The sequence below is a fragment of the Tenrec ecaudatus genome, chromosome 15 (genome assembly GCF_050624435.1).
Source record: "Tenrec ecaudatus isolate mTenEca1 chromosome 15, mTenEca1.hap1, whole genome shotgun sequence".
Lineage (NCBI taxonomy): Eukaryota > Metazoa > Chordata > Mammalia > Afrosoricida > Tenrecidae > Tenrec > Tenrec ecaudatus.
The window spans coordinates 82,806,859-82,951,037 of record NC_134544.1 but is presented as its reverse complement, the minus strand read 5'-3'; positions in this window follow the sequence as shown (position 1 = coordinate 82,951,037).

Genomic DNA, 144,179 nt, shown 5'->3' with positions numbered 1-144,179 from the left:
TTCCAAAAAAAAAAAAAAGGGACTTGGGGGTCTTCCCCAGGTGTAGAGGCTGCTTGCCTTAAGGGGAGAATGGCTATTGCCGAGTCATCCTTTTCGGGGGTTGATAAGACATGCCAGCCCTAGTGTGTGTTGTGGGGTGGGGGGACTCAAAAATGGATTGTGAGTCTTTCTCTCTCTCTGGCACCCGGGAACCTGATAGGTGGCAGCGGTACCAAAGGGTCAGAAGTCAGCTCTCCCACTCCCAGAGTCCTCATGCAAAATGGGATATAGCTGATGGGGAGGGGGGTGTGAAGGGCAGGGGGAGGGATGGCCTCCATCTTGGTGGTTTTAGGAACTTGGAGCGGTTGTTTTTCCGGGCCTGCCATGTTTCCTGAAATCTTGGAAACAGGAAACCTTTCAGTTGGGGGAGGGAGTAAGTCTTCTATATATGCTAGCTGATAAGTGGCAATGTCAATCGACACGCGAATTTAAGGGGGCGGATCGGGATGTCCTGGTTCCCCCTAAACATAACTATGAACTCTGAGTAATAGGGGAAGGGAAAAGGAGTCTTGCGTGGGTCAATCAGGGACTCCTTCTGCCCAATCACCTTTAAATAAATTGTGGAGTCTCCAAGCTTTGGGGTTGAAACCACATCCTCTTCCTGAGTGCCTAGAGCAGGCAGGGGTCCTCACACTACAGCCTGTGAGCCACATGCAGACAGCCAAGGACATTGATCCTGTCTGCCGGGTGTTTGTGCCCCATTTATATTTTTTTTTTAACTTCAAAATAAGATGTGCACTGTGCATAGGAATGTGTTCATAGGTTTTAAAAAACTATAGTCTGGCCTTCCAACGGTCTGAGGGACAGTGAACTGCCCCCTGTGTAAACAGTTTAAGGACCCCTGCCCTAAGGGATCCTTGACTTAGGGGTTACTAGGCTCCCTGCCCTGAAACACCCCTGAACATTCCACCCATAGTAGGTGGCACCAGGGGAATTTGGTGCCCGGTTAATTTACAAGCCTTTTACTCCAATTGAGCCCAAGAAAATTAAAAATGACTTAGGCAGTTACTCTACTTTTGATCCCTGTTGACTCCACCTGTAGTACCCCATCATTACCATTTAACTCTATAACGCCGAGCATGACGTTTTCATAACATTAAAAGAAATGTATATGTTAATATAGATATATTGATACTATGAAATAAAGAACCCAAACAAAAAAATTTCCCCTAAATTAAAATTGAAGCGTTATAGGGTTAGAGGAAGGATGGGTCTTATGAGCGGGTCCAAGGCCTTAGGATCGTAAATGCAGCAGTGATCCCACTGCACCTAGTAGTGCCAAAGCCCTCCTAGGGGAAATTGTGAATGCTTTTATCCCTGTTCCTGTACTTACAGTGAACAAACACACATGCATGATAATCCTAAGATTTTTTTTTATTTCCTGTGACACTCGCCTAATTTCAAGGGCAGTGCCACCTCACAAACTTAGCCTTGTGCTTGTCAAACTGTTCAACTTTTTGACCCTTTGTTTTTCCAGAAGTTCTCAGGGTACCAAGGCCTCTAAACCAAGTATGCCAACTCCACGACTACCATCTCCTGGATCACCTCAAACTTATGCACCCAGCAATGTAGGAAGGGTATGGACCCGAAGCCCCAGTTCACTCCTTTTGCCAGCAGGAAGTAGCTAGAGATGTCGTCGCCCAGTACCCCAAAGATTTGCGTCCATATCTCTTCACGGGGTAAATGTTAGGTAGCTAGCCTAGGGACTGGGGCATCCATTATGCATGCCCAGAGGGCCAGGCTAAGACCCCAGGTAGGAGTGGTGCCCTGTGCACGCTCAGAGGGTCAGTTTTCCGGACAGGAAGGGGTGGTACACCTGGGTGGGCGCTGTACATGGATTTACCCACCTAGGCCAAGTAAATCCAATTCAGCCACTGGGGTCAACCAGGGTTGCCCACCATGCCTCTCTAACTCTCCTAAAGCTCACTTGGATCACAGACCAGGCTTCCACGTGAATTCTTTCTCACGCAGAGCCAAAGACCAAGGTCTATCTGTCCCCAGAGAGATCTGTCAAACTCAGGAAGGCTCTTTGGAGGCAGCAGGACTGGACGTGAGTGGCTGGTGGATACTGTTCAGATGCATGGCTTTCAGCTTGGAAGGGTTTTTGTCTCAGAGGACTGGAACGGAGGAGGTAGTACGTCTGTAACACATAGTATCCATGTCCACAAATGAGCTGCTCATTCCACAGTCCTGGCAGTGCCTTTTGAAATTCCTCTGCTTTGAAATGTCACACCTTGAAGATTACAGTGGGAGGGGCTGGGCCCAAGGTATGCTGCCTCTTACTCCCAGTTGCTGGTTTCTGGATGCTGATTGTATTTCTTACAGGATCAGTTAGTGGGCTTGTTTTCCGCCTCAGGCTTTGTTCACCGAGGTCCTCTAGCTAGTTGGTGGTGTGTGTGCTTGAGCAGAGCTTTCCTGCCAACCCCTCATGCATAGTAGCGCTCCCATGGTGTGGACTCCATGAAAGTCATGTCCCACACAGCTGGATTACAAGGAGGGTGGGCCCTGCAGCACAGGATGGCCATTCCCCCTGTGGAATGGCCTCAGAACCCCGCCTCCCTCACTGTCCAGCGCTTGGGACTGTGGGCCCTAAGATTGATGCCTGACTCTGGAAAGACACAGAGTGAGGCGACTCCAGTAGCCATTTTTACTGGTCCGATCCAGCCTGAGATCATCCTTGCATGAGCCCTCTACCCAGATCTTTTTTTGTTGTTGTTAGTTTGTTTTATGATCTTTTTATCAGGGGCTCATACAACACTAACCACATTCCATGCATACATCAGTTGTATAAAGCACATTTGTATATTCATTGCCCTCATTGTTCTCAAAATTTCCACTCTCCACCCAATTCCCTGGCCTCAGCTCCTCATTTTTTCCCCTCAATGCTTGCTACGCCTTCCTCATCAATCCTTGGTAATTTACTAATTCTTTTGTCATATCTTTCACTGTCTGATGTCCCCCTTCACCCACTTTTCTATTGAGGTCAATGTAGATCCTTGTCATCGGTTCTCCCTTTCCATCCCACCCTCCCTCCACCCTCCCAGTATCTCCACTCATAGTACTGGTCTTAAATGACTCATCCACCCTGGATTCCCCGTGTTTACAGTTCCTATCGGTACCAGTGTACAATCTCTGGTCTAGCCAGATTTGTCAGGTAGAATTTGGATCATGATAGTTGGGGAAGAGGAAGCTTAAGAACTAGAGGAAAGTTGTGTTTCATCGTTCCTATCTCATACCCTGTCTTGGCTCATCTCCTCTCTGAAACCCTTCTGTAAGGGGATGTCCATTGGATTGCAAATGGGTTTGGGTCTCTACCAGGCAGTCCCCGCTCATTCGCCATGATAAGATAGTTTGTTCTCATGATGCCTGATGCCTTAACCTTTTGAATCCTTGTGATTGTACAGGCTGGTATGATTCCTCCATATGGGCTTTGTTGCTTTGAGCTAGATGGCCGCTTGTTTACCTTCAAGCCTTTAAGACCCCAGACGCCATGTTTTTGATAGCTGGGCACTATCAGATTTCTTCACCACATTTGCTTACACAGCCACTTTGTCTTCAGTGATCGTGTAGGGAAGGTGAGCATCATAGAATGCCAATTTAGTACAACAGTATTTTTGCAATGAGGGAGTACTTGAGTGGAGGCCCCATGTCCATCTGCTACCTTAATACTAAATCTATACATATATGGACATAGATCGATTTGCCCATGCTCATTTATAAATATATGTACCTGCCTTTATTTAGACGTCTTTTACTGGCCCTTGCTTCCCAGCTCACTCTTCTGTGATTTGCCTATTGTGCCCACTGCCATACTCAGTCTTCATTTGGGTTTCAGTAATTCCTCTTGGTTCCATTACCCTTGATCATGCCCTACCAGGCCTCCTACATCCCTCTCACCACCGATTTGCATCACTTGTTGTTCCCTTGTCTCTGGGTTTCTTTACACCACTTCCTTTCCCCCCACCTTCCTCTCTCCCTTGCCCCCCTCGAAGTGTTGGTCCCGTGTTTACTCCTCCAGATTGTTCATCCAGCCTATCTTATTTAGACAGACCCGTAGAGGTAATAACACGCACAAAATCAGACTGAGCTAAGCCAAGCAGGAAAAGAAACAAAACAACAAAAATCCAATGACAATAAAAGAAAACAAAACACAACAAGAAAGAAAGGCTCATAGTTAGTTCAAGGACTGTGTGTTGGCATTTAGGAGTGTTTTCCAGTCCAGTCTGTTGGGGCACCAAGTCCTGGCCCCAAAGTCCACCTTTGGCATTACCTGGGGACCTTGCTGCTCTGATTCCTTGCTCTTCTGCTGCACCCACTTAGTGTTATGCTCGGTGTGGTGGGATCAGTTTGGCCACAATACCCACACTGTGTCTCCATTGTTGTCCCCTCTAGGGCCATGGGTCTTTGAGCGATGTCGTGTCTCATCAAGGGGCTGGCCATGTGGTCTTCTATGTGGACTGGCTTCTCTGAGTGGGAACATCATCCTCAAGGTCTAGTGGGCCAGGATGTGCTCCAGTCTCCTCTTCTCCCTCTTCTTCTGCTCCGTGTGCTAACCAGAGACTGTTTCAAATAGTGTGTACCTGCCAGCTGCATTCTAGACCTGGGGTAGCGATTCTGAGTCCAGGATAGAGATAGTGTCCAGCAGGTGACATAAGTGGATCCATATTGAAACAGGAAGCCCACTGTGGAGATTTTGTCCTTCTGTTGATGGCCACCGGCCACCTACCCTCTCCTGCTATAACTGCTTCACTGGCTCAGCAGCTGAGCCAGGAGCCAGTGCCATCAAAACCATGTTGCTAACTGGCACAGAGGGCAGATAGATATTTTTTATCTTGATATCTTGGGAAGCCCACCCAAACTCCATGCAAACATTGTGGTGTGAGTAATTTTTGGAAGCAATCATATGCTGACAGTAATTCAAATCTTCCCTTTTGTCAATGTGCCCGTACTGTTTTCTGAACCTGAGGAGGTGGCCACTGTGTCCACCAAGAAATTTACTGGCTGGCCTTCTACTTGGAGAGTTAGCCTGGGGTCCTGGGGACCAAGTGGCACAGAGCCCTGACACCTTCATTCAGATTCTTCAAGCATTAGTGTTGCTTACTTGGGTTTTTCTAGGTGAGGATGAGGCCTGTCCTCTCTAGTGGAGGGTCGTCCACCTCTCCTCGGGTTTTCAAGCCACTGATTTTTCCAATGTCCTTCTTTTCTGCAGTAGGCACATTGATCCTTCCCTAGGCCTTGGCGGTGCCCACAGGTCAGTCTCTCCGTGAGTGGGCCCTGATCTCCTTTTCCCGAGCCTCTGGGGTCTCTCATGGCAATTACTAGTATTTTCGCTAGTTTCTATGTCTCTCGTGTTTGGGTCATCTCTGTTGTTATACAGCCACTGAGACACTTCTACCAATCACTAAGATTTTCCCCTTCAAACCCTTCCCACTTCTTTTCCGTGTCTGAGGCAGACTGGGTAATAAAGGGAATGCTTATTGCCCACCTGTTCTCGGGGGCCTCCAGGCCAATAGGGGTATAACGCCTGAAGCCTTCCATAAACCACTCTAAAAAGGCAGGTGGACATTCTCTTGTAAGAGCCTGAAAATTCTCACTGACCTTAGATAAATTCATAGGTTTCCTAGCTCTCCTGTGGAGGCCTTGTAAGAGCAACTGGTAATACCTGGTCAAGCCTTCCGTTCCTTGCTAGGAGTTTGTATTCCACATTGTTCGTGCAGTGGCAAAAAGAGTTTCTCTCAAGTGGGGAATTGGTGCTGGCTGATCATCAGGTCCATTGACTGTCTTCTGGGCCTCTCTCTGGAAGGGCTCCTGTTCCTGTGTTGTGAACAGTACCTAGAGAAGTTGCTGGCAATCCGTCCCAGGTGGGCTGATGAGTATGGAAACCTGTTTCTAGCAAAGAAACCCGACCTTGTGGTTTGTCAGAAAAGGGGAGTTTGTTGTTTCCAATTATACAAATCCCTGGAATAAAAGGGGATGAACTAAACCCAAAAAGGGACTTGGGGGTCTTCCCCAGGTGTTGGGGTTGCTTTCCTTAGGGGGAGAATCGAACACTGTTGAGTCATCCATTTTGGGCGGTTGATAAGACGTGCAAGCCCTAGTGTGTGTTGTGGGGTGGGGGGACTCAAAAATGGCTTGTGAGTCTTTTTTTCTCTCCGACTCCCGGGAAACTGATAGGTGGTAGTCGTACCAAAGGGTCGGAAGTCAGCTCTCCCACTCCCAGAGTCCTCCTGCAAAATGGGATAAAGCCGATGGGGAGGGGTATGGAGAGGGCAGGGGGAGGGTTGGCCTCCATCTTGGTGGTTTTAGGAACTTGGAGCGGTTGTTTTTCCGGGTCTGCCATGTTTCCTGAAATCTTGGAAACAAGAAACCTTTCTGTTGCGGGAGGGAGTAAGGCTTTTATACGTGCTGGCTTATTAGTGGCAATGTCAATCCACACATGAATTTAAGGGATCAGATCGTGATGTCCTGGTTCCCAGGAGTCATGCATGGGTGAATCAGGGACTCCATCTGCCCAATCACCTTTAAACAAATTGCGGAGTTTCCAAGCTTTTGGGTTGAAACCACATCCTCTTCATGAGCACCGAGAGCAGGCAGGGGTCCTCAAACCACAGCCTGTGTGCCACATGCAGACAGCCGAGGACATTAGTCCTGTCTGCCTGGTGTTTGTGCTCCATTTATTTATTTTGTTTAACTTCAAAATAAGATGTGCACTGTGCATATGTATTTGTTCATAGGTTTTTAAAAAACTATAGTCTGGCCCTCCAACGGTCTGAGGGACAGTGAACTGACTCCCTATGTAAACAGTTTGAGGACGCCTGCCATAAGGAATCCTGGACTTAGGGGTTACTAATCTCGCAGCCCTAAAACACCAGGGGAATTTGGTGCCCGGGTAATTTACAAGCCTTTTACTCCAATTGAACCCAAGAAAATTAAAAATGACTTAGGCAGTTACTCTACTTTTGATCTGTGTTAACTCCCCCGTAGTACCCCATTATTGCCATTTAACTCTATAACGCCAAGCATGACGTTATCATAACATTAAAAGAAATGTGTATATTAATATAGATATATTGATAACTATGAAATTAAAGAACCAAAACGAAAAATAATTTTTCCCAAATTAAAATTGAATTGTTATAGGTTTAAAAAGAAGGATGGGTCTTATCAGCGGATCCAAGACCTTAGGATCATAAATGAAGCAGTGATCCCACTGCACCTAGTAGTGCCAAAACCCTGTGCCCTCCTAGGGGAAATTGTGAATGCTTTTACCCCTGTTCCTGTACTTACAGTGAACAAACACACATGCCTGATAATCCTAAGATTTTTTTAAATTTCTTGTGACAATCACCTAATTTCAAGGGCAGTGCCACCTCACAAGCTTAGCCTTGTGTCAGTCAAACTGTTCAACTCTTTGACCCTTTGTTTTTCCAGAAGTTCTCAGGTTCCCAAGGCCTCTGAACCAAGTGTGCCAACTCCACGACTACCATGTCCTGGACCACCTAAATCTTATCCATCTTTGATAACGTTGCCCTGAATGGACAACCACTTCCAGCAGTGTAGGAAGGGTATGGACCCAAAGCCCCACTCGCCCCTTTTGCCAGCAGGAAGTAGCTAGAGATGTCTTCGCCCAGTACCCCAAAGATTTGGGTCCATATCTCTTCACGGGGTAAATGTTAGGTAGCTAACCTAGGGACTGGGGCATCCATTATGCATGCCCAGAGGGCCAGGCTAAGACCCCAGGTAGGAGTGGTGCCCTGTGCACGCTCAGAGGGTCAGTTTTCCGGACAGGAAGGGGTGGTACACCTGGGTGGGCGCTGTATGTGGATTGACCCACCTAGGTCAAGTAAATTCAATTCAGCCACTGGGGTCGACCAGGGTTGCCCACCATGCCTCTCTAACTCTCCTAAAGCTCACTTGGATCACAGACCAGGCTTCCACGTGAATTCTTTCTCACGCAGAGCCAAAGACCAAGGTCTATCTGTCCCCAGAGAGATCTGTCAAACTCAGGAAGGCTCTTTGGAGGCAGCAGGACTGGACGTGAGTGGCTGGTGGATACTGTTCAGATGCATGGCTTTCAGCTTGGAAGGGTTTTTGTCTCAGAGGACTGGAACGGAGGAGGTAGTACGTCTGTAACACATAGTATCCATGTCCACAAATGAGCTGCTCATTCCACAGTCCTGGCAGTGCCTTTTGAAATTCCTCTGCTTTGAAATGTCACACCTTGAAGATTACAGTGGGAGGGGCTGGGCCCAAGGTATGCTGCCTCTTACTCCCAGTTGCTGGTTTCTGGATGCTGATTGTATTTCTTACAGGATCAGTTAGTGGGCTTGTTTTCCGCCTCAGGCTTTGTTCACCGAGGTCCTCTAGCTAGTTGGTGGTGTGTGTGCTTGAGCAGAGCTTTCCTGCCAACCCCTCATGCATAGTAGCGCTCCCATGGTGTGGACTCCATGAAAGTCATGTCCCACACAGCTGGATTACAAGGAGGGTGGGCCCTGCAGCACAGGATGGCCATTCCCCCTGTGGAATGGCCTCAGAACCCCGCCTCCCTCACTGTCCAGCGCTTGGGACTGTGGGCCCTAAGATTGATGCCTGACTCTGGAAAGACACAGGGTGAGGCGACTCCAGTAGCCATTTTTACTGGTCCGATCCAGCCTGAGATCATCCTTGCATGAGCCCTCTACCCAGATCTTTTTTTGTTGTTGTTAGTTTGTTTTATGATCTTTTTATCAGGGGCTCATACAACACTAACCACATTCCATGCATACATCAGTTGTATAAAGCACATTTGTATATTCATTGCCCTCATTGTTCTCAAAATTTCCACTCTCCACCCAATTCCCTGGCCTCAGCTCCTCATTTTTTCCCCTCAATGCTTGCTACCCCTTCCTCATCAATCCTTGGTAATTTACTAATTCTTTTGTCATATCTTTCACTGTCTGATGTCCCCCTTCACCCACTTTTCTATTGAGGTCAATGTAGATCCTTGTCATCGGTTCTCCCTTTCCATCCCACCCTCCCTCCACCCTCCCAGTATCTCCACTCATAGTACTGGTCTTAAATGACTCATCCACCCTGGATTCCCCGTGTTTACAGTTCCTATCGGTACCAGTGTACAATCTCTGGTCTAGCCAGATTTGTCAGGTAGAATTTGGATCATGATAGTTGGGGAAGAGGAAGCTTAAGAACTAGAGGAAAGTTGTGTTTCATCGTTCCTATCTCATACCCTGTCTTGGCTCATCTCCTCTCTGAAACCCTTCTGTAAGGGGATGTCCATTGGATTGCAAATGGGTTTGGGTCTCTACCAGGCAGTCCCCTCTCATTCGCCATGATAAGATAGTTTGTTCTCATGATGCCTGATGCCTTAACCTTTTGAATCCTTGTGATTGTACAGGCTGGTATGATTCCTCCATATGGGCTTTGTTGCTTTGAGCTAGATGGCCGCTTGTTTACCTTCAAGCCTTTAAGACCCCAGACGCCATGTTTTTGATAGCTGGGCACTATCAGATTTCTTCACCACATTTGCTTACACAGCCACTTTGTCTTCAGTGATCGTGTAGGGAAGGTGAGCATCATAGAATGCCAATTTAGTACAACAGTATTTTTGCAATGAGGGAGTACTTGAGTGGAGGCCCCATGTCCATCTGCTACCTTAATACTAAATCTATACATATATGGACATAGATCGATTTGCCCATGCTCATTTATAAATATATGTACCTGCCTTTATTTAGACGTCTTTTACTGGCCCTTGCTTCCCAGCTCACTCTTCTGTGATTTTCCTATTGTGCCCACTGCCATACTCAGTCTTCATTTGGGTTTCAGTAATTCCTCTTGGTTCCATTACCCTTGATCATGCCCTACCAGGCCTCCTACATCCCTCTCACCACCGATTTGCATCACTTGTTGTTCCCTTGTCTCTGGGTTTCTTTACACCACTTCCTTTCCCCCCACCTTCCTCTCTCCCTTGCCCCCCTCGAAGTGTTGGTCCCGTGTTTACTCCTCCAGATTGTTCATCCAGCCTATCTTATTTAGACAGACCCGTAGAGGTAATAACACGCACAAAATCAGACTGAGCTAAGCCAAGCAGGAAAAGAAACAAAACAACAAAAATCCAATGACAATAAAAGAAAACAAAACACAACAAGAAAGAAAGGCTCATAGTTAGTTCAAGGACTGTGTGTTGGCATTTAGGAGTGTTTTCCAGTCCAGTCTGTTGGGGCACCAAGTCCTGGCCCCAAAGTCCACCTTTGGCATTACCTGGGGACCTTGCTGCTCTGATTCCTTGCTCTTCTGCTGCACCCACTTAGTGTTATGCTCGGTGTGGTGGGATCAGTTTGGCCACAATACCCACACTGTGTCTCCATTGTTGTCCCCTCTAGGGCCATGGGTCTTTGAGCGATGTCGTGTCTCATCAAGGGGCTGGCCATGTGGTCTTCTATGTGGACTGGCTTCTCTGAGTGGGAACATCATCCTCAAGGTCTAGTGGGCCAGGATGTGCTCCAGTCTCCTCTTCTCCCTCTTCTTCTGCTCCGTGTGCTAACCAGAGACTGTTTCAAATAGTGTGTACCTGCCAGCTGCATTCTAGACCTGGGGTAGCGATTCTGAGTCCAGGATAGAGATAGTGTCCAGCAGGTGACATAAGTGGATCCATATTGAAACAGGAAGCCCACTGTGGAGATTTTGTCCTTCTGTTGATGGCCACCGGCCACCTACCCTCTCCTGCTATAACTGCTTCACTGGCTCAGCAGCTGAGCCAGGAGCCAGTGCCATCAAAACCATGTTGCTAACTGGCACAGAGGGCAGATAGATATTTTTTATCTTGATATCTTGGGAAGCCCACCCAAACTCCATGCAAACATTGTGGTGTGAGTAATTTTTGGAAGCAATCATATGCTGACAGTAATTCAAATCTTCCCTTTTGTCAATGTGCCCGTACTGTTTTCTGAACCTGAGGAGGTGGCCACTGTGTCCACCAAGAAATTTACTGGCTGGCCTTCTACTTGGAGAGTTAGCCTGGGGTCCTGGGGACCAAGTGGCACAGAGCCCTGACACCTTCATTCAGATTCTTCAAGCATTAGTGTTGCTTACTTGGGTTTTTCTAGGTGAGGATGAGGCCTGTCCTCTCTAGTGGAGGGTCGTCCACCTCTCCTCGGGTTTTCAAGCCACTGATTTTTCCAATGTCCTTCTTTTCTGCAGTAGGCACATTGATCCTTCCCTAGGCCTTGGCGGTGCCCACAGGTCAGTCTCTCCGTGAGTGGGCCCTGATCTCCTTTTCCCGAGCCTCTGGGGTCTCTCATGGCAATTACTAGTATTTTCGCTAGTTTCTATGTCTCTCGTGTTTGGGTCATCTCTGTTGTTATACAGCCACTGAGACACTTCTACCAATCACTAAGATTTTCCCCTTCAAACCCTTCCCACTTCTTTTCCGTGTCTGAGGCAGACTGGGTAATAAAGGGAATGCTTATTGCCCACCTGTTCTCGGGGGCCTCCAGGCCAATAGGGGTATAACGCCTGAAGCCTTCCATAAGCCACTCTAAAAAGGCAGGTGGACATTCTCTTGTAAGAGCCTGAAAATTCTCACTGACCTTAGATAAATTCATAGGTTTCCTAGCTCTCCTGTGGAGGCCTTGTAAAAGCAACTGGTAATACCTGGTCAAGCCTTCCGTTCCTTGCTAGGAGTTTGTATTCCACATTGTTCGTGCAGTGGCAAAAAGAGTTTCTCTCAAGTGGGGAATTGGTGCTGGCTGATCATCAGGTCCATTGACTGTCTTCTGGGCCTCTCTCTGGAAGGGCTCCTGTTCCTGTGTTGTGAACAGTACCTAGAGAAGTTGCTGGCAATCCGTCCCAGGTGGGCTGATGAGTATGGAAACCTGTTTCTAGCAAAGAAACCCGACCTTGTGGTTTGTCAGAAAAGGGGAGTTTGTTGTTTCCAATTATACAAATCCCTGGAATAAAAGGGGATGAACTAAACCCAAAAAGGGACTTGGGGGTCTTCCCCAGGTGTTGGGGTTGCTTTCCTTAGGGGGAGAATCGAACACTGTTGAGTCATCCATTTTGGGCGGTTGATAAGACGTGCAAGCCCTAGTGTGTGTTGTGGGGTGGGGGGACTCAAAAATGGCTTGTGAGTCTTTTTTTCTCTCCGACTCCCGGGAAACTGATAGGTGGTAGTCGTACCAAAGGGTCGGAAGTCAGCTCTCCCACTCCCAGAGTCCTCCTGCAAAATGGGATAAAGCCGATGGGGAGGGGTATGGAGAGGGCAGGGGGAGGGTTGGCCTCCATCTTGGTGGTTTTAGGAACTTGGAGCGGTTGTTTTTCCGGGTCTGCCATGTTTCCTGAAATCTTGGAAACAAGAAACCTTTCTGTTGCGGGAGGGAGTAAGGCTTTTATACGTGCTGGCTTATTAGTGGCAATGTCAATCCACACATGCATTTAAGGGATCAGATCGTGATGTCCTGGTTCCCAGGAGTCATGCATGGGTGAATCAGGGACTCCATCTGCCCAATCACCTTTAAACAAATTGCGGAGTTTCCAAGCTTTTGGGTTGAAACCACATCCTCTTCATGAGCACCGAGAGCAGGCAGGGGTCCTCAAACCACAGCCTGTGTGCCACATGCAGACAGCCGAGGACATTAGTCCTGTCTGCCTGGTGTTTGTGCTCCATTTATTTATTTTGTTTAACTTCAAAATAAGATGTGCACTGTGCATATGTATTTGTTCATAGGTTTTTAAAAAACTATAGTCTGGCCCTCCAACGGTCTGAGGGACAGTGAACTGACTCCCTATATAAACAGTTTGAGGACGCCTGCCATAAGGAATCCTGGACTTAGGGGTTACTAATCTCGCAGCCCTAAAACACCAGGGGAATTTGGTGCCCGGGTAATTTACAAGCCTTTTACTCCAATTGAACCCAAGAAAATTAAAAATGACTTAGGCAGTTACTCTACTTTTGATCTGTGTTAACTCCCCCGTAGTACCCCATTATTGCCATTTAACTCTATAACGCCAAGCATGACGTTATCATAACATTAAAAGAAATGTGTATATTAATATAGATATATTGATAACTATGAAATTAAAGAACCAAAACGAAAAATAATTTTTCCCAAATTAAAATTGAATTGTTATAGGTTTAAAAAGAAGGATGGGTCTTATCAGCGGATCCAAGACCTTAGGATCATAAATGAAGCAGTGATCCCACTGCACCTAGTAGTGCCAAAACCCTGTGCCCTCCTAGGGGAAATTGTGAATGCTTTTACCCCTGTTCCTGTACTTACAGTGAACAAACACACATGCCTGATAATCCTAAGATTTTTTTAAATTTCTTGTGACAATCACCTAATTTCAAGGGCAGTGCCACCTCACAAGCTTAGCCTTGTGTCAGTCAAACTGTTCAACTCTTTGACCCTTTGTTTTTCCAGAAGTTCTCAGGTTCCCAAGGCCTCTGAACCAAGTGTGCCAACTCCACGACTACCATGTCCTGGACCACCTAAATCTTATCCATCTTTGATAACGTTGCCCTGAATGGACAACCACTTCCAGCAGTGTAGGAAGGGTATGGACCCAAAGCCCCACTCGCCCCTTTTGCCAGCAGGAAGTAGCTAGAGATGTCTTCGCCCAGTACCCCAAAGATTTGGGTCCATATCTCTTCACGGGGTAAATGTTAGGTAGCTAACCTAGGGACTGGGGCATCCATTATGCATGCCCAGAGGGCCAGGCTAAGACCCCAGGTAGGAGTGGTGCCCTGTGCACGCTCAGAGGGTCAGTTTTCCGGACAGGAAGGGGTGGTACACCTGGGTGGGCGCTGTATGTGGATTGACCCACCTAGGTCAAGTAAATTCAATTCAGCCACTGGGGTCGACCAGGGTTGCCCACCATGCCTCTCTAACTCTCCTAAAGCTCACTTGGATCACAGACCAGGCTTCCACGTGAATTCTTTCTCACGCAGAGCCAAAGACCAAGGTCTATCTGTCCCCAGAGAGATCTGTCAAACTCAGGAAGGCTCTTTGGAGGCAGCAGGACTGGACATGAGTGGCTGGTGGATACTGTTCAGATGCATGGCTTCCTGCTTGGAAGGTTTTTTTCCTCAGCTGACTGGAACAGAGGAGGTAGTACGTCTGGATCACATAATATCCATGTCCACAAATGGGCTGCTCATTCCACAGTCCTGGCAGTGCCTTTTGAAATTCCTCTGCTTTGGAATGTCACGCCTTGAAGATCACAGTGGGAGGGGCTGGGCCCAAGGTATGCTGTCTCTTACTCCCAGTTGCTGGTTTCTGGATGCTGATTGTATCTCTTACAGGATCAGTTAGTGGGCTTGTTGTCTACCTCAGGCTTTGTTCACCGTGGTCCTCCAGCTAGGTGGTGGTGTGTGTGCATGAGCCGAGGCTTCCTGCCAATCCCCCATGAATAGTAGCACTCCCATGGTGTGGACTCCATGAAAGCCATTCCCCACACAGGAGGATTACAGAGCAGCGTGGGCCCTGCAGGACAGCAGGGCCATTCCCCCTGTTGAATGGCCTCAAATCCCCCCCTCTCTCAGTGTCCAGCTCTGCGGCTGTGGCGCGAAACTTCATGCCTGACTCAGGAATAGATACAGGGTGAGGCGACTCCATTACCCGTTTTTACTGGTCTAATCCAGCCTGAGATCATCTTTACATGAGCCCTTTGCCCAGATAGATTTTTTTTTTGGTGTTATGATCTTTTTATCAGGGGCTCATACAACACTAACCACATTCCATGCATACATCAGTTGTGTAAAGCACGTTTGTACATTCATTGCCCTCATTATTCTCAAAATATACACTCTCCACCCAACCCCCTGACCTCAGCTCCTCATTCCCCCGCACCCCATGTGCGCTGCCCCTCACTCATAAATCCTTTGTAACTAACTAATTCTTTTGTCATATCTTTCAATGTCTGATGTCCCCCTTCACACACTTTTCCGTTGAAGTAAAATGAAGATCCTTGTAATCTGTTCACCGTTTCCAACCTACCCTGCCTCCCTCCTCCCAATGTCTCCACTCATAATACTGGTCCTAATGGACTCATCCACCCTGGATTCCCTGTGTTTCCAGTTCCTATCTGTACAAGTGTACATTCTCTGGTCCAATCTGATTTTTAAGGTAAAATTGGGATCATGATAGTGGGGGAGACGACACATTTAGGAACTAGAGGAAAGTTGTGTTTCATATTTACTATCTTGTACCGTGTCTTGGCTCATCTCCTCTCTGAGAACCTTCTGTAAGTTGTTGTGCAGTGGACTGCAAATGTTCCAGCTGGAAATTCCAATTTCCTTGAAGCTTCCCTGAGCTTCCATATGTCCCTTCACTTTAGAGATTTGAGAGTCTACTCCCACCAGCAGGCATCTTGGAGACCCGTGGGGCCATCCCAAGCAGTGGTCCTCCTAGCTTGCTGTCTAGAAAAATAGGTCGACCAAAAGTTGCCCTAAGCGACTGGTCTTTGACCCCTTACCTCGGGCTAGGATATCTGCGTGAGGCATCAGTTTCAGGGCAACACAAGGATGTACTTTCAAGTGGGGGTTTTTTACCTTGAGGCAGCAAGCTCTGAATGGCCTCATTGTTTTGTGCTTTCTAGATGGGACTTAGCAGCTTGATACTCAGGAATTGCCCCCTTGCATGAATCCTGTCCAATTGAGTAGATTTGATATAGAGAGGCTGGACAAACAATAGCTGATACACTTTGCTACTATATTTGGCCACAGTAGCTTTTTGAGATAGGAGAATGGTGGCCAGAGAAAGGTACACTTTCCCTTCCAACCCTGATTCAGCTGGAATAGTTCTGTAGAGTGATGGGAAAGTCGGTGGAGATGTCATAAGTTAGAGCATTTCTCCTTTTGATGAGCAGTAGAGACCTTCATCCCCCTGTGTACCCAGGACCCCTAAGGCAGGCGTCCTCAAACTGGCCCTTGGGGCACATGTGGCCTGACGCCAATTATCCCGCCCTCAGGGTGTTCTTGCTGCCACTGCCTGTCCTGCTTAGCAGCCAACTCATGCATTGTGCATAGGAATTTGTTTATAGTTTAAAAAAAAAAACTATAGTCTGGTTTTCCAGTGGTCTGACGGACAGTGAACTGACCCCTGTGTGAACAGTTTGAAGACCCCTACCGTAAGTGATCCTGGACTTAGAAGTTACTATTCTCCCATCTCTGAAACCTCCCTGAACATTCTACCCATAATAGAGGCACAGGGGAATTTGGTCCCCGGGTAATTTACAAGCCTTTTACTCAAATTGAACGCAAGAAAATTAAAAATGACTTAGGGAATTACTCTTCATTTGATCCCTGTTGACTCCCCCTGTAGTACCCCAATATTACCATTTAACCCATAACGCCGAGCATGATGTTTTCATAACATTTAATGGAATGTATATAGATAGATAGAGAGATAGATAGATAGCTATGAAAGTGAAAAATAAAAACAAAATTTTCCCCCCAAATTAAAAATTGAGGCGTTATAGGGTTAAAAAGGATGGTTCTTATCAGCAGGCCCAAAACCTTAGGATCATAAATGAAGCAGTGATCCCACTGCACCCAGTAGTGCCCAAATCCTGTACTCTTCTAGGGGAAATTGTGAATGTTTTAACCCCCATTCCTGTACTTAGAGTAAACAAACACACATGCCTGATAATCCTATGTTTTTTTTTTTTACTTATTTCATGTGACACTAGCCTAATTTCAATGGCACTGCCACGTCACAATCTTAGCCTTGTCTCAGTTAAACTGTTCAACCTTTTGTCCATTTGTTTGGTTTTTCAGAAGTTCTCAGTTTACCAAGGCCTCTGAACCAACTGTGCCAGCTCCAGGACCACAATCTCCTGGAACACCTGAACCTTTTACATCCTAGCCCTGAATGGAGAACCCCTTCCAATAGAGTAGGAAGGGCATGGACCCAAAACCCCACTTTGCCCCTTTGCCAGCAGGAAGTAGCTAGAGATGTCATTGCCCAGTACCACAAAGATTTGGGTCCATATCTCTTCAGGGTGTAAATGTTAGTTAGCTAGCATAGGGAATGGAGTGTCCATTACACACACTCAGAGGGCCAAGCTAGTGGCCCAGGATGGAGAGGCACACTGAGCGTGCTCAAATGACCAGATTTCCGGCCAGGAAGGGTAGGTACACCTGGGTGGGTGCTGCATCTGCATTGACCCATATAGGCCAATTACATTCAATTCGGCCTCTGGGATCGACCAGATTTGCCCACCACGCCTCCCTAACTGTCCTAAAATTCATTTGGATCACAAACCAGGCTATGGCGTGAATTCTTTCTCATGCAGAGCCAAAGACCGAGGTCTATCTGTCCCCAGAGAGATCCGACAAACCCAGGAAGGATCTTTGAAGGCAGCAGGACTAGACATGAGTGGCTGGTGGATACTGTTCAGATGCATGGCTTTCTGCTTGGAAGGATTTTTGTCTCAGCTGACTGGAACGGAGGAGGTAGTACGTCTGGATCACATAATATCCATGTCCACAAATGAGCTGCTCATTTCACAGTCCTGGCAGTGCCTTTTGAAAATCCCCTGCTTTGGAGTGTCTCTCCTTGAAGATTACAGTGGGAGGGGCTGGGACCAAAGTATGCTGCCTCTTACTCCCAGGTGCCGGTTTATGGATGCTGATTGTATCTCTTACAGTATCATTTAGTGGGCTTGTTGTCTGCCTCAGGCTTTGTTCAGCAAGTTCCTCCAGCTAGGTGGTAGTGTGTGTGCATGAACAGAGGCTCCCTGACAATCCCCCAGGAATTGTACACCTGCCATGGTGTGGAATCCATGAAAGTCATGCCCCACACAGCAGGATTACAGAGGAGGGTGTGCCTGCAGGACAGGAGGTCCATTCCCCCTGTGGAATGGCCTCAGAGCCCCGCCTCCCTCACTGTCTAGTTCCTGGGGCTGTGGACTGTAAGCTTCATGCGTGACTCAGGAATAAACCCAGGGTGAGGCGACTCCAGTAGCTGTTTTAATAGGTCTAATCCAGCCTGAGAACATCCTTGCATGAGTCCTCTGCCTAGATCTTTTTTTAAAAATCGTTTTATTAGGGGTTCATACAGCACTATCCACACTCCATGCATACATCAATTGTGTAGAGAACATTTGTACATTCTTTTCCCTCTTTATTCTCAAAATATCTGCTCTCCACCCAAGCCCCTGGCCCCAGGTCCTCATTTTCCCCTCCCTTCCCACTACTCTTCCCTCAGAAGTCCTTGTTAATTTACTACTTATTATTTTGTCATACCTTGCACTATCCGATGTTCCCCTTCACCCACTTTTCTGTTGAGGTTAAATGTAGATCCTTGTAATCGGTTGCCCCTTTCCAACCTACCTTCCCTCCACCCTCCCAGTGTCTCCATCGATAAAACTGGTCCTAAAGGGCTCATCCACCTTCGATTTCCTGTGTTTCCAGTTCCTATCTGTCCAAGTGTACATTCTCTGGTCTAGCCAGATTTGTAAGGTATAATTGGGATCATGATAGTGGAGGGGAGAGGAAGCATTTATGAACTAGAGGAAAGTTATGTTTCATCGTTGCTGTCTCATATCATGTCTTGGCTCATCTCCTCCCCGAAACCTTTCTTAAGGGGATGTCCAGTGGCTTTGGGTCTCTACCCAGCACTCCCTGCTCATTCGCAATTATACGATATTTTGTGCTGATTATGCCTGATACCTGATCCCTTTCAAACCTCGTTATCACACAGGATAGTTTTCTTATTCCATGTGAGCTTTGTTGCTTCTGAACTAGATGGCCGCTTGTTTGCCTTCAGCTGTTAAGACCTTAGATGCTATATCTTTTGATAGCTGGACACCATCAGCTTTCTTGAACACATTTGCTTATGGAACCACTTTGTCTTTAGTGGTCGTGTAGGGAAGTCTGCATCCTAGAATGCAAATGTAGTAGAACCAATCAATGGAGACTACTGTAGGGAGAAATCAGATGTGATTTGTTTGGTACAATGTGATCATCAAGGGTTACGCAGTACCACTCTTTGTGCGCATATATTTCTGTAAAACTTGCCCTTTACAATTTCTGTCTCATTTCTGCCTCCCTGTGTCTATGCTCCACTGAGAGAACTACACTGTAAAGGGGAGTAGTTAACCTCCCTGGCTGTCCAACCATGTCCATAAGTTTGTACCCAAATTTTTCTTTATTTTTGAATTGAAAAAAATTCATAATCAATGAATATCAGTACTCTAACATGAAGGTTCCCAAAATGAGGTTGGAAGTAATTTATTCGTGGTCCAATGCCATTTCTGCATGCGTTGTGCCACCAGTCCCTGGAGTAGGAACAGGCCCAGAAATTTCCAAATATCATAATTCTTCACAGGATAGTTCTTTCTGCCTTTTGCAAACTTGTGAAGCAGAGTAGTGGATTGTTGCTCTTCAACCGGTTTGTCTCCGTAATAATTTTTTGAATGACCTCATCAATCAGAAAAAAATGTAGTTACACCAAAAGCTTTAGTGACCACCTCTACTTGCATACCAGGTGCTCCAGTAAATGGGAATTTTGGTGAAGCTGGCTCATCTATACCCGAAGACAATAGAGCACCATGTTGCACATTGCAGAGCTCAGGTGCGGAATCAACCTCACTGTCTTCATGAATCTTAGCAGTGTCAGTGTCAGATTATGAATTTCCCAACGAATCACTATCGCACAATTCTGTGCATAATTCTGAGTCACTGTCGCTGTTATTTTTCTGGTCTAAAACCACTTTTGGGTTGAAATGACTCTGCTTTTGGAAACTTGTGAAGGAGAGTAGCGGATTGTTGCTCTTCAACAGGTTTGTCTCAATAATAATTTTTTCAATGACCTCATCAATCAGAAATAATTGTAGTTATGCCAAAAGTTTGTAGTGGTCATCCTCTACTTGCATACCAGGTGCTCCAGTGCATGGGTATCTTGGTGGAGCTGGCTCATCCATACCCGAAGACAATAGAGCACCACGTTTGCACATCGTAGAGGTCAGGTGAGGAATCTTCATCACTGTCATTCTTTCTCTGAGCAGTGTAAATTTTGGATTATGAATTTCCCGACTAACCACTATCACGCAATTCTGTGCATAATTCTGAGTGATAGTCGCTCTTATTTTTCTGGTCTAAAACCCCTTTTGGGTTAAAATGACACTTTTTTATGCCATGGACTAAAATTTCTAGTCAGAAAATTTCTCCAAAAACCTTAAAATGGCAAGCAGGCACAGGGGACAGCTCTACGGATAAATATGAGGTGCATTGCTTGAATACAATATAATCCTCAAAGATTACCCGTACCACTCTATGTGTGTATGTCTCTTTTAAGACTTGCACGGTTGAATTTCCTGCCTAGTCTTGCACCCCTGTGGCTGTCCTCCAGTGGGAGAACAACACTGGAAAGGGGAGCAGTTAACCTTCCTAGCAGTCTAAAACATCAGTAATTTTGTACCCAAATTCTTCATTATTTGTGAAATGAAAACATTTCATAATCAACGAATATCAGTATTCTGACATGATGGCTGCTGAAAAGAGAGTTGCAAGGAATTTATTCCTGGTCCAATACCATTTCTGCAGGCATTGTGCCCTCACTCCCTGAAGAAATTATGTGGCCCAGAAATGTCCAAAGGTCACTTTGTTCCCTGTATCCCTCTTTCTGTTTCTAGAAATCTTATGAAACAGGGTAGCAGATTTTCGCTATTCAATCGGTTCCTCCCAGTAATCATTTTTGAGGACCTCATCGGTCAGAAATAATTGTAGTTACGCCAAAGCGTTCTTATGTTCCACATCAATGTACATAACAGGTGCTCCCTTAATGGGAATCTTGGTGGAGCTGGCTCCTCCATACGGGAAGACAATAGAGCACCACGTTTGGTCATCAAAGAGCTCAGGTGTAGAACCTTCTTCACTGTCATCCTTTCTTTGAGCAGTGTCAGTGTAGGATTATGAATATCCTGAGGCACCAATATCACGCAATTCTTTGAATAATGCTGAGTCACTCTCGCTGTTATTTCTCTGGTCTAAAATTACATTTGGATTAAATTGACACTTTTTTGATGCCATGAACCAAAATTTCTAGCGAGTAAAAATTTCCCAATGACATTACATGGGCACGCAGGCACTGGAAACTGCTGTAGGGATAAATCTGAGGTGCTTTCTTGGATACAATATAATCCTCAAAGATGACACAGTACCACTCTATGTGTATATGTCTCTTTAAAACTTACCCTTTTGAATTTCCAACCCTGTCTCGCCCCCTGTGGCTATCCTCCACTGGGAGAACAACACTTGAAAGGGGAGAAGTTAGCCACCATGGCTGTATAATAATATCAATAATTTTGTACCCAAATTCTTCATTATTTGTGAAGTGAAAAAATTTCCTAATCAACGAATATCATTATTCTAACATGACGGCTCTGGAAAACCGAGTGGCAAGTAATTTATTCCTGGTCCCATACCATTTCTGCAGGCATTGCGCCCCCACTCCCTGAATTAATGGTCAGGCCCAGAAATGTTCAAAGGTCAAATTGTTAACTAGATCCCTCTTTCTGCTTGTAGAAATCTTATCAAACAGAGTTGCGGATTGTTGCTCTTCAATAGGTTCCTCCCAGTAATCATTTTTTTGACGTCCTCATCAGTCAGAAATAATTGGATGTACACAAAGCGTTCTTGTTGTCAATGTCTACATACTTATCAGGTGCTCCAATAAATGGGAATTTTGGTGGAGCTGGCTCATCCATACCCAAAGACAACAAAGCACCACGTTTGGCCATCACAGAGCTCAGGTAATGAATCTTCTTCACTGTCATCCTTTCTCTGAGTAGTGTCTGGGTCGGATTATGAATGTCCCGAGGAACCAATATAGCTCAGTTCTGTGCATAATGCTGGGTCACTCTCGCTGTTATTTCTCTGGTCTAAAACACCATTTAGGTTAAAATGATACTTTTTTGACGCCATGGACTAAAATTTCCAGTCAGAAGGTTTTCCCAATGACATTAAAAGAGCAAGTATGCACTGAAGACTGCTTATGCATAAATCTGAGCTGCTTTGCTTGGATACAATATAATCCTCAAAGATGACACAGTACCACTCCATGTGTGTATGTCTCTTTAAAACTTGCCCTACTGAATTTCCCTCCCAGTCTGGTCCCCCTGTGGCTATCCTCCACTGGGAGAACACCACTGGAAAGGGGCTCAGTTAACTTCCTTGGCTGTCTAATAATATCAGTAATTTTCCCCAAAATTTTTCAATAATGGGGAAGTGAAAAAATTTCATCATCAATGAATATCAGTATTCTAACATGACAGCTCCTGAAAACTGAGTTGCAAGTAATATGTTCCTGGTCTAATACCATTTGCAGGCATTGCGCCCCGACTTCCTGAAGGAATGATCAGGCCCAGAAATTTCCAAAGGTCATTTTGTTCACTGGATCCCTCTTTCTGCTTCTAAAAATCTTATGAAACAGAGTAGAGGTTTGTTGCTCTTCAATAGGTTCCTCCTTGTAATCATTTTTTTTCGATAACATCATCGGTCAGTAATAATTGTAGGTATGCCAACGCGTTCTTGTGTTCAACGTGTACATACATACCAGGTGCTCCAGTAAATGGGAATCTTGGTGGAGCTGGCTCATCCATACCCGAAGACAATAGAGCACCACGTTTGCTCATCACAGAGTTAAGGTGTAGAATCTTCTTCACTGTCATCCTTTATCTGAGCAGTGTCAGTGTCAGATTAGGAATTTCCCGAGGAACCACTATTGCACAATTCTGTGCATAATACTGAGCCACTCTCACTGCTATTTCTCTTGTTTAAAACCCCGTTTGGATTAAAATGACACTTTTCTGATGCCATGAACTAAAATTTCAGGTCAGAAGGGTTTCTCAATGGCATTACATGGGCACACAGACACTGGAGACTGCTGTACAGACATATCTGATGTGCTTTGCTTGGATACAATGTAATCACCAAGGGTTTCACAGTACCATTCTATGTGTGTGTGTATTTCCTTAAAATTTTCTCCCTGTTGCTATGCTCCACTGAGAGAACAACACTGGAAAGGGGAGCAGTTAACCTCACTGGCTGTCTAATTTTGTCCATATGTTATGGCCAAATTCTTCTTTATTTTTGAAGTTAAAAATCCCATAATCAATGAGTATCAGTATTGTAACATGAATCTTTCCAAAAATGGACTTGCAAGTAATTTATTGGTGGTGCAATACCATTTCATTAGGCATTGTGCCACCAGTCCCTGGTGTAGGATCAGGCCCCAAAATTTCCAAATGTCCTATTTTTTCACTGGATAGTTCTTTCTGCTCCTTTTAAACTTGTGAAGCAGAGTAGCGGAGTGTTGCTTTTTAACCAGTTTGACTCTGTAATAATTTTTTCAATGATTGCATTAATCAGAAATAATTGTAGTTATTCCAAAAGTTTGTAGTGGTCATGCTTTATTTGCATACCAGTTCCTTCAGTGAATGGGAATCTTGGTGGAGCTGGCTCATCCATACCCGAAGACTGAAGACAATAGTGCACCACGTTTGCCCATAACCGAGTTCAGGTGTAGAATCTTCCTCACTGTCATCCTTTATCTGAACAGTATCAATGTTGGATTATGAATTTCCTGAGGAACCACTAACGTGCAATTGTGTGCATATTGCTGAGTCACTGACATTGTTTCCTTTTGGGTCTAAAACCCCTTTCGGGTTAAAATGACACTTTTTTGATGCCATGAACCAAAATTTCCAGCGAGAAAATTTTCCCAATGACATTACATGGGCACACAGGCACTGGAGACTGCTGTAGGGATAAATCTGAGGTGCTTTCTTGGATACAATATAATCCTCAAAGATGACACAGTACCACTCTATGTGTGTATGTCTCTTTAAAGCTTGCCCTATTGAATTTCCCTCTCTGTGTAGTCCCCCTGTGGCTATCCTCCTCTTGAGAACAACACTGGAAAGGGTAGCAGTTAACTTCCCTGGCTGTCTAAAATAATAGTAATCTTGTACCCTAATTCTTCATTTTTTTCTGAAGTGAACACATTTCTTCATCAACGAATATCAGTATTCTAGCATGTGGGCTCCCAAAAACCGAGTAGCAAGTAATTTATTCCTGGTCTAAAACCTCTTTTGTTTAAAATAATACTTTTTTTGATGCTTTAAGATCTCTCTGGTGATAGAGTTACACCTCGTTCCTTGGCTCTGCACGAGAAAGAATTCACGCCGAAGCCTGGCTCCTGATCCAAGTGAGTTTAATGGTAGTTAGAAGTTCCAGGTGTATGTGGCACCCATCGGATTCTTCCCCACCATGCAGGCTGGCAGAGACTGCTCGGTGTCACGCAAAGATCTGTTTCCCAAGTTCTCCTCCAAAAGTCCTGTTTCAAGTTTTTTCTCATGTTCTCTCCCCAGTTCCTCCTCTCCCCCACTGGTTCCTGCCTTTTCAAGGATTCCAGGGAGAGACCTGGTGGACGACCCCAGATCGACCCCATTGACTGAATTGCAATCACCTGGCACAGGTGGGCCAATAAGCCCACCCATGCCCACTTTGGGAAACCTAGACTTTTGAGCATGTGCAGTGCGCCGCCCTTTGTTCTCATGCTTGGCTCTCTTGGGCTTGCGTCAATGGGCATCCAATCCCTGCCTCTCTGCCTAATATTTCCCCCTGAAGAGATATGGACCCAAATCTTTAGAATACTGGACAACGACATCTCTAGCTACTTCCTGCTGGCAAAGTGGGTGAAGTGGGGTTTTGGGTCCACAATCTTCCTACTCTGTTATAAGGGGTTTTCCGTTTAGAGCCCAGGATAGATAAGATCGAGGTGGGCTTAGAAGGTGCTGGCCCTGTAGCTGGCACATTTGGTTAGAGGACTTAGTAAGCTGAAAACTGAAAATCAAAGAAACAAGCAGGTGAACAGCTTAAGTGAGACATGGGTAAGATTGTGAGGTGGCAGTGCCCTTCAAGTTACGTTAGTGTCACAGAGTTTGGTCATTGTAAACACAGGAACGGAGGAAAGGTATTCACTGGCCTAAAGGCTGTGAGGGGTCTGAGGTAGAATCATCTGTGCAGCCCTCCTCTGACTTGGAGTGGCGATAAAATATCATCCCAAGACCATCCTGTGGCTCACAGGAGTATTCATCTGCTCCCATGGTTCCTGTGGGGGAATCTGAGGCTCCTCCACTGTGAGGAACAACTGGAAGCTATAGAGGGACCTTGATGAGGCCCGATGACTATGCAGGTGTGCAGCTTGGACAGCAAGTCTCGACCTATGAGAGGAGCTGGACATTCAGGTAATAATAGGAAGCTATGAGAAAAATAGAAATTATCGCAAAGACATCTGAGGGGCTCAGTAAAATGTTTACAGGCTTTCCAGACACTTTCAGGATGGAGCCTGTGCAGGGTGCCAGAGGTCCAGAGAAGGAAATAAGGGCAGAGGCGGCTCCAGTATTAAAAGGAAGTTTACTGACCTTCCTGCCACGCTGATGCCCACACTAGGTTTCAGACCAGTAATAGTTACCATTTGCTGCTGGGCCGTCAGACTGGGTGCCTTCAGTCCTCCTCCACTGTTGCCAGCTGCCAGCTGGCCTGTGGGTGCCTCCCCTCCAGATTTTGGACCTTAGGACAGAGGTCAACCCAGTGGCCAATCTGCTCGCAATAGACACATGGCGCCTGAGGAGGCTCGTTCCGGTCAGCGCAGTTCCTAGCCCAATGACCTGGTCGCCGGCAAATGTAGCACTTGGTACCTGGTTCAAAGGTCTGGGTAACCTGGGAGGCATTCAACGAGAGTCTGCTATTGAGTGCAGCCAATATCTGGGCATGCCTAATGTCCTTTCTTTCATCCTTTTCCCGGGCTCGAGCCTCACTTTCTTGCTCCCTATTGTAAAAAGCTGTATTGGCATAAGCCACCACCTCCTCTAGGGTAGCTCCTTCAGGCTTTTGCACTATTTTTTGGACTTTCTTGCGAATATCCTGTGTGGCCTCTAGTCTAAAACTCTTATGGGTTATAATGACACTTTTTTTGATGCCATGGACTAAAATGTCCAGTCAGAATATTTTCCCAATGACATGAAAAGGCCAAGCAGGCACTGGAGACTGCTCAATGGATAAGTCTTAGGTGCATTGCTTGGATACAATATACTCCTCAAAGATTACACAGTACCAATCTAGGTGTGTATGTCTCCTGAAAACTTGCCCAATTGAATTCCCTGCCCAGTCTCACCCCGCCCCCTACCTGTGGCTATCCCCCACTGTGAGTACAACACTGGAAAATGGAGCAGCTAACCTCTCTGATTGTCTAATAATATCACTAATTTTGTACATGAATCTTCATTTCTTGTGAAGTGAAAAATTTTCATAATGCACGGATATCAGAATTCTAAAATGACGGCTCCTAATCCGAGTTGCAAGTAATTTAATCCTGGTTCAATACCATTTCTACAGGTGTTGCGCCCCCTCTTCCTGAAGTAATGATCAGGCCCAGAAATATCCTATGGTCATTTTATTCACTGGATCCCTCTTTCTGCTTCTAGAAATCTTATGGAACAGAGTATCGGATTGTTGCTCTTCGACAGGTTGGCCCCATAATCATTTTTCGATAACCTCCTCAGCCAGAAATAATTGTAGGTACGCCAAAGCGTTCCTGTGTTCAACATCTACCTACATAAAAGGTGCTCCGGTCTATGGGAATCTTGGTGGAGCTGGCCCATTCATAACCAAAGACAAGAGAGCACCACATTTGCCCATCGCAGAGCTAAAGTGCGGAATCTTCCTCACTGTCCTCCTTTCTCTGAGCAGTGTCAGTGTTGGATTAGAAATTTCCCCTAGGAACCTCTATCGCACAATTCTGTGCATAATGCTGAGTCACTGTCGCTGTTATTTCTCTGGTCTAAAACCCCTTTTGGGTTAAAATGACACATTTTTTGATGCCATGGACTAAAATTTCCAGTCAGGAGAGTTTCCCAATGACATAAAATGGCAAGCAGGCACTGGAACTGCTCTGTGGATAAATCTGAGGTGCTTTGCTTGGATGCAATATAATCCTCAAAGATTACACATTACTACTCTATTTGTGTATGTCTTTTTAAAACTTGCCCTATTGAATTCCCTGCCTAGTCTCACCCGCCCCCAGTGCTATCCTCCACTGGGAGAACAACACTGGATAGGGGAGCAGTTACGCTCTCTGGTTGTCTAATAATATCACTAATTTTGTCCCTGAATTCTTCATTATTTATGAAGTAAAATTTTTCATAATCAACGGATATCAGAATGCTAAAATGGCAGCTCCTGAAAACCGTGTTCCAAGTAATTTATTCCTAGTCCAATACCATTTTTACAGGCATTGCATCCCCACTCCCTTAAGTAATGATCAGGTTCAGAAATTTCGAAGGTCATTTTGTTCACTGGATACCTCTTTCTACTTTTAGAAATCTTATGAAACAGAGTATCAGATTGTTGCTCTTAGACAGGTTTCTTCCCGTAATAATTTTTTTTGAATGACCTCATCGGTGAGAAATAATTGTAGGTACACCCAAGCTTTCTTGTGTTCAATGTCTACATACATAACACGAGCTCCAGTAAATGGGAATCTTGGTTGAGCAGGCCAATCCATACCCAAAGACAATAGAGCACCACGGTTGCCCATCGCAGAGCTCAGGTTCAGAACCTTCCTCACTGTCATCCTTTTTCTGACCAGTGTCAGTGTCGGATTAAGAATTTCCCGAGGAACTATAACACAATTCTGTGCATAATGCTGAGTCACTCTCGCTGTTTTTTCTCTAGTCTAAAACTCCTTGTATGTTAAATCTACACTTTTTGGATGCCATGGACTAAAATTTCCAGTAAGATTTCCCCAGTGTCATTAAAAGGGCAATCAGGCACTGGAGACTGCTCCATGGATAAATCTGAGGTGTTTTGCTTACACAGTATAACTCTATGCCTGTATGTCTCTTTAAAACATGCCCTATTGACTATCCCGCCCACTCTTGCCCCCCTGTGGCTATCCTCCAATGGGAGAACAACACTGGAAAGTGGAGCATTTAACCTCATTGGCTGTCTAATGATATCAGCAATTTTGTACCCAATTTCTTCATTATATGTGAAGTGAAAAAATTTCATAATCAATGAATATCAGGATTCTAATATGACAGCTCTCGAAAACCGAGTTGGAAGTAATTTATTCCTGGTCCAATACCATTTCTGCAGGCGTTGCGCCCCCACTCCCTGAAGTAATGATCAGGCCCAGAAATTTCAAAGGTCATTTTGTTCACTGGATCCCTCTTTCTACTTTTAGAAATCTTATGAAACAGAGTATCGGATTGTTGCTCTTCGACTGGTTCCTCTCTGTAATCATATTTTTCGACGACTTCATCGGTCAGAAATAATTGTAAGTACGCCAAAGCTTTCTTGTGTTCAACATCTACATACATAACAGGTGCTCCAGTAAATGAGAATCTTGGTTGAGCAGGCCCATCCATACCGGAAGACAATAGAGCATCTCGATTGCCCATTGCAGAGCTCAGGTTAGGAACCTACCTCACTGTCATCCTTTCTCTGAGCAGTGACAGTGTTGGATTAGGAATTTCCCGAGGAAACACTATAGTGCAATTCTGTGCATAATGCTGTGTCACTGTCGCTGCTTTCTCTCTGGTCTAAAATATCTTTTGGGTTACATCTAAACTTTTTTGTTGCCATGGATTAAAATTTCCAGTCAGAAGATTTTCCCAATGTCATTAAAAGGGCAAGCAGGCACTGGAGACTACTCTATGGATAAATCTGAGGTGCTTTGCTTAGAAACAATATAATCCTCAAAGATTACACAGTACCACTCTTCCGCCCAGTCTCGCCCTTCTGTGGCTATCCTCCACTGGGAGAACAACACTTGAAAGGGGAGCAGTTAACTTCCTTGGCTGTCTAATAATATCAGTACTTTTGTACCCAAATTCTTCATTATTTGTGAAGTAAAATAATTTCATAATCAACAAATATCTCTATTCTAATATGATGACTCTGGAAAACCGAGTGGCAAGTAATTTATTCCTGGTCCAGTACCATTTCTGCAAGCGTTGGGCCACGACTTCCTGAAGTAATGATCAGGCCCAGAAATTTCCAAAGGTCATTTTGTTCACTGGATCCCCCTTTCTGCTTCTAGAAATCTTACAAAACAGAGTATCGGATTGTTGCTCTTCGACCGGTTTCTCCCAATAATCATTTTTTGATGACCTTATCGGTCAGAAATAAGTGTGGGTATGCCAAAGTGTTCTTGTGTTCAACGTCTAACAATATGCTGAACTAGAACTTAAGGCAACTCCACTTAGTTGAAAGCAGTGGTTTTCAACCTGGGCGTCCTGACCAGTTTGGTTTGTCAAAAGACCCTTTCACAGGGGTGGCAGGATTCATAGCAGTAGCAAAATTATAGTTCTGAAATAGCAAGGGAAAACATTTATGATTGGGGTATCACTACTACACATTGGGAAGTGTATGAAAGGGTTGTGGAATTAGGATGGTTGAGAATCACTGTCCTAGAGGAAGACGAAAGTGCAGTAGAAGGAGAGCAATGGAGAGGAAGCCGCTACAAGATTGATTGGCTGGAACTATGAGCACAAGCAAATAACCACTGTCTGGTTGGCTCAGTATGGGACAGTGTTTCATTATGTTGTGCATAGAGTTGTTAGGAGTCACAAACCAGTTGATGGCACCTAAAAAAATAAAGGATTTGTGCTTAGCAAAATGTGTGGAACTACATCTTGAAAGAAACATATCTTACTTTAGAACATCGAATCTGAATCTCTGGGTCACAAACCCTTTTGAGGGAGAACGACATTTTCACAGGGTATGGGCCTTCATAACAGTAGCAAAGTTAGATTTATGAAGTAGCAACAAAAATAATTTTATGACTCGGCGGTCACCACTACATTCAGATTGGCGTTAAAGGGTTGTGGCATTAGGAAGGTTGAGAACCACTGCCCTAGAGAAAGACATAAACTTGGTACAGTAGAAGGGCAGCAAAAGAGAGGCAGCTCCCTGAAGTATAGTTTAGCACAGTGGCTGCAGCAATGAGCCCAAGCAAAGAACCATTATGACGATGGCACAGGACGGGCCAGGGGTTCATAATATTCTGCCTAGAGTTGCTAAGAGCCAAAAACCACTTGATAGCCACTAACAACATTAATAAGAGGACTCATGCATGTAACAATATACTGAACTAGACCTTAAGAGAAATTTCTCTTAATTTATTTTTTTTATTCTTTTCACCTTTAAAAAAATCATTTTATTGGAGCTCAAACAACTCTTATCACAATCCATACATACAACAATTTTTTTTCTTTTTTTAAATTTTATTTTAACAATTTATTTGGGCTCATACAATTCTTTTCACAGTTCATACATACACATACATCAATTGTATAAAGCACATCTGTACAGTCTTTGCCCTAATCATTTTTTTCTCTTTTCTTCTTTTACATTTTATTAGGGACTCATACAACTCTTACCACAATCCATACATATACATACATCAATTGTATAAAGCACATCCATACATTCCCTGCCCCAATCATTCTCAAGGCATTTGCTCTCCACTTAAGCCCCTTGCATCAGGTCCTCTTTTTTTCCCCCTCCCTTCCCATTCCCCCCTCCCTCATGTGCCCTTGGTAATTTATACGTCGTTATTTTGTCATATCTTGCCCTATCCGGAGTCTCCCTTCCCCCCTTCTCTGCTGTCCCTCTACCAGGGAAGAGGTCACATGTGGATCCTTGTAATCAGTTCCCCCTTTCCAACCCACTCACCCTCCACTCTCCCAGCATCGTCCCTCCCACCCTTGGTCCTGAAGGTATCATCCACCCTGGATTCCCTGTACCTCCAGTCCTCATGTGGACCAGTGTACAGCCTCTGTCCTATCCAGCCCTGCAAGGTAGAATTCGGATCATGGTAGTTGGGGGGAGGAAGCATCCAGGATCTGGAGGAAAGCTGTGTTCTTCATCGATACTACCTCACACCCTAATTAACCCATCTCCTCTCCTAAACCCCTCTATGAGGGGATCTCCATTGGCCGACACTTGGGCCTTGGGTCTCCACTCTGTACTTCCCCCTTCATTTAATATGATATATATATACATATATACATATACACATATATACACATACATACACACACTTATATCTTTTTTTTTTGCATGATGCCTTATACCTGGTCCCTTGGGCACCTCGTGATCGCACTGGCCGGTGTGCTTCTTCCATGTGGGCTTATTTGCTTCTGAGCTAGATGGCCGCTTGTTCACCTTCAAGCCTTTAAGACCCCAGACACTATCTCTTTTGATAGCCGGGCACCATCAGCTTTCTTCACCACATTTGCTTATGCACCCATATGTCTTCAGCGATCCTATCATGGAGGTGTGCAGTCAATGATATGATTTTTTTGTTCTTTGATGCCTGGTAACTGATCCCTTTGGGACCACTCGATCACCCAGGCTGGTGTGTTCTTCCATGTGGACTTTGTTGCTTCTGAGCTAGATGGCCGCTTGTTTATCTTCAAGCCTTTAAGACCCCAGTCACCATCTCTTTTGATAGCCGGGCACCATCAGCTTTCTTCACCACATTTACTTGTTCACCCACTTTGGCTCCAGCCGTTGTGTCGGGAGAGTGAGCATCATAGAGTTCCAATTTAATAAAAGAAGGTATTCATGCGTTGAGGGAGTGTTCATACAACAATTTTTAAAGCACACCTATACATTCACTGACCTCATCATTCTTGACATTTGGTTTCCGCTTGGGTTCCTGGAATCAGCTCCTCATTTCCCTATTCCTCCTGCCCCTCCTTCCCCGCTTCTTCCTCCCACATGAACACTTAATGATATATGAATTATTATTTTATCATATCTTACACTGCCCAGAGTCTCCCTACACCCACAATTCTGTTGCCCACCCCCCAGAGAGGAGATTATATATAGAACCTTGTGATTGGTTCTCCCTGCCATGGTACAGCAGCAGCAGGTTTGGGTCCCCTGCTAGGTGGGTAAGGCATCAACAAGCGGAAGACAGAAACCACACGGCTCAAAGTTTACGGGTGACGGTTCCAATTTTATTCATGCAAAGCTTCAACGTATATATTCTTTTTCTTGGCTTAAAGCTTATGGCCTAAGATCATACATTAGGAAATTCTCAGGCCACAAGACCGTAACAAGTTACATCAATCACATCATGATTCTTGGTTAAATATTAGTACATCTAGAAAATAAAACTTTCTCATACAAGGGTGATAAACCTTCTAACAGTAACTGAGCATACTTCATTTATTTAGGGCGCATTGTTCTAACTATGAAATCAATAAAGCATTAATATATTTCATTATCAAAAATTTCTTGACAAGCTTTGGCTGTTCTTTCTGTTCCTTCTTGGGCTGTTCCTCTTGGGTTTTCATTTCTTGTTCTTACTTTTCCACTAAGTTCCCATAAATTAAACTCCCCAAAGTCTTTCTGTACCACGGTATGAGTTGCCTCACAATAGGTAGCTTTGCTTCAGTGGACTTCAAGTTGCCTCACAATAGGTAGCTTTGCTTCAGTGGACTTCAAACTTCACGAAGGCCCTCTTCTTGCTAACCGTTCCATAAAACTTAAACTACTAAAAAGAACTTTTACACCTTTCTTTGTTAACTATTCTTATGCCATTTTCATTGTAAATCCCTGTATAAGGTAAATCAGGGCCAGAAACTCTTTTTCTCTTTGGGTTATTTCCTGGAGGGGGATGCCGTATTCTTCCCCCTATGCGGTAACCAAGATAAGGATGGGAAAAACCATGGGAAGAGGATGATAAACTTTTTTAGAATCTTGCACAAAAGCACTCCAAATAATTATGGCAAGGCCAATCAAACAAGTCCAAATACATGTCAAGAGCGGGTTTGGGCAGCCAACTCCCACTGTCCAGCTCCTTTGAAGCAGGGCCAGGCATCGTTCGACTCTGTCTTCGACGTCATGAGGCAGGACTGGTCACCTCATCTCCCTTTCTGTCCCCACTTTCCTCCGGGTATTGCCACTCTCCCTGGTGCTCCGGAGGGGTTCATCTGTCCTGGATTCCCTGTGTTTCCAGTTCCCATCTGTACCTCTGTGCATCCTCTGGTATAACCAGGTTTGCAAGGTAGAATTGGGATGATGATAGGATGGTGGGGGCAGCGTTTAAAAGCTACAGGATTGTTGTCAATTTCTTCTCTAAGTTTAGAACAGCTGTTCTCAACTTGTGAGTTGGTACATCTTTGGGGGGGTCAAATGAACCTCTCATGGGGGTAGAACTGTTCATAACAGTAGCAAAATTACAGTTACAAAGTAGCAATGAAAATAATTTTATGGGTGTAGGGTCACGACTACATGAGGGACTGTATGAAGGGGTCGTGGCATTAGGAAGGTTGAGAACCATTGTTGTAGAGGAAGACAGATTTTTTAGTACAGTAGGGCAGCAAAAGATAGGCAGGCCCGTTAAGATGGATTAGCACAGTGCCTACAATGAACGCCAACAAATGCCACTATCAGTATGGCAGAGGAGGGGCATCATATCATTATACTGGGCATACAGTTGCTATGAGTCAAAACCGACTCGACAGCACCTAAAAAAAACAAAACAAATTATTTTGCTTCTAACAATATGCTGAGGAAGACATTAAGAGAAACTCCTGCTATTTTAGAGCAGCGGTTCTCAAAATGTGGGTCGTGACTTCTTTGGGGGCATTGTATGACACGTTCACAGGGGTGGCCTGATTCATAACAGTAGCAAAATTAGAGCTATGAAACAGTAATGAAAACAATTTTATGATTGGGGTATCACCACTACATGGGGAATGGTATTAAAATGATGTGGCATTAGGAAGGTTGAGAACCACCGCCCTAGAGGAAGCCAGAAATGTTGGTACAGTAAAAGGGCAGCAAAATAGAGGCAGCCCCTACAAGATGGATTAGCAAAGTAGCTGCAACAATGAGCACAAGCAAAGAACCACTGTGAGGATGGGACAGACCTGGGCAGCATTACAATACGGTTTACAGAGAGTTGCTCTGATCACAAACCCTCTCAAAGACTCCTAAAAAGAGTAACAACGGGACTTGGGTATCTAAAAATGTGCCTGACGATATCTTAAGAAAATTGCCTATTAATTTAGAGCAGCAATTCTCAACCTGTGGGTCGTAAGTCCTTCGGTGGGACAAACGACCTTTCCATAGCGGGGCCCATTCACAACAGTAGCAAAGTTACAGTTATGAAGTAGCAATGAAAATAATTTTATGACTGGGGGACATCAATACATGAGGAATGGTATGACATGCTCATGGCATCAAGAAGGTTTAGAACCACTGCCTGAGAAGAAGACATAAATCTTTATAGAGTTGAAGGGCACTAAATGAGAGGTAGGCCCCCAAAAGATGGATTAGCACAGTGGTTGCAACAATGAGTCATAGCAAAGGAACCACTGTGAGGTTGGCAGAGGATGGGACAGCTTTTCATGATATTGTGCATAGAGTTGCTATGAGCCAAACCCACTTGACAGCCCCTAACAACAAGAAGAACAGGTCTCGTGCGTCTAACAATATGCTGAACTAGACCTTAAGAGAAACTCTACTTAGTTGAGAATAGCGCTTCTCAGCCTGTGAATCGTGACCACTTTGGTTGGTAGAATGATGCGTTCAAAAGAGTGGCCATATTCATAGCAGTCTCAAAATTACTGTTCTGAAACAGCAAGGGAAAAAATTTATGATTGGGGTACCATAGCTACACATTGGGAAGTGTATGGAAGTATTGTGGAATTAGGAAGGTTGAGAATCACTGTCCTAGAAGAGGACGAAGGTACAGTAGAAGGAGAGCAAAATAGAGGAAGCCACTACAAGATTGATTAGCTCAGTGGCTAGAACAATGAGTGCAAGCACAGAACCACTGTCAGGATGGCACAGGATGGGGCAGCATTTCATTATATTTTGCATAGTGTTCCTATGAGTCAAAAACCACTCGACGGCTCCTAACAACAACAAAAACAAGACTTCTGCTTCTCAAATGGGCAGAACTACATCTTGAAAGAAAAAAGTCTTCATTTAGAACAATGGTTCTCAATGTCTGGGTCATGAACCCTTTTGAAGGTTGAATGACACTTTCACAGGGGCGACCCATTCATTACTGTAGCAAAATCAGATTCCTGAAGGAGCAACGAAAATAACTTTATGATTGGGTGCTCACCACTACTTGAAGAATGGTATTAAAGAATTGTGGCATTAGGAAGGTTGAGAATCACTGCCCTAGAGAAAGACACAAATCAGGGTACAGGAGAAGGCAGCAAAAGAGAGGGAGCCCCCAAAAAGATGGATTATCACAGTGGCTGCAACAATGAGCACAACAAAGAACCACTGTGAGGATGGTACAGGACGAGGGAGCATTTCGTTATATAGTGCATAGAGTTACTATGAGCCAAAACCCATGACAGTACCTAAAAACAATAACAACAGGATTTGTGTTTCTCCAATAAGCTGAAGAAGACATTAAGAGAAACTCCGCTTGGCTTAGAGTAGCGTTTCTCAACAAGTGGTTCGCGACTCATTTGGAGGGGGCCAAATGACCCTTTCACAGGGGTGGCCCAATTCATAGCAGTAGCAAAATTACTGTTATGAAATAGCAATGAAAATAATTTTATAGTTGGACATTTAAGACTACATAAGGAATTGTGTGAAGGGGCGTGGCATTAGTAAGGTTTAGAACCACTGCCCTAGAGGAAGACACAAGCCTTGGTAGAATAAAAAGTCAGCAAATGAGAGTCAGCTATGAATGAGATGGAATAGCTCAGTGGCTGCAACAGTGAGGATAAGCCGACATCCACTGTCCGGCTGGCACAGGAAGGGGCAGCGTTTCATTATATTGTGCATAGAGAACCAGGACTTATGCTTTTGAAAAAGGTGCTGAAGTAGACCTTAAGAGAAACTCCTCTTAGTTTAGAGCAGCGGATCTCAATCTGTGGGTCGCGACCCCTTTTCAGAGACAAAAGACCTTTTCACAGTTGTGGGTTGTACATTATAGTAGAAAAATTAGAGTTATGAAGTAACAATCAAAATAATTTTATGACGTGGCAGTCACCAGTACCATGAGGAATGGTATGAAACGGTCGTGTCATTAGCAAGGTTGAGAATCACTGCCCTACAGGAAGACAGAAATCTTGGTAGAGTAGAAGGGCAGCAATGGGAGATAATAGGTGGATTAGCACAGTGGCTGCAACAATGAGCACTAGCAAAAAAACCACTGTGAGGATGGCAGAGGATGAAACAGCATTTCATTATATTGTGCAAAGAATTGCTTTGACCCAAACCCACTCGACGGCCCCTAAAAACAATAAAAACAGGACTCGTGCATCTAACAATATAATTAACTAGACCTTAAGAGAAATTCCTCTTAGTTTAGAGCAGCGGCTCTCAACTTGTTAGTCGTGACCCCTTGGGTGTGTGTGTGTGTGTGTGTGTGTGTGTGTGTGTGTGTGTGTGTGTGTGTGTGTGTGAAATGACCATTTCATAGAGGTAGTCCAATTCATAAGAGTAGAAAAATTATAGTTATGAAGGAGTAATGAAAATAATTTTACGATTGTAGGGTCACCACTACATAAGGAACTGTGTGAAGGGGTCGTGGCATTAGGAAGGTAGAGAACCACAGCCCTAGAGGAAGTCTTGGTACAGTAGAGAGTAGCAAAAGAGAGGCAGCCCAGTAAGACAGATTAGCATAGTGGCTATAACAATAAGCACCAGCAAATACCATTGTGATGATGGCAGAGGAGGGGGCAAACTTTCATTATATTGCGCATACAGTTGCTATAAGTCAAAAATCGACCCGACAGCATCTAACAAAAACAACAGGATTATGCTTCTAACAATATTCTGAGGAAGACATTAAGAGAAATTCCTATTATTTTAGGGCAGCGGTTCCCAAACTGTGGGTTGTGACCTCTTTGGGGGGGTCTAATGACCCTTTCACAAGTGTGACCTGATTCATAATAGTAGCAAAATTACAGTTATGCAATAGCAATTACAATAATTTTATAATTGCGGGATCACCACTACATGGGGGAGGGTATAAAAGGAACGTGGCATTAGGATGGTTGAGAACCCCTTCCCCAGAGGAACGCAGAAATGTTGGTACAGTAGAAGGGCAGCAAAAGAGAGGCAGCCCCTACAAGATGGATTAGCAAAGTAGCTGCAACAATGAGCACAAGCAAAGAACCACTGCGAGGATGGCACAGCCCTGGGCAGCATTACATTACATTTTGCAGAGAGTTGCTATGAGCCAACCCCACTCATCAGCCCCTGACAATAATAAAATCAGGGCTCGTGTGCCTAACAATATGCTGAACTAAACTGTAAAAGAATCTACTCTTATTTTAGAGCAGCGGTTCTCAACCTGTGAGTCTTGACCCTTTGGTTGGTCAAATGACACTTTCACAGGGGTGGCCAGATTCATAACAGTAGCAAAATTACAGTTATGAAATAGCAAGGGAAAATTTATGATTGGGGTACCACCACTGCACAATGGGAAATATATGAAAGGATTGTGGAAATATGAAGGCTGAGGACTACTGCCCTAAAGGAACACATAGTACAGTAGAAGGGCAGCAAAACAGAGGCAGCCTAGAAGACTGATTATCACAATGGCTGCAACAATGAGTGCAAGCAAAGTACCACTGTGAGGATGGCACAGGATGGGACAGTGTTTCATTATATTGTGTATAGAGTTCCTATGAGTCAAAAATCACTCAACAGCACTTAAAAACAACCAAAACCGAACTTGTGCTTCTCAAAATGTGTTGAACTACATCTTAAAAGAAACAAATTTTCGTTTAGAACAGCACTTCTCAACCTGTGGGTTGTGACCCCTTTCAGGAGACAAATGATCCTTTCACAGCGGTGGACCATTCATTACAGTAGAAAAATTAGATTTATGAAGTAGCAATGAAAATAATTTTATGATTGGGCTGCGACTACTACATAAGCAACGGTATGAAATGATCATGGTACAGCAAGTTTGAGAACCACTGCCTTGGAGGAAGACAGAGCTCTTGGTAGAATAGAAGAGCAGCAAATTAGAGGCAGTCCTCAAAAAAGATGGATTAGCACAGTGTCTGAAACAATGAGCGCAAGCAGAGAACCACTGTGAGGATGGCACAGGATGTGGCAGGGTTTCATTATATTGTGCCTAGAGTTGCTAGGAGCCAAAGGCCACTCGATGGCCAGTAAAAACAGTAACAAGAGGACTCATGCATGTAACAATACACTGAACTAGAACTTAAGAGAAACTCCTCTTAGTTTAATTTCTTTTTTTTTTCACCTTTTTTTTAAACGTTTTATTAGGGGCTCATACAACTCTTATCACAATCCATACATATACATACATCAATTGTATAAAGCACATCCATACATTCCCTGCCCCAATCATTCTCAAAGCATTTGCTCTCCACTTAAGCCCTTTGCATCAGGTTCTCTTTATTTCCCCCCTCCCTCCCCGCTCTCCCCTAACTCAGGTGCCCTTGGTAATTTATACATAGTTATTTTGTTATATCTTGCCCTATCCGGAGTCTCCCTTCCACCCCTTCTCTGCCGTCCCTCTCCCAGGGAGGAGGTCACATGTGGATCCTTGTAATCAGTTCCCCCTTTCCAACCCACTCACCCTCCACTCTCCCAGCATTGGCCCTCACACCCTTGGTCCTGAAGGTATCATCCACCCTGGATTCCCTGTGTCTCTAGCCCTCATATGTACCAGCGTACAACCTCTGCCCTATCCAGCCCTGCAAGGTAGAATTCGGATCATGGTAGTTGGGGGGAGGAAGCATCCAGGATCTGGGGAAGAGCTGTGTTCTTCATTGGTACTACCTCGCACCCTGACGGACCCAACTCCTCTCCCAAACCCCTCTATGAGGGGATCTCCAGTGGCCGACACTTGGGCCTTGGGTCTCCACTCTGCACTTCCCCCTTCATTCAATATGGCATATACACATACATATATTCTTTTTTTTTTTTTTGCATGATGCATTGTACCTGGTCCCTTGGGCACCTTGTGATCTCACTGGCTGGTGTGCTTCTTCCATGTGGGCTTTTTTGCTTCTGCGCTAGATGGCTGCTTGTTCACCTTCAAGCCTTTAGGACCCCAGACACTATCTCTTTTGATAGCCGGGCACCATCCGCTTTCTTCGCCACATTTGCTTATGCACCCATTTGTCTTCAGCGATCCTATCATGGAGGAGTGCAGCCAATGATGTGCTGATTTTTTGTTCTTTGATGCCTGATAACTGATCCCTTTGGGACCGCTCGATCACACAGGCTGGTGTGTTCTTCCATGTGGGCTTTGTTGCTTCTGAGCTAGATGGCTGCTTGTTTATCTTCAAGCCTTTAAGACCCCAGTCACTATATATTTTGATAGCCGGGCACCATCAGCTTTCTTCACCACATTTACTTGTTCACCCACTTTGGCTTCAGCAGTTGTGTCAGGAGAGTGAGCATCATAGAGTACCAATTTAATAAATGAACGTATTCATGCATTGAGGGAGTGCTTGAGTAGAGGCCCAAGATCCTTCAGCCACCTTAATGTTAAACCTATAAATGTAGACACTTAGATCTATTTCCCCATATTCATATATATGTTTGCATATACATGTCTTTGTCTAGACCTCCATAAATGCCCCTTGACTCCCAGCTTCTTACTCCATCTCCCTTGACTTTCCTCCTGCCCCACTACCATGCTCCCTCCCCACCTGGGCTACAGCTATACCTCTTCTCTACGCAACCTTACCCTTGATCGTTCCCCATCAGGCCTGCCACTCCCCCCTCACTACCATTTTGTGTCCCATGTTGTTCCCTGTCCCTGTGTTTGTTAACACCACTTCCTTACCCTCCTCCCCCTCCCCCACCCGGAACTGTCTGTCCCATTGTTTTTCCTCCAGATAGTTCATCCAGCCTGTCCTATTCAGACAGACCTGTGGAGACACTAACATGCACGAAAACAAGGCAGAGGAAAACAAAGCAACAGTATACAACCAGACAACAAAAACAAACCACTGACAAAGAACAAAACACTTCACAAAAGAAAGGCTTGTAGTTCGTTCAAGGATCGTTTGCTGGCCCTTAGGAGCGTTTTCCAGTCCAGTCTGTTGGGGCACCACGCCCTGGCCCCAAAGTCCACTTTCAGCATTCCCTGGGGACCTTGCCACTCCATTCCCTTGCTGTTCCACTGCACTCCCCAAGTGCTTTGCCTCGGTGTGGTGGGATCAGGTCAGGTGCAATTCCCACACTGTGTCTCCGGTGCTGTCCCTTGTATCGCCCTTAGTCACTGAGGGGCATCATGTCTCATAGTAGGGCCAGCCATGTTGTTCTCTCTGTGGACTGGCTGCTCTACTCAGGAACATCATCCTCACGCCCTGGTGGGCCAGACTGTGTTCCACTGTCTCCTCCTGCCCCTTCATCTGCTCCCATGTGCTCTGATCAGATATGTCCATCTCCCGGAGCTGCAGAATCAATGTCATCATTTGAAACAAATTCTTTTCGGGGTAGGGTCATGAATCCACTTAATTTTTGGTGGTGGGGCCAGCCTCCCAGACCTCTCCACTGGTTCCCTACTCCACACCGGGATCACCTTGTGGCAGTGGGTTGAAGTCTGGTCCCACTTTCCCTGTGGAGATATAAACAATACCCTCCACTTGGGTGGATTAGTGCCCCATGCCTCCACTTCCCTTTTCTTCCTTATATTCATCCTTTTATTTTCCTTTCCCCACCTCCTCCACTGTTGTCTACCATGTGCATCCCTGGTTTTGGTCTGGTCTCTGCCATACTACACAGTCTTCACCCCAGGAATGTTTGTATACAGTAGCTTTTTCCCCTGTGTCACTTTTGCATTAAAAAAATTTTTTAATACTTACCTCAGCGGGCTCATGTTGTACTTGTCCTTTTGTGCCTGACTTACTTCGCTTAGCATGATTTCCTCCAGTTCTTCCCATGCCGCTATGTGCCTCATACGTTCATCACTGCTTTTTAGTGATGCATAGTACTCCATTGTATGTATATACCACAGTTTTTTAATCCAATCGTCAGTTGATGGAAATTTGGGTTGCTTCCAACTCCTTGCAATTGTGAACTGTGCCGAAATGAACATTGGACCACAGATGTCTGGTCTTGGTTTGTTCCTTGCCTCTTCTGGGTATATGCCCAGTAGGGGGATTGCTGGGTCATATGGTAACTCTATTTCCATCTGTTTTAGGTATCGCCAGATTGATTTCCATAGTGGCTGTACATACTTACAGGTCCACCAGCAGTGGATGAGAGTTCCTGTCTCCCCACAGCCCCTCCAACAATTGTTGTTTCTGATTTTTTGAATTGGGCTACCTTTGAGGGTGTCAGGTGGTACCTCATTGTTGTTTTAATTTGCATTTCTCTTATGGCTAAAAATCGGGAACATTTTCTCATGTTTGTTGGCCATTCGGATTTCTGTCCCTGTAAAATTTCTGTTCAAGTCCTTTGCCCACCTTTCAAGTGGGCTATTGGTTTTTTTTTCTTTTGGGAAGCTATCAGAGTATTATAGATTTTAGTAATAAGACCTTTGTCTGATATGTCATTGCTAAAGATGTTTTCCCAGTGTGTGGAATCTCTTATTACTCTCTTGGTGAATTCTTTAGATGTACACAAGTGTTTTATCTTCAGTATATCCTATTTGTCAATTTGTGCCTCGTATTCCCTGCGCCAAAGTTCTCAAGTTGGTCCCAATTCCTTCATTGATGGCACTAATAGTCTGGGGTTTAACTTTAAGGTCTGTGATCCACCTTGAGTTTATTCTTGTGCATGGAGTGAGATAAGGGTCTTGCTTCATTTTTCTGCCTGTTGATATCCATTTTTTCCAGCACCACTTGTTAAAGAGGGCATCGGCTTCCCATTTGATATATTTGGGGCCCTTATCAAAGATCAGCTGTGTGTATGCTGATGCTTTTATTTCTGGGTTTTCAGTTCTCTTCCACTGGTCTGAGTATCTGTCATTGTACCAATACCATGCAGTTTTGAGAACTGTGGCTGCATAGTGTGTGCCAAAGTCAGGTAAAGCAAGCCCTCCCACGGTGTCCTTCTTCTTGAGGAGTTCTCTGCTAATTCTGGGTTTCTTCCCTCTCCATATGAAGTTGGTAATCAGTTTTTCCATTTCTTTGAAGAAAGATGATGGTAATTGTATCGGGATGTCATTAAACTTATATAGTGCTTTTGGCAGAACTGACATCTTAACTATATTAAGTCTCCCAATCCAAGAGCATGGAATATTCTTCCATTTGTTGAGGTCGCTCTTGGATTCTTGTAATAGTGTTCTACCGTTTTTCCTATATAGATCTTTTGTTTTTTCAGTCAGGTGTATCCCTAGATATTTCAATTTGTGTTTGGCTATTGTGAAGGGTACCACCTTTTTTATCTCTTCTTCTGTGGTCTTATCTGATGTGTATAACAGTCCGATGGACTTCTGTTTGTTGATCTTGTATCCTGCCACTCTGCCAAACTCCTCTATTGCTTCCAGTACTCCCCTTGTGGAACTTTTGGGATTTTCCATATATAGAATCATATCATCTGCAAATAACGATAGTTTCACCTCCTCCTTCCCCAGTCAAATACTTTGATGTCACTTCTTTGCCTTATGCTGTTAGCTAAAACCTCCAGCACGATATTAAACAGGAGTGGGGACAAGGGGCATCCATGTCTGGTCCCCTTTTTTAGTGGGATTGTGTTAGTCTTTTCTCCATTGACTACCACTTTGGCTGTTGGTTTTTCATATATACCTTGTATTGTCTTGAGGAACTTTCCTTCCATTCCTATCTTCGCTAGTGTCTTAAACAGGAATTGGTGTTGAATGTTGTCGAATGCTTTTTCTGTGTCTATTGATATTATCATGTGATTCTTATACTTGTTCATGTCAATGTGACGAATAATACTAATGGTCTTTTGTATGTTGAACCATCCCTGCATCCCTGGTATGAATCCCACTTGGTCATGGTGAATTATTTGTTTTATATACTTTTGTATTCTGTTGGCTAGTATTTTGTTAAGGATTTTTGCATCGATGTTCATTAGGGATATTGGTCTGTAGTTCTCGATTCTTGTGGTATCCTTGCCTGGTTTGGGTATCAGAGTTATACTAGCTTCATAGAAGGAGTTTGGGAGTTGGCCATCTTTTTCTATGTTCTGGAAAAGTTTGTGTAGGATTGGTATTAGTTCTTCCCTGAATGCTTTGTAGAATTCTCCAGTGTAGCCATCTGGTCCGGGGGATTTTTTTTTGTTGGTAATCCCTTGATAACCTTTTCTATTTCTTCCATTTCTATGGGTCTGTTGAGATTCTTGATGTCCACCGAGGATAGTCTAGGGAGGGATTGTTTTACCAGGAATTTGTCCATGTCTTCCAAATTGTTGAATTCATTGGAGTACAATCCTTCATAGTACTGTGTAACTATCCTTTTGATTTCATTAGGGTCTGTTGTAATGACCCCTCTTTCATCCCTTATTCTTGCTATTGAGATTTGTTCCCTCCTTTCTTTGGTTAGGTTTGGCAATGGTCTCTCGATCCTGTTTATCCTTTCAAAGAACCAACTTTTAGCGATATTAATTTTTTCCACAGTTTTTTTATTTTCCTTCTCCTGAATCTCAGCCCTGATTTTTATAATTTCTTTTCTTTTGCTATTAGTAGGGTTGTCCTGCTGACTCTGCTCTAGTTTTTGTAAATTTTGTGTCAGCGTATCCATCATGATTCTCTCTTCCTTTCTTAGGTGTGCTTGTATTGCTATGTACCTTCCTCTGATGACTGCCTTTGCTGTGTCCCATACGTTTTGGTACATCCTGTGCTCATTTTCGTTGGTTTCTAGAAATTTCCTGATTTCGTCTCTGATCTGCACCAGTATGCACTCCTTTTGCAGTAGAGAGTTATTCATCCTCCTATTATTTGCTCTTATTTTCTTCGTCTTCTTTTTGTTGATTTCCAGTCTTATGGCACAGTGGTTAGAGAGAGAGGTGTGTATTATTTCAATGTGCTTAAATTTATGTAGATTTGCCTTATGCCCCAGCATGTGGTCTATCTTTGAATATGTGCCATGGGGACTTGAAAAGAATGTGAATTTTTTGTATTTGGATGAAAAGCTCTGTAAATATCTATTAGGTCAAATTGTCTAATTGTGGAGATTAGCTCTCTAGTCTCCTTGTTGAGTTTCTTTCCCTGTGATCTATCTTTCTCAGTGAGTGGTGTGTTGAAGTCGCCCACTATAATTGTCGAGTCTGTGATTTCTTCTTAATCTTTTGGAGTGTTTGGTTGACGTATTGAGCTGGTCTCTCATTCCGGGAATATATGTTTACAATGCTTAGAGGTTCATTGTCTATGATTCCCTTGAGCATTATAGTGTCCCTCCTTATCTCTTTTTATGGTTTGCACTTTGATGTCAATTTTATCCGAGATAAGGATTGCAACACCTGCTTTTTTTGTATTGCTGTTTGCTTGGTAGGTCCTTCTCCAGCCTTTGGTTCTCAGCCTATTTTTGTCTGTAGCCTTGAGATGTGTCTCCTGTAGGCAGCAAATTGATGGGTTGTGTTTTCTAAGCCATTCTGCTAGTCTCAGTCTTTTGATGCCTGAGTTCAGGCCATTGATATTCAGGGTTTTTATCTCAATGTGCGGACTCTGTGATGCCATTTTATACCTTTTGTGTTGGGAGTTTTCCTACTTTCCTTTATCATTAGTATGTGTTTTGTGTGTGTTTCATTCTTGACTTCTTTCCATCCTTAAGCCATTGCTATCTTGGGGCCTGTTTTGTGAAGTTTTTCTATGTGTTGGTCTCTTATTTGTGCTTGGTGAGTGTTGTTCTTCTGCCCATACTGAGTCGGCGAGGATCTTTTATAAGGCTGGATTTGTTGTAACGTATTTTTTGAGTTTTTCCTTGTCTGCGAAGACTTTTACTTCTCCATCGATCTTGATCGATAATTTGGCTGGGTAGAGTATTCTTGGATTTGCGTTGTTTTCATTCAACTTTTGGAATATATTACTCCACTCTCTCCTTTTTTTCATAGTTTCTGCTGATAGTTCTGAAAATATCCTTATGTGGTGACCTTTATATGTGATTGCTTTTTTTGCCCTAGCTGCTCTCATGATTTTCTCCTTTTCCTCAAAGTTGGATAGTTTAACTATTATGTGCCTTGGTGATTTCTTCTTGGGGTCCCGTCGTGCTGGTGTTCTTTCAGCCTCCTGGATGGTTGCTTGGTTTTCATTCATTAGGCTGGGGAAGTTTTCCTCCAAGAATTCTCTCGCTACTGTTGCAGATGACTTCTTTCTTGTGTCTTCCTCCGGTAGGCCAATAATTCTAATGTTGTTCCTCTTCATAGCATCAGACATAGCTCTTAGGTTTTCTTCGGCTTCTCTGATGCTCTTATTAGATTTTTCTTCACGTTTATTAAAGTCTGCTTGGTTGTCCTCCAAGACACTGATGCGGTTCTCTGATTTTTCCAGTCGATTCTCAAGGAACATGATTTTGCTATTGTTTTTCGTTATTTCCTCCCTAAGCTCCTGTATTTCCCTTTGGTGTATGGCTTTTATCTCCTCTATCGTTTCATCCTTTTTCTGTATTGTTTCGCTCATATCCTGCATGGCTCCAAGCAGCATTCTAAGAGTTTTTTGTATGGCATCTCAATGTCTGCTTCTTCTATGTATGTTGCTATGTTCAGCACATCTTCTGCCTTTGTCTTTTGTTTCTCCTGTTTTTTCATTGAGGTCATTTTGGCTGATGGCTGTTTGCGTTGAGTTGTTTTTGAGGGACCAGGTGTCATTTTCTAGTCTCTCTCTGGAAGACTTATAGGAATACTTCTTCGAACTGCCTACAGCTGATTTTGCTAAGTTATTAGCCAACCAGTTTATCTTCCTGTGGCTTCCCTATCAGGGGAGTGCCCCAGATGGTGGGTCAGCTGCCTGCCCCAGTGTTGCAGAGGCTGGGCTGAAGTTCCTGCTATTGGTTTGAATATTGATAAGTGTTGGCTGAGCTGCCTTATGTCCCCAGGTTCACAGGCAGGAACTCCCTGGTGAGGAGTCTGAGGAGTATCCCCTGGAGAGCAAGCAGGCCTTTCCCTAGCCTTGGGCTATTTATGCAGGGTGGAGCTCACCTATCTGGGTGTGGCCCAGGTGCAAATGCCCTAGGGCAATGGGAGTGTCCCATAAGTCTGCAATGGAGTGTGAGAGAGCAGTTCAGGAACAAGAGGGGGAGAAAAATTAAAAAGTGAGACAGGACTGTGCAGGGGTACAGGGAAGTGAGGGAAGGACAAGCAACTATGCTGCTGAGTCCCACTCCCTGCCTGTGGACCTGCAAGGGCCCACTCCCTGCCCCAAGCCCCAGCAGCAATCCATAGCTGAGCCCCAAGAAGAGTCGCAAGAAAGCTGCTGAGCAGCCCCCAGAGAAGTGGGGGGATAGAGAGCAGAGATGTTAACAGATGCCGCAATATAGTTGAAGCTTGATCCCTGCCTATGGAGCTGTGGGGGTTTGGGTTCAGTCCCTGCTCAGCCCACGCGGTGCGACAAGCTGTGGCTGTGCCCCGAAAAAGCCCCTGCAAAGCCCTCCAAGGCTGCATGGGAATATAGAGCAGAGATGCAAACAGAAGCAACAATGCAGCTAAACACCAATCCCTGCCAGTGGAGCCTCAAGGGCCCTGTCCCTGCCCTGAGGCAGGCAGGGGGAAACTGTGGCTGCGCCAAGGCCAAGCCCTGCTACAGGCTCCAAATGGTCCAGGCTTGGGCAGACACAGCAGCTAGGCTAGGGTCGATCCCCAGCTGGCTTCCACTGAGGTAAGCCAAAAGCCCCCAGCCCCTCAAAACCCCGTGGATCTGTGCCTACTTATCTTTATGATGCTCCTCCTGCGATCCAGTGGCGTTCAATTTCCCTCTCAGCAACTCTCCTGGGCTGGATTCTGCGGAGTCCCTCTGATATGTGTCACTCCATTGCCATCTTCCAGGAATCTCCCTTTTTTTCACCTTAAAAAAAAGGTCATTTTATTGGAGCTCATACAACTCTTATCACAATCCATACACACATCGATTGTTTAAAGCACACTTATATATTCATTGCCCTCATCATTCTAATCAATCGCTTTCTGCTTGGGATCCTGAAATCAGCTCCTATTTTCCTTTTTCTCCTGTCTCCCCTTTCCCCCTCCCCCCTCCCACATGAACACTTAATAATTTATAAATTATTATTTTATCTTATCTTACACTACCCAGAGTCTCCCTTCACCCACTTTTCTGTTACCCAGCCCCCAGAGAGGATATTATATGTGGATCCTTGTGATCAGTTTGCCCTTTTAATCCCTGCTTCCCTCCCGATATCACCACTCTCCCCGCTGGTCCTGAGGGGTTAATTTTGACTAGATTACCTGTGTTTCCAGTTCCCATGTGTACCGCTGTGCATTCTCTGGTCTAACCAATTTTGCAAGGTAGAATTGGGATGATTATAGGTGGGGGGGAGGCAGCATTTAAGTGCTAGAGGAAGTTTGTCAGTTTCTTCTCTTAGTTTAGAGCAGCGGTTCTCAACCTGTGATTTGTTACATCTTTGGGGGGGGGGTCGAATGAGCCTTTCATAAGGGTGGACCAGTTTATAACAGTAGCAAAATTACACTTATGAAGTAGCAGCAAAAATAATTTTATGGGTGTGGGGCCACCACTACATGAGGAACTGTATGAAGGGGTCGTGGCATTCGGAAGGTTGAGAACCATTGTCCTAGAGGAAGACAGAAATCTTGGTACTGTAGAAGGGCAGCAAAAGAGAGGCATCCCCAATAAGATGGATTTTTAAGACAGTACCTGCAGCAATGAGTGCCAGCAAACATGACTGTGAGGATGTCAGAGGAGGGGAAGCCTTTTATTATATTGGGCATACGGTTGCTATGAGTCAAAACTGACTCAACAGTACCTAACAAAAACAGCAGGATTGTGCTTCTAACCATAGGCTGAGGAAGACATTAAGATAAACTTCTATTATTTTAGAGCAGCGGTTCTCAAGCTTTGGTTCGCGAACACTTTTGGGGTCAAATGACCCTTTCACAAGGGTGGCCCAATTTATAACAGCAGCAAAATTATAGTTATGAAACAGCAATAAAAATAATTTTATGATTGGGATGTCACCACTACATGGGGAATGGTATTAAAGGGACATGGGATTAGGAAGTTTGAGAAGCGCTGCCTTAGAGGAAAGCAGAAATGTGGTACAATAGAAGGGCAGCAAAGGAAAGGCAGCCCCTGCAAGACTGGTTAGCACAGTGCCTGCAACAATGAGCACAAGCAAAGAACCACTGTGAGGATGGCAGAGGATGGGACAGCGTTTCATTATTTGTGCACAGAGTTTCAATGAGTCAAAAACCACTCAACAGCAGCAAACAACAACCAAAACTGGACTTGTGCATACCAAAATGTGCTGAACTACATCTTAATAGAAACAAATCTTCATTTAGAACAGCGGTTTTCAATTTCTGGGTCACAAACCCTTTTGGTAGGCAAACGACACTTAAACAAGGGCAGCCCGTTCATAACACTAGCAAGATTAGATTTATGAAGTAGCAACAAAAATAATTTTATTACTGGGCAGTCACCACTACATGAGAATCAGTATTAAAGTGTTGTGGCATTGGTAAGGTTGAGAGCCACTGCCTTAGAGGAAGACACAAATCTTGGTACAGGTGAAGGATAGCAAAAGAGAGGCAGCCCCCAGAAAGACGTATTAGCACATTGGCTGCATCAATGAGCGCAAGCAAAGAAACACTGTGACGATGGCACTGAACGGGGCAGCATTTCATTTTAGTGAGCACAGAGTTGCTATGAGCCAAAACCCACTCGATGGCACCTAACAACAATAACAACAAGATTTGTGCTTCTAACAATATGCTGAAGAAGACCTTAGGAGAAACTCCTCTTACTTTAGAGCAGCGGATCTCAACTAGTAGGTCGAGAACCCTTTCATGTAGCTGAATGACCCTTTCACAGGTGTGGCCCGATTTATAACAGTAGCAAAATTACTGTTATGAAATAGCAATGAAAATAAATTTATAGTTGGATATTCACCACTACATTAGGAAGTGTATGAAAGGGGCGTGGCATTAGGAAGATTGAGAACCACTGCCTTAGAGAAGACACAAATCTTGGTAGAGTAGAAGGGCAGCAAATGAGAGCCAGCTCCCAAAAAAACCGAATAACAAAGTGGATGAAAGAATTGAGGGAAAGCCAAAGATCCACTGTAAGGATGGCACAGAAAGGGGCACATTTCATTATATTGAGCATAGAGTTGCTATGAGTCAAATCCACTCGACAGCACACAACAAAAAAACTTCAGGACTTGTGCTTTTGACAATGTGCTGAAGTAGACCTTAAGATAAACTCCTCTTAGTTTAGAGCAGCGGTTCATAACGTGTGGGTCACAAGCCATTTTGGAAGACAAATGACCCTTTCACAGTGGTTGCCTGATTATTACAGTGCCAAAATTGGAGTTATGAAGTAGCAATGAAAATAATTTTGATTTGGCAGTCACCCCTACATGAGGAACGGTATGAAAGGATCGTGGGATTAGCAAGGTTGTGAACCACTGCCCTTGAGGAATACAGACATCTTGGAAGAGAAGAGGGATACCAACAGAGAGGCAGCCCCTACAAGTTTGATTAGCACAATGGCTGCAACAATGAATGCCAGCAAATACCATTGTGAGTATGGCACAGGATAGTGCAGCGTTTCATTATATTGTGCATAGAGTTGCTATGAGAAAACCCAACTCAACAGCCATTAACATTAAAACAGGATTTTTCTCTAACAATATCCTGAAGAAGACCTTAAGAGAAACTCCTTAGTTTAGAGCAGCGTTACTCAACCTGTGAATTGTGAACCCTTGTGGGCTTTGAACAACCCTTTCCCAGGAGATGCCCTATTCATAACAGTAGCAAAATAACAGTTATGAAATATCAATGAGTACAGTTATATAATTGGGTGAACACCACTCCATGAGGAACTAGATGGAAGGGTCTTTGCATGAGGAAGGTTGAGGACTACTGCCCTAAAGGAAGACAAAAAACTTTGTAAATAGGAGGGCATCAAAAGTGAACAGCCCCCAAAAGGTGGATAAGCACAGTGACTGCAACAATGAGCGCAAGGAAAAGAACCACTGTGAGGATCACAAAGGACGGGACATTGGTTCATTATATTGTGCACAGAGTTGCTATCAGCCAAACCCACTCTAGGGAACCTAACAAAAAAGGACAAGACTTGTGCTTCTTACAATATGCTGAAGAAGACCGAAGAGTAATTCCTCTTTTTTTTTAGAGCAGCAGTTCTCAAACTGTGGGTCGTGACAACAGAGGGGGATCGAACAACCCTTTCATAGGGGTGCCCTGATTCATAAGAGTAGCAAAATTACAGTTATAATTATCAATGAAAAGAAATTTATTGTTGGGGGTTCACTGCTACATGAGGAATGGTATGAAAGGGTCATGGAATTAGGAAGGGTGAAAACTACTGCCCTAGAAGAAGATACAAATCTTGATACAGTTGAAGGGCAGCAAAATAGAGTCAACCCCCCCCCCTCCACCCAAAGTGGAACAGCACAGTGGCGGCAACAATCAGCACAACCCAAAGAAATACTGTGAGGATGGCGCAGGACGGGGCAGTATTTCATTATATTTTGCATAGAGTTGCTATGAGCCAAAACCCACGCGATGGCCCCTAACAACAATAACAAGAGTATTTGTTCTTATAACAATATGCTGAAGAAGAACTAAAGAGAAAGGCCTCTTTAATTTAGAGCAGTGATTCTCAATGTTTGGGTCATGACCCCTTTGTGGGGGACAAACGACCTTTTCACAGGGGTGGTCCAGTTCAAAACATTAACCTTAAGAAGTAGCATTGAAAATAATTTTATGATTGTGGGGGGAGTCACCAATACATGAGGAACATTAGGAAAAGGTCCTAGCATTAGGAAGGTTGAGAACCACTGGCCTAGGCAAATACAGAAATCTTGGAAGAGTAGACGGGCAGCAAATGAGAGTCAGTCCCTAAAAAGGTGTATTAGCACAGTGGCTGCAACAATAAGCGCAAGCAAAAGAACCACTATGATGATGGCAGAGGATAGGACAGCATTTCATGATATTGTGCATAGAGTTGCTATGAGCCAGACCCACTCGACAGCCCCTAACAATAATAAGAACCGGACTCATGCATCAAATATATGCTGAACTAGACTGTAAGAGAAACTACTCTTAATTGAGAACAGCGGTTCTCAACCTGTGAGTCATGACCACTTTTGTTGGCCGAATGACCCTTTCACAGGGGTGGCCAGATTAATCGCAGTAGCAAAATTACAGTCATGAAATAGCAGCGAAAATAATTTTATATATGTACATTCACGAGTACATTAGGAATTTTATGAAAGGGGTGTGGCATTTGGAAAGTTGAGAAGTACTGCCCTCGTGGAAGATACAAGTCCTGGTAGAGTAGAAGGGCAGAAAATGGGAGCAGCTTCCAATAGGATGGAATAGCACAGTGGCTGAAACAGTGAGGGAAAGCAAAAGATCCACATTCAGGATGGCCCAGGAAGGGGCAGCCTTTCATTGTATTGAGCATAGAGTTGCTTTGAGTAACACCCACTCAAGATCACCTAAACAAACAAACAAAAAAAAAACCACCAAAAAAACAGGACTTATACTTCTGGCCATGTACTGAAGTAGACCTTAAGAGAAACTCCTCTTAGTTTAGAGCAGTGGTTCTGAACTTGTGAGTCGTGACCTCTTGGTGGTATTGAACGACCCTTTCATAGGGGTGACCTGATTCATAACAGTACACAAATTACAGTCATGAAGTAGCAACGAAAACTATTTTATGGTGTGGGGTCACCACTACATGAGGAACTGTATGAAGGGGTCATGGCATTAGGAAGGTTGAGAACCACTAACCTAGAGGAAGACAGAAATTTTGATACAGTAGAAGGACATCCAAAGAGAGGCTGCCCCAATAAGATGGATTAGCACTGTGGCTCCACAATGAGCGCAAGCAAACACCAGTGTGAGGATGGAAGAAGAGGGGTCATCCTTTGATTTTATTGGGCATAAAGTTGCTATGTGTCAAAACCGACTCCACAGCACCTAAGAAAACAATAGTATTGTGCTTCTAACAATATACTCAGGAAGACAATAAGAGAAATTCTTATTACTTTAGAGCTGCAGTTCTCAACTTGTGGGTCTTGACCTCTTTGGGTGGGTTGGGGGTGGGGTGGGTCAAAGGAACCTTTCACGAGGGTGCCGATTCATAACAGTAGCAAAATTACAGTTATGAAATACTAATGAAAATAAATTTATAATTGGGCGATGACCACTACATGGTGAATGGCATTAAAGGGACGTGGAATTAGGAAGGTTGAGAACGACTTCCCTAGAGGAAGGCAGATATGTTGCTACAGTACAAGGGCATCAAAAGAGAGGCAGCACCTCCAACATGGATTAGGATAGTAGGTGCAACAATGAGCACCAGCAAAGAACTACTGTGAGGATGACACAAGATGGGCCACCGTTTCATTAGATTGTGCATAGAGATCCTATGAGTCAAAAACCACTGGATGGCACTGAACAACAATAAAAATAATACTTGTGCTTCTCAAAATGTGCTGAACTACATCTTAAAAGAAACAAATCTTCGTTTAGAACAATTCTCAACCTCTGTGTCACGAACCATTTTGTGGGTCAAATGACACTTTCACAGGGTGGCCCATTCATAACAGTAGCAAAATTAGTTTTGTGAAGTAGTAACGAAAATAATTTTATGATTGGGTGGTCACCACAATATGAGAAATGGTATCAAAGGGTTGTGGCATTAGGAAGATTGAGAACCACTGCGATAGAGGAAGACAGAAATATTGGTACAGTAGATGGGAAGCAAAAGAGAGGCTGTCCCTATAAGATTGTGGCTCATGTGCCACAATGAGCACAAGCAAATACGAATGTTAGGATGGAAGAGGAGGGAGCAGCCTTTGACTACATTGGGCATACAGTTGCTATGAGTCAAAACCGACTTAACAGCACCTAAGAAAATCAACAGTATTGTGCTTCTAACAATATACTGAGGAAGACATTAAGAGAAACTCCTAATATTTTAGAGCTGCGGTTCTCAACCTGTGGGTCGCGACCTCTTTGAGGAGTCAAACGAAACTTTCACAGGGGGACAAATTCTTAACAGTAGAAAAATTACAGTTATGAAACAGCAATGAAGATAATTTTATGAATGGGGGATGACTACTACTTTGGGAACAGTATTAAAGGGACGTAGCATTAGGAAAGTTGAGAACCACTGCCCTAGATAAAGACAAAATCTTGGTACAAGAGAAGGGGTCAAAAGAGAGGGAGCCCCCAGAAAGATGGATTAGCACAGTGGCTGCAACAATGAGCGTAATCCAATAATCACTGTGAGGATGGCATTTGACGGGGCAGGATTTCATTATATTGTGCATAGTGTTGCTGTGAACCAAAACCCACTAGACGGCCCCTAACAACAATAACAAGAGGACTCGTGCATGTCATGATATACTGAACTAGAGCTTAAGAGAAACTCCTCTTAGATTAGAACAACGGTTCTCAACCTGTGAGTTGTGACCAGTTTGGGGGCATAGAACCACCCTTTCATATGGTTGGCCAAATTCATAACAATAGCAAAATTACGGATATGAAATAGCAACAAAAAATTTTTAATGATTGGGGGTTCAGCACTACTGGTGGAATGGTATTAAAGTGTCTTGACATTAAGAAGGATGAGAAACACTGCCCTAGAGGAAGGTAGAAATGTTGGTACAGTACAAGGGCAGCAAAAGAGAGGCAGCCCATCCAAGAAGGGTTAGCAAAGTATCTGCAACAATGAGTACAATCAAAGAATGATTGCAAGGATGGCACAGGCCTGGGAAGCATTTAATTATTGTGCACAGAGTTGCTATGAAACGAAACCCATTCGAAGGCACCTAGGTATAACAACAGAAATTGTGTGTCTAACAATGTGCCTAGCAATAACGGAAGAAAAAATCCTCTTAGTGTAGAGCAGCAGTTCTCAACCTGTGGGTCGCAAGCCCATTGGGGGGACAACCAACCTTTTCATAGGGGTTGCCCAGTTCAAAACAGAAGAAAAATTAAAGTTATGAGGTAGCAATGAAAATAATTTTATGATATCGCAGTCAGCACTATATGAGGCATGGTATGAAAAGGTTGTTGCATTAGGAAGTTTGGGACCCACTGCCCTAGAGGAATTCAGAACTCTTGGTAGAGTAGAAGGGCAGCAAATGAGAGGTAGTCCTCAAAATGATTGATTAGCACAGTGGCTGCAACAAGGAGCCCTAGCAAAAGAACCACTGTTAGGATGGCAGAGGACAGGACAGCGTTTCATGATATTGTGCATAGAGATGCTATGGGACAAACCCACTCGACAGCCCCTATCAACAATAAGAACAGGACTGGGGTGTCTAACAATGTGCTGAACTAGACCATAAGAGAAACTACTCTTAGTTTAGAGCAGCGGTTCTCAATCTTTGAGTCGTGAACACTTTGGTTGGTCGAATGAACCTTTCACTAGGGTGGCCAGATTGAGAACAGTAGCAAAATTACAGTTATGCAACAGCAAGGGAAAAATGTTATGATTGGGGGACCACCACTACACATTGGGAATTGTATGAAAGGGTCATAGAAATAGGAAGGTAGAGAACTACTGTCCTAGAGGAAGAAACAAGTAAAGTAGAAGGGCAGCAAAAGAGAGGCAGTCCCTGCAAGATTGATTAGCACAGTGGATGCAACAATGAGCGCAAGCAAAGAATAACTGTGAGGATGGCACAAGATGGGGCAGCACTTCATCATATTGGGTATACAGTTGCTATGAATCAAAAACCACTCGATTGCACTTAACAACAAAAACAGGACTTGTGCTTCTGAAAATGTGCTGAACTGCATCTTACAAGAAGCAAATCTTCCTTTAGAACAGTGGTTTTCAAACTCCGGGTCACGAACCCATTTTGGGGTCTAACGACACTTTAACAGGTATGGCCTGTTCATAACAGTAGAAAATTAGATTTATGAAGTAGCAATGAAAATAAGGTTGTGATTGGGCAGTCACCACTACATGAGGAACGGTATTAAAGGTTTGTGGCATTGGGAAGTTTGAGAACCACTGCCCTAGAGGAAGACACATATATTAGTAAAGGAGACGGGCAGCAAAAGAGAGGCAGCCCTCAGAAAGATGGATTAGCACAGTAGCTGCAACAAGGAGGGCAACAAAGAACCACTGTGAGGATGGCACAAGGTGGGGGCAGTCTTTCATTATATTGTACGCAGAGTTGCTATGAGTCAACACCCACTCGACGGCACCTAGCAACAATAACAACAGGTTTTCTGCTTTTAATAATATGCTGAAGAAGAGCTTATAAGAAACTCCTCTTAGTTTAGAGCAGCGCTTCTCAACCAGTGGATCGCCACCCGCCCTTTTTTTTCGGGGGGGGGGGTGACGCCTTCACAAGGATGGTCCGATTCATACTAGTAGCAAAAATAATTATGAAATAGTAACAAAAATAATTTTATACTTGGATATTAACGACTACATTAGGATTTGCATGAAAGAGGCATGGCGTTAGGAAGGTTGAGAACCACTGCCCTAGAGGAAGACACAAGTTTTGGTGGAGTAGAAGGGCACCAAATGAGAGGCAGCTCCCCAAAAGAAGGAATTGCACAGTGGCTGAAACAGTGAGGGCAAGCCAAAGATCCACTCTCAAGATGGCACATGAACGGGCAGCCTTTCATTATATTGTGCATAGTGTTGCTATGAGTCAAACCCACGTGACACAATCCAACATAAAAACAACAGGACTTGTGCTTCTAACAATGTGCTGAAGTAGACCTTAAGAGAAACTCCTCTTAGTTTATAGCAGCTTTTCTCAGCCTGTCACGACCACTTTCGGGAGACAAACGACCCTTTCACAGCGGTGGCCCATTCATTACAGTAGAAAAATTAGAGTTATGAAGTAGCAATGAAAATTATTTTATGATTTGGCAGTCAGCACTGTATGAGGAATGCTAGGAAATGGTCATGGCATTATCAAGGTTGAGAACCACTGCCTTAGAAGAAGATAGAAATCTTGGTAGAGTAGAAGGGCAGCTAACAACAGGCAGTCACCAAAAAAGGTGGTTTAGCACAGTGGCTGCAACAATGAGCACTAGCCAAAGAACAACTCTGAGGATGGCAGAGGATGGGACAGTGTTTCATGATATTGTGAATAGAATTACTATGAGCCAAACCCACTCGACAGCCCCTAACAACAATAGCAAGAGGACTCATGCATATAACAATATACTGAACAAAACCTTAGGAGAAACTCATCTTAGTTCAGAGCAGTAGTTCTCAACCTGTGAGTCGTGACCTCTTTTGGGATTTGAATGACCCTTTCATAAGGGTGGCCTGATTCATAACAGTACCAAACTTACAGTTATGAAGTAGAGCGAAAATAATTTTATGGTTGTGTGGTTACCACTACATGAGGTACTGTATGAAGGGGTTGTGGCATTAGGAAGGTTGACAACCACTACCCTAGAGGAAGGCAGAAATCTTGGTACAGTAGAAGGGCAGCAAAAGAGAGGCAGCCCTATACGATGGATTAGCACAGTGGCTGGAAAAATTTGCATTACCCAAAGAACAACTGTGAGATTGCAGAGGATAGGACATCGTTTCAGTATATTATGGTGCATAGAATTGCTATGAGCCAAACCCACTTGATGGCCCCTAACAACAGTAAAACAATACTCATGCATCTGAGAATATTCTGAACTAGACCTTAAAAGAAATTTCTCTTAGTTTAAGGCAGCGGTTCACAACCTGTGAGTCATGACCACTTTGGGTGGTTAAACAACCTTTTCTCAGGGCTGGCCCAATTCAAAACAGTAGCAAAATTACATTTATAATGATGAACCAAAATAATTTTAGGGTTGTGGATTCGCCACTACATGACAAACTGTATGAAATGGTCCTGGCATTAGGAAGGTTAAAAACCACTTCCCCAGAAGAACAAACAAATATTGATACGTTGAAGGGCAACAAAATAGAGTCAGCCCCCCAAAAGATGTGAGGATGGCAGAGGAGGGGGCAGCCTTAATTTATCTTAGACATAGAATTGCTATGAGTCAAAATTGTCTCAATACCACCTAAGAAAAACAACAACAGGATTGTGCTTCTATACCCAATTCTACCTTGCGGACCTGGTTATACCAGAGGATGTACAGCGGTGCAGTAGGGATCTGGAAACACAGGGAATCTTGGACAGACGAACCCCTCAACACCCTCAGTAGGAGTGGCGACACCAGGAGGGAAGGGGGTGTAGAAAGGGAGAACCGATCTTGGAGATCTATGTGTAACCTCCACTCTGGGAGATGGGCAATCTGGAGGTGGGTGAGGGGAGACACCGGGCAGTGTAAGATGTAATAATTATTTGTAAACTATTAAGGGACCAGGGGGAAGTGGGGAGCGGGGAGGGAGAGGGAGGGGAAAAAAGGGAAACCAGCTGATTCCAGGAACCCAAGTGGAAAGTGAATTTTGAGAATGACGAGTGCAACGAATGTGTAAAGGTGCTTTGCTCAATTGATGTACGTATGGATTGTGATAAGAGGTGTGTGAGCCCCAATAAAAAGATTTAATAAAAAAGGGGAAAAAAAGAAAAGAAAATGAATAACAAATAAAGTTAACTCAATGTTACCAATGGCCAAGAAAAAAAAAAGATCTGCTGATCTGCTACATGAGTGTCCATCTGAGCTGCCACCATTGGTCTCTCCCTATAAGAAACAAAGAATCATAAAAATATCAAAAACCTATTCAACTGCTAGTCTAAAGACTATTGGACAACATAAACCCCAGTCTCCATGATCCTGAGACAACCACTACTGACCACTCTGAAAAGGATCATACTAGGCGATTCTGCATAGAATTGGACCAAAATGTGGAGCCAAACTCAAATCCTCAGACTAGCCTTATAGGTCTGATAGAGAGCACAACTCCTGAAACTATGATCTTTTGACACCCATCAACCCTGGCACTGAACTTTCCTCTATGGCTCAACTTCCATCAAAATAATAGCCCAGATGGTAAGGTAAAAAATAACAACAGGGCAGTACACATCCCATAAAAAATTGACTCTAGGGGATCAAAGGAGCAGCATTTCCCAAGTAACAAACTTCAGAAGCCAGGAAGGGATAACAAAGAAGGACAAATGGAAATTCAAGCACAGGGAAGAAGTGGAAAGCGTGCTGTGACACTGTGGCTATTGTGATTAATGTCAAGAAACAAAAATATATACAAACTCGTATGAAAGACCAACCTGCCTTATAAACTTTCACCCAAATCACACACGCAAAAAAAAGTTAAAATAAAAAAAGAAGAAGAAGAAGATCCTGACCCTCTTAGATCCCCGAAGGAAATTGGGCTAAACTGAACGACCGAATAGGTGATTTTCAGGGAAATTAAAGAGTGCTGTAAAATGCAATTATTCATTTATGTGGAGGATACACATCAAAGTAAACTTCTAGAATAAAAATAATAATAAGAGAAATCCTATTAGTTTAGAGCAGCGGTTCTCAAACCGTGGGTCGCAACCTCTTTGGGCGGTAAACTACCTTTCACAGAGGTGACCTGATTCATAACAGCAGCAAAATTACAGTTATGAAACAGCAATGAAAATACTTTTATGATTGGGGGATCACCACTACATGGGGAATTGTATTAAAGGGTCGTGGCATTAAGAAATTTGAGAAGCACTGCACTAGCGAAAGGCAGAAATGTTGGTACAGTAGCAGGTCAGCAAAAGAGAGGAAGCCTCCAGAAAGATGGATTAGCACAGTGGAAGCAACAATGAGCGCAAGCAAAGAGCCACTGTGAGGATGGCACATGAAGGTGCAGTGTTTCAGTATATCGTACAGAGTTTCTATGAGCCAAAACCCACTCGATGACACCTAAAAACAATAACAACAGGATTTGTTTTTCTAATAATATGCTGAAGAAGACCTTAAGAGAAACTCCTCTTAGTTTAGAGCAGCGGTTCTAAGCCAGTGGTCGTGACCCTTTCTGGGATAGGGGGCAAGGGGGGAGCAAATAACCCTTTCACAGGGGTGGCCCGATTTATACCAGTAACAAAATTACAGTTTTGAAATAGCAACAAAAATAATTTTATAGTTGGACATTCACAACTACATTCGGAATTGTATGAAAGAGGCATGGTGATAGGAAAGTTGAGAACCACTGCACTAGAGGAAAATACAAACTTGGTAGCGTAGAAGTGCAGCAAATGAGAGGCAGCTGCCAAGACTGATAGCACAATTGTGGCAAAAGTGAGGGCAAACTAAAGATCCACTGTCAAGATGATACAGTATGGGTCACGGTTTCACTATATTGTGCATAGACTTGCTACTAGCCAAAACCCACTCGACGGCCCCTAACAACAATAACAGCAGGACTCGTGCATCTAAGAATGTGCTGAACAGGACCTTAAGAGAAGCTCCTCTTAGTTTAGAGCAGAGGTTCTCAACCTGTGTGTTGCAACCTCTTTTGGTAGACAAACAACCCTTTCACAGTGGTGGCCTGTTCATTAAAGTAGAAAAAATTAGAGTTATGATGTAGCAATGAAAATAATTTTTTGATTTGGCAGTCAACACTACATGAGGAATGGTATGAAAGGGTCGTGGAATTACCAAGGCTGAGAACCACTGTCCTAGAGGAAGACAGAAGTCTTGGTAGAGTAGAAGGGCAGCAAACAAGAGGTGGTCCCCAAAAAAGGTAGATTAGCACAGTAGCTGCAACAATGAGAACTAGCAAAAGAACCACTGTGAGGATGGCAGAGGACAGGACAGCATTTCATGATATTGTGCATAGAACTTCTATGAGCAAAAACGCACTCGAAAGCTCCTAACAATAACAAGAGGACTCATGCATTTACCAATATACTGAACTAGAACTTAAGAGAAAACTTCTTATTATAGAGCAGGGGTTCCCAACCTGTGAGTCATGACCTCTTTGAGGGGGTTGAACGACCCTTTCATGGGGGTGGCCTGATTCATAACCGTAGCAAAATTAGAGTTATTAAGTAGCACTTAATAACTACATGAGGAACTGTTTGAAGGGGTCGTGGCATTAGGAAGGTTGACAAACACCACCCTAGAGGAAGGCAGAAACCTTTGTAAAGTAGAAGGGCAGAAAAAGAGAAGCGCCCCCTATAAGATGGATTAGCAAAGTGGCTGAAACAATGAGCACTAACCGAAGAACTACTGTGAGGTTGGCAGGGGATGGGACATCATTTCAGTATATCATTGTGCATGGCATTGCTTTGAGTCAAACCCACTTGATGGCCCCTAAAAACAATAACAACAGGACTCATGCATCTAAGAATATGCTGAACTAGACCTTAGGTGAAACTCCTCTTTGTTTAGGGCAGTGGTTCTCAACCTGTGAGTCGTGACCACTTTGGGGGTTTGAACGGCCCTTTCACAGGAATGGCCCAATTCATAACAGTAGCAAAATCACACTTATGAACTAGCAATGGAAATCATTTTGTGATTGTTGGACCATCACTACATTTGCAACTGTATGAAATGGACGTGGCAATTGGAAGGTTGAGAACCATGCACCTAGATGAAGACACAGGTACAGTATAAGGATAACATAAGAGAGGCAGCCCCAACAAGAATGATTAGCACAGTGGTTGCAAAATAAGGGCAAGCAAAGAACCCCTATGAGGATGACACAGGATGGGGCAGCGTTTCATTATATTGTGCTTAGGTTTGCTATGAATAAAAAAAAAGCACTTGACGGCCCCTAAAAACAACAACAGGACTTGTGCTTTAAAAAATGTGCTGAACTACATCTTAATAGAAACATCTCTTTGTTTAGAGCACAACTCTGGGTCATGAATCCATTTGGGGGTTGAATGGCACTTTCACAGAGGCAACACATTCATAAGAGTAGCAACATTAGACTTATGTAGTAGCAACGACAATAATTTTATGACTGGGCACTCACCACGGTGGAGGGCAGGGACAGCGAATGCCCCTTTCACAGGGTTGGCCAAATTCATAAGAGTAGCAAAATTACAGTTACGAAATAGCAATGAAAACAAATTTATAGTTGGTCATTCACGAGTACATTAGGAATTGTATGAAAGTGGCGTGGTATTAGGAAGGTTGAGAACCACTGCCCTAGAGGAACAGAAATCTTGGTCGAGTAGGAAGGCAGCAAACGCGAGGCAGTCCCCAAAAGTTGGATTAGTACAGTGGCTGTAACAATAAGCACAAGGAAAAGAACCACTGTGGGGATGGCAGAAGACAGGACAGCATTTCTTGATAATGTGCATAGAGTACTTTTGAGCCAAACCCTCTCTACAGCCCCTAACAACCATAAGAACAGGACTTGTGCATCTAACAATATGCTGAACTACACCTTACACTTTAGAGCAGCGGTTCTCAACGCGTGAGTCGTGACCATTTTGGTTGGTGGAACAACCCTTTCACAGGGGTGTCCGGATTCATAAGAGTAGCAAAATTACTGTTATGCAATATCAAGGAAAAATTTTATGATTGGGGGACCATAACTACATATTGGGAAATGTGTGAAAGGGTCGTGGAAATAGGAAGGTTGAGAAACACTCTCCTAGAGTAAGACACAAGTACAGTAGAAGGGCAACATGAGAGAGGCAGCCGGACAAGAATGATTAGTACAGTGGTTGAAACAATGAGGACAAGCAAGAAAACACTGTGAGGATGGCACAGGATGGGGCAGCGTTTCATTAAATTGTGCATAGGTTTACTATGAGTAAAAAACCACTCGAAGGCAACTAACACCAACAACAGGACTTGTGCTTTACAAAATATGCTGAATGACATCTTAATAGAAACACCTCTTCCTTTAGAGCAGCGGTTCTCAAACTCTGGGTCACGAACCCATTTGAGGGTTGAAAGACACTTTCACAGGGGTGGCCTGTTCATAACTGTAGCAAAATTAAATTAATGAAGTAGTAACAAAAATAGTTTTATGACTGGATGCTCACCACAACCTGAGGAACGGTATTAGAAAGTTGTTGCATTAGGAAGGTTTAGAACCATTTCCCTAGAGAAAGACACAAACAATGGTACAGGAGAAGGGCAACAAAACAGAGACAGCCTCCAGAAAGATGGATTAGCACAGTGGCTGCAACAATGAGCACAAGCAAAATAGCACTGTGGGGATTGTACCGTGGGGGGGTAGGGGGAGGCAGTGTTTCCTTATAGTGAGCACAGAGTTGCTATGAGCCAAAACCCACTCGAGGGCACCTAACAACAATAACAAGGGATTTGTCATTCTAACAATATGTGGAAGAAGACCTTAAGAGAAACTCCTCTTAGATTAGAGCAGCGGTTCTCAACCAATGGGTTGCAACCCTTTCGGTTGGGGAAGCAGAACGGGGGTGGGGTGCGGGTGAATGCCCCTTTCACAGGGTTGGCCCGATTCATAACAGTAGCAAAATTACAGTTATGAAATAGCAATGAAAACAAGTTTATAGTTGAACATTCACGATTACATTAGGAATTGCATGAATGTGGTGTGATATTAGGAAGGTTGAGAACCACTGCCCTAGAGGAACAGAAATCTTGGTTTAGCATAGAAGAGCAGCAAACGAGAGGCGGTCCCCAAAAGGATGGATAAACACAGCCGCTGCAACAATGACCCCAAGTAAAAGAACAACTGTGAGGATGGCAGAGGACAGGACAGCGTCTCATGATAACATGCATAGAGATGCTATGAGCCAAACCTAATCAACAGCCGCTGACAACAATAAGAACAGGACTGGTACATCTAACAATATCCTGATCTAGATCTTAAAAGACACACCTCTTACTTTAGAGCAGCGGTTCTCAACCTGTGAATTGTGACCACTTTGCTTGGTCAAACGACCCTTTCACAGGAGTCTCTGGTTTCATAAGAGTAACAAAATAACTGTTATGAAGTAGCAAGGAAAAAATTTTAAGATTGAGGGACCACCACTACACATTAGGAAATATATGAAAGGGTCTTGGAAATAGGAAGGTTGAGGACCACTGTCCTGAAGGAAGACACAGTACAGTAGAAGGGCAGCAAAAGAGAGGCAGCCCTCACAAGATTGATTAGCACAGTGGCTGCAACAATGAGCATCAGAAATAACCACTGTGAGGATGGCACAGGAGTGGTCAGCATTTCATTATCTTGTGCATAAAGTTGCTTTGAGTGAACAACCGCTCAACAGCACCTAACAACAACAAAAACAGGACTTGTGCTTCTGAAAGTGTGCTGAACTACACCTTAAGAAGAACAAATCTTCGTTTAGAACAGTGGTTCTCAAACTCTGGGTCATGAACCCATTTGTGGGTCGAACAGCACTATCACAGGGGCGGCTCATTCCTAAGAGTAGCAAAATTAGATTTCTGAAGTAGCAATGAAAATAAATTTATGATTTGGCGGTCACCACTACATAAGGAACGGTATTAAAGGCTTGTGGCATGAGGAAGTTTGAGAACCACTGCCCTAGAGGAAGACGCAAGTATTTGTACAGGAGAAGGCCAGCAAAAAGAGGCAGCCCCCAGAAAGATGGATTAGCACCATGGCTACAACAATGAGTGCAAGCCAATAACCACTGTGAGGACTGCACGGGACATGGCAGCATTTCATTATAATCTGCATATAGTTGCTATGAACTAAAACCCACTTGACGGCACATAACAAAAATAACAACGGGATTTGTTTCTCTAAAAATGTGCTAGAGAAGACATTTAGAGAAACTTCTCTTAGTTTAGGGCAGCAGTTCTCAGCATTTGGGTTGCCGGCCTTTTCGGGTGTGGGGGGGCAAATGACCCTTTTAAAGGGTAGGTCTGATTCACACCAGTAGCAAAATTACAGTTATGAAATAGCAACAAAAATAATTTTATATTTGGACATTCACTACTACATTCCAAATTGTATAAAAGAGGCATGGCATTAGGAAGGTTGAGAACTACTGCACCAGAGGAAGACACAATTCTTGGTAGAGTAGAAGGGCAGCAAATGAGTGGCAGCTCCCAACAAGATGGAACAGCACTGTGCCTGCAACAGTGAGGGGAAACCAAAGATCCACTTTCATGATGGCACCAATGGGGCAGAGTTTCATTATATTGTGCATAGAGTTGCTATGAACCAAAACCCACTTGACGGCCCCTAACAACAGTAACAACATGACTCGTGCATCTAACAATATGCTGAACGAGACCTTAAGAGAAACTCCTCTTAGTTTAGAGCAGCGGTTCTCAATCCGTGTGTTGCGACCACTTTTGGGAGACAAACAACCATTGACAGCAGTAGCCTGTTTATTAGAGTAGAAAAATTAGAGTTATGATGTAGCAATGAAAATAATGTTATGATTTGGCTGTCAGCACTACATAAGGAACGGTATGAAAGGGTCGTGGCATTAGCAAGGGTGAGAACCACTGCCCTAGAGGAATACAGAAATCTTGGTAGAGAAAAGGGTAACAAACGAGAGGCAGTCCCCAAAAAGGTGGATTACCACAGTGGCTGCAACAACAAGTGTGAGAAAAAAACCATTGTGAGGATGGCAGAGGACATGACAGGGTTTCATGACATTGTGCATAGAATTGCTATGACGCAAACCCACTCAGCGGTCCCTAACAATAATAAAAAGAGGACTCGTGCATCTAACAATATATTGAACTAGATCTTAAGAGAAACTCCTCTTACTTTAGACCAGCGTGTCCTAACCTGAGAGTCGTGACCTCTTTGGGGGTTCAAACAACCCTTTCATTGGGGTTGTCTGATTCATAACGGTAGCAAAATTACCATTATGAAGTAGCAACAAAAATAATTTTATGAGGAACTGTATGAAGGGGTCGTGGCATTAGGAAGGTTGAGAACCACTGCCCTAGTGGAAGGCAGAAATGTTGGTACGGTAGAAGGTCAGCAAAAAAGAGGCAGCCCCCAGAAAGATGGACTAGCCCAGTGGCAGCAACAATGAGCGCAAGCAAGAACCACTGAGTGGTTGTTATAGGACGGAGCAGCATTACATTATATTGTACACAGTATTAATATGAACAGAAACTCATTCAAAGGCACCTAAAAATAGCATCAACAATGTGCTGAACTATATCTTTAATAAAAACTCCTCTTAGTTTAGGGCAGCAGGTATAAAACTGTGGGTCACAACCACTTGGGGGGATGAATGACCATTTCACAATGGTGGCCCAGTTCAAAACAGTAACAATATTACAATTGTTAAATAGCAATGAAGGTAATTTTATGATTGGGGCATCACCACTACATGAGGAATGGTATGAAAGGGTCGTGGCATTAGCAAGGTTGAGAACCACTGCCCTAGAGGAAGACAGAAATCTTGGTGGAGTAGAAGGGCAGCAAACGAGAGGCAGTCCCCGAAAAGGTGGATTATCATAGTGCCTGCAACAATGAGCGCTAGCAAAAGAACCACTGCCAGGATGGCACATGAAGGGGCAGCATTTCATTCTATTGTGCGTACAGTTGCTGAGTAAAACCTACCCGACAGGACCTAACAAAAAACAAAAGGACTTGTGCTTCTGTCAATGTGCTGAAGTAGATTTTAAGAGAGACTCCTATTAATTTAGAGCCGTGGTTCTCAACCTGTGGACCACAAGTCCTTTGGGGGGGACAAAAGACCCTTTCACAGTGGTGGCTCACTGTAACAATAGCAAAATTAGAGGTATTATGTAGAAATGAAAATAATTTTATGATTTGGTAGTCACCATTACATGAGGAATGGTCATGGCCTAAGGACTGTTGCGGACCACTGCCCTAGAGGCAGACACAAATCTTGGTAAAGTAGAAGGGCAGCAAATGAGAGGCAGCTCCCCAAAAGATGGTTATCACAGTGGCTCCAACAATAAGAAGTAGAAAGAACCACTGTGATAATGGCACAGGACCAGGCAGAGTTTCATTTTATTGTGCATAGAGTTGCTTTGATCCAAAACCCACTGGATGGCACCTAAAAACAATAATTACAGGACTTGTGCTTCTAAAAATATGGTGAAGTAGATCTTAAGAGAAAATCCTCAGTTTAGATACAGGTTCTCAACCTGTGGGTCTCGACCCCTTTAGAAGGTTGAATGACCCCTTCACAGGGGTGGCCTGATTAATATAGAATAATTACAGTCATGTATTAGCATCAAAAATAACTTTGTGGTTGGGGATTCACCACTACATTAGGAACTGTATGAAAGGGTCATGGCATTAGGAAGGGTGTGAACCACTGCACAATAAGAAGACACAAATCTTGGTACAGTAGAAGGGCAGCAAAGGAGGACACCTCTTAAAAGATGGATTAACACAGTGGCTGCAACTGTGAGCTCAAGCAAAAGAACCACTGTGATTATGGCAGAGGACGGGTCAGTGTTTCATTATATTATGCATACAATTCCTGTGAGCCAAACCCACGCGACTGCCCCTAACAAAAATGAGAATAGGACTCGTGAGTCTAACAATATAGTGATCTATACCTTAAGTGAAACTCCTCTTAGTTTAGAGCATCGGTTCTCAACCTGTCAGTTGTAACCACTTTGGGGATCGAATAACCATTTCATAAGGGTGGCCTGATTCATAACAGTAGCAAAAATAGAGTCATGAAGTAGCAAGGATAATAATTTTATGGCTGGGGGTAACCAGTACATGAGGAGTTGTATGGAAGGGTCAGGGCATTAGAAAAGTTGAGAACCCCTGTATTAGAGGGAGTCACAAATCTTCGTACACTAGGAGGACAGCAAAAAGAGGCAGACCCAACAAGATGGATTAGCACAGTGGCTGCAACAATGAGCACTATCAAACGAAACACTTTGAGGATGGCAGAGGTGGGGGCAGCCTTAAATTACATTGGACACAGAGTTGCAATGAGTCAAAATCGACACAACACCACCTAAAAAAACAACAACAGAATTGTGTTTCTGACAATATTCTGAAGAAGACAATAAGATAAAACCCTATTAGTTTAGAGCAGCGGTTATCAACCCATGGGTCACGACCTCTTTGGGGGGGGGGGTCGAACTACCTTTCACAGAGGTGACCTGATTCATAACAGCAGCAAAATTATAGTTATGAAACAGCATTGAACATTATTTTATGATTGGGCAATCACCAGTACAAGAGGAATGGTATTAAAGGGCTGTGGCATTAGGAAGTTTGAGAACCACTTCGCTGGAGGAAGGCAGAAATGTTGGTACAGGAGAGGGGCAGCCCCCAGAAAGATGAATTAGCACAGTGGCTGCAACAATGAGCGTAAGACAAGAACCACTATGCTGTTGGCACAGGATGGGGCAGTGCTTCATTATATTGTGCATAGAGTTGCTGTGAGCCAGAACCCACTTGATGGCATGTATCAACACTAACAACAGGATTTGTGTTTCTCACCATATGCTGGAGAAGACCTTAAGTGAAAACACTCTTAGTGTAGAGCAGCGGTTCTCAACCAGTGGGTCGCAAACCCCTTTTGGTGGGAGGTGGGCGGGGATGTAGGTGGGTGTGGGTAAATGACTCTTTCACAGGGTTGAACAGATTCATAACAGTAGCAAAATTACAGTTATGAAATAGCAATGAAAAAATTATATTTCGACATCATGACTACATTAGGAATTGTATGAAAGTGGCATGGTAATAGGAAAATTGAGAACCACTGACCTAGACGAACAGAAATCTTGGTAGAGTAGAAGGGCAGCAAACAAGAGGCAGTCCCCAAAAAGATGTATTAGCACCGTGGCTGCAACAATGAGCGCAAGCAAAAGAACCACTGTGAGAATGGCAGAGGAGAGGATAGCATGCATAGGATGCACATGATAATGTGCATAGAGTTGTTATGAGCCAAACCCAATCAACAACCCCTAACAAAAATAAGAACAGGACTCGTGCATCTAACAATATGCTGAACTAGACCTTAAGAGTCACTCCTCTTACTTTAGAGGAGTGGTTCTCAACGCGTGAGTCGTGACCATTTTGGTTGGTGGAACAACCCTTTCAAAGGGGTGTCCAGATCCATAAGAGTAGCAAAATTACTATTATGAAATAGCAAGGGAAAAAATTTTGATTGAGGGACCACCACTACACAGTAGGAAATGTATGAAAGGTCATGGAAATATGAAGGTTGAGAAACACGGTCCTAGAAGAAGACACAAGTACAGTAGATGGGCAGCAAAAGAGAGACAGCCCCTAAAAGAATGATTAGCACAGTGGCTACAACAATGGGCAAAAGAAAGAACCACTGTGAGGATGGCACAGATTGGGTCAGCATTTCATTATATTGTGCATAAAGTTGCTTTGCGTCGAAAACCACTCGATGCCACCTAACAACAAAAAAAAAACAGGAATTGTGCTTCCTAAAACGTGCTGAAGCACATCTTACAAGAAACAAATCTTCTCTGCAGAAGGGTAGCAGGGAGGAGATGAGTCACTCAGGGTTCAGTGTAGCACCAATGAAACTCAAAACCTTCCTCTAGTTCTTGAACGCTTCCTCCCCTCCCAATTATCATGACCTCAATTCTACCTTGCGGACCTGATTATACCAGAGGATGTACAGCGGTGCAGTAGGGATCTGGAAACACAGGGAATCTAGGACAGACCAACGGTGGGAGTGGCGACATCAGGAGGGAGGGACGTGCATAAAGGGAGAACCAATCTTGGAGATCTATGTGTAACCTTCTTTCTGGGAGATGGGCAATGGGGAGGTGGGTGATGGGAGACGCCGGACAATGTAAGATAGGATAAAATAATTATTTATAAACTATTAAGGGAGCAGGGGGAAGGGGGGAGCGGGATAAAAAGGAAACTGAGCTGATTCCAGGAACACAAGTGGAAGGCAAACTTTAAGCATGACGAGGGCAACAAATGTATAAGGGTGCTTTGCTCAATTGGCGTATGTATGGATTGTGATGAAAGTTGTATGAGCCCCAATAAAAAGATTTATTAAAAAACAAAATTAAAAAAAGAAACAAATCTTCATTTAGAACAGCGGTTCTCAAACTCTGGGTTATGAACCTTGTTGTGGGTCGAAAGGCACTTTCAAAGGGGTGGCGCATTCATAAAAGTAGCAAAATTAGATTTATGAAGTAGCAATGACAATAATTTTATGATTGGGTGGTCACCACTATATGAGGAATGGTATTAAAGGGTTGTGGCATTAGGAAGGTTGAGAACCACCGTCCTAAAGGAAGGCCAAAATGTTGGTAGAGTGGAAGGGGAGCAAAAGGGAGGCAGCCCCCAGAAATATGTATTATCACAGTGGGTGCAACCATTAGCGCAAGCCAAGAACCACTGAGAGGATGGTAGAGGACGGCACAGCGTTTCATTATATTGTGAATAGAGTTGCTATGAGCCAACACCCACATGATGGCACCTAAAAACAATAACAACAGGATTTGTGCTTCTAACAATATGCGGAAGAAGACCTTAAGAGAAAATACTCTTAGTTTAGAGTAGCGGTTCTCAACCAGTGGATCGTGACCGCTTTCGTGGTAGGGGTGAATGAACCTTTCAAGGTGTGACCCGATTCATACCAGTAGCAAAATTACAGCTATGAAATAACAACAAAAATAATTTCATTGTTCTATATTCACGACGACATTATGAATTGCATTATAGAGGCATGATATTAGGAAGTTTGAGAACCACTCCACTAGAGGAAGACAGAAATCTTGGTAGAGTAGAAGGACAGCAAATGAGACACAGCTCCCAACAAGATGGAATAGCACAGTGGCTGCAACAGTAAGGAGAAACCAAAGATCCACTGTCAGGATGGCAGAGGAAGGGACATATTTCATTACATTTTGCATAGAATTGCTATGAGTCAAACTCACGCAATAGCACCTAAGAAAAAAACAACAGGACTTGTGCTTCTGACAATGTTCTTAAGTAGACCTTAAAGCAACTCCTCTTAGTTTAGAACAGCGCTTCTCAACCTGTGGATCGTGACCCCTTTCAGGAGACAAACGACCTTTTGACAGCGGTGGACCATTCATTACAGTAGAAAAATTAGAGTAATGAAGTAGTAATGAAATAATTTTATGATTTGGCAGTCAGCATTCCTGAGAAAAGGTATGAAAGGGTCGTGGCATTACCAAGGTTGAGAACCACTGTCCTAGAGGAAGACAGAAACCTGGGTAGAGTAGAAGGGCAGCAAACGAGAGGCAGCCCCTCAAAATTGGATTAGCACAGCGCCTGCAAAACTGAACACTAGCAAAGGTACCACTATGAGGATGGCAGTGGACGGGGCATCGTTTCATTATATTGTGTATAGAATTGTTGTGAGCCAAACACACTCGATGACCCCTAGCAACAATAACAACCGGTCTCGTGAATCTAACAATATGTTGAACTAGACCTTAAGAGAACCTCCTTAGTTTAGAGCAGCGGTTCTCAACACGTGAGTTGTGACCACTTTGGGTGGTCGAATGACCTTTTCACAGGAATAGCCCATTTCATAACAGTAGCAACATCACAGTTATGAAATAGCAATGGAAATAATTTTATAATCAGGGGACCATGATTATATTGGGAACTCTATGAAAAGGACATGGAAATAAGAAGGTTGAGAACCACTCACCTAGAGGAAGACACACGTACAGTTGAAGGGCAGCGTAAGGGAGGCAGCCCTGACAAAAATGATTAGCACAGTGGTTGCAACAATGAGAGCAAGCAAAAAACCACAGTAGGGTGGTAAGAATGAGGCAGCGTTCCAATATATTGTGCATAGGTTTGGTATGCGTAAAAACCACTCCACGGTATCTAACAACAACAGGTTGTACTTTACAAAATGTGCTGAACTACATCTTACTAGAAACACCTCTTTGTTTAGAGCAGCGGTTCTCAAACTCTGAGTCACAAACTTTTGGAGGTCGAACAACAATTTCACAGGGATGGCCCATTCATAACTGTAGCAAAATTAGGTTTATGAAGTAGCAATGAAAATAATTTTATGACTGGGCATTCACGACTACACGAGGAAAGGTATTAAAAGATCATAGCATTAGAAAATTTGAGAACCACTTCCCTAGAGAAAGACACAAATCTTGGTACAGGAGAAGGGCAACAAACGAGAGGCAGCCCCCAGAAAGATGGTTTAGCACAGTGGCTGCAACAATGAGCGCAAGCAAAGAACCACTGTGAAGATGGCATAAGGGGGACAGCGTTTCCTTATATTGAGCATAGAGTTTCTATGAGCCTAAACCCACTCGAGGGCACCTAACAAAAATAACAAGGGATTTGTGATTTTAACAATATACTGACAGAGACCTTAAGAGAAACACCTCTTAGTTTAGAGCAGTGGTTCTTAAACAATGGGACGAAACCCTTTGGGTGGGAGTCGGTGCGTGGGGTGAATGACCCTTTCACAGTCTTGGCCCAATGCATAACAGTAGAAAAATTACAGTTATGAAATAGCAAAGAAAAAATTTATAGTTCGACATTCACGACTACATTAGGAATTGTATGAGACTGGTGTGATATTAGGAAGGTTGAGAACCACTGCCCTAGTGGAACAGAAATCTTGGTAGAGTAGAAGGGCAGCGAATGAGAAGCAATCCCCAATAAGATGGAGTAGCACAGTAGAGGTAACAATGAGCGCAAGCAAAGAAGCACAGCGAGGAATGCACAAGCCTGGACAGCACTTCAGTATATTGTGCACAGGGTTGTGATCAACAGAAACCACTCCAAGGCACCTAAAAATAATTTTAAAAATGACTTATGCATCTAAAAATGTGCCTAATTATATTTAAGACAACCGCCACTTAGTTTAGAACAGCAATTCTGAACCTATGGGCAGTAACCCCTTGGGGGGCGGGTGTCAAACGACCTTTTCAAAGGGGTGACCTAGTTCAAAACTGTAGCAAAATTACAGTTGTGAAGTAGCAAAGAAAATAATTTTATGACTTGAGGGTCAGCAATACATGAGAAACAGTCAGAAAAGGTCGTGGCATTCAGAAGGTTGAAAACCACTGCTCTAGAGGAAGAAAGAAATCTCAGTAGGGCAGAAGGTCACCAAATGAGAGGCAGTCCCCTGAAGATGGATTATTAACACAGTGACTGCAATAATGAGTGAAAGCAAAAGAAAACTGAGGATGGCAGAGGACAGGACAGTGTTTCATGATCTTGTGCATAGAGTTTCTATGAGCCAACCCCACTTGACAGACCCTAACAAAAATAAGAACAGGACACATGCGTCTCACAATATGCTGAACTAGACCATAGGAGAAACTACTCTTAGTTTAGAGTAGCGGTTCTCAACCTGTGAGTCTAGATAATTTTGTTTGGTCGAATGACCCTTTCACAAGGGTGGCCGGATTCATAACAGTAGCAAACATACAGTTAGGAAATAGTAATGGAAAAAAGTTATATTTTGGGGACCACCACTACACATTGGGGAATGTAGGGAAGGGTTGTGGAAATAGGAAGGTTGGGTACCACTATCCTAGTGGAAACCACAAGTAAAGTACAAGGGCAGCAAAAGAGAGGAAGCCCCAACAAGATTGATTTGCACAGTGACTGCAACAATGAGCATGAGCAAACAACCACTGCGAGGATGGGACAAGCCTGAGCAGTGTTTCATTATATTTCCCACAGGGTTACTATGGACTGAAACCCACTCCAGGGCACCTAAAAATAATAACAACAGGACTTGTGCATCTAAAAATGTGCCTAACTATCTCTTAAGGAAAACTCCACATAGTTTAGAGCAGAAGTTCTAAACCTGTGGGTCACGGACCCTTTTGGGGGGATAAACGATCTTTTACAGTAGTGGCCCAATTCAAAACTGTAGCAAAATTGCACTTAGGAAGTAACAGTGAAAATAATTTTATTACTTAGGGGTCAAAAATACATGAGGAACTCTCTGAAAAGGTCATGGCATTCAGAAGATTGAGAACCACTGCTCTAGAGGAAGAAAGAAATCTCAGTAGAGGAGAAGGTCACCAAATGAGAGGCAGTCCCTGAAGATAGAATAGCACAGTGAGTGCAACAATGAGCGAAAGCAAAAGAAAAGTGTGAGAATGGAGAGGACTTGACAGCGTTCCATGATATGGTGAATAAAGTTGCTATGAGCCAACCCATTCGACAGCCCCTAACAACAATAAGAACAGGACTCGTGCATCTCACAATATGCTTAACTAGACCATAGGAGAAACCAATCTTAGTTTAGAGCAGCAGTTCTCAACCTGTGAATCTAGACCACTTTGTTTTTTCAAATGACCCTTTCACAGGGGTGGCCGGATTCATAACAGTAGCAAACTCACAGTTATGAAATAGCAATAGAAAAAATTTTATGTTTTGGGGACCACCACTATACATTGGGAAGTGTATAGAAGGGTCATGGAAATAGCAAAGTTGAGAACCAGTATCCTAGAGGACGACATAAGTATAGTAAAAGGGCAGCAAAAGAGAGCAAGCCCCTACAACATTGATTAGCACAGTGGCTGCAACAATGAGCGCAATCAAGGAACCACTGAAAGGATGACACAAGCCAGGGCAACGGTTCATTATATTGTTCACAGAGTTGCTATGGCCCAAAACCCACTCCAGGGCACCTAAAAATAATAACAACAGGACGTCTGCATCTAACAATGTGCCTAACTATATCTTAAGAAAAATTCCACTTAGTTTAGAGTAGTAGTTCTGCAACAGTGGGTCGCGACCACTTTGTGGGGACAAAGGACATTTTCACAAGGGTGGCCGAGGTCAAAACTGTAGCAAAATTAGAGTTATGAAGTTGCAATGAAAATAATTTTAGGACTGGGGATCAGCAATACATGAAGAACAATCTGAAAAGGTCGTGGAATTCAGGAAGTTGAGAACCACTGCTCTAGAGGAAGAAAGAAATCTTGGTGCACCATAAGGTCAGCAAAGTGACAGGTAGTCCCCCAAAACATGGATTAGCACAGTGAGTGCAACAGTGAGCAAAAGCAAAAGAAAATTGTGAGGATGGCAGAGGACGGGACAGCGTTTCATGATATTGTACATAGAGTTGCTCTCAGCCAAACCCACTCGACAGCCCCTAACAACAATAAGAACAGGACTGGTGTGTATAACAATATGCTGAACTAGACCATAGGTAAACTACTCTTAGTTTAGAGCAGCGGTTCTCAACCTGGGTGTCGTGACCACTTCATTGGCCAAACGACCCATTCACAGTGGTGTCCAGATTCATAAAAATTACAAATTTACAGTTATGAAGTAGCAATAGAAAAAAATTTAAAGATTTGGGGACGACCAGTACACATTAGGAAGTATATGGAATGGTGTTGGAAATCGGAAGGTTGAGAACCACTGTCCTAGTGGAAGAAACTAGTGCAGTAGAAAGGCAGCAAAAGAGGAATTCCCAAAAAGATTGATTTGCACAGTGGCTGCAACAATGAGCGCAAGCAACCAACCACTGAGAGGATGGCACAAGCCTGGGCAGCATTTCTTTATATTGTGTAAAGAGTTGCTATGGACAGAAACCCACTCCAAGGCACCTGAAAATAATAACAAAAGGACTTGTGCATCTAACAATGTGCCTAACTATATCTTAAGAAAATCTCTACTTAGTTTAGAGCAGCAGTTCTGAACCTGTGGGTCACGACCCCTTGGGGGGTAAAACGACCTTTTCACAGGGGTGACCCAGTTCAAAACTATAGCACAATTACTGTTATAAAGTTGCAATGAAAATAATTTTACGACTGGGGGGTCAGCAATACAGGAGGAATAGTCTGAAAAGATCATAGCGTTCAGGAGGTTGAGAACTACTGCTCTAGAGAAAGAAAGAAGTCATGGTAGAGTAGAAGGTCAGCAAACATAAGGCTGTCTACAAAAGGATGGATTAGCACAGTGAATGAATTAATGAGCGAAAGCAGAAGAAAACTGTGAGGATGGCATAGGATGGAACAGCATTTCATGATATTGTGCATAGAGTTGCTATGTCCAAATCTAGTCGACAGCCTCTAACAACAATAGTACTCATATGTCTAACAATATGCTGAACTAGATCATTGGAGAAACTACACATAGTTTAGAGCAGCTGTTCTCAACATGAGAGTCATGACCAATTTGGTTGATCAAATGGTCCTTTGACAAGGGTGGCCTGATCCATAACAATAGCAAAATTACAGCTATGAAATAGCAATAGAAAATATTTTATGATTTGGGGACCGCCACTACACATTGGAAAGTAAATAGAAGGGTGCTGGAAATAGGAATGTTGAGAACCACTGTCCTAGTGGAAAACACAATACAGTAGAAGGGCAGCAAAAGAGAGGAAGCCTCTGCAAGAGTGATTAATACAGTGGTAGCAACAATGAGTGCAAGCAAAGAACCACTGCGAGGATGGAACAAGCCTGGGCAGTTTTCAATATAATGTGCACGGAGTTGCTATAAACCGACATCCACTTCTGGGGACCTAAAAATGATAACAACAGGACTTGTGCATCTAACAATGTTCCTAAATATATCTTATGAAATACTCCACTTAGTTTAGAGCAGCAGTTCTAAACCTGTGGGTCGCGACTGCTATGGGGGCAAATGACCTTTTTGCAGTGCTGGCCCAGTTCAAAACTGTAGCAAAATTACCCTTATGAAGTAGCAATGAAAAGAATTTTAAACTAGGACTTCACCAATACATGAAAGCAGTCGGAAAAAGTCGTGGCTTTCAGAAGTTTGGGAACCACTTCTCTAGAGGAAGAAAGAAAGCTTGGTAGATTAGAAGGTCAGCAAACGAGAGGCAATCCCCAAGAAGATGGATTAGCACAGTGACTTCAACAATGAGCGAAAGCAAATGAAAACTGTGAACATGACAGAGGACGGGACAGCATTTCATGATATCGCGCATAGAGTTGATATGAGCCAAACCCACTCGACAGCCCCTAACAACAATAAGAACAGGACTCTTGTGTCTCACAATATGCTGAACTAGACCATAGGAGAAACAACACTTAGTTTAGAATAGCGTTTCTCAACCTGTGAGCTGTAACCACTTTGGTTGTTCAAATGACCCTTTCACAGGGGTGGCCAGATTCATAACAGTAGAACACTTACAGTTATGAAATAGCAATAGAAAAAAATTGATGATTTGGGGACCACCACTATACATTTCGAAGTATATGGAAGTGTCATGGAACTAGGAAGGTTGAAAACCATTGTCCTAGAGGAAGACACAAGTGCAGTAGAAGGGCAGCAAAAGAGAGGAAGACACTACAAGATTGATTAGCACAGTGGCTGCAACAATGAGCGCAAATAAAGAACCACTGTGAGGATGGCACAGGCCTGGGCAGACTTTCATTATATTGTGCACAGGGTTCCTATGAACTGAAACTCACTCCAGGGTACCTAAAATAATAACAACAGGACTTGTACATCTAGCAATGTGCCTAAGTATATCTTAAGAAGAACACTTAGTTTAGAGCAGCAGTTCTGAACGTGTGGGGTGTGACCATTTGGAGGGACAAACGATCTTTTCACAGGCATGGCTAAGTCGAAAACTGTAGCAAAATTACATTCTATATAGCAGTGAAAATAATTTTCTGCCTTGGGTTCACCAATACATGCGGAACACTCTGAAAAGACCATTGCATTCAGAAGGTTGAGAACTGCTGCTCTAGGAGAAGAAAGAAATGTGGTAGAGTAGAAGGTTAACAAACAGGAGGCAGTCCCGAAAAAGGTGGATTAGCACAGTGACTGCAACAATGAATGAAAGCAAATGAAAACCGTGAGCATGGCAGAGGACGGGACAGCATTTCATGATACTGTGCATAGAGTTCCTATGAGCCAAACCCACTCGACAGCCCCTAACAACAATAAGAACAGGACTCCTGCATTTAATAATATGCTGAACTAGACCATAGGGAAACTACTCTTAGTTTAGAGCAGCAGTTCTCAACCTGTGAGTCCTCACCAACTTGGTTTGGTCGAATGACCCCTTCACAGGGGTGGACGGATTTATAACAGTAGCAAAGTTACAGGTATGAAATAGCAATAGAAAAACACTTATGATTTGGGAACCACCACTACCCATTGGGAAGTATATACAAGGGTCGTAGAAATAGAAAAGTTAAGAACCACTGTCCTAGAGGAAGACACAAGTACAGTAGAAGGGCATTAAAACAGAGGAAGCCCATACAAGATTGATTAGCACAGTGGCTTCAACTATGGCACAAGCAAGGAACCACTGTGAGGATGGCACAAGCCAGGGCAGTGTTTCATTATATTGTGCACAGTGGTCCTAATCACTCAAACCCACTCCAGGTCACCTAAAAAACAATAGCAACAGGACTTGTGCGTCTAACTATGTGCCTTACTATATCTTAAGAAAAACTCCACTTAGTTTAGAGCAGCAATTCTTAACCTGTGAGTCATGACCACTTTGGTTAGTCGAACGACCCTTACAGAGGGGAGTATGAATTCATAACAGTGGCAAAAATGCAGTTATGAAATAGCAATAGAAAAATTGATTATTTGGTGATGACCACTACACATTCAGAAGTGTATGGAAGGGTTGTGAAAACGGAAGGTTGAGAACTACTGTTCTAGAGGAAGACACAAGCACAGTAGATGGGCAGCAAAAGAGAGGAAGCCCCAACAGATTGATTAGCACAATGGCTGCAACAATGAGCACAAGCAAAGAACCACTGTGAGGATGGCACAAGCCAGGGCAGCATTTCATTATATTGTGCACAGGATTGCTATGAACTGAAACCCAGTCCAGGTCACCTAAAATAATATCAACAAGACTTGTGCATCTAGGAACGTGCCTCAGTAAATCTTAAGAAAAACTCCACTTACTTTAGAGCAACAGTTCTGAACCTGTGCCTCGTGGCACTTTTTGGGGAAAAAAAACATTGTCACAGGGTTGGTCCAGTACAGAACTGTAGCAAATTCCAGTTATGAAATAGCAATGAAAATAATTTTATGACTGGGGGTTCACCAATACATGAGGAAGAGTCTGAAAAGGTCGTGACATTCAGAAGGTTGAGAAGCACTGCATTAGAGGAAGAATGATATCTCAGTAGAGTAGAAAATCAGCAAATGAGAGGCAGGACCCAAGACTATGGATTAGCACAGTGACTGCAACAATGAGAGAAAGCAAACGAAAACGGTGAGGATGGCAGAGGATGGGACAAAGTTTCATCATATTGTGTATAGAGTTGCTTAGAGCCAACCCCACTCGACAGCCCCTGACAACAATAAGAACGGCTCTTGCATTTCGCAATATGCTGAACTAGACCATAGGAGAAACTACTCTTATTTTAGAGCAGTGGTTGCCACCTGTGAGCCTAGATCACTTTGTTTGCTCGAACAACCCATTTACAGGGGTGGCCGGATTCATAGCAGTAACAAAATTACAGTTATGAAATAGAAATTGAGAAATTTTTATGTTTGGGGGACCACCACTGCTCATTGGGAAGTGTATGGAAGGGTTGTGGAAATAGGAAGGTTAAGAACCACTATCCTAGAGGAAGACAGGTAAAGTAAAAGGGCAGCAAAAGAGAGCAAGTCCCCACAAGATTGATTACCACAGTGGGGGTAACAATGAACATAAGCAAAGAACCATTGCTAGGATGTCAGAAGCCGGGGAAACATTTCATTACATTGTGCACAGGGTTGTGATGAACCAAAACCCAATCCAGGTCACCTAAAAATAATAACAGGACTTGTGCATCTAACAACGTGCCTAAATATATCATAAGAAAAACTACATTTAGTTTAGTGCGGTAGTTCTGAACTTGTGGCTTGCGACAATTTTGGAGGTAAAAATGACCTTTTCACAGGGGTGGCCCAGTACATACCTGTAGCAAAATTACAGATATGAAGTAGCAATGAAAAAAAATTTATGACTGGGTGCTCACCAATACATGAGGAACAGTCTGAAAAGTTCATGTCATTCGGAAGGTTGAGAACCACTTCTCTAGAGAAAGAAAGAGACCTTGGTAGAGTAGAAGGTCCTAAAACAAGAGGCAGTCCCCAAGAAGATGGATTAGCACAGTGACTTCAACAATGAGCGAAAGCAAAAGAAAACTGTGAGGATGGCAGAGGAGAGGACAGTGTTTCATGATATTGCACATAGAGTTTCTATAAGCCAACCCTACTCGACAGCCCCTAACAGCAAAAGGAACAGGACTCTTGTGTGTCACAATATGCTGAACTAGACCATAGGAGAAACAACTCTTAGTTTAAAACAGCGGTTCTCAAGCTGTGTGTCATGACCACTTCGGGTGGTCGATTGACCCTTTCACAGGGGTGACCGGATTCATAATAGTAGCAAACTTACAGTTATGAAATAGCAATAGAAAAATATTTATGATTTGGGGACCGCCACTACATATTGGGAAGTTTATGGAAGCATCATGGAAATAGGAAGGTTGAAAATCACTGTCCTATAGGAAGTCACAAGTACAGTAGAAGGGCAGCAAAAGAGAGGAAGCCCAAACAAGATTGATTTGCACAGTGGCTGTACCAATGAGCACAACCCAAAAACGACTGTGAGTATGGCACAAACCCAGGCAGTGTTTCATTATATCGTGCACAGAGTTATATGAACCAAAACCCATGCCAGGACACCTAAAAATTATAACAGGACTTGTGTATCTAAAAATGTGCTTAACTATAACTTAAGAAATACTGCACTTAATTTAGAGCAGCCGTTATAAAACTCTGTGTCGCGGCCCATTTGGGGGGGGGGCAAATGATCTTTTCACAGGGGTGGCCAAATTCAAAACTGTAGCAAAATTAGTTACGAAGTAGCAATGAAAATAATTTTATGACTGTGGGTTCACCAATACACGAGGAACAGTCTGAAAAGGTCGTGGCATTCAGAAGGTTGAGAAGCAATGCACTAGAGGAAGAATGAAATCTCAGTAGAGTAGAAAGTCAGCAAATGAGAGGCAGTTCCCAAAAAGATGGATCAGCACAGTGATTGCAAAAATGAGTGAAAGCAAAAGAAAATAGTGAGGACAGGACAGCATTTCATGATATTGTGCATAGAGTTGCTTTGAGCCAACCCCACTTGACAGCCCCTAACAACAATAAGAACAGGTCTTGTGCATTTCACAAAATGCTGGACTAGATCATAGGAGAAACTACACCTTTTTTGATCAACAGTTCTCAACCTGTGTGTCTAGACCACTTTGTTTGTTCGAACAACCCTTTCAAAGAGATGGCCTGATTCATAACAGTGGCAAATTTACAATTTTGAAATATCAATAGAAAAAATTATGTTTGGGGGACCAGCACTGCACATTTTGAAGGGTATGGAAGGGTTGTGGAAATAGGAAGGTTGAGAACCACTGTTCTAGAGTAAGACACGAGTACAGTAAAAGGGCAGCAAAAAAGAGCAAGCCCCTGCAAGATTTATTAGCACAGTGGCTGCAACATTGAGCATACGCAAAGAACCATTTCAAGGATGTCAGAAGCCGGGGCAACGTTTCATTATATTGTTCACAGGGTTGCTATGGACAGAAACCCAATCCAGGACACATAAAATAATAACAACAGTATTTGTGCATCTAACAATGTGTCTAATTCTATCTTAAGCAAAACTTCACTTAGTTTACAGCAGCAGTTCTGAACCTGTGGGTCGTGACCATTTTGGGGTGGACAAATGGCCTTTTCACAAGGGTGGCCAAGTTCAAAACTGTAACACAATTACTATTATGAAGTTGCAATGAAAATAAATTTATGACCGGGGTCAGCAGTACAAGAGGAACAGTCTGAAAACGTCATGGCATTCAGGAGGTTGAGAACCACTGCTCTAATGGAAGAAAGAAATCTTGGTAGAATAGAAGGTCAGCAAACGACAGGGAGTCCACGAAAAGATGGGTCAGCACAGTGAGTGCAACAATGAGCAAAAGCAAAAGAAAAGTGTGAGGATGGGACAGCGTTTCATGATATTGTGCATACAGTTGCATTCAGCCAAACCTACTCGACAGCCACTAACAACAATCAGAACATGACTCGTGCATCTAACAATGTGCTGAACTACACCACATGATAAACTACTCTTCGTTTAGAGCAGCAGTTCTCAACCTGAGTCATGACCACTTTGTTGGTTGAATGACCCATTCTCAGCGGTGTCCAGATTCATACCAATTACAAAATCACAGTTATGAAGTAGCAATAGAAAATATTTTATGATTTGGGGACCACCATTACACATTGGGAAGTTTATGGAATGGTGGTGGAAAGAGGAAGGTTGAGAACCACTGTCCTAGAAGAAGAAACAAGTACAGTAGAAGGGCAGCAAGAGAGGAAGCCCCTACAAGATTGATTAGCAGAGTTACAGCAACAATGAGCAGAAGCAAAGAACTACTGTGACGATGGCACAAGCCAAAGCAACGTTTCATTATATTGTGCACAGGGTTGCGATGAACCGAAACTCACTCCTTGGCACCTAAAATTAACAACAGGACTTGTGCGTCGACCACTGTGGCTACCTATATCGTAAGAAAACTCCACTTAACTTAGAGCAGCAGTTCTAAACCTGTGGTTTGCAACCCCTTTGGGGGACAAACGACCTTGTCACAGGCGTGGCCCAGTTCAAAACTGTAGCAAAATTAAAGTAATGAAGTAGCAATGAAAATTATTTTATTACTGGGGGATCACCAATACCTGAAGTACAGTCTAAAAAGGTCGTGGCATTCGAAAGGTTGAGAACCACTGCTCTAAAGGAAGAAAGGAATCTTTGTAGAGTAGAAGGGCAGCAAACAAGAGGCAGTCCCCTAAAAGGTAGATTAGAACATTGACTGGAAAAATGAGCGACGGCAAATGAAAACTGCGAGGATGGCATAGGATGGGACAGTGTTTCATATTATTGTGCATAGAGTTGCTGTGAGCCAAACCCACTCGACAGCCCCTAACAACAATAAGAACAGGAGTTGTGCATCTAACAATATGCTGAACTAGACCATGAGATAAAGTACTCTTAGTTTAGAGCAGTGGTGCACAACCTCTGAGTCCTGACCACCAAGGTTGGTTGAAAGACGCTTTCATAACGGTGGCCGGATTCATAACAATAGAAAACTACAGTTATGAAATAGCAATAGAAAAAATTATGATTTGGGGACCACCACTACACATTGGGAAGTGTACGGAAGGATCGTGGAAATAGGAAGGTTTAGAACCACTGTTCTAGAGGAAGACACAAGTACAGTAGAAAGGCAGCAAAAGAGAGTAAGCCCAGAAAATTGATTAGCACAGTGGCTGCAACAATGAGCGCAAGCTAAGTTCCACTGCAAGGCTGTCCAAAGCCTGGACAGCATTTCATCATATTGTTCACAGGGTTGCTATGAACCAAAAACCACTCCAGGGCACCTGAAAATAATAACAACAGGCCTTGTGCATCTAACAATGTGCCTAACTAAAGCTTATGAAAATTCCACTTAGTTTAGAGCAGTTGTTCTGAACCTGTGGGTCACGACCCCTTTGGGGACACAACCTTTTCACAGGGGTGGCCAAGTAAAAAACTGTAGCAAAATTAAAGTTATGAAGAAGCAATGAGAATAATTTTATCACTGGGGAGTCACAAATACATGAGGAACAGTCTGAAAAGGTCGTGGCATTCGGAAGGATGAGAACCACTGCTCTAGAGGAAGAAAGAAACCTTGGTAGAGTAGAAGGTCAGCAAATGAGAGTCAGTCCCCAAAAAATGGATTAGCACAGTGACTGCAACAATGAGTGAAAGCAAATGAAAACTGTGAGAATGGCAGAGGACAGGACAGTGTTTCATGATATTGTGCATAGAGTTGCTATGAGCCAAACCACTCGACAGCCCCTAACAACAATAAGAGCAGGACTCGTGCATCTAGCAATATGCTCAACTAGACCATAGGAGAAACTGCTCATAGTTTAGAGAAATAGTTATCAAGTTGTGGGTCGTGATCACTTCGGTTGGTCGATCGACCCTTTCACAGTGGTGGACGGATTCATAACAGTAGCAAAATTATAATTATGAAATAGCAGTAGAAAAAAATTATGATTTGTGGACCACCACTACACATTGGGAACTATATGGAAGGGTCATAGAAATAGGTTGAGAACCACTGTCCTAGGCGAAGACACAAGTACAGTAGACGGGCAGCCAAAGAGAGGAAGCCCCAACAAGATTGATTTGCACAATGGCTGTACCAATGATCGTAAGCAAAGAACCACTGTGAGGATGGCACAGGCCTGACCAGTGTTTCATTATATTGTGCACAGGTTTGCTGTGAAACAAAACCCACTCCAAGGCACCTAAAAATAATAACTGGATGTGTGCTTCTCAAAATGTGCTGAACTACATCTTAATAGAAACACTTTTTCTTTTAGAGCAGCAATTTTCAAACTCTGTCACAACCATTTTGGAGGTTGAACAACACTCACAGGTGTGGCCCATTCATGACAAGAGCAAAATAAGATTTATAAAGTAGCAATGAAATTACTTTTATGATTGGGGTCACCACTACATGAGGAATGGTATTAAAGGGTTCTGACATTAGGAAGGTTGATAGCCTCTGCCCCAGAGAAAGACACAAAACGTGGTGCAGGAGAAGGGCAGCAAAAGAGAGGCAGTCCCCAGCAAGATGGATTAGCTCTGTGGATGCAACAGTGAACACAAGCAAGGACCACTGTGAGAATGGTGCAAGACTAGCCAGGGTTTCATTATATTGTGCATGAGCTAAAACCCACTCAATTCCCCAAACAACAATAAGGGGACTCATGCATCTAACAATATACTGAACTAGACCTTGAGAGAAACTCCTCTTAGTTTAGATCAGCGGTTCTCACCTTGTTAGTTGTAAATTCTTTGGTGGGGTCAAGTGACCCTCACATAGGCATGACCCAATTCATAACAGTAGCAAAATTACAGTTATGAAGGAGCAATGAAAATAATTTTACATTTGTGGGTCACCACTACATGAGAAACTGTATGAAGGGTTCATGGTACAGTAAAAGGGCAGCAAACGAGAGCCAGCCCGAATAAGATGGATATGCACAGTGGCTGCAATAATGAGCACCAGCAAATAAAGCACTGTGAGTATTGCAGAGGAGGGGCAGCGTTTCATTGCATTGTGCATAGAGTGGCTATGAGCAAAACCCTCTCAACAGTACCCAACAACAATAACAACAGTACTTGTGTTTCTAACAATATGCTGAAGTAGACTTTAAGAGAAACTCCTCTTAGTTAGAGCAGTGGTCCTCAACCTGTGGGTCATGACCTCTTAGGGGGCCAAACAACCTTTTCATAGCTGTGGCCCAATTTATTACTGTAGCAAAGTTACGTTGTGAAGTAGCAATAAAATAATTTTTGGTTGGGGGTCAAGACTACATGAGCAACTGTATGAAAGGGTAATGGCATTAGTAATGTTGAAAACCACAGTTCTTCAGGAAGACACAAATCTTGATGCAGTTGAAGGGCCGCAAAATATAGTCAGCCCGAATTATTGGAATAACAGTCGCTGTAATAGTGAGCACAGCTAAGGGAACACTGTGAAGATGGCACAAGATGGTCAGCATTACATTATATTGAGCACAGAGTTGCTATGAGTCAAAACCACTCGACAGCACCTAACAACAAAACAACAGGACTTGTGTTTCTTACAATATGCTGAAGTAGACCTTAAGAGAAACTCCTATTAGTTTAGCACAGCGGTTCTCAACTTGTGGGTGATGAGCCCTTTGGGGGATTAACGACCCTTTCATAGTGGTGGCCCAGTCATTACAGTAGAAAAATTAGAGTTATGAAGTAGCAATGGAAATAATTTTATGATTTAGCAGTCACCACTATATGAGGTACAGTATGAAAGGGTCGTGGCAAAAGGAAGGTTGAGGACCATTGCCCTAGAGGAAGATGCAAATCTTGGTAGAGTAGAAAGGCAACAAATAAGAGCCAGCACCCCAAAATATGGTTACAATAGTGGCTCCAACAATGAGGACTAGCAAAGAACCACTGTCAGGATGGCACAGGTCTGGGCAGCATTTCATTATATTGTGCATAGAGATGCAATGAGCCAAAACCCACTCGATGGATCTTAATAACAATTACATCAGGACTTGTGTGTTTAACAATATGCTGATGTCGATCTTAAGAGAAACGCTTCTCAGTTTACACCAGGGCTCCCAACCTTGCGCCGTGAACACTTTCGGGTGGGGGAGTGTGTAGAAACACCCTGTCACAGTGATGCCCTGATTCATAACAATAGCAAAATTACAGTTATGAAATAGTAAAGAATATAATTTTATGATTGGGGTCCACTACTACACCAGGAACTGTATGAAATGGACACAGAATTAGGATGTTTGAGAAACATTGTCCCAGAGGAAGACACAAATGTTGGTACAGCAGAAGGGCATCAAAAGTTAGGCAGCCCCTACAAGATGGAATAGATACAGCAGTGAGCACAAGCAAAGGACCACTGTGAGAATGGCAAAGAATGGGGCAGCGTTTCATTGTATGGCACGCAGAGTTGCTATGAGCCTAAACCCACTCGACAGCATCTAAAAACCATAACAAAATGACTTATGCGCCTAACAAAGTGCTTAACTATATCTTAAGAAAAACTCCTCTTAGTTTACAGCAGCAGTTCTCCACCTGTGGGCGGTGACCACTTTGGGGGGACTAATGATCCATTCACAAGTGCGGGCCAATTGATAACAGTAGAAAATTACAGTTAATGAGGTAGAAATGAACACAATTTTATTGTTGGGTGAGCACCACTCCATGAGGAACTGTATGAAAGGGCCGTGGAATTAGGAAGGTAGAGAACCCCTGCCCTGGAGGAAGACAGAAAGCTTGGTACAGTAGAAGGGCAGCAAAAAGGAGGCAGTCCAAATAAGATGGAATAGCACAGTGGCTGCAGCCATGAGTGCAAGCAAATGAACCACTGTGAGGATGGCAGAGGAGAGGGCAGCCTTTCATTATATTGGTTATAGAGCTGCGATGAGTAACCTCCCCCGCCCCCGACAGCACCTAACAACAACAACAAAAGAATTTGTTCTTCTAATAATATGCTGCAGAAGACCTTAAGTGAAACTCCTATTAGTTTAGAGCAGCAATTCTCAACCTGTTGGTTGCAACCTCTTTGGGGTGTCGAATGATGCTTTAACAGGGGTGGCTCATTCCTAACAGTAGGAAAATTACCGTTTTGAAGTAGCAATGAAAATAATTTAATGTTTGGGTGATCATTACTACATGAGGGTCGGTATGAAATGGTTGTTGCTTTAGGAAGATGGAGAACCCCTGCCCTAGAGGAAGACACAAATCTTGGTACTGTAGAAGGGCAACAAAAAAGTGGCAGCCCCTAGAAGATGGATTAGATCAGTGGCTGCAGCAATGAGTGCAAGCAAAGAACCACTGTGAGGGTGGCACAGGATGGGGCAGTATTTCATTATATTTTTCACAGATTTGCTATGAACTGAAACACACTGGACAGCACCTAACAGAAATAACCACAGTACATGTGCTTCTAACTATAAGCTCAAGTAGATTTTAAGAGAATCTCATCTTAGTTTAGAACAGTGGTTCTCAACCTGTGGGCCGTGACACTTTTGAGGGTGCCGAATTACCTTTTCACAGTAGTGGCCAGAGTCATAACTGTGGCAGAATTACCGTTAAGAAGTAGTAATGAAAATGTTTTTATGATTGAGAATTCATCATTATATGAGGAACTGTATGAAAGCGTTTTGACATTAGGACGGTTGAGAACCACTGCCCTAGAGGAAGACACAAAGCGTAGTACTGCAAACGGGTAGCAAATGAGAGGCAGACCCTACAAGACGGAATAGCACAGTGGCTGCAACAATGAGTGTCATCAAAGAACAATTGTGATGATGGCACATGATGTGCCAGCATTTCATTCTATTGTGCATAGAGTTGCTAAAACTCCTCAACCTGTGGATCATGAACCCTTTTGGGGAGTGAGTGGGTGAACCTTTCACAAGTGTTGCTTGATTCATAAGAGTAGCAAAATTATAGCTATGAAATAGCAGCAAAGAAAGTTTTATGACTGGGGGCCCACCACTACATTGGGAACTGTATGAAAGGGTCATGGAATTAGGAAGGTTGAGAACCACTGCCCTAAAGGAAGACAGAAATATTGGTAGAGTAGAAGGGCAGCAAATGAGAGGAAGACCTGAAAATGATGGATTAGCACAGTGGCTGCAACAATGAGCGCAAGCAAAGAACCACTGCGAGGATGGCACAGGTGGGGGCAGAATTTCATTATATTGTGCATTGAGTTGCTGTGAGCCAAAACCCTCTGGACAACACCTAATAACAATAACTACAGGACTTGTGCTTCTCACAATATGATGAAGTAGATCCCAAAAGAAACTCCTCAATTTAGAGAAGTGGTTCTCAACCAGTGGCTCGCGACACCATGGGGGTTTGAATAACCCTTTCACAGTGGAGGCCCAATTCATAACTGCAGCAAAATTAAAGTTATGAAGTAGCAATGAAAATTTTATGATTGGGGGGTTCATCACTACATGAGGAGATGTGTGAAAGGGTCATGGCATTAGTAAATTTGAGAACCACTGTCCTAGAGGAAGACACAAGTCTTGGTACAGTAGAGGGGAAACAAAAGAGAGGCAACCCCCGGAAGTGGGATTAGCACATTGGCTGTAACACTGAGCACAAGCAAAATAACCACTGTGAGGATGGCACAAGATGGGTCCTCGTTTCATTATATCTTGCATAGAGTTGCTATGAGCCAGCACACACTCAAAGGCACCAAACAATAAAAAAACAGGACTTGTGCTTCTAAGAATATTCTGAAGTAGACCTTAAGAGAAACTCCTGTTAGTTTAGACCAGTGATTCTCAAACTGTGGAGACTAACGAACCTTTCACATGGGTGGCCTGATTCATAACAGAGACAAAATTATAGTTGTGATGTAGCAATGAAAATATTTTATGCTTGGTAGTATGTCACCACTACATAGGAATGGCATGAAATGGTTGTGGCATTAGGACATTTGACAACCACTGCCCTAGAGGAAGACACAAATCTTGGTACAGTAGAAGGGCCACAAAAAAGAGGCAGCTACCCACAGTTGAATTCGCACAGTGGCTGCCACAATGAGCACAAGCAAAGAACCCCTGTGAGGAGGGCACAGGACAAGGCGGTGTTTCATTATATTGTGCACAGAGTTGCTATGAGAAGTACCTACTCGACGGCACCACCACCACCACCAACAAATGGACTTGAGCTTCTAACAGTGTGGTGACATAGATCTTAAGAGAAACTCCTCTAAATTTAGAGCAGCGATTCTCAACATGTGGGTTTTGACCCCCTCGGGGGTGAGCTGACCCATATACAGGGGTGGCATGATTCATAACAGTAGCAAAACTAGAGTTATGAAGTAGTAACGAATATAATTTTATGGTTAGGTAGTCACAACTACATGAGGAAGTGTATGAAAGGGTCGTGGCATTAAGTAGGTTGAAAACCACTGTCCTAGAGGAAGACACAAATGTTGGTACAGTAAAAGGGCAGCAAAAAAGAGATAATCCACAACAGGACAGAATAGTACAGTGGCTGGAGCAATCAGAGCAAGCAAAGGAACCACTGTGAGGATGGCACAGGATGGGGCAACATTGCATTGTATTCTGTATAGAGTTGTTAAGAGTTGAAACCCACTCGATGGCAACTAACAACAACCAAAACAAGAATTGAGCATCTAACAATATACTGAAATATATCTTAAAAGAAACACCTCTTAGTTTAGAGCAGCAGTTCTCAACCTGTGGATCGGGACCGCTTTTGGGGGTCGAACTACCCATTCACAGGGGTCGCCTTATTCTTAATAGTTGCAGAATTACAGCTATGAAGTAGTAATGAAAATAATTTTATGGATGGATGTTCACCACAACATCAGGAACTTCATTAGTGTGCCAAGGTATTAGCAAGGTTGAGAACCACTGGTTTAGAGCATAGTACATTCTGATGAAATACTACATATTTTTAACACATATGGAGAAGGTGAAAAATAAAGGAAATTGGGAGAGGACAGTAGTAGAAAATTCCTATGAGTCAGAATTGCTCTACATCATAGAGTAGCTAAGATAATTAGAAGAAATGATGAAGTCAAAAAGCTGAAGAGAAAATTCCATAGGACACGTGGCAACAGCTTTATGCTATTGTTAGCCCCTTGGGGCCTCCCTATCTTTTGTTGGTTTCCTTAACCCCATCCCCACCACCGTGAATAGACTTCATTAAACTCTCTTTAATTAAACCTCTGCATGGTTTGTTGTCTGCGGGACCCCTAAGATATATCATTTAATTTTCTTGATTGCAATTCATCTCTCTAGCACACAGAAATCATTCAAGAGTTTGTCTTTTGTTTGGTTTTCATCCACAATTGCATTTCCTTTCAGATTTGTTTTCTCTTGAAACATGATCAATAGTTCTTTCCTCTCCAATGAAACCCAAGCCCTACACTGCCTGTCTATGAAGTTCATGTGTGTCCTACATGGGGATCCCAACCATTCCCTAGACCAGTGGTTCTCAACCTTCCCAATGCCGTGATTTTTCATATAGTTCCTCAGTTTGTGGTCACCCTTGATCATAAAATTATTTCATTGCTAATTCATCACTGTAATTTTGCTACTGTGATGAATCAGGCAACCCCTGTGAAAGTGTCATTCGACCCCCAAAGAAGTCACAACCCACCGGTTGAGATCCATTACCCTAGACCAACGTATGGCCCAAGGGTTGTATATGACCCCACAAATCATCAATACCTGCCAGCATCACATATATCACCAAAGAAAAGCATTTGTAGCCATCACATTAGGGGTGAGTTCGATAAATATTTTACCTGTATGCCCCCCATGAATGATGTTATAAATCACCACATGCTCCTTGGCAGAAAAACAGGTTTCTAGCTCCCGCTCTAGACCCAACGTATTCTTCCTACTGCCCTCTTTTCAGAAAAAAAAATATTACTCAGGTCCCCCGGCAATGAAAGAATTTTGTACTATAGCCCACCATCCAGGATAAAATGTAGTTATCTGCTTTGTAGATCCCTGGATTTGTCAGTGCCCAGCAGGTGGGTGGTGTGGCCTGCTTTGGGAAACGAGACTCTAGGTAAATCAGGTGTGCTTCACTCTCTCTGCAAGAATTTCAGTTGAGGATCAAGATCTGTCTTGAATGAAGTGCATCCAGAATGCTCCTTAGAGGCAACACTGGCTAGACTTTGTCTCACATACTTAGACATCAGGAGTTATTAGAAGCAACATCATGGAGAAGGCCATCATGCTTGGTAAAGGGGCACCAAAAAGAGGAAGGTCCTCACCAAGATGGATGGACACAGTTTCTGCAACAATGGGCAAGACATAATGTGATAGTTTATTCTACCAGCCTGGCCGATAAACACAAGTAGGTTTAATTGAAGGGCGGAGAAATAAATGGCTCCGTGAGCCTCACCTTGCTAGCTCTGTGCCTCAAGTTAAAGGGTACACTACCTGTGGGACACCTAGTCTCTGGACTGTGTCACTGTAAGGTAAGGTCCCTTTAAGAACGCTCGATTGGAATGCTCATCTCTGGAGCTGGGTACTGACAGTTGGTGACAGTTGGTGACCTGCCTTGCTGTTTGCTGCCTGGGTATAAATAGCCCAACTCTCCTTACAGAAAAGAAACTGGCAGCTCTCAAGACTTAAAGGACTGCTAGTGTCTCACTGCTTTATAATTTAGAATTTAACTGTTAATTTCTTGTATTATCTATCTATCTATCTACAATATAATGGTTCATTTTCTTGTTATATATCCATCTTTATAAATATATATATAATTTATAAATATATAATATATATATAGTTACTAGTAGTCTGGTTTTGTCTCTCTAGAGAACCCTGTCTAACACACATAACAATTGTGAGGATGGCACAGGAGCAGGCAGTGTTTCTTTCAGTTGTACATAGAGTCGCTATGAGTTGAAACCAACTTGACAGCATCCAACAAAAGTAGATTTGGAGAAAGCATGGCCTGGTCTGTTTACAGTGACCCCACAGAAGTTCCTCATCAGTCTTTGTGCTTGAATGGGCCAGGTGCTCTCACAAACCACCTCTTCAATGGAAAACTTAGATTTTTTTCTTTCTTCTCAGGAACCATCCTGAAATTTAAAATGACTATTTGACACAGAGTTGATTGTGATTCATGGTGATTCATAGGATATTCAATGGACATAACCTTTCAGAAACAGATGGCTAGGTTTTTCTTCCAAGGTATTTCTGGGTGCGCTTGAACCTCCTAAGTTTCTGTTAATGGACAAGGGATTTAACCATTTGTGCTATCCAGGGATGACTTACATCTCTATATATCCTTAAAATTGGCATCTCTCCTCTCTTTGTAAAGTCATGACAATTGTTCTGTTTCAGTAGATTTACCTTCTTTAAATATAAGAATGGCATATAATTCGACCACCTCACAGAAAAAGCCAGAAACTTGTTGCTCTCATTTAATAGTGGTGTGGGCGATTACATATTGGGCTGCTAATCCCAAAGTCAACAATTCAAAACCACCAGCTACTCTTAGGGAAAAAAGTGAGGTTTTCCAATCCTATAAAGTTACAGTCTCAAATACCCACAGGAGCAGTTGGACCCTGTCCTATAGGGTAGAACTCAGGTCATGTTGAGTCAGAGTGGATATGATCGCAGTGAGTTTGGTTTGGTTTTTGGACTCCCCTCCTACCACAATATCTCACAATTACTAAGTGCATGTTATGTACTAGTGTTCTAAGAATTGCATGTATATTCACTCATTCCATCCCAATAGTGGTGGTGTGGGTGAAGCATTAGAACTGCTAACCAGAATGTTGGTAGTTCAAACCTACCAGCTGTTCTTCGGGATCAAGATGGGGCTGTCTGCTCTCATAAAGATTTTCAGGGTTGGACATCTGCAGGGACAGTTATTCGTTTATCCTGCTGAGCTGCTATGCATCTGGGTAAACTCAAGACCAGTGGAGTTTTGGTGGCTTTTGTGGGGCAATAGAGAAGCCCTTGACTATTTACCACAAGCTCAGAGAAACCCTCAGCAGCTTCCCATGAGAATGATGCATCAATTTGCTCCAGTACCAGGCACAGCCTATGGGAACGCCTATAGAATGGATCCACTCTGTTCTACAGGCTCACTATGATTTGGAATTGACTGACCCATTGGTAGTTCATCAGCTCCCGTCTATAGGTGAGAACATGAATGCACAGAGAAGTGAAGCCGTCTGGCCCAGGAGTGACAAGGTTATCAAAGGGGGAGCTGGAATTCAAATCTCAGCAGACCAGTCTCAGAGACTACGGGCTTAGTTCCCCCCTCTGCGGAGACTACGGGCTTAGTTCCCCCCTCTGCTGATGTCTTGATTACGAGTGGTTGAATCTTGCCTCCTTTCCCCTACACATAATCTCCACCATCCCCTATCAAGCAAAATTAGCTTAAGCATTGAACAGGCACACTCCAGCCCTGCCTGATTCCACACGCACAGGTGAGAAAAGGATGGCGAGACCATTGGGTTGCTTTAGCTGCCACCTCTGCTCCCACTGCCCCAACACAACCACAACGAAGTCAGAGAAAGCACTCTTGGCCTTGCCACTGCTCCTCAGCCCTGACATGGTGGAGCCTGCCAAAGCCACTCTCTTGGAAACCCACTCGACTGCTCCCTGGGAACTTTCCCTGGAACACTTTGGGACAAAGGAGAGGGAACACACCTGCAATGTAATTAACACTGTAACAAACTTGTTTCCCCCTTGGATAATGACACCATTAGCTGCTTCAATTGTGTATGAAATATAAATTACACGACTCAGAGGTATCATGCCTGAGCAGCCATGATGCTAGGTGAAGAGGCTCTCTATAAATGGCCCCTCCACAACTAGCAGGTCCAAGAAACCCAAGCCCCAATGCCGACAGCTAAGACCAAGGCCCTGTGGTCTTTGAGTGTGCCTGCTTCACAGATCCCACAAGGGAGAATATTTCTGGTGGCCCAGGATGCCAGGCTGGAATGTTCCAGCCATCTGCTTTCATCACCCTGGATCTCCCATTTTCTTTCAATGGAGCTGAATGCTGGACAGCACTCTTTCCTCCCTATCTCTCAGAAAAGTAGAAAAAAGAGGTGGTGGCTGTGGTTGTGGTAATATCCTTCTTGCTAAGGAGCTTAGGTGATGCTGTGGGTTAAGCATCCCACTACTAATCACAAGGCAAGCAGTTCAAACCTACTAGCTGCTCTGAGAGGGAGAAAGATGAGGCCGTCTGACAATGGACAAATTTATAGTGTCAGAAACCCATAGGGTCAGTTCTACTCTTTCATCTAGGGTTGCTATGCATCTGAATTGGCTGGATTCACCAGAAGTAGGTTTTGCTTCTTGAGAGTGTATTTGTACATGTGTGTGTGCACGCCTGTGTGTGCGTGTGTCTGTATTGATGCTTGCGTGGTTTGGAAGCTCAGAGCAGGCAGCTTGAGGCTGCATTGGAAGCAGGTGGACAAGTCCAGTTGAAAAGAGAGAATGGTGAGATCCATCAAGAGGCAGATCCAAACTCGTTCCCCAGATTCCTTCCATATCCATCCTGCCTCCCATTCATTACTCTGTCTGGCTCAAATTACTCCGTATTCTCTCGCTGGCCAGCCCCCCACAGCTTCCTACCCCCTTTCACCACTAGATCTCTGGACACTACTCTAAATCAGCTTGAGATACTCACTGATTGATTAGCTACTGAAGGGTTGGATCACCCACCCTTCTTTTTGGCCAATGAAAGAACTTTCTAAAACCTCATGTCACAAGCAAGTACACTTGCTTTTAGAGAAGAGGCATAGGTGAATTTGTATGTTTCCACCTTGAGAGGGGCAAGCACCACCATGTACAATTAGTAGGTGACCACAAGTATGTCATTTTTGTGATCACTACTCATCTCCCTTGGGGGACCCATTTGCCCCTCTCCTAGCACCCCGATCCCCAGTGCCATGGCTACACTGGGATGGGACATCCATGTGCTCAACCAGGAACTTCCAGGTGGAATCAGAGCCATTGCACCCTCTGCAGAGTCTCTGTGAGGACAGGGAGTTTGGAAACATAGCCTAAAGCTGCAGGAGGAGAAATTTAGGAAATTATCATGCATTTACCCTAATGACAACTGTACAAATCCCACAACCACCCTTCAAATGCCCTGCCACTGAGCAGAGCCAAAATGAGGAAGAGCCAAAACCCACATATGGGTACAGGAAGAACTCTGGAAGGTGTCCCTGTGGAGGCCGGGGAAGGGGGAGCGTGGAGTTGAGGAGGCTCAGGGGCTCAGGCTCAGGCTGGGAAAGAGCCAGAGTTCCTGTCTACAAAACCCTTTAGACCAGACACAACCCTAGGAAGTTCGACTCTCTGTCTCTCTGCCTAACCACCCACCTCTTACCCAGTCCAGGGTAAGATTCTTTGAACAGAGTTCACAGGGTCAGAGGTGAGAGCTGTCAGCTCCTGTTACTACCCTGACTTGGGAAACCTCCCCCACTCTGGAAATCCAAATATGTTCTTGGACATTGATCAAGACCCAGGTCAAGCCTAACCCCGCCCCGCCCTTTTCTCACAGAGGCACTTGGTCAGAATAGCAAATAGCCCTCAATTGTGCCATGCACTCCGCTTCTTCATTCCCTGTTCCCTTCGAACCATATGCTGCAAGAAATTACAAAACTACCAGATGGAGGGCAGGGCGGTGCTTCTTTTTCAGACTTCCCTCTCATTCTTTCTCTGGTTGCAGCAAACCCATTGCTGTCCAGTCAATTCCAACTCGTGGAGACCGTATGTAAATGTGTTGGACAGGGTTCTCTAGAGAGACAAACCAGATTGCTAGTAATTATATATAAATATATTTATAAAGATAGATATATAATACAAGAAATGAACCGTTAAATTATATACAGATAGATAATACAAGAAATTAACAGTTAAATTACAAAAGCAGTGAGACACTAGCAGTCCCTTAAGGCTTGAGAGCCGCCAGTTGCCAGTCCCTTCCTGTAGAGAAAGCTGGGCTATATATACCAAGGCAGCAAACAGCAAGGCAGGTCACCAACTGTCACCAACTGTCGGTCCCCAGCTCCAGAGACGAACTTTCCAATTGTGTGGGATTAAAGGGACCTCAACTTACAGTGACACAGTCCACAGGCTAGGCATCCCACAGGTAGTGTGCCCCTTTAAATTGAGGCACGGAACAAGCAAGGCGAGGCTCACCGAGCCATTTATCCCTCCGCCCTTCAATTAATCCTACTTGTGTTTATCGGCCAGGCTGGCACAATAAACTATCACAGTAAGTTTTCCAAGGTTGTACAACATTATTGGAACATACAGCCTCATCATTTTCCCTTGAAACAGCTGGTGGGTTTGAACTGTCAACCTTTTAGCTAGCAGTTCAACATTTACATGACAGTGCCTTCAGAGTGGTGTGTCATAGTCTGCAGACACCGTGGGAAGGAATCATTGTTCTGGCTTATTTTCATAAGTTGGGGTTCTAGGTAGGCAGGTATGAGGTAGGTGTAAGTGGAAATCGGCTTGATGGCAACAAACAACAACACTGATGTCATTGTTTTAGGGCTGGGGGACTGAGGCCTATGAGGCATGAAGCTAAGTAACAGCTACTTCAGGTTTGTTAGGTACTTCGTTGCTGAGCTCTGTTCTAGATACTGGGAATACAGCTAGAAAGAAGGTGCCATCTCTGTTCCTGGGATTGAGAGATGAGAGGGGTTGGAAAACTTCCAGTCCTGTTAGTACTGGGTGGAAACATTGTTTCTGCTGTTAGATGCCATTGAGTCAGTTCCAACTCCTAGCTACCCTATGGACAATAGAACGAAACAACACCCAGTCCTGCACCATCCTCTCAATTGTTGTTATGTTTGAGCCCCTTGTTGCAGCCACTGTGTCAATCCATTTACTGAAGGTCTACCTCATTTTCACTGCCTCTCTCTTCACCAAGCAGGATGTCCTTCCTCCTCCAGGGACTGGTCTCTCGTTAACAGTCTGTCCAAGGTAAGTGAGGGGAAGTCTCACCATCCTTGCTTCTAAGGAATATTCTGGCTGTACTTCTAACCCAAATTTGTTTGTTCTTTTGGCAGTTCATAGTAATTTCAATATTCTTCACCAGCATTGCAATATAAATGCATTGGTTCTTCTTTGATCTTCCTTTTCAATGTCTAACTTTCACGTGCATAGAAGGCCATTGAAAATATGACCAAGATGGCTTTAGTCAGGTGCACCTTAATCTTCAATATAACATCCTTGCTCTGAAATACTTTGAAGAACACTTTTTAAAGAGGTCTCTGGTGCCAGCACGTGGCCCCATTAAGGGTGAGGAGGCGGGGCACACAGGTGGAAGTCCATGGCCCCTTTAAGGCTTGGCCTACTTGGTAGCAGCTGGAGCCACTATTAAGGACAAGGCAGGAGGCCAGCCAGCATTTCCTATGGAGGCCAAGGCCTCAGAAGGTGAGCAGTCTAAGCGCTGAGTGAGCCAGCCTCTGAGCCGCATCATCTCCATGGGCCAGAATGACCTGATGGGCAAGGGTTAGGACTTCACAGACCAGGTGTGACCTGTGTGGCCTCCCTGACCCCTCCCAGACTCCTGCCCACCCGGGCCTTGCCACCATGATCCATGATGTGAGTCTGCATCCAACCTGGCACCTGCCCAGCCACCAGTACTACCGCCCTGCCCGGCCCACCCACCTGGGAGCACACTCTAGGCCCTCTGCCCCCACCCTCCCAACCCAGGGTCCAGTCCAGGCCAGGCACACGCCTAGGATCCCTGTTCCAGTCCCCTGCCCACCTGTGCCTGGGCCTGCCACAAAGACCTTGCCCCAGACCCTCTGCCTACCCAGGAAACACCCCCTGCCCAGCTTGCCCCTGGCTCATGTGGGCCCTGCCCCTGGCCCCCTGCCTGCCCAAGACCTTGTGTTAGCCTGGCTGGCTATGGGGGATGGAGAGGAGGAGGGACCCTGCCCAGGCCCCTGTACCCCATCCCACTTGGGATACCCTAGGTTGGTCCAGCTCCAAAGGCGGCTCCCCTCCCCCAAGCCAACATACCCAGAACCCTATTGGGCCCACTGGGTACCTGAGACCTCCCCATCAAGTGCTCGGGATATGTACCCCCAGCCTGGAATGGGCTCCTAGATTGCTAGAGCCCTATTCCCCTCTTCTTAAGCCCCAACTACGTAAGATCCCTAGAAAGTGTCTGTTTGTGGGGGCCCTTGTGCGGTCACACTCTGGCTGTAAGGGGCTAGGCTGTGGCTCTTGGAACTTGTCTTCTCATTCTGAACCTTTAGGCCATTGTTCCTTCCACAGGGCAGTTCTACAGGAGTGGCAGGGAACTCTATTCTGGAGTGGAGTTCGCCAGAATTGAGTGGGGGGTGCCCTGGCAGGGATGCCAACTTGGGAGAAGAACCCGTCTCCCCTTTCTCTTTCCCAGCTACAAAAAAATTTAAAAAGGAAGAGGTCTCATAGAGCAGATTTACCCAATGCAATACGTCCCTTGAGTTCTTGACTGGGGCTCACATGATCATTTATTGTGGATCGGAGCAAGAAGATAGCCCGGAGCACTTCAGTCTTTTCTCCATTTATCATGATCATGTTGTAGATGACAGGGTCATAATTACGTACAATATGTCCCTGGGACCCAGCTCCTGGGGAGACCCAAACAACTTGATGAAAAGAAAACAGAGAGAAGACAAGCACTCTGAGCCCTTGTTTGGAAGGAAGTCCTTTGTGAATAGAGAGCTGCAAGGATATTGGAGTTCCTGAAGGGGGGCAAACAGTTCCACATTCGACTATTTAACAAATCATTGGCAGTTGGAACCCACCCAGGGACACCCTGGAGGAAAGGCCTGGCAAACTGCTTAAAGCCTGTAGTCTTGAAAGTCCTATGGAATGCACACATGGCGTCACCATGAGTCAGAATCAACTCTCTCGTGCCTGTTTTTGTATGGGGAGAGGAGCGATGGGGTATAATGTTGAATCCAAGAAGAGGAAGGATTTGGTAACCATTAATGTGACTTCTGACCGAATTAATAACAATAATATGCACTTTTGTGGGAGAAAGATGAGGATTTCTACTGCTCTAAATATTTAGTGTCAGAAACCCACAGACAGTTCTACCCTGTCCGATACTGTCGCTGATTTGGTGTCAACTGGATGGCACTAAGATAGCAACTATCTGCTGAAAGGTTGCCATGTGGCAGGGCTTGTGCCAAGTCTGTTATGGTTATGCCTATGATCTTTGCGGAAGACAAAGACCCTGCTTATGATTACTGTTTCTGTTGTCAGATCACTTCATTGTCCAGTCTTGGCTCTATATCCATGTAGCTCCATGACTTTTGACAAATCATTGAAACCCTTTTGTGCTGCTGTGTGTAGAAGGGAAGTGAAAAATAGTTCTTAGCTTGAGTGTTCGAGGTTGAGATTGAATGCTAGAAATACCTTCTTGTTAGTCGCTAGCAAATCAAATTTGACTCCTTGTGACCTTACATCTGATAGGACATATTACTGCCAGATCCTATGCAATCTTCCTGACCATTGGCAGATTTGAGGTCATTGTTGCGGTTATTGTGCCAGTCCGTGTCATGAAGAATTTCCACAGATCCACTACTTTACCAAACATGATGTCCTCTTCTCGCAATTGGTCTTTCCTAATGACATGTCCAAAATCAGCATGACAAAATGTTGCCATCCTCTCTTCTAGGAACATTCTTTGAAGAATGTCCTGGCTCGATTTCCTCCAAGACTGATTCCCATTCTTTTGGCCACCCACAGTATGCTCAATACACAGTCTTTGCCATCACGGTCATTCAAATGCCTCAATCCTTCTTAGAATCATGGTCCTCACTGTTGTCCTGGTTAGAAATTCCATTTCAGATCTGCTGAAGTGGAATCTGAGTTTCTGTTAAGCCCCAAGGGCATTGCATTTGTGTGCCTGCTAGAAGCACAGATGGGGAACAACATCTGGCCAATAGTAAGTGCTATATAATTATTGCTTGTGATCAGTATTATTATTTATCATCCCATCTAATATTTCCAGCACACTCACATGTCAGGAAACCAAGATTCTGAGCCTGACAGTGCCTTCGCTGAGGCTACCCCTCAGGAGAGGGCAGGGGCTTTATGCAAATCGAATATAAGATCAGAACAGTTGGCCTGAGTGGAGGGACTTTCAATGCTAAAATAGAGGAACAAGTTGTTGGGTATGTGGGAGGAAAGGCATCTAAAGAAAATCAGCAGAGTGCTCTGAGGCTCTGGAGGTCTGACTACAAAGACACATAACCTTGCTCCCAAACCTCCTCTTTTCTGGCAGTGACATAAACCAAGCATTTGCTCTTTTGCCCTGTACAATCCAGTGGCCTGAAGAACATTCTAAATGATGTACAACCATCACCCCCATCTTGTTTCAGAACATTTGGATCACTCTGAATGGAGACACAGCCAGTGCTCCTTAACCAGTCACTCCCCATTGCCTTCGTCACCCAGTCCTTTTCAACCATGACTCTGCTTGCTGTCTCAATGGATTTGCCTATGGATTCTGCATATTTCATATCAAGCTCTCATTTTGGTCTGACTTGTTTCACTCAGGTTTTCAAGGGTCCTCCATGGTGTTCCAAAACATCATTCCTTTTTAGAGGATGAATAATATTCCATTGTATGACTTAGATATTGTTTGGTTTATCCATTCTTCGGGCCCCAGGCATTTTTGTAACCACCACCTTTCAGCTATTGTGTGTAGTGCTGCAGTGAACTTGTGTATCTTTGAGTCTCTGTTTGTTATTCTTTGAGGTATATACTTAGATGTAGAATTGTGAGGTGGTCAAGGATTTCCTCTTCCTTGGATCCCTGATCAACGCTCATGCAAGCAGCAATCGAGAGTTTAAAAATGCATTGCATTGTGTTCGGTATATATTCACAAGACCTCTTTAGAGTATTGAAAAGCAGGGATGTTATTTTGAGAACTAAGGTTCAGACACAAGCCATAGTATGTTCAAACACTTCCTATGCATGTAAAATTTGGATATTGAATAAGGAAGGCCAAAGAGGAATCGATGCATTTGAATTTTGGTGCTAGGGGAAAAAAAGTACCATGGACTACCAGAAGTACCAAGAAACTTGTCTTGGATGAAGCACAGGCCAAATGCTCCTTAGAAGTAAGGATGGCCTGATTTTGTCACCCTTTGGCCATGTACTTTCAACATGTTGTCAGAAGAGACCAGACCCAGAAAAAGGACATCATGCTTGGTAAAGTGGAGGGGCAATGGAAAAGAGGAAGGCTCTCATGAGATGGAAGGACATGGGGGCTGCAGTAATGGCCTCAAACATAAGAATAATTGTGATGATGGTACCGGGGGGCATTTTGTTCTGTTTTACATAGGGTTGTTATAAGTGGGAACCAACTGGACCGAACCTAAGAATAATAGTAAATCTCTGGCTGGTTAAGAAGGAACAAGCATTTTTCATTTTCTCTATGAGCCAGGCACTGAGAAGACCCTGAAGGTCCAGACAGAAACAGCGCTTGGCCCCTACCCATGATGGGTTCCCTGTCTAGGGGTGAGGCAGCAGACTCCCACTTTTGGTTGAGACCTATTGCAGCCTCCTTGGGGTGTCAGTGCATGCTGGAGAGACTCCAGTTAGAGACTTTTCATTTCTCTATACCCTCCTTTAAGGAACTGGAAGAACATTAGAAAAAAAACAATCCCCAGAGATTTCTGTTGCACAATTAGACAAAAGGAAAACAGTGGGGCCTAAAGAGAATGAATGGAGAATACAGAGCTGTGTCTGTGTCCTTGGCCATGCAGCTATCAATCAGCACAGTTGAGTTCCGGAATCAGGAAGGGAAGATCCTCAATATCTGGATCTACCAGGTGTAGAAGGAGTAGCTTCAAAGCTAAAGAAGGATAAGCCCTCTTTCACTTCTAGGAGGAACTCACCTGGGGAGAACTCACTCAGGTGGGACTGCACTGAAGCCTTAGAACTGGGAGGGTCCATAGGAGCATGTTCAATGCCAGAATGGTGGCTTCCCATTCAAGAGCTTCTAGCATATTCCAGCTCATGAATGGTCTTTGCGGAGTCGCTTGGTTCTTTTTCTGTGACTTCTGTGACATCACTCGAGCACATCATCCCCTCTAGCCAGGAGCAGTGGCAGGAAAAACCTGTTAGGGAGAATTGGGAGAGTGAACTAGGAGATATTCCCTACCCAGATTGCAGCACAGATCTGGGCTGTCTCCTTCAGCAAAGGCCCCGTGGGGTGGGGGCTTGACTTTTCTGATTCTCTCCAGTTAGAAGTCAGCAAGGAGCTAAAGAAGTGTGAATGGAAGAAAGCAGGATGATGAGCTGATAGCTTTGTCATGAGGAAATAATAACCAGAACGGCTCCAAGTGGGGATGAGCAGATGGCGGGTAAGGGGACACACATTCTGCTACCAAGGGGAGAGTGAGGAGCAGGAGACCAGCAAAGACTAGTCTCAAAGCCATCTCCAATAATATTTCCCCAACAGACTGTTTTCCTCTCTCCATTCTAAACACGTCAGCCTTCACCTGCACCAAGCACCGAACCCCTCAATGCGACCTTTATCTGCCCATTCCTCCCACCAATTGGTCCCGGCTGCTATGGAAACTATGGGGGTGAGTAATATGAACCCTCTATTAATATAAACCTCCCTGATTTCAGCACAGATCAATCAACCCCTCCCCCAACCCCATATCTAAGGGGAAGTTCCTAGGGGAAAGTAAGGAAAAAATAAATTCAACACAGGACAAGAACAACAGTGAAAAATGAACAAAGAGAGGGAGTGATGTAATTCCAGAGTGTTAATCAATTCCTTTTGTCCGTTCAGCAACCATCCTCTCCCCCAGCTTAACTCCCTGAAGGAGGAAGGAACTCTCAGTAGGTGTCTGCCAAGGTGAGGTTTCAGGCCACTTGGGGGCTTCTGAGGGATCCCTTCCAAATTTGCCTTCCCTCCCTTCAAAAGAAAGTCACTGCAACTCACCAGCCAGAGTGGGCAAGGCTATCACTGAGTTGCACGTTTAAGGTTTATGTCTTGGGGCAGATTGTAGCTCACAAAATGCCTTCAAGGGATTGTTTCTTCCCTACAAGCTCTTCCAGAATCTTGTCATTCCGCATCCAAAGTTGGAGTCTATGTTTCCTCCCTTGAACCCATGCAGGCCTTATGGCTCTCTAGGAATAAAGTATGGCAGGTGAGGTGCGATGCGACTTCTGAGGTAATATAGCTCCCACCTGGCTCTTTCTCTGCACAAGACCCTCAGAGTCCAAACCCCTTGCTGTGAGGAAGTGTGGTGAAGAGGCCACATGCAGATGCTGACAATAGTCCCTCTTAAAGTCCCAGCAAACACTAGTGGCCATTGTCAGGTACACCAGTCGGGAAGCTGTGTGAGGTGGCTTCATCATCAGCCATTGCCGGATGGAAACTCCACAGAAGAGTCTGCTAGCTTCGTACTGCCAATCCCCAGAACCATAGGAAATAATGACTGATAAGGAAGATAATAATTGACTGCAATTTTGTTTCACACCAGAAGAAATGCACTGGGGTTATAGCTCTGGAGCCACAGTCCTGACGCAGATGTATTAAATAATTTATTGATTATCTAGTGATTCTTCCTGGTCCTCACCCTTCCCAGCTTCCCTGTGCCCACCCAGTCCAAGCAGCTGCTTCATGACTTATTCTGTAAAACTATGTGCGGGTAAGTCAGAAAGCATTGCTCTAAAACCACAGACACTTTATTAAACAAAAACATCCAAATGTGAAGCGACTGTTTCTAGACATAGCCTCCTTCTTGGTCTACATCCTGGGAGGCAAACTTTTGAGACAGAAGAGCCAACTTTGTCCCTCACAACAATTGAAAGATTATTTGAGAGAGATAAAAATATATTTTTTTACAAATTCAATCACCATTATCTGAATAATAACTGTCCTTGGAAAGGTTTCCATTTTACTTCAGAGCCACATGCGTGGACCGAGAGCCCCGCAGTGTATCCCTGATCCCTGCTCTATAGACTTATGTAATTATTCTCTGAGGTCTTCTCTGCTTATATACACTTCCAGTCACACGACATACCATGACCAACAGGGTCGTTTTGGCTTCATTGAAGGACATGGATCACTTGCTTTGGCATGTTCTTTGATCGTACTGTGTCCCTTGAGAAATCTATCCAGATGATCCCTTTCAGATCCCCAAACCAAAACAGTCACCATCACCTTCTGAGCTGCTGTCTCTGTTTTGAATTTCACTGGCAGAGCAGATCCCTTCAGAAGCCACAGTTTTGATTAGAAGCTTTTTTTTTTTTTGGGGGGGGGGGGTCACACACCTAACAAGATTAAAACAAAACAAAGAAACAACAACAAAAACCCTCACTGCCATTGATGCCAATTCATAGCAAACCGATAGGACAGGGTTAGAACTGCCTGTCCTTTGAGATTCTGAGACTAACTTTACAGCAATAGACAGCCCTGTCTTTCTCCTGCGGATTAGTTGGTGGTTTTGAACGGTTGACCTTGCAGATCAAAACTGAATACGTAGCCACTACTCCACTGGGGATCCCTCTAAGACAAGTGCACTAGGGAGCGAACTTACCCGTAGCCATCACCTGATGGCAGAGACATGTTTCCATGTGTGTTATTGGAATAAACCTGTGCATGACCAGGATCCCATGGAGCAATATTCCCTTACTCTTGCACATACACAGCCCTGGCTGCCCTCCATAACTCCCTATCCTCATTGTTCTGGGCTCCCTGTGTCTTCCCAAGATGCCCTCCACAGTGCTGCCATGTGGGCTAACCAGAGAAACCTTTGCACTTCCGCACCCACAGAATCTTTCCATTGCTCAAGTTGGGGGTCTCAGAAGCGGATTTACTCTTCACCACCCTCTGTGGCTGAGCTACCCACCTCAAATTCTTCGTGTCCAAGGGCCGTCTTCTCTTCACCAACCACATATCCACGATGTGCCACTTGCAGCACCTGGTCTAGTGGTTCTGGAACCAGACCTTGACTTGACTCTTGGTCCTGCTCAGGAAGCAGGCAAGCCAGGCACTCCTGGCTCACCAGGTGCTTGAGCTGCTCACAGGTCCCCTCCAGCCCAATGAGTTACTACTTGCCATCCGTCTCCAGGATCACCTCCCACTCCCACCCTTATATTTTATGCGCTAGGTTGGGGTGGATGGTTTTACAACAAACATAATAATAACAAACTAGAGTGATGTTGGACATTAGGAATGAGAATTTGGGCTGTAATGCACCATTTGTGGCAACAAACTCATTTGAGCTTTTCTGCCTGTGAAAACACAGAGATTCAATTGGTTTTTTTTGTGTGACCTAGTTGATGGTTTATTTCATGCTGGGTACACACAGCAATCATCGGTCACCAATTTATTATAACATGCTGTGATGGAGAGAGACAGTTGACAATTTTAGCCCATGTGTTGAGGCTGTGCACCCAAAAAAATGGATGTCACATATCCAGTGGGCACTCATCTCAGCCATTTGTGGGTGGATGTCAGTCTTATCTATGTCATCTGATAAATTTTGGTTGTCTGTTCTTTGCTGTTCATAACGTTTTCAGTGGATAAGTCCTCAAAAGTGGACAGCCTATTTCTTCTATGTAGCCTGCTCTTAGTCTGGATGTTCTGTTGAAAATGTTCACCTTGGGTGACCCTGCTGCTATTTGAAATACCAATAATACAGCTTCCAGCATCCCACCAATACACAAGCCACTTCAGTATGACAAACTGACAGGTTATGAGTACCGGCTTCTGTCATATTGCTTTGTGCTCACAAACTTCTTGAAGGTTTTAGACATCAGTGGGCCTCAAACTTGAGCAGGCATCAGAATCACCTAGAGGATTTCTTAAGACAGATTTCTAGACTTTATCTTCAGACTTCTAAATTCAGTCGTTCTGGAGTGAGGCCCTAAAATGCTCTGTTTGTGCTTAACAACTTCCCAGATGATGCTGCAGGTCCACAGATAACACTTTCACTTGCCACCTCTATTCTTCTTCCCCTTCCTTTTCAACCTCTTACAATATGGTTTCCCCCTTGATAATTGTTTCTATGGGGGGGGCAATGCTTTGGGAATATAGTCTAGCCTAATGACACCTGCTCATCCTTTGGCCTCCATTGACCTCTGTGTATCATTAAATGCCAAGGGACCATGCTTTCCTGTTTGCTGCTCCTTTTGCCTTGCTGCATGTCTTTTCTAGTGCTGTATGCTCCTTAGTACTCACTCACCTTGTTCCTGGCACCATGAGTGTCCAGAGGCTTTGGTAACAAATTGCCACCAGTTCACAAGAGACACTTAGTTCTCTCATAGTTCTGGAGGCTAGAAGTCTGAAGTAAAGGTGTTGGCAGGGCCATGCTTACTACCAAGGCTCTAGGGAATTTTTGGTTTCTTTTTGTAGCCTCAGGGAAATCTTAGCTGATGACAGCACAACTCCAATCTTTGCCTCTCTCTTCACTTGACAGTTTTCCATTTGAATCGGTCTGTGGATCTTCTCTTCCCATGAGGGCATCAGTCATACAGGATTTGGGTTCAGTCTAATGACCTCCTTGTATAACTAATTACACATGCAAAAATCCCACTTCCATTTGAGGTCATGTTCACAATGCTTAGCTGAGCTGCAATCCTCGAGGTCATTAGTTTGACACCACCAGATGCACTTTGGGAGAAAAACGGGGCTTTTTTAATCTCGCAAAGAATTACCGTCTTGGAAACCCACCGGGGCAGTTCTACCCTATCTTATAGGGTCTTTATGAGGTGGCATCAACTTGATGACAATGAGTTTTAAGTGGACTGGTTCTTCAACATATTTTTTATGAGGGGAAGAATACAGTTCAATCCATAACACTTCCTCATCTGAAGAGCTGACACTCTTTGGTGTTCTCTTTTTTCTGGTTCCTACTGATGAAGAAGCTCTGCATGAGGTCAAGAAAAAAAATTCAAGTCTCAAGTTGCAATCTTGAAAGATTCTATAAACAAAATAATGAATGATAAAAGAAACATCAAGAGAAGATGGAAAGACTACACAGAGTCACTGTACAAAAAAAGCACTAGTCAACATTTCACCATTTTAGGAAGTAGCATATGAACAAGAACCAATGGTGCTGACACAAGAATTTCAGACTTCACTGAAAGCATTAGCCAAGCACAAGGCTCCAGGAATTGATGGAATATCCATAGAAATGTTTCAGCAAGCTGAAAAAGCACTGGAAGCACTCACTCATCAATCCTAGGGAATTTGGAAGAGAGTTACTCAGCCAACTGGCTGGAAGAGATCAATATTTGTCCCCATTCCAAAGCAAGGTGATCCAACAAAATGCTCCAACTATAGAACAATATCTTTGATATTGCACACAAGGAAAATTTTGCTAAAAATCATCCAACAATGGTTGCAGCAGTATATTGACAGGGAACTGCCAGGAGTTCAGGCTGGATTCACAAGAGGATGTGGAACAAGGGATATTATTGGTGATGTCAGATGGATCTTGGCTCAAAGCAGAGAATACCAGGAAGATGTTTACTTGTGATTCATTTACTATGCAAAGGCATTCAATTGTGTGACCCATAATAAACTTTGGATAACTTTAAGGAGAATGGACTTCCAGAACACAATAAAATGTTACAAATTTGTACATGGATCAAGAGGTAGATCTGTTAACAGAGTAAGGACACATTGAATGGCTTAGAGTCAGGAAAGGTGTTAGGGTTGAATCCTCTCACCATACTTTTTCAATCTGTATGCTGAGCAAATCATCAGAGAAGCTAGATTACATGAAGAAGAATGTGGTATCAGGATTCAAGGGAAGGCTTATTAACAACCTGAGATATACAGATATTCAAAAACTTTGCTTGGTGAAAGGGAGGAGGACTTGAAGCACTTGCTGATGAAGAGCGAGGATTACAGCCTTCAGTATCGGTTACAAATCAATGTAAAGAAGACCCAAATCCTCACCACTGGACCGATAGGTAACACCATGATACATGGAGAAAATATTTTAGTCATCAAGGTCTGTGTCTTACTTGGATGCACAATCAATGTTCACGGAAGCAGCAGTTGAGAAACCAAAAGAAGTATTGCTTTAGGAAAAGCTGCTGCTCAAGACTGCTTTAGATTGAAGAGCAGACCGTGACTTGGGTCAGGCACACCTTAGTCCTCAAAGTCCCAGTCTTCTCCATTGCATCCTATACATGGGAACGTTGGACATGGAATAAGAAAGACCTTAGAAGAATAGAAGCATTTGAGTGTGGTGCTGGGGAGGAATATAGAACGTTAAATGGACTGCTAAAAAGACAAAACGATCTATCTTGGAAGAAGTAAGGTCAAGGTGCCTTACTTTGAGGCACTTACTTAGAGGGAAAGGATGGCAAGACTTCACTTTGGACATATAGTCAGGAGAGGCCAGTCCCTGGAAGAGGACATGTTTGGTAAAGTGGAAGGGCAGTGAAAAAGAGGAAGGCTCCCCTGAGATGGATTGACACTGTAGCTACAACCATGGACTCAGGCATAGGAACAATTGTGAAGGCAGCACAGGACAGTGCAGTGTTTTGTTCTGTTGTGCATTGGGTCGCTTTGGGTCAGAGCTGACATGACCTCAAAATAACAACTGATGAAGATCAAGGATGGCAACCTTCAGTGTGGATTATAACTCAATATAAAGCAAACCAAAATACTCACAACGGGACCAATAGGTAACATGATAAATGGGGAAAATATTTAATTTTTCAAGGTTTTCATTTTTCTTGGCTCCACAAATAATACTCATGGAAGCTGCAATCAAGATATGAAATGAAGCATTAGGTTGGATATATTTGCTGCACAAAGTCTCTTTAAAGTTTTGAAAATAAAGATGTTACTTTGAGAGCAAAGGTTCTCCTGGCCCAAGTCATGGCATTTTCAATCATCTCATATGCATGTGAAAGTTGGACATTAGATAAGGAAGATGGAAGAATAAGTGATATATTTGAATTATGGAAAAAATTTTGAAAGTACCATAGGCTGCCAGAAGAACAAACAGATCTATCTTGGGTAAAGTATACTCAGAATGCTCTTTAGAGGCAAGCATGGCAAGAGTTCGCTCATGAACTTTGGACATATTGTCAGGAGAGGCAAGTCCCTGGAGGACATCACGTTTGGTAAAATAGAGGGGCAGTGAAAAAGAGGAAGGCTCTCAACATGGATTGAGACAGCGGCTGCAATAATGGGCTTAGACATAAGAACAATTGTGAGCATTGTGCAGGACTGGGTTGGGTTTTGTTCTGTTGTACATAGGGTCACAATGTGTCAGAAGTGACTCAACTGCACCTAACAAGAACAACAACTGGCATCTGTCAATGCCTTCCAAATGTATGGCTCTAGCCATAGCCTCTCTCCTGATGTCCAGGCCCACATTTCCCCCAGTCTACTGGGTGTTTCTAGCTGAGTGTCCTCCAGGTATCCATCATGGTCAGCATCATTCTCCCATCTTTCTTGGCTAATGTACTTTGTGTCCCTTAGTCCTTTATGGCTACACAAGTTAGCTACCTCGTCCTCAAATTCAAATGATTATCAGATCCTAACCATAAATGCTTCTCCAATTCCCTTCCTCCTTTCTAGTTCATCCTCACCTGGAACCTTTTGTTTGGACCCGCAGTAGCTCTTGCCTGGACCATGACCATGGCTGTCTGAGTGATTTTCTCATCCTTAGATGCATCTCCACTTTTGTGTGCCATTACCAGTTAGATTTCTGACATGGAGATAAGGCTGTATCATTCTTTGGTTTTAAAATGTCAATGACTCTTCATAACTCTGCAGATGCTCTTCTCAGACACTCTGATGACATCAGGCTGCTTGAACAACTCCTGTGCCATAGAGTACCCAGGGGAGCCCAGAAACAGTGACTGAGGGGTGAGTAGCTACAAGTCTCTAATTCTCTTACTTCCATGGAGACCATGCTTGAGGCGTCTTTTATCCTGTCTCCAGAGTGACCCTGAAGGATTGAGCTAAATTGTCTCTCATAGAACTTGGTAGCACACTTTGACATATTTTGTTTGCCTTATACCTTTTTCTCCCTCCCATTCTAGCTTTTCCTGGTAACACCTAATAAATCATTTCCATAAGAATCATGCTCATAGTTGGCTTCCAGGGACCTTGGTCTAAGGCAAGATTTTATAGGGTAAAATTAAAACTTATTAACTTGGAATTCAAAGCCTTTCAAAATCGGTTCTGAGCAATGTTTTTGGATCTATTATTCCTGTGTCCCATCTGACATGACAGTCACATGTAGAACCTGAATCCCCACATTTCATGTGCTTCCACACTCCCATGGCTCTGATGAGGCATTGTGCCTGTGGGGAGTGCCAATCCAGTCCCTGCTTGGAGAACCAGCACAAATGCCACGTCTTCTGTGAAGCCTTCGGAAGTCTGTCTTCTGGCTCCACTGTCCATGTTCCCTTTGTCTTCATGTTTTATGCATTTCCGTGATTCAATATTTATTTGGATGAATGGCTCATTAGCCTGCTTCCCACATTCCATTGTGAACTCCCTAAAGGATGACCACGTTTCCATAATTATTGTATTCTCACTGCCTGGGCGAGTATTTGATCCATAATAAGCACTCAATAAATGTTGAGTAAATGAATTTTATGTAAGGAAGTAGAATTTAACACTTACCATTTGTCGGGCTTTGTTTTAAGTCCTACACATTAAAAAAAATTTTAGGGAGGAGAGCAACAGAGGATCATCAGGGGATAGGCCTTCCGCAGGTACCATGTAGGCTCTGCCCTAGGATCCCCTTACTCTGGGATCTCACCCCTTCCCACCTGAACACGGAGACCTCTTAGTGCTGCACTCTGGCCTCTGAACGTGGCCCTAGGAAGTGAGAGAGGTATCCCTGGGAGCAGTGGGGTGAAGGCTCTGGGCCTGGAAGAATGAAAGCTGCCTGGGTGTGGGAGTGGAGGTGGTCCTAGGGAGGGGTGCAATAACTGTGGTCACCCAACAAGAGGAGCATGACTTTCCAGATAGCAGACAGGCTTTGAAATAGAATAATGAGGCTGAGTGGGGGGGGGGGGGGCTTATGTACCACTAGAATCCTAGGCTTGGGTTGGGAGGCTAGATGCTTGGACCGGTTCTGGCAGGAGCACAGCAGCACCAGTGGGCCCACCTTCAGCCACTCCCTCTATTTCCCAGGACTGCGCAGGCCCAGAGCGAGGCTGCCCCAAAGTGTGGGGCCTGCGGAGCTGCGTGGTGGCGCACTTCGGTCCCAGGGACCACAAAGCACCAGCCACTGCCTCTTGTGAGGGCTTAATGTTCACGCAGCAGGGCTCCGACTGCTGCATCTGGGTCTGGCAGCCCATGTGCCTCTGCCTCAAGCGATGCAGAAAGGAGTCCAGCTTCACCTGCCTCTCAGAAGGCCTCACTTAGTGAAACCTCTGCCACCTAGAAGCAGAGGCGTGTTTGTGCGGCCTGTGCATCGTGCCCTTCAAGGTAGTTCTGGGCTGGCCCCCCAGCAGCCCCAGGCCTCCAGATCCTACAGTGCACCCGACCCAGGGACCACGCAGGAGCCGCCTGAGACCACAGCATGCACCACACAAGGGAAGTCACCTGATGTGCCAGAGCCAAGCTGCAGTGCTTTTCAGCAACCCATCACAGCAGGCTGTGGCTGTTCTTGGCATGGCCAGCCTGCACTTTGAAGTCAGCGGGCGCCCCCTGCCCCCCATCACCTGGGAGCAGCAGAGTGAGCAGCCTGAGAACCTGATCCTGCACCCGGACCAGATGTAAGGCAACATGGTGGTCACCAGCATCCGGCAGCTTGTACTGTGCAATGCGCGGCCCTTGGACTCTGGGCTCTACACTTGCACTGCCCACAATGCAGCGGGCCTGCTGTGCGCAGACTTCCTGCGCTCAATGGTGCAGCAGGGCTTGCCAGACCAGGGCTCCCTGTGCAAGCTCTGGATCCCTTGCCTGCCCCATGCGCTCCGCGCCTGCTACACAGCCCTGCATGTGTCCTGCCACCCTGCGCCTGCTGTGGCATTTTGACCTGCAGCACAGCAACAGTGTCACTTTTGGGCCCGGTGGCTGCGATGAGGGTAAGTCCTGCACAATTATTAACTCCTCCAATTCACCAAATGCTAGTATGAAGCAAGTACTATTGTTATTTGACAGAAGAGGAGGTCAGGGCATGGAGAGGTCAAATGACTAGCCCAAGGTTACAGAGTGAGTCAATAGAAGAGTTAGATTTAGAAGAGTAATCTGATGTCTGAGATCTTCACTCACCACTCTGCTATTCTGGACAAAGACGGTTCTAATAGCAACTGTTGCAAAGGAGGTTCACAGCCTCTTAGGTACTTCTAGGTAGGGGATAAAACTGAGACAAAGAGGGGAAATGGCCGAGTTTCACATTGGGTTATAAACAGCCAAGGTGACAATCGAACCTTTTTTTTCTGACTCCTAATCTAATACCCTCCTACAAAACAGCAGAGATGGGCCTTGAGAGCATCTCATGATAAATCCTCTTGTTTGAGACTCAATGCCACTAGTTTGGGTACCAGCCTGTAAAAACAGGGCAGATAGTTGTTGTCAGGGAAACCTGGTTCCTCGGTAGAAGTTGCTCCGTGGCTGGTTATGGGTTAATAGTGGTCATGTACATTTTCATGCTCTGTGAGTGTAACTTCCATGACTGATGGTCATAGGTAGAATTGCTTGGACTTTAGATTTGTGAACCTGATGCCCATAAACTACATTTTCATATAGAATACATGTCTGAGAAGCAGGCCTGTTTTAATCTCATGAGTTATCACCCTTCCTTTCTCTAAAACTTGAGCCAGCCTCCGATGAGTGAAGAGGTTGCTGTGGCAAGGGAAAAACCCACCCATTGCTTGGCAGCCTCCAGTTTTGGCTCCCTCGTCAGAGACCTGCATTTATTTACTCTGAAGGGGGAGGATGTTCTAAAGGGTATTTAAGGGTCCTTGCTGCCTCAGAGTGGCAAGAAGAGACGTGATGTTCACATGCAGTTTGGGTCTCTCAGTCATGATTCCCAATAACTGCTGACAGCTGAGTAGTTCAGTATTGGCTCTAGGTACAAAGGATGGTGGTGGTGGTGGCTGTGTGTGTGTATATTCCATTAAATTCAAGTCAGTTTTGCAGATCAAGTCTTTGTAATACTGGATTACTTTGGGGTTGGCCAAGTGGGAGGAAAGAATGTATGCTCCCTGGAATGTTCCAGAAGACTTGAACTAGCCTGTTGGCTAACCCAGTACATAAATAACAAGCAAGCCGGTTGCCAGGAAGTGGTGCTATTTTATAATGGGTGGTAATAGAACATTAGAGGTTGGCCCAGGTATATTTGAGATATTGAATTTACAGTGGACTATCAAAAATATGAACAATCCATCTTCAAAGAAATACAACCAGAACCCTATTAGGAAACGAAGATGACAAGACTGTGGCTTGCATACTGTGGACAGGTCATCACTAAGGGCCAATGGTAGAAAAAGACATCATGCTTTGCACATTGGGTAAACAAACCAGGGGAGCTCATCCATGAAACCAATGGACACAGTAGATCTCGCAAAAGACTCAAGCACACCAGTGCTCTGAAGATGGTACAGGCATGGTCAATGTTTTGTTCTTTTGTACATAAGGTCACCATGAGATGGAGCCTACTTCAGGACCATTAACAACAACCACCTAAGTCCAAAACCAACATCACTGCCAGGGAGTCCATTCTGACTCATAGCCACCCTTTAGGGCAGAGCATAACTACTCCCTGGGATTTCTACGACTGTGAATTTTTTCAGGAGTAGCCAGGCACATTGTTCTCCAGTGGATGAACTGATGAGTGTGAACCGCTGACCTTACAGTTGCCAGCCCAATGCTTACCCCACTGTCTCACCAGGACTCTGTGTAATAGCAGCAGCAGCCACAGGCACAAACCCTGGCCACTGCTGATTTGAAGGGGACAGATAAGGGGTCTGGAACTAGGTGTGATCTAAATAGAGCTAGGACAGACACATGTAGTCTGGGGCTCACAGTGCTTCGTGGATTTGGTTAGACGCTATGGGATGCGATACCACAAGGCAGAGGAGGCTCAGGCCAGGGTAGAAAGAAGTTGCTTCATCCTACTAAGATTGAGAGGTTGATTTTGGGCAAATCAAGCTGAGGCTCTAGACATCCGCCTTAATCTCTGTTCAGATGTAGCATTGTAACTCATCAGCTGTGGGAGAGAGTTTCCAGTACACTGACAGCTTTCCACCTCCATTGCCTGAGGCTCTCTGCTTCTCTGCCATGGGCAGGCTCAGTCAAGCACAGGGGCAACCTAGTGCAACCCAGAAATGCAGAGGCGTGAATGCCCCAAGGGCAATGCTCAGCCCCAGTTCCTCTCTCCTCCTGTGGCCTGATGCTAAGAAAAGTTCCTTGGTTGCTGGGAAGCCCCCTAGGGGATTGAGTCCTAGTGACTCCCTCTTATTGGTTTCTCTCCCTTCCTGGTCTCACCGTGCTGCTCTTGCACTGTGTTTTCCAGGCCCACTTCTCAATCAAACCACCTGTGCCCAAGTGCTTCCTCATGTTGGCATCAGGAGATGCCTATACTGCTAGAGAATGAGGACTGGTTTTTTTCAATGATACTAAAAGAGCCCTCTGTGGTCCTGCCTGCCAGGTTCTTTACATGAAAATATAGAATTCCCAGTTAAATTAGAATTTCAGGTAAACAATAGAAAGACTTTTATTATATGTCATATTTGGTATAACTATGTGTGAATGTGTGTACTAAGAAAATTTCATTAATTATTTTGGATTCAGTTTTAACTGGGCAGCCTGAGTTTTACCTGACAGCCTTACACATGAACCATGGTTGCAAATAAGTCTGAATTAATTGGGAAACTGAGAATAGTGACAGAAGCAAAACCACACTTACTGCCTTAGAGTCAACTCTGATTCATAGTGACCCTGCAGGACAGAGTAGGAAACCCCAACGGGGTTTCCAAGGCTGTGGATCTTTATGGGAGCAGACAGCTTCAACTTTGTCCTAGGGAGTGGGCTGGTGGGTTTCTAGCACCAAACTTGCAGTTAGCATCCAGATGCTTAAAATTCTGCACCACTATGGTTTCTGCTTGAGTTTTAAAGCCATTCACTGCTATTAAATCTGTTCTGATATATAGTGATCAAGTGGACAGAGTAGAACTGATCCCTGGGGTTCCTGAGGCTGTAAATCTTTACAGGAGTGGAAAGCCTCATCTTGGTCCTGGTGGTTTCAAACTGCTGACCATGCAGTTAGCAGGCACAAAACACTACGCCCCCAGCGCTCCTCAGTGTGAGGGCTCAACTAAAAAATTACTGCTATCAATTCAGTTCTGATGTTAGTGTCCCTATGGGACAAAGTAGAGCTGCCCCTATGGGTTTCTGAGATTTCAGATCTTTATGGAAATAGGAAGCCTCCTCTTTCTCCCAAGAAGCAGCTGGTGGTTTCAAACTGTTCACCTTACAGTTAGCAGCCCAACGTGTTATCCACTTACACATGGCTGCCGTGTGAGGACTCAAAACCCAAGTCACTGTCATCGTGTCCATGTCGACTCCTAGTTACCTCTAGGATAGAGGAGAACTGCTCCTGTGGGGTGCTGAGACTGTAACTCCATGGGAGTAGACAGCCACAACCTTCTCCCAGGTGAGGACTGGTGGAGGAGAAATATTCCCTAAGGAGGTTAACGGAAGGGTGACTAGAATCTGTCTCCTGAGGAGCAAGCCCTACTGGCCACATAGGCAATGCTCATAAAATTCTTTCCTAGGTGATAGCAACAGCAGGAACATAGTTGGTGGGACCATCTTGTAGACTAGAGCCTGCATAGGGTCACAGAACTAACAGCTGAAAAGAGAAAGCTTGAGTCACATTCCTTTCCATTGGCTTCCATCCACATGGGAACAGTGAATCATGCTGCAGGAGTGAGCAAAGACTTATGGGTGAGGTGAGGGTTAGCTACCTGGCACCTGGTCACATCTCCAGGCAGACAACAGCGGCCCTGTTGGTTCAAGCCTAGCAGTTGCCTCAATGTTGACCGAGACATCTGAGAAGGGTGAATCAAGGCTGCATGTAGACTTGCTGCCTAACCCAGCTGGAAGTGCATCTCCAGCCATCGAGTTGGGGTGACTCATAGTGACACCATGGGACAGGGAAGAACTGCCACTGTGCATGTTTTGGGGGCTAGAACTCTTTTCTGGGCATAGCAGACCTCTTCTTTCTCCCAAGAGGGGCTAATGGTTATGAATTTTTGACCATTTGGTTAGCAGCCCCATGTGAAACCCATTCCACCTCCAGGCTCCTGAAGAGTGTTACAAGTAGGGAAAAACAAAGTGGCAATCTAGCTGACACCCACTCATGGCGACTCTATGTCTGTCATAGAATTATGCTCCATAGGTTTCCCAGGGCTGAGAGTTTGGAAGTAGAACACCAGGCCTTTCTTCTAAGGCACCTCTGGGTGCATTCAAATAACCAGACTTTGGTTAGCAGCCAAGCCCCGTAACCTTTAATAATCTATAAGCGTGATTAGTTTATTGAATAACTAACCACAAAGTGGATGAAGTGAGAGAACTATCAACCCCATTTTACAGACAAGGAAACAGAGGTACACTAAGACACCGCTTGAGGTGGAAGAGCCATCATGCAGACCCAGGAAGTGTGATATCTAGGCAGTGAGCCCTCCTACTCAGGCATAATCAACGACTCCTCAGAACTGTTTCTGAAATCAGGATACAGTGTATGTAAAGACCCCACACAGGATCAGTGTCTAGACCAGAGTCTGAAGGGAACTATATATTAAAGATATTTGCTTGTGTTTTCATCACTTTTATCCCTATCTTTCTTCTCCTACACCCTGAATTCTGTCCCAGGAGGGATGGCAACTACAGTGACCAGACTGTTCTATCTGACTTCTCCAGTAGGATACATGTACCATCTGAATAGACCCTTCAATCCGGATGTCCCTCTCACTCCCATAGACACAACTGCAGCCAGCCCGACTCCAAACCTGCAGACTAAGAGTTTTTCACAAGTCTAGAAGGAGCTGTCAATCCCTGTCCTGTCCCGTGGGAACTTCAACGTGGATCCTGGAGGAGAGAGTGGGAATTGGGGGGTGAGGGGGTATAAGAGGCATGGAGAATGAAGACAAGACAGTATCCTGATCAAGTCTTGTTTTAATGAACAAAGAGTTACAGCTTATATCAGCCAGCAAGAGGGGAAGCATCCACTGCACATGCAAATTAGGCTACTTTGGCAACAGGCCAATCAGGGAGTTTGGGGAGCGCACCCTGCCCGTGAGTCAGTAAGGGCTTACATTCTTCAATTAGGTATGCCACGGAGTGGCATGTTTATGCAAATCAGGCGTGGGCGAGGACAATCTTTTACCCAATCAAGGGGAGGCTGGGGTAGAAGAATACCCAGAGCTCAGGCTAATGAATTCCAAGTAATGGCCGGGCCTCATGGCTCCGGACAAATCCCCTGAAAAACTAGCCTTTAGAAGAGGAGACATAGAATCAAAAGCTCCAGGTGAGAGTAAATCAGACAACGGAGACAAAGAGAAAACACTAGAGCTTCTCAAAGTGGTTCACCCTGGTTTCCTCGTGGCCAGCATTAAGTCACATTGGCCCAAATCAGTGTCTCCACCCAAATCTGAAGTTCCCAGTACCCTGTGTCCTGCAGTCCCTGTCTTTTACCCAGCAACCCTGCTGATTCTACTTTATAGCCACCTTTTCCTTTGTTCAGTTTTTAAAATTTTCTTTCTTATTAAATGATGTGGTCTATGGAAATTTAAAAAAATTTAGGCCATTATAAACTTATTTCCCTTAAAAAAAAAAAAGTAAGGCCAGCATTCAAGTAAATGTCTGGATAGTCTGAGTAGAAAATTATAGTGCCCAGCTCAAAGATGGCAGCCAAGCACTTGCTGCATTGAATGTGTGTCGCTCTCCACAGTGTTTGAAGTAAATTGGTGTCATGAAACAGGTTTCTGAAAGGTTCCCAAATCTCTAATTCCAGGATTTAAACCATATCTGCCCCCATTCCATTTAGTCTTCCAGATCATCAAAGCTTTAAAATAAAAAGTCTATTTCACATTCTTTTCATCAACCCACAACTGAACTGGCTCATATCAGTTCAAAGACCCAGAAAACACAATCCCTGATTTGTGCTGTATTCAAGTTATGATGAGCTGCTTTATGACCATCTGCTTTTCTTTCTTTTTTTTAATAAATCATTTTTTTGCGGCTCGTACAACTCTTATCACAGTCAATACATACATCAATTGAGTAAATCACCCCTATACATTCGCTACCCTCATTATTCTCAAAATTCGCCTTCCACCTGGGTTCCTGAAATCAGCGCATCTTCCTTTTTTCCCTCCCCCTTGAACCCTTAATAGTTTATAAATTATTATTTTACACTGCCCAGCATCTCCCCTCACCCACCTTCTCATTGCCCATCCCCCAGTAAGGAGGTTACACGCAGATCCCTGAGATCGGTTCTCCCCTTCTACACCCCCTTCCCTCCCGGTGTTGCCACTCTTACCACTGGTCCTAAGGGGATCAATCGTCCTAGATTCCCTGTGTTTCCAGATCCCTACTGCACCGCTGTACATCCTCTGGTCTAACCACGTCCGCAAGGCAGAATTGGGATTCTATAGCACATATCCCTGATGTTCTAGCTGTAAGTTTATATGCAATTTTTTCAACCCCCACAGGCTAATAAAGGTCAGATGTGTAAATAGGATAATAAAAAGCAAGAATAATGAGGTATTTGACTTCTGTCAGGACTGGTTCATGACAGAATCATCAGAATGGGACCGGTCATAACTCAGGAACTGAGTACCTGTCATCCAAACTGGTTGCTGTGGGGTTGATTCCAAGTCACGGATCTACCCTGTGTGCAGAGCCAAACTGAACCATGTTAGGTAGGGGCTTCAAGGCTGTGTGAGCGTTCAGAAGCAGGCCACCAGGTCTGTTTTCTGAGGCACCACCATATGGGTTCAGAAGTACATTTTATTTAGGAATTGAGCTCTTAACTGTTTGTGCCACCCAGGGATGCCATGGGAGGAAATTGCTTTTGTGTATTTAGTATCCTTCCCAAACTGACAAGGGTGCTAACTTGTGTCCTGGCTTTTCTTATAGTAGTTGTGCATTCTAGGTACAATAGAGAAATAAATCCACAGAAACTCATATGTATAAAAGAGAGTTATAGATAGAGGGTAAGTGCACATCAAGAAAACATCCCAACCCAGTGCTGCCCAAGCCCACAAGTCCAACATTAGCCCGTATGTCCCACACCAATATACAAAGTCCTCCTCCATCTTACCAAACACACGCAGTGATGCTGGCTGCAGAAGAAAAGCTGAATCAGTGAGCACGTAAGCATATCAGCGCTGGGAGGGGTCTCCAGGAGGATTCTCCAGCACCCAGGGCTGCATCAGGTAGGCCCATGTGGCTTCTCTTCAGGAATGTCTCGCAGTAAGTGAGCCTTGCCAGTTGAGGTAAAGAACTGCTAAGGCACACTGGTCTGACCATCGGAGAACAAGAGACCAGAGAACAAGAAAGGCGAGACTTACTGAGGCATTTATCTCCCTGCCCTTCAATTAACCCCACATGTGTTTTTTGGCCAGAATAGTTAATAAATCTTAACTATCACAGCAGGTAAAGTAGGGCCCACCTCACATTGCCTCTGTATTTAAAACTAGTCAGAGTGAAGCCTTGACACTGGAACATTTTTCCGTACGCGTCGTCTAGTCTTTGCATTTGCCTTAACTGCCCAGAATGTCACTAAATGGGAAGGGATGGGCAAAGACCAGGGTGGGCCTCTCAGGAGCATATGCTTGGGCACCCTACCCTTGGTCCCACAGTGTTTTCAGGTTGACTATCAACTGGAACTAACTGCAGTCCTTTTTCAATTACATTCTAAAAATAGGAAGTGGCCACTCTTCTAGTGTAATGTACACAAAGGAATTTAACCCTCCCCACTTGTGCCCCAGCCAAACCAAGAACCCTGGCCACCAATCTTCCACCACCGGATAACATGACAGCCAAAATCTCAGACTCCTGCCATTGAGTTGATTCCAGCTCATAATGACTCTATAGGACAAAGTAGAACTGCCCATGTGGGTTTCTGGGGTTGCTCTTTACTGGAATAGAAAGGCACCTTTTCTCCCCTGGAGCAGCTGGTGGCTTACAACCAGTGTGTAACCACTCAGCCACGAGGGCTCCATCTCCTTGTGCAGGAGAACTCAGTGATGTATGGTCTACACCAGTGCTGCTCTAAGGGTGGTACATGGACTGATGAATAACTGTGAAATGTTTATTATCTGTCCATTTTCAGCTAGATACACAAAGGAAGGCCAGAGGCCATGTCACTGGTATTTCCAATGTGTGAGTGTGTGAGATGGGTGTGTGCCCGCACAATTGCGTGCCCGAAAAGGATAGTTGCATTATGCACCAGCAGAGCCTAACACAGGGACACACTGGCTGTGGTGGTTTACCAAAACACAGCCAAAACCTATGTCCAGATAGACGTGCTGATACTAGAAAATGAGAAGCAACAGTGGGATGAAACAACAAGTCAAGCTACTCAGCAGGACACCCACGCTGACAAAAGTTCCTATGGACCCTCCCCAAGTGAGAAATGATTGGAGTTGCTCACCAGATATCGGTTGCCCACCGGCCCTGCCCTTGCTTGCAAGAAAACCTGATCTTCATTGCAAGGCGCTGAAGCCCCCGTGGTGGTTGGAGTCCACTAAAGTAAAGCTACCTATTTTGAGGCAACTCATGCCTTGGTACAGAAAGACCACTGGGAGTTTGATTTATGGGAACTTAGTGGAAAACAGAACAATAAATGAAAGCCCTAGAGGAACACCTTAAGAAGGAACAGAATGAAGAGCCAAAATCTGTCAAGTAATTTTGGTGTTTGATAATGAAATGAATTAATGCTTTATTGATTTCATAGTTCGAACAATATGCCCTAGTGTGATAAAGTGTGTTCAGTTATTGTTAGAATGTTTATGTTTATCAAACTTGTGTTTGAGACAGTTTTTGTTTCAAGATGTACCAATTTTTAACCAGGAATCCTGCTGTGCATCTGATGGAGAGTAAAGAAATGTGATTATGTAACTTGTCATGGTCTTGAGAATTTCCTCCTGTATGAACTCAAGTCGTAAGATTTTAGCTAGGAAAAGAATATACAAGTTGAAATTTTGCATGAATAAAATTGGAACTGTCACCTGCAACCTTTGAGTTGTGTGGTTTCTCTCTCTCACTCGCCAACACCGTGACCCACCTTGAGGGAACCGTGGACCTTGCTGCAGCTGGACTGCGGCATCAGTCCCATTCTGAGTGCCCTCCAACCCGAGGGGTCCATCTTCCCTCACTGTTTCCCACAATGTTTGCTCCAATGCACGAGGCTCTCAGTATTACACCATAATTTGGTCTAAGCTGAAGCAGATCAGGACACTGCACGTGCTTCCCTGAATGTTTCAGGTCAGCAGCAGAAGGTGACATACCTTAACCACAAAATCTAAAAAACGTTTTTCTAATCTTTAGTAGATTACTTTTGCTCCTCTCGCTCTTAACATATTTTGAAGCATATTTACATACGTACATTTACCAGAAGTCTGTCCCATTATTTGTTACTCCCAACGTTTCACCACTTGCCCTTAATTTTCACTGTAAACTTTCACGGCCTGTCTGTCACGGGACCTCAGTTTTCAAAGCCGCTTGTTGGGCGCCAAATATGGGGGTGATTAGACCAGCTATCCCCCATCTAGCAGCGTTTGAAATTAGGCGTGCGGATGACAGAAAACAAGAAATAGCAATATACAAAGCATGGGATTGGGAGGACAACAGTCTGATGGACGGAAGTACGTTCAAAGCTTGGTTTTTACACTCTTCTTACAAGGGAATGGTTACAAAACAAACATCAGAGAACTTGCATTAAAAAACATGCCTAACCTCTAATCTATGCAAATGTTACTTAGTGAGTCACGCTTTCTAAACATTTGTATAATAAGAGCACTATATTCAAGGATAAGCGCAAGGACATGAAAGGTTCAAAAGGATCTTAAGAGGTCGTAAATAACTGAGTTATCTCACACTGCTTTTAGCTGCCAGGTCAGAAAGGAATTAGGTATCTCACAATGCTTTTAGTTACAAGGTAAACAGAGGCACAGGGGACTAGTCGCACACCAAGAAACACCTGGGCCAGCTTATGGCCTACTACAACCACATCCCCTCCATGCCCTCACTCTCACAAACACGTTGACCAATTATGAACTAAACAGTAGCTAGGAACACCTCAGCCTGAGGACTGCAAACATTGGGAATTCCCCCAAAACATTCTCACTTGGAGGTACTGGGTGTGTTAAGGATTGATCCTCCTTCCCTGCTGGTGGTTTGATGCCCAATAAGCTGAGTGTATTCTGCTGTGCTCTCGCGACCCACTGACTCCTCTGTGTTGCCCATTCACCCGCTGGCTTTCACTAAAAGCTCATTGGATTTATTGTGTTGTGGCTCATTGGACTGTCTTTGAAATCAACTGGGTAAACTCTACCCAAGGATCTGTCCATCTGTCCATCTGCCTCTCTGCCTGTGTTTCGGCCTGTCTGTTGAAGATTCTCAGTCACTAGCTAGGCCACTCAAATGGGAATCAATTAATTGGTGGAGTTGAGAACAAAGGGACAGAATTTCCAGGAACCTGATCATGATTGGGTGTGATGGTTTCCCCTCCAACAATCACAGTTTTCAGTGGGACCAGAGTAGCAGGCAGGGGTCAGATCACCGTGATTGGAACACATAGAGAGTTGGGGCACATATGCCAAAGAGCTTACAATGTGGCACCAAAAATCTGACTGACCCAAACAGTCAGCAGATAACCCAGGCACACCGTCTTTGTGTGTGCGTGTGTGTGTGTGTGTGTGTGTGTGTGTGTGTGAGTGATAGCTCTTGCTTGAGGAGTGATATCAATTTCCATTGAGGACAGGCACACCACCCAGCCATGCCACTGTGGATTATACCACATGAGTTCTCCGTGTCCTGCCTAACACCGACCCCCCACAAGCCATCTCTTGCGTCCCGCACAAACACTCAAATTCTTACACACATTTTTGGGTTTGTTTGTTTGTTGGGGATGGGGAAAAAGATCAGGTGTTTTGCTTGTTTGTACTTTTTAAAAACCGTTTAAATTTGCATTTTAGCCACATGTCATACCATCAATACCGCCATGCTATTGTCATCCTTAAATTCGAGAACATTTTTTCTTCCCTTTAACTGTGATTGATGATGAAGGTGATGGTGATTATGATGATTATTTTCCAATCGTGGCAATACTTGACTAGACACAGCAGAACATTCTGCAATCAAAACGTTCTCTTCTGTGTTTCTTTGACAAACTTTTGAGACGGAAGAGCCGATCTGCTAACTCCCTATTCCCTAAATACAGTTTTAAAAGAACTCAAGAGTCAGATGTGTGTCTATTTTTACAGACAGAAGAAATCACCATTCTCAGGGAATCTCCTTTCAGATGGATTTCCTGGAATCCAAGAGAGATAATTCCTTCAGGACCAGTTAGGATACCAGAAGGGTAGAGGAAGGGTGAGGTGGAAAACGGGAACCAATTTAAAAATATCTACATATAATCTCCTTTCTGGGGAGATGGAGAAGAAAAAGAGTGTGAAAGGAGACATTGGACAGTGTAAGTTATAACGAAATACTAATAAGTTTTAAATATCAAGGGTTCATGAGATAGCGGGAGCTGGGAGGAAGGGGGAAAGTGAGGATCTGATTGATAGGGCTCAAGCAGAAAGCAAATATTTTGAGAATGATAATGGCAACACATATACATATGTGCTTGATACAATGGATGGATGGATGCGTTGATGGATGGATGGATGGAAGAATAGATGCGTGGATGGAATTTGATAAGAGTTGTGTGAGCCTCCAATAAAAGGATTTAAAAAAGAGATGGCTTTCCTTTGGACGTGTACATGATCTTATCCGTAGGCATCTTCCAAGTCTCCTGTCATTTTTCTGTTCACTTCCCTGGGCTCAAGGGACTTTTGTGTGAGGCGTGACTTCCTGGGACCTTGCCTGCCCTGCCACCTTGCTGAAGTTTATCAGCATTTGTTTTTCATTCCCTTTTCTTTATTGAAACCCACATCCATTTTGTTTGTGATTGTGTTATGTTGTTAAGCTCCCTGGCGGTAACTCGAGGACGCATCAGGGTAAATGTTAACTGTCAGAAGAAGTAATCCGGATCCACACTCAGGATTACTTAACTGCTCCCTGGTCCAGCGGTTTTCTCTTCGTGCACTGTTGCTGTACGGAAGCAGAATTGGGTGGGACATCCAAAACACACACACACACACACACACACACACACACAGACATTGATGAGGGTAACATTTGAGGATTACATTATTTCAAATCAAATCACCACTGGCCTGAACTAGATCAGTCTCCAGGGCTCTTCCTTACCTTTTACTGTCATTTGGCAAAGTTTCCGCTGGAAACTTTTGGCCCATGGCATCAAAAAGGCCTCACTTTAGCACAAATGATGTTTTAAACCAGATAAATGTGCACCACAACCCCTGCTGCGTGCACAACCACCACCCCCTACACACACCCCAACCTGTTTTGAAATAAACATTGGCTTGAAACACTTCATTCTGAGGACTACACACAGTGGGAATTTCCCCAGTATGTTCCCACGTTGAGAAACTGCTTGTGTCAAGGATTTATGATCATTTCCTGCTAGCCGTTTGATGCCTAATAAGCTGAGCGTGTGCTGCTGTGCTCTTATGACCCACTGACTCTTCCAGTTCACCCATTCACCCAATGGCTTTCACTAAAATCTCACTTGATTGATTGCGGTGTGGCTCTTTGGACTGTCTGTGAAACCAACCACGTACAACTCTTCCGAAGGAGGTGTCTGTCTGCCTGCATGTTGGAGAATTCTCACTCACTAGCTAGGCCAGTCAAATGGAAATCAATGGATCGGCAGAGAGACAGCAAAGTCAGAGAATTGCCACCAAACTGATCCTGACTGGAGGAGGCAGGTTTCCACTCAAGAGATGACAGTTGCGGATGAGATCAGAGAAGCGGGCACCGGTCTGACCAATGTGAGTGGAACACCAAGAGAGATGGGATCCATGCACAGAAGAGCTTCCAAGGTAGCTCCAGAAAACTCTGTCTGTCCCAAGCAGTCTAGAGATAATGCATGACCCCTCTGTGTGTGTGTATGTATGTGTGTGTGTGTGTTAGAGAGAGAGAGAGAGAGAGAGAGAGAGAGAGAGAGAGAGAGAGAGAGACTGCCATCTATCTAGACAAAGCATTAGAACTTTGCCAATCTACCCCCTTATCCAGTCGTCAGAGCCAAAGAGGCAAATCCACTGAAAACTGCATGTTGGTTTTCCACCGTCCACACATTGCTCAGAATGGAAGTTCAAATGGAATCCATTCATTCACACGGAGACTCATGCATAGATCTGGGGTTTTCACAGTCACCAGAGTGTGTGAAGCACAACCTTCAAGACCGTGTGTGTGATCCAACTGTCAGTGTTCATCCATTAAGTAGTCTGGGAGGCTGGGGCTCACCTGGAGGGGAATTTCACTTTCCTGGTTTGGAGGTGTATCCCAGTCACAGTCTACGAAGTCAATGTCGCTCCCCACCGTGTCCCAACAAACAACACCACACCACCACCACGCACCATAACAAAGCCAGGCTTAAGGCACTTCACCGCACAAGGTTGCTACGCTACTACATGAACTCCCAGGGCAACTGCTTGATGGCTACATGCCTGAGTGTGGTCAGCTATCAAACGCATTCAGACCAATTTCCTGCCCCACCCTAAGTAGGCTCCACACCCTTTCCATCAGGCACATAGATTAAGCCCTGTACAAGAATTCAAAGACAGCTAAGGTCAAGCCAGCTCAGAGACCAAGCTTAGGTTGTCATCTGGACTCTAGGGGTGGGCTTTCCTGTCACACGTGTGCAGCAAGAGATACATGATGTTCTCTGAACTTGAGGCTCTTGAGAGTGAAGGGATGGCCTTTAGCCTGTTAATCAGCTTGCAGCTCGATGACCTCAATTGGTGGGGCCGGGGACATGAAGAAGCTCAGTGGACACCTGACCAAGTCTATGTAGGGTTTTACTCTCTTGGGGGGAGGAAATTACAAATGATCTCCAAGGGGTCCTAAAGGGCTTCTTTGGTCCCTTTGGGTCTTTGCAAATGTATTCCACGGTTTATGAATGGTTTGGGGGGGGTTTCAAATTTTGTATGTACTCTATGTATAAATGATCTATGATGTATAAATTATAAACGTATTATACATTAATCGTTTACATAAAATCACTTATATAATATATAAATATACATAGATATCTACTCCTTCAGGTGCCTTTTTTAGGGTATCATTGTGTTGCTGTTGTTTCTTACTGATTTCAGTGTGTTTATTATTTTCCTGGTTGTGGGGCATTAAAGGTAGTTTTAAATACGTTTCGTGTTTTCTTTAATTTTTTTTAAGCGTATAAGGTATGATTGGTGCTTTTCAGAGGGTTTTAGTGAGTCTTCCGGGCCTTTGGGGCGTTTTACAAGTCTCTTAGGTACTCCTGATAGAGCTCCTCGCTGATGGGGAATTGCAGTGGTGGCTCCCATTGCAGGCCTGCTTCCTGCTGATTCACCAATGGCTGGGCATTCTGCTGAATTTCCAGGTCGTCGAGGAGTTGGTCCAAGAAGCTGGTGCCTTGTGGAGAGGCTTGGGCAAGCAGTGGAGAGGTTTCCTGCAGCAGTGTGGCCTGCTGGTTGTGCAGGTGTGTCTCCCCAGTCAGCTGCCGCTGGGCACTCACGCTCAGGGCCAGGCCAGGCCCCCATCCCACTGGGGCTGGTGTGTGTGCAGGAGCCGGGCTCTGCCAGAACAGGTTTGGATGCTCCCACAACGAAGTGTCTTTCCACTGCGCGGCGTCCGAAAGAATGTCGTGTTGTTTGGGACCTTGGTTTCCGCAGCTGGAAAGGTCCAAGTAGTGTGTCCTTGTCTCCGGAGGCCTTGCCCCCTGGGTGAACTCCTGTGGCATTTGCCCCTGATGGGGCACCGGGCCCACAGAGGCTTGGCCTCCCATGACGCAAGCTAACGGATTGCTGTCTCCATCACCTCGGCCGCCGCCCCCGAAGCCCAGGGAGGGCGGTCTCTGGGCATCTAGGGGTGTGCTTTGCTCCAGTGGCTGCAGAAGCGGACATGGGAAGACCGGGCTGGAGCTGCATCGCTGGAGCCCGCGGTGATCCAGCCGCACCCTGGTGTGCGGTGGGTGTCGGGCCCTTCTGTTCTGGAACCACGTGTCAATCCGCGCTTCCGGAAGGCCTGTGTGGCGTGCCAGCTCTTGCCTGTCTTTCACGCCAGGGAATGGCTGCTTCTGGAATGCTTGCACCAGGTGGGCTCTTTGATCTTTGCTGATGACAGTCCTCTTGCGTCTGTCTGCCTTCGGCGCTTTGGCTGCAGAAGTGGTGCGAGGCGGCACGGAGCTCAGTCGGCTCCTCCTGAGCTGTCGACTTCTGCGATTTTTGAACCACAGGAAGATTCTGTCCTCGGCCACGTCGAAGGCTCTGGCAAGTTCTTCTCTGGCCGTGAAGCCTGGATACGGGTCTCGAGCAAATGAGGCTTCTAAGATGTCAGATTGAGAAGCGGTCCAGACAGTCCTCTTTCTTCGGTCTTGGGTACGCTGAGAACGGGCAGGAGGGCCTTTCGACGCCATGCTGCGGATGGAGGAGCAGTTCTGGGGGAGAAGAGAGGGCTGTGGGCTCCGACAGGCCAGCGGAACTTGAGCTCTTCGGAGGAGAGTGCCAGCCGCCGCTCTTACATAGCTTTCCCTTCGAGCACCTGATTCGATATACAAGATGTGATTGGCGACAGGAATGAGCACAGCCAATAGGGATGAGGCACGTGTTTGCAACTGTCTGGCGAGCGCCATAGAGCATTCACCTCCTCCTCCTCCTTCTGCATAGTTCTGGTTTCTGGTTTCATTTCTCAAAGATATCCCTTTTATTTAAAAATGTATCCCTTTTATTTTTAAATTAAAACTGTTTATGTTTCGAAGTAATATTTAAAAACCCGGGGGACTGCGCCTTTCCGAAGCGCACAACGTGACCGTGTGAGTGTGCGTGCCTGTGTGTGGCGCTGGGTGTGTGCTTGCGCGCACATACGTGCCCGAAAAGGATAGTTGCATCATGCACCGGCAGGGCCTGACCCAGGGACACACTGGCTGAGGTGGTTTACCAAAACACAGCCAAAACCTATGTTCGGATGGACGTGCTGATACTACAAACTGAGAAGCAACAGCGGAATGAGACAACAAGTCCAGCTAGTCAGCAGGACACTCAGGCTGACGAAAGTTCCCAAGGACCCTCCCCAAGTGAGAAATGATTGGAATTGCTCACGAGATGTCAGTTGCCCACGGGCCCTACACTTGCTTGCAAGACGCCCTGATCTTCATTGCAAGGAGCTGAAGCCCCCGTGGTGGTTGGAGTCCACTGAAGGAATGCTACCTATTGTGAGGCAACTTGACGTCCACTGATGCAAAGCTACCTATTTTGAGGCAACTCATGTCTTGGTTCAGAAAGACCATTGGGAGTTTGATTTATGGGAACTTAGTGGAAAAGAAAACAATAAATGAAAGCCCAGAGGAACAATTTAAGAAGGAACAGAAAGGACAGCCAAAGTCTGTCAATTGATTTTGGTGTTTGGTAATGAAATGCATGAATGCTTTATTGATTTCATAGTTCGAACAATATGCCCTAGTGTGATAAAGTGTGCTCACTTATGGTTAGAAGGTTTGTGTTTTTCACACTTTTGTTTGGGACAGTTTTCCTTTCAAGATGTGCTAATTTTTAACCAGGAATCCTGATGTGCATCTGATGGAGAGTAAAGAAATGTGATTATGTAACTTGTCATGGTCTTGAGAATTTCCTGATGTATGACCTCAAGCCGTAAGATTTAAGCAAAGGAAAAGCATCTATAATTTGAAGCTTTGCATGAATAAAATTGGAAGTGTCACCCGCAACCTTTGAGTCGTGTGGTTTCTGTCTCTCACTCGCCGATGCCGTGACCCACCTTGAGGCATCCGTGGACATTGCTGCAGCTGGACTGCGGCATCAGTCCCATTCTGAGTGCCCTCCAACCCGAGGGTTCCATCTTCCCTCACTGTTTCCCACAATGTTTGCTCCAATGCACGAGGCTCTCAGTATTACACCATAATGTGGTCTAAGCTGAAGCAGATCAGGGCCCTGCACGTGCTTCCCTGAACGTTTCAAGTCAGCAGCAGAAGGTGACATACATTAACCACAAAATCTAAAAACTCTTCTAATCTTTAGTAGGTTCCTTTTGCTCCTCTCGCTCTTAACATATTTTGAAGCATAATTACATACATACATTTACTAGAAGTGTGTCCCATTATTTGTTACTCCCAACGTTTCACCACTTGCCCTTAATTTTCACTGTAAACTTTCACGGCCTGTCTGTCACGGGGTCCTCAGTTTTCAAAGCTCCCATGTTGGGCGCCAAAAGTGCGGGTGATTAGTCCAGCTTATCCCCCATCAAGCTGCGTCTGAAATGAGGCGTGCGGGTGAAAGAAAAAAAGATAGAGCCATATACAAAGCATGGGATTGGGAGGACAACAGTCTGATGGACTAAAATATGTTCAGAGCTTGGTTTTTACACTCTTCTTACAAGGGAATGGTTACAAAACAAACATCACAGAACTTGCTTTAAAAAAACATGCCTAACCTCTAATCTATGCAAATGTTACTTAGCGAGTCACGATTTCTAAACATTTGTATAATAAGAGCACTATATTCAAGGAGAAGCGCAAGGACATGCAAGGTACAAAAGGATCTTAAGAGGTCGTAAATAACTGAGTTATCTCACACTGCTTTTAGCTGCCAGGTCAGAAAGGAATTAGGTATCTCACAATGCTTTTAGTTACAAGGTAAACAGAGGCACAGGGGACTAGTCGCACACCAAGAAACACCTGGGCCAGCTTATGGCCTACTACAACCACATCCCCTCCATGCCCTCACTCTCACAAACACGTTGACCAATTATGAACTAAACAGTAGCTAGGAACACCTCAGCCTGAGGACTGCAAACATTGGGAATTCCCCCAAAACATTCTCACTTGGAGGTACTGGGTGTGTTAAGGATTGATCCTCCTTCCCTGCTGGTGGTTTGATGCCCAATAAGCTGAGTGTATTCTGCTGTGCTCTCGCGACCCACTGACTCCTCTGTGTTGCCCATTCACCCACTGGCTTTCACTAAAAGCTCATTGGATTTATTGTGTTGTGGCTCATTGGACTGTCTTTGAAATTAACTGGGTAAACTCTTCCCAAGGATCTGTCCATCTGTCTATCTGCCTATCTGCTTGTCTGTCGGCATGTCTGTTGAAGATTCTCAGTCACTAGCTTGGCCACTCAAATGGGAATCAATTAATCGGTCGAGTTGAGAACAGAGGGACAGAATTGCCACAAAACCAATCGTGACTGACTGCGATGGGTTTCCCCTCCAGAAACCACAGTTATGAATGGGACCAGAATAGGAGGCAGGGGTCAGACCACCGTGATTGGAACACATAGAGAGATGGGGCGTGTATGCCAAAGAGCTTACAATGTGGCTCTAGGAATCTGACTGACCCATGCACACCGTGTGTGTGTGTGTGTGTCTGTTTGTGTGTGTCTGTTTGTGTGTGTGATAGCCCTTGCTAGAAGAGTGATATTGATTTCCATTGAGGACAGGCACACCACCCAGCCATGCCACTGTGGATTATACCACGTGAGTTCTCCCTGTCCTGCCTAACACCGACCCCCCACCCATCTCTTGCCTCCCCAACAAAAACTCAGATTCTTGCACACATTTTGGGGTTGGTTTGTTTGTTGGGGATGGGGAAAAAGATCAGGTGTTTTGCTTGTTTGTATATTTTTAAACCGTTTAAAGTTGCACTTCAGCCGCATGTCGTACCATCAATACCGCAATCCTATTGTCATCCTTTTAAATTGTAGAACATTGTTTTCTTCCCTTTAACTGTGATTGATGATGAAGGTGGTGATGATGATGATGATGATGATTTTCCAATCGTGGTAATACTAGACTAGACACAACAGAACATTCTGCAATCAAAACGTTCTCTTCTGTGTCTCTTTCACAAACTTTTGAGATGGCAGAGCCGATCTCATAACTCCCTACTCCCTAAATACAGTTTCAAAAGTACTGGAGAGCCAGATGTGTTTCTATTTTTACACACAGAAGAAATCACCATTCTCAAGTGAATCTCCTTTCAGATGGATTTCCTGGAATGCAAGAGAGATATTTCCTTCAGGACCAGTGAGGATACCAGAAGGGGAGAGGAAAGGTGAGGTGGAAAACAGGAACCAATTTACAAGTATCTACATATAATCTCCTTTCTGGGGGGATGGAGGAAAAAGCGAGGGTGAAAGCAGACATTGGACAGTGTAAGTTATAACAAAATACTAATAATTCTTAAATATTAAAGGTTCATGAGGTAGGGGGAGCGGGGAGGGAGTGGGAAAATGAGGAGCTGATAGCAAGGGCTCAAGCAGAAAGCAAATATTTTGAGAATGATGATGGCAACACTGGTACAGATGTGCTTGACACATCTGATGGATTGAAGGATTTTGATAAGAGTTGTACAAACTTCCAATAATATATATATATATTTTTAAAGAAGGCTTTCCTTTAGACTTGGATGTTCTCTTATCTTCTGGAGGTCTTCCAGGTGTCCTGTCCTTTTCTGCTCACTTCCCAGGGCTGAAGGACCTTTTAATGTGAGGACTGACTTCCTTGGATTTTGCTAGCCCTGCCACCTTGCTGTATCTGATGAGAGTTTTTTTTTTTTTCCTTTTCCTTTCCATTTTGAAACGCACTGCCATCATTTCCATGATTGAGTTATATGGTTATGTTCCCTGGCGGTTATCCCGAAGCTCGCTTGCGGTAAATGTTAACTGTTAGAAGCAATAATCTTGGGACACTTTTAGGGTTGCACTGCAGAGAAGTCTGTTCTTTGCTCCTAGGTCCAGCATTGTTCTCAGCCTTCATTGTCACCAAATGCGAGCCAAACTGGGTGGGAAATTCAAAATCGCATGTCTAAAAAGCACATGCACACACACAAACAGTGATAGAGTGTAACCTGGGAGGATTATATTGTATCAAAGCAAATCACCTCAGATTTATCCCTAGATTAGTCCCCAGTGCCTTGCCTGTCCTTTACTGTCATTTGGAAAACAATTTTCCTTGGAAACTTTTTGCACATGGCTTCAAAAAAAGTCTCACTTTAGCACAGAGGGAGTTTTAGCCCAGATAAATGTGCGCCAATTCCCCCGCAGTGCTCAAACATTCACACACCCAAGGCCCAGTTTTGAAATAATCGGTGGCTAGAAACACCTCAGCCTGAAGCCTTCTAGACATTGGGAATTCCCCCCTAAAGATCCCACTTCGAGGAATTGCATGGGTCCATGATTGGTCATCCTTCCATACTGGTGGTTTGCAATCTAATAAGCTGAGTGTGTTCTGCTGTGCTCTCCGAACCCACTGACTCTTACAGTTCACCCATTCACCCACTGGATTTCACTAAAAGCTCTTTTGATTGATTGTGGTGTGGCTCTTTCAGCGGGTACAGCTCTTCCCAAGGATCTGTTGTCCGTGTGTCAGTCTGCCTGTGCCTGCCTGTTTGTCTGCCTGTTTGTTGAAGAATTCTCAGTCAATAGTTAGGCCACTCACATGGGAATCAATCGATCAGTGGAGAGAGAGCAATGGGGCAGAATTGCCATCAACTGATAGCGACTGGCAGCAGCAGGTTTCCACTGGAGTGACCGCAGGTGCTGGTAGGAGCAGACAAGCGCTAATGGGTGTGACCACTGTGATCAGAACAAAAAGTGAGGCGGGGTGCATATGGAGAAGTGGTTACAAGGTGGCTACAGGAACCACTGACCCACCCAAGGAGTCATGAGAACACGCATGACCACCCTGTGTGTGTTTGTGTGCGTGTGATAGATTTTCCTTGAGGAGTGATGATCGATTTCCATTTAAGGCAGGCACACCACCCAGGGAAGCCACTGCGGACTTTGTCACCTGGATTCTCCCTACCCTACCTAACACCCAGCCATCACCTATCCACCCCACAAAGCAATCCAATTCTTACACAAACTTTTTGAATTTTTTGTTTGTTGAGGGTGGCGGAGAAAATCAAGTTTTTGTCTTTTTAACTTTTGTTTTGTTTTGCTTTTTTGACCATTTAAACTTTCACTTTAGCTGCTTGTCATATCCTTCATACCGCCATTTATTTTCATCCTTTTTGATTCTAGAATAGTTTCTTCTTCCCTGGAGCTGAGGTTGATGATGATGATGATGAATTTCTAATCGTGGCAATGCTAGACATGACACACAAAAAACTGTGCAATCGCAACGCTCTGTCTCTTTGGCAATGTCTTCAGACAGAAGAGCCGATCTCATAACTCCCCACTCCCTAAAAACAGTTTTTAAAGTACTTGAGAGTCAGTCGTAGTCTATTTTTCTGGACAGAGGAAATCACCATTCTCAGATGAATCTCCTTGCAGATGGTTTCCGGGAATCCAGGAGAGATGATCCCTTCAGGACCAGTGCTGATGCCCAGAGGGTAGAGTGACGGAGGAATGGAAAGGGGGAGCCTATCTACAAGGATCTACATATAACCTCCTCCCTGGGGGGATGGACTACAGAAAACTTGGCGAAGGGTGACATCGGACAATGTAAAATATGACCAAATATTAATAATTTTAAATTTTCAAGGGTTCATTAGGAGAGCTGTGGAGGGAGTGAGGGGAAAGTGAGGACCTGATACTAAGGGATCAAGCAGAAAGCAAATGTTTTGAGAATGGTGATGTACAAATGTGCTTGGCATAGATGGATAGATGAATGGATTTTGATAAGAGTTGTGTGAGCCTCCAATAAAATGATTTTTTAAAATTTTAGACGGCTTTCCTTTCGACTTGGATGTGCTCTTATCTACCGGAGGTCTTCCAGGTGTCTTGTCCTTTTCTGCTCACTCCCCAGAGCCAACGGACTTTTGTGTGAGGACTGACTTCCTCAGACCTGCCTGCGCAGTCACCTTGCAGAATCTAATCAGCAATTTTTCCTTTTTCTTTTCTTTTCATTTCTTTTCTGAAACACATTGCCATCATGTTCCTGATTGAGTTATTTGATTAAGCTCGCTGGCGGTAATCCCGATGTAGCTCGGGGTAAATGTTAACTGACAAAATCTGTAATCCCGAGGCAAACTTGGAGTTGCACTGCCTAGAAGCATCTTAACTGCTCTCTAGTCCAGTGGTGTTCTCTGCCTGCAGTGTCACCACACAGGGGCGGAACTGGGCAGGAAATTAAAAACTGCAAATCTAAAGGACACGCACACACACAAACAGGCGCGCGCACACGCCCACAAACACTTATACAGTGTAACTTGTGGGGATTACATTGTATCAAAGCATAAAACCTCAGACTTCTCCCTAGATAAATCTCCAGTGCCCTGCATGCCCTTTTACTGACATTTTGAAAAATTTTCAAGGAATTTTTTTGTCTATGGCATCAAAAACACTCACTTTAGCAGAGGAGGAGTTTTAGACCAAATATATACGTGCCACATCCCCTGAGGGTGCATACGCACAAGGGCTTACAAGGTGGCTCCAGGAACCTCTGACTGATCCAAGCAGTCAGGAGAGGAGGCATGACCACCGTGTGTGTGTGTGTGTGTGTGTGTGTGTACGAGGAGTGATGATTGATTTCCAATCATGGCAGGCACAGCACACACGAAAGCCACTGAGGACTATGCCACTGGGTTCTCCCTATTCTACCTAACATCCACCCTCCCACATTGCAATGCAATGCAATTTTTATACAAACTTTTGGTTTGTTTGTTTGTTGTGGGTGGGGGGAAAGATCAGATGGGTTCTTTTTTTTTTGTTTTGTGTTGCTTTTTTGAAACGTTTAAACTTGCACTTCAGCCTGATGTCATACCATTCATACAGCCATTTATTTTCACCCGTTTTGATTCTAGAATATTTTCTTGTTTCCTGTACCTGTGACCGATGATGATGGTGGTGGTGGTGGTGGTGATGATGATGATGATTTTCTAATCGTGCCAATACTTGACTTGACACACAAATCATGAAATCACAACTTTCTTTTCTGTGTCTCTTTGCCAACCTTTTGATATGGAAGAGCCGAACTCATAAACTCCTATTCCCTATAATCAGTTTTAAAAGTACTCCAGAGCCACATGTGTGTCAATTTTTAAACATAGATGAAATCACCATTCTTGGATGAATCTCCTTTCAGATGGCTTTCCGGGAATCCAGGAGAGATGGTCCCTTCAGGACCAGTGGTGATACCGGGAGAGTGGAAGGAGGGTGGGATGGAAATGGGAACTTATTTACAAGGTTCTACATATAACTCCATCCCTGGGGAGATAGACTACAGAAAAGAGGGGAAAGTGAGACATCAGATAGAGTAAGACATGTAAAAGTACTAATAATTTTAAATTATCAAGGGTTCATGAGGAAGGGGCAGTGGGGAAGGAGGGGGGGAATGAGGACCTGATACCAAGGGCTCAAGCAGAACGCAAAAGTTTTGAGAATGAGGATGGCAACACATATACATATGTGCTTGATACAATGGGTTGGTGAATGGATGGAAATGATGGATGGATGGATGGATGGATGGATGGAAGAATAGATGCGTGTATGGAATTTGTTAAGGGTTGTGTGAGCGTCCAATAAAAGGATTAAAAAACAGACGGCTTTTTTTGGACTTGGCCATGCTCTTATCCGTAGGCACCTTCCAAAAGTCCTGTCTTTATTGTGCTCACTTCCCTGGGCTCAAGGGTCTTTTGTGTGAGGAGTGACTTCCTGGGACCTTGCTTGCCCTGCCACCTTGCTGAAATTTATCAGCAGTTGTTTTGCATTCCCTTTTCTTTATTGAAATACATAGCCATTGTGTTTGTGATTGTGTTACATTGTTAAACTCCCTGGGGGTAATCCCGAGGGTGCCTCAGGGTAAATGTTAACTGTCAGAAGCAGTAATCCGGACCCACACTCGGGATTACTTAACTGCTCCCTGGTCCAGCGGTTTTCTCTCCTTGCAGTGTTGCTGCAGGGAAGCAGAATTGGGTGGGATGTCCAAACACACACACACACACACGGACGCACACACACACACATACACACACACACACACACACACACACACACACACACTTACATTGATGAGGGTAACCTGTGAGGATTACATTATTTCAAAACAAATCACCAATGACTTGCCCTAGATCAGTCTCCAGGGCTCTTCCTTACCTTTTACTGTTATTTGGCAAAGTTTTTGCCTAGAAACTTTTTGCCCATGGCATCCAAAAATCCTCACTTTAGCACAAACGGAGTTTTAAACCAGATAAATGTGCAGCACATCCCCTGCCGCGTGCACAACCACCCCCCCTACACACACCCCGACCTGTTTTGAAATAAACATTGGCTTGGAACACTTCATCCTGAGGACTGCACACAGTGGGAATTCCCCCAGAATGTTCCCACTTGGAGGAACTGCTCATGTCAAGGATTGATGATCCTTTCCTGCTAGCCGTTTGACGCCTAATAAGCTGAGTGTGTTCTACTGTGCTCTTGTGACCCACTGACTCTTCCAGTTCACCCATTCACCCAATGGCTTTCACTAAAATCTCACTTGATTGATTGCGGTGTGGCTCTTTGGACTGTCTGTGAAACCAACCACGTACAACTCTTCCGAAGGAGGTGTCTGTCTGCATGCATGTTGAAGAATTCTCAGTCACTAGCTAGGCCAGTCAAATGGAAATCAATGGATCGGCGGAGAGACAGCAAAGTCAGAGAATTGCCACCAAACTAATCGTGACTGGCGGAGGCAGGTTTCCACTCAAGAGATCACAGTTGCGGGTGGGATCAGAGAAGCGGGCACGGGTCTGACCACTGTAAATGGAACACATAGAGAGATGGGATTCATGCGCAGAAGAGCTTCCAAGGTGTCTCCAGGAAATTCGGACTGACCCAAGCAGTCAGGAGATAATGCATGACCCTCTGTTTGTGTGTGTGGATGTGGGTGTGGGTGTGTGGGAGAGAAGAGAGAGAACCAGAGAGAGAGTGACTGCCATCTAGCTGGGCAAAGGCTTAGACCTTTGCCAATCTACCCCCTTATCCAGTCGTCAGAGCCACAGAGGCAAATCCACTGAAAAGTGCATGTTGGTCTTCCACCGTCCACGCAGTGCTCCAAATGGAAGCTCAAATGGAATCCATTCATTCACACGGAGACTCAAGCATAGATCTGGGGTTTTCACAGTCCCCAGAGTGTGTGAAACACAACCTACAAGACCATGTGTGTGAACCAACTGTCAATGTTCATCTGTTAAGTAGTCTGAGAGGGTGGGGCTTCCCTGGAGGGTACCTTCACTTTCCTGGTTTGGAGGTGCATCCCAGTCACGTCTACGAAGTCAATGTCGCTCCCCACCGTGTCCCCTCCTCCTCCACCACCACACCACCACACCACCACCTCCACACACCATAACAATGCCAGTCTGAAGGCACTTCACAGCACAAGGTTGCTACGCTACTACATGAACTCCCAGGGCAACTGCTTGATGACTACATGCCTGAGTGTGGTCAGCTATCAAAAGCATTCAGACCTGCTTCCTGCCCCACCCTAAGTAGGCTCCACACCCTTTCCATCAGGCACATAGATTAAGCCCTGTACAAGAATTCAAAGACAGCTAAGGTCAAGCCAGCTCAGAGACCAAGCTTAGGTTGTCATCTGGACTCTAGGGGTGGGCTTTCCTGTCACACGTGTGCAGCAAGAGATACATGATGTTCTCTGAACTTGAGGCTCTTGAGAGTGAAGGGATGGCCTTTAGCCTGTTAATCAGCTTGCAGCTCGATGACCTCAATTGGTGGGGCCGGGGACATGAAGAAGCTCAGTGGACACCTGACCAAGTCTATGTAGGGTTTTACTCTCTTGGGGGGAGGAAATTACAAATGATCTCCAAGGGGTCCTAAAGGGCTTCTTTGGTCCCTTTGGGTCTTTGCAAATGTATTCCACGGTTTATGAATGGTTTGGGGGGGGTTTCAGATTTTGTATGTACTCTATGTATAAATGATCTATGATGTATAAATTATAAACGTATTATACATTAATCGTTTACATAAAATCACTTATATAATATATAAATATACATAGATATCTACTCCTTCAGGTGCCTTTTTTAGGGTATCATTGTGTTGCTGTTGTTTCTTACTGATTTCAGTGTGTTTATTATTTTCCTGGTTGTGGGGCATTAAAGGTAGTTTTAAATACGTTTCGTGTTTTCTTTAATTTTTTTTAAGCGTATAAGGTATGATTGGTGCTTTTCAGAGGGTTTTAGTGAGTCTTCCGGGCCTTTGGGGCGTTTTACAAGTCTCTTAGGTACTCCTGATAGAGCTCCTCGCTGATGGGGAATTGCAGTGGTGGCTCCCATTGCAGGCCTGCTTCCTGCTGATTCACCAATGGCTGGGCATTCTGCTGAATTTCCAGGTCGTCGAGGAGTTGGTCCAAGAAGCTGGTGCCTTGTGGAGAGGCTTGGGCAAGCAGTGGAGAGGTTTCCTGCAGCAGTGTGGCCTGCTGGTTGTGCAGGTGTGTCTCCCCAGTCAGCTGCCGCTGGGCACTCACGCTCAGGGCCAGGCCAGGCCCCCATCCCACTGGGGCTGGTGTGTGTGCAGGAGCCGGGCTCTGCCAGAACAGGTTTGGATGCTCCCACAACGAAGTGACTTTCCACTGCGCGGCGTCCGAAAGAATGTCGTGTTGTTTGGGACCTTGGTTTCCGCAGCTGGAAAGGTCCAAGTAGTGTGTCCTTGTCTCCGGAGGCCTTGCCCCCTGGGTGAACTCCTGTGGCATTTGCCCCTGATGGGGCACCGGGCCCACAGAGGCTTGGCCTCCCATGACGCAAGCTAACGGATTGCTGTCTCCATCACCTCGGCCGCCGCCCCCGAAGCCCAGGGAGGGCGGTCTCTGGGCATCTAGGGGTGTGCTTTGCTCCAGTGGCTGCAGAAGCGGACATGGGAAGACCGGGCTGGAGCTGCATCGCTGGAGCCCGCGGTGATCCAGCCGCACCCTGGTGTGCGGTGGGTGTCGGGCCCTTCTGTTCTGGAACCACGTGTCAATCCGCGCTTCCGGAAGGCCTGTGTGGCGTGCCAGCTCTTGCCTGTCTTTCACGCCAGGGAATGGCTGCTTCTGGAATGCTTGCACCAGGTGGGCTCTTTGATCTTTGCTGATGACAGTCCTCTTGCGTCTGTCTGCCTTCGGCGCTTTGGCTGCAGAAGTGGTGCGAGGCGGCACGGAGCTCAGTCGGCTCCTCCTGAGCTGTCGACTTCTGCGATTTTTGAACCACAGGAAGATTCTGTCCTCGGCCACGTCGAAGGCTCTGGCAAGTTCTTCTCTGGCCGTGAAGCCTGGATACGGGTCTCGAGCAAATGAGGCTTCTAAGATGTCAGATTGAGAAGCGGTCCAGACAGTCCTCTTTCTTCGGTCTTGGGTACGCTGAGAACGGGCAGGAGGGCCTTTCGACGCCATGCTGCGGATGGAGGAGCAGTTCTGGGGGAGAAGAGAGGGCTGTGGGCTCCGACAGGCCAGCGGAACTTGAGCTCTTCGGAGGAGAGTGCCAGCCGCCGCTCTTACATAGCTTTCCCTTCGAGCACCTGATTCGATATACAAGATGTGATTGGCGACAGGAATGAGCACAGCCAATAGGGATGAGGCACGTGTTTGCAACTGTCTGGCGAGCGCCATAGAGCATTCACCTCCTCCTCCTCCTTCTGCATAGTTCTGGTTTCTGGTTTCATTTCTCAAAGATATCCCTTTTATTTAAAAATGTATCCCTTTTATTTTTAAATTAAAACTGTTTATGTTTCGAAGTAATATTTAAAAACCCGGGGGACTGCGCCTTTCCGAAGCGCACAACGTGACCGTGTGAGTGTGCGTGCCTGTGTGTGGCGCTGGGTGTGTGCTTGCGCGCACATACGTGCCCGAAAAGGATAGTTGCATCATGCACCGGCAGGGCCTGACCCAGGGACACACTGGCTGAGGTGGTTTACCAAAACACAGCCAAAACCTATGTTCGGATGGACGTGCTGATACTACAAACTGAGAAGCAACAGCGGAATGAGACAACAAGTCCAGCTAGTCAGCAGGACACTCAGGCTGACGAAAGTTCCCAAGGACCCTCCCCAAGTGAGAAATGATTGGAATTGCTCACGAGATGTCAGTTGCCCACGGGCCCTACACTTGCTTGCAAGACGCCCTGATCTTCATTGCAAGGAGCTGAAGCCCCCGTGGTGGTTGGAGTCCACTGAAGGAATGCTACCTATTGTGAGGCAACTTGACGTCCACTGATGCAAAGCTACCTATTTTGAGGCAACTCATGTCTTGGTTCAGAAAGACCATTGGGAGTTTGATTTATGGGAACTTAGTGGAAAAGAAAACAATAAATGAAAGCCCAGAGGAACAATTTAAGAAGGAACAGAAAGGACAGCCAAAGTCTGTCAATTGATTTTGGTGTTTGGTAATGAAATGCATGAATGCTTTATTGATTTCATAGTTCGAACAATATGCCCTAGTGTGATAAAGTGTGCTCACTTATGGTTAGAAGGTTTGTGTTTTTCACACTTTTGTTTGGGACAGTTTTCCTTTCAAGATGTGCTAATTTTTAACCAGGAATCCTGATGTGCATCTGATGGAGAGTAAAGAAATGTGATTATGTAACTTGTCATGGTCTTGAGAATTTCCTGATGTATGACCTCAAGCCGTAAGATTTAAGCAAAGGAAAAGCATCTATAATTTGAAGCTTTGCATGAATAAAATTGGAAGTGTCACCCGCAACCTTTGAGTCGTGTGGTTTCTGTCTCTCACTCGCCGATGCCGTGACCCACCTTGAGGCATCCGTGGACATTGCTGCAGCTGGACTGCGGCATCAGTCCCATTCTGAGTGCCCTCCAACCCGAGGGTTCCATCTTCCCTCACTGTTTCCCACAATGTTTGCTCCAATGCACGAGGCTCTCAGTATTACACCATAATGTGGTCTAAGCTGAAGCAGATCAGGGCCCTGCACGTGCTTCCCTGAACGTTTCAAGTCAGCAGCAGAAGGTGACATACATTAACCACAAAATCTAAAAACTCTTCTAATCTTTAGTAGGTTCCTTTTGCTCCTCTCGCTCTTAACATATTTTGAAGCATAATTACATACATACATTTACTAGAAGTGTGTCCCATTATTTGTTACTCCCAACGTTTCACCACTTGCCCTTAATTTTCACTGTAAACTTTCACGGCCTGTCTGTCACGGGGTCCTCAGTTTTCAAAGCTCCCATGTTGGGCGCCAAAAGTGCGGGTGATTAGTCCAGCTTATCCCCCATCAAGCTGCGTCTGAAATGAGGCGTGCGGGTGAAAGAAAAAAAGATAGAGCCATATACAAAGCATGGGATTGGGAGGACAACAGTCTGATGGACTAAAATATGTTCAGAGCTTGGTTTTTACACTCTTCTTACAAGGGAATGGTTACAAAACAAACATCACAGAACTTGCTTTAAAAAAACATGCCTAACCTCTAATCTATGCAAATGTTACTTAGCGAGTCACGATTTCTAAACATTTGTATAATAAGAGCACTATATTCAAGGAGAAGCGCAAGGACATGCAAGGTACAAAAGGATCTTAAGAGGTCGTAAATAACTGAGTTATCTCACACTGCTTTTAGCTGCCAGGTCAGAAAGGAATTAGGTATCTCACAATGCTTTTAGTTACAAGGTAAACAGAGGCACAGGGGACTAGTCGCACACCAAGAAACACCTGGGCCAGCTTATGGCCTACTACAACCACATCCCCTCCATGCCCTCACTCTCACAAACACGTTGACCAATTATGAACTAAACAGTAGCTAGGAACACCTCAGCCTGAGGACTGCAAACATTGGGAATTCCCCCAAAACATTCTCACTTGGAGGTACTGGGTGTGTTAAGGATTGATCCTCCTTCCCTGCTGGTGGTTTGATGCCCAATAAGCTGAGTGTATTCTGCTGTGCTCTCGCGACCCACTGACTCCTCTGTGTTGCCCATTCACCCACTGGCTTTCACTAAAAGCTCATTGGATTTATTGTGTTGTGGCTCATTGGACTGTCTTTGAAATTAACTGGGTAAACTCTTCCCAAGGATCTGTCCATCTGTCTATCTGCCTATCTGCTTGTCTGTCGGCATGTCTGTTGAAGATTCTCAGTCACTAGCTTGGCCACTCAAATGGGAATCAATTAATCGGTCGAGTTGAGAACAGAGGGACAGAATTGCCACAAAACCAATCGTGACTGACTGCGATGGGTTTCCCCTCCAGAAACCACAGTTATGAATGGGACCAGAATAGGAGGCAGGGGTCAGACCACCGTGATTGGAACACATAGAGAGATGGGGCGTGTATGCCAAAGAGCTTACAATGTGGCTCTAGGAATCTGACTGACCCATGCACACCGTGTGTGTGTGTGTGTGTCTGTTTGTGTGTGTCTGTTTGTGTGTGTGATAGCCCTTGCTAGAAGAGTGATATTGATTTCCATTGAGGACAGGCACACCACCCAGCCATGCCACTGTGGATTATACCACGTGAGTTCTCCCTGTCCTGCCTAACACCGACCCCCCACCCATCTCTTGCCTCCCCAACAAAAACTCAGATTCTTGCACACATTTTGGGGTTGGTTTGTTTGTTGGGGATGGGGAAAAAGATCAGGTGTTTTGCTTGTTTGTATATTTTTAAACCGTTTAAAGTTGCACTTCAGCCGCATGTCGTACCATCAATACCGCAATCCTATTGTCATCCTTTTAAATTGTAGAACATTGTTTTCTTCCCTTTAACTGTGATTGATGATGAAGGTGGTGATGATGATGATGATGATGATTTTCCAATCGTGGTAATACTAGACTAGACACAACAGAACATTCTGCAATCAAAACGTTCTCTTCTGTGTCTCTTTCACAAACTTTTGAGATGGCAGAGCCGATCTCATAACTCCCTACTCCCTAAATACAGTTTCAAAAGTACTGGAGAGCCAGATGTGTTTCTATTTTTACACACAGAAGAAATCACCATTCTCAAGTGAATCTCCTTTCAGATGGATTTCCTGGAATGCAAGAGAGATATTTCCTTCAGGACCAGTGAGGATACCAGAAGGGGAGAGGAAAGGTGAGGTGGAAAACAGGAACCAATTTACAAGTATCTACATATAATCTCCTTTCTGGGGGGATGGAGGAAAAAGCGAGGGTGAAAGCAGACATTGGACAGTGTAAGTTATAACAAAATACTAATAATTCTTAAATATTAAAGGTTCATGAGGTAGGGGGAGCGGGGAGGGAGTGGGAAAATGAGGAGCTGATAGCAAGGGCTCAAGCAGAAAGCAAATATTTTGAGAATGATGATGGCAACACTGGTACAGATGTGCTTGACACATCTGATGGATTGAAGGATTTTGATAAGAGTTGTACAAACTTCCAATAATATATATATATTTTTTTAAAGAAGGCTTTCCTTTAGACTTGGATGTTCTCTTATCTTCTGGAGGTCTTCCAGGTGTCCTGTCCTTTTCTGCTCACTTCCCAGGGCTGAAGGACCTTTTAATGTGAGGACTGACTTCCTTGGATTTTGCTAGCCCTGCCACCTTGCTGTATCTGATGAGAGTTTTTTTTTTTTTCCTTTTCCTTTCCATTTTGAAACGCACTGCCATCATTTCCATGATTGAGTTATATGGTTATGTTCCCTGGCGGTTATCCCGAAGCTCGCTTGCGGTAAATGTTAACTGTTAGAAGCAATAATCTTGGGACACTTTTAGGGTTGCACTGCAGAGAAGTCTGTTCTTTGCTCCTAGGTCCAGCATTGTTCTCAGCCTTCATTGTCACCAAATGCGAGCCAAACTGGGTGGGAAATTCAAAATCGCATGTCTAAAAAGCACATGCACACACACAAACAGTGATAGAGTGTAACCTGGGAGGATTATATTGTATCAAAGCAAATCACCTCAGATTTATCCCTAGATTAGTCCCCAGTGCCTTGCCTGTCCTTTACTGTCATTTGGAAAACAATTTTCCTTGGAAACTTTTTGCACATGGCTTCAAAAAAAGTCTCACTTTAGCACAGAGGGAGTTTTAGCCCAGATAAATGTGCGCCAATTCCCCCGCAGTGCTCAAACATTCACACACCCAAGGCCCAGTTTTGAAATAATCGGTGGCTAGAAACACCTCAGCCTGAAGCCTTCTAGACATTGGGAATTCCCCCCTAAAGATCCCACTTCGAGGAATTGCATGGGTCCATGATTGGTCATCCTTCCATACTGGTGGTTTGCAATCTAATAAGCTGAGTGTGTTCTGCTGTGCTCTCCGAACCCACTGACTCTTACAGTTCACCCATTCACCCACTGGATTTCACTAAAAGCTCTTTTGATTGATTGTGGTGTGGCTCTTTCAGCGGGTACAGCTCTTCCCAAGGATCTGTTGTCCGTGTGTCAGTCTGCCTGTGCCTGCCTGTTTGTCTGCCTGTTTGTTGAAGAATTCTCAGTCAATAGTTAGGCCACTCACATGGGAATCAATCGATCAGTGGAGAGAGAGCAATGGGGCAGAATTGCCATCAACTGATAGCGACTGGCAGCAGCAGGTTTCCACTGGAGTGACCGCAGGTGCTGGTAGGAGCAGACAAGCGCTAATGGGTGTGACCACTGTGATCAGAACAAAAAGTGAGGCGGGGTGCATATGGAGAAGTGGTTACAAGGTGGCTACAGGAACCACTGACCCACCCAAGGAGTCATGAGAACACGCAGGACCACCCTGTGTGTGTTTGTGTGCGTGTGATAGATTTTCCTTGAGGAGTGATGATCGATTTCCATTTAAGGCAGGCACACCACCCAGGGAAGCCACTGCGGACTTTGTCACCTGGATTCTCCCTACCCTACCTAACACCCAGCCATCACCTATCCACCCCACAAAGCAATCCAATTCTTACACAAACTTTTTGAATTTTTTGTTTGTTGAGGGTGGCGGAGAAAATCAAGT